At 39.9% G+C, this 141596-nt stretch overlaps 11 protein-coding genes, 2 long non-coding RNA genes and 2 other non-coding genes across 18 annotated transcripts; 8 read left to right on the top strand and 7 right to left on the bottom strand.

Annotated features, from left to right (window-relative positions):
- Window positions 1-364: 364 nt before the first annotated feature.
- On the bottom strand, window positions 365-12628 carry LOC146516972 (tetraspanin-5). Of its 2 annotated transcripts, XM_085162705.1 has the most exons (10): window positions 12190-12628; window positions 9562-9612; window positions 6438-6584; window positions 6171-6341; window positions 5966-6091; window positions 4507-4554; window positions 3750-3866; window positions 3586-3647; window positions 1961-2013; window positions 365-1874 (listed from the first exon to the last, which is right to left on the bottom strand). In XM_085162705.1, exons 1-9 carry the CDS (start codon window positions 12271-12273, stop codon window positions 2001-2003), a joined length of 819 nt encoding a protein of 272 aa, XP_085018831.1. In that variant the 5' UTR covers window positions 12274-12628; the 3' UTR covers window positions 365-1874; window positions 1961-2000. The 2 variants fall into 2 exon arrangements, with proteins under 2 accessions (XP_085018831.1, XP_085018832.1); XM_085162706.1 differs by lacking the exons at window positions 365-1874; window positions 1961-2013 and having other exon boundaries at window positions 3582-3647.
- Window positions 12629-36808: 24180 nt separating this feature from the next.
- On the bottom strand, window positions 36809-56847 carry acer2 (alkaline ceramidase 2). Its single transcript, XM_085162979.1, has 6 exons — window positions 56474-56847; window positions 55941-56055; window positions 52512-52653; window positions 51283-51420; window positions 40339-40476; window positions 36809-39195 (listed from the first exon to the last, which is right to left on the bottom strand). The coding sequence occupies exons 1-6, from the start codon at window positions 56585-56587 to the stop codon at window positions 39012-39014; spliced, it is 831 nt and encodes a 276-aa protein (XP_085019105.1). The 5' UTR covers window positions 56588-56847; the 3' UTR covers window positions 36809-39011.
- A 1779-nt stretch (window positions 56848-58626) lies between these two features.
- rps6 (ribosomal protein S6) lies at window positions 58627-63115 on the top strand. Its single transcript, XM_085163679.1, has 6 exons — window positions 58627-58734; window positions 59330-59461; window positions 59823-60033; window positions 61049-61195; window positions 62373-62530; window positions 62987-63115. Exons 1-6 carry the CDS (start codon window positions 58729-58731, stop codon window positions 63080-63082), a joined length of 750 nt encoding a protein of 249 aa, XP_085019805.1. The 5' UTR covers window positions 58627-58728; the 3' UTR covers window positions 63083-63115.
- Window positions 63116-65189: 2074 nt separating this feature from the next.
- Window positions 65190-67687, bottom strand: LOC146516969 (perilipin-2-like). Its single transcript, XM_085163678.1, has 6 exons — window positions 67534-67687; window positions 67162-67366; window positions 66377-66459; window positions 66056-66269; window positions 65836-65969; window positions 65190-65564 (listed from the first exon to the last, which is right to left on the bottom strand). The coding sequence occupies exons 1-6, from the start codon at window positions 67558-67560 to the stop codon at window positions 65301-65303; spliced, it is 927 nt and encodes a 308-aa protein (XP_085019804.1). The 5' UTR covers window positions 67561-67687; the 3' UTR covers window positions 65190-65300.
- Window positions 67688-67940: 253 nt separating this feature from the next.
- Window positions 67941-68022, bottom strand: trnas-cga (transfer RNA serine (anticodon CGA)). Its single transcript has one exon. It is a non-coding gene; the product is annotated as a tRNA-Ser (tRNA).
- Window positions 68023-68913: 891 nt separating this feature from the next.
- On the top strand, window positions 68914-80084 carry LOC146516967 (WD40 repeat-containing protein SMU1-like). The gene is made up of 12 exons (XM_085163174.1): window positions 68914-69127; window positions 70192-70402; window positions 70483-70635; window positions 70716-70832; window positions 71862-71984; window positions 73306-73425; window positions 73551-73667; window positions 73810-73937; window positions 75165-75291; window positions 75438-75599; window positions 76869-77018; window positions 78748-80084. Exons 1-12 carry the CDS (start codon window positions 69102-69104, stop codon window positions 78844-78846), a joined length of 1533 nt encoding a protein of 510 aa, XP_085019300.1. The 5' UTR covers window positions 68914-69101; the 3' UTR covers window positions 78847-80084.
- A 746-nt stretch (window positions 80085-80830) lies between these two features.
- dnaja1 (DnaJ heat shock protein family (Hsp40) member A1) lies at window positions 80831-88846 on the bottom strand. Its single transcript, XM_085163176.1, has 9 exons — window positions 88733-88846; window positions 87310-87456; window positions 87027-87216; window positions 85568-85672; window positions 85251-85478; window positions 85041-85155; window positions 84731-84846; window positions 84020-84120; window positions 80831-83787 (listed from the first exon to the last, which is right to left on the bottom strand). The coding sequence occupies exons 2-9, from the start codon at window positions 87439-87441 to the stop codon at window positions 83554-83556; spliced, it is 1221 nt and encodes a 406-aa protein (XP_085019302.1). The 5' UTR covers window positions 87442-87456; window positions 88733-88846; the 3' UTR covers window positions 80831-83553.
- Window positions 88847-88927: 81 nt separating this feature from the next.
- aptx (aprataxin) lies at window positions 88928-93738 on the top strand. Of its 2 annotated transcripts, XM_085163177.1 has the most exons (7): window positions 88932-89065; window positions 90113-90159; window positions 90281-90559; window positions 90651-90710; window positions 90804-91030; window positions 92242-92345; window positions 92454-93732. In XM_085163177.1, exons 1-7 carry the CDS (start codon window positions 88936-88938, stop codon window positions 92600-92602), a joined length of 996 nt encoding a protein of 331 aa, XP_085019303.1. In that variant the 5' UTR covers window positions 88932-88935; the 3' UTR covers window positions 92603-93732. The 2 variants fall into 2 exon arrangements, with proteins under 2 accessions (XP_085019304.1, XP_085019303.1); XM_085163178.1 differs by lacking the exon at window positions 90113-90159 and having other exon boundaries at window positions 88928-89065; window positions 90398-90559; window positions 92454-93738.
- A 479-nt stretch (window positions 93739-94217) lies between these two features.
- trnai-aau (transfer RNA isoleucine (anticodon AAU)) lies at window positions 94218-94291 on the bottom strand. The gene has a single exon. It is a non-coding gene; the product is annotated as a tRNA-Ile (tRNA).
- A 3768-nt stretch (window positions 94292-98059) lies between these two features.
- scpp1 (secretory calcium-binding phosphoprotein 1) lies at window positions 98060-101094 on the bottom strand. Its single transcript, XM_085163179.1, has 9 exons — window positions 100937-101094; window positions 100628-100682; window positions 100168-100215; window positions 99541-99594; window positions 99399-99425; window positions 99182-99292; window positions 98951-98983; window positions 98807-98866; window positions 98060-98707 (listed from the first exon to the last, which is right to left on the bottom strand). The coding sequence occupies exons 2-9, from the start codon at window positions 100679-100681 to the stop codon at window positions 98279-98281; spliced, it is 816 nt and encodes a 271-aa protein (XP_085019305.1). The 5' UTR covers window position 100682; window positions 100937-101094; the 3' UTR covers window positions 98060-98278.
- Window positions 101095-104717: 3623 nt separating this feature from the next.
- On the top strand, window positions 104718-113285 carry LOC146516962 (uncharacterized). The gene is made up of 11 exons (XM_085163173.1): window positions 104718-104877; window positions 105946-106001; window positions 106115-106180; window positions 106283-107320; window positions 107980-108088; window positions 108793-108914; window positions 109396-109516; window positions 109619-109755; window positions 109843-109991; window positions 111157-111305; window positions 111524-113285. The coding sequence occupies exons 1-11, from the start codon at window positions 104757-104759 to the stop codon at window positions 111550-111552; spliced, it is 2097 nt and encodes a 698-aa protein (XP_085019299.1). The 5' UTR covers window positions 104718-104756; the 3' UTR covers window positions 111553-113285.
- Window positions 113286-114918: 1633 nt separating this feature from the next.
- On the top strand, window positions 114919-116354 carry scpp9 (secretory calcium-binding phosphoprotein 9). The gene is made up of 7 exons (XM_085162601.1): window positions 114919-115074; window positions 115250-115412; window positions 115506-115589; window positions 115672-115737; window positions 115811-115876; window positions 115963-116013; window positions 116125-116354. The coding sequence occupies exons 1-7, from the start codon at window positions 115013-115015 to the stop codon at window positions 116182-116184; spliced, it is 552 nt and encodes a 183-aa protein (XP_085018727.1). The 5' UTR covers window positions 114919-115012; the 3' UTR covers window positions 116185-116354.
- Window positions 116355-117638: 1284 nt separating this feature from the next.
- Window positions 117639-120522, top strand: odam (odontogenic, ameloblast associated). 2 transcript variants are annotated; one of them, XM_085162087.1, is made up of 10 exons: window positions 117639-117756; window positions 117860-117925; window positions 118013-118048; window positions 118136-118183; window positions 118333-118578; window positions 118707-118763; window positions 118855-118977; window positions 119978-120007; window positions 120114-120197; window positions 120340-120522. In XM_085162087.1, exons 2-10 carry the CDS (start codon window positions 117866-117868, stop codon window positions 120373-120375), a joined length of 720 nt encoding a protein of 239 aa, XP_085018213.1. In that variant the 5' UTR covers window positions 117639-117756; window positions 117860-117865; the 3' UTR covers window positions 120376-120522. The 2 variants fall into 2 exon arrangements, with proteins under 2 accessions (XP_085018213.1, XP_085018212.1); XM_085162086.1 differs by having other exon boundaries at window positions 117640-117756; window positions 119975-120007.
- A 5260-nt stretch (window positions 120523-125782) lies between these two features.
- On the top strand, window positions 125783-126808 carry LOC146516959 (uncharacterized). The gene is made up of 4 exons (XR_014874396.1): window positions 125783-125896; window positions 126021-126094; window positions 126215-126274; window positions 126478-126808. It is a non-coding gene; the product is annotated as an uncharacterized LOC146516959 (long non-coding RNA).
- A 10623-nt stretch (window positions 126809-137431) lies between these two features.
- On the top strand, window positions 137432-138222 carry LOC146516958 (uncharacterized). The gene is made up of 4 exons (XR_014874452.1): window positions 137432-137498; window positions 137607-137680; window positions 137842-137889; window positions 138026-138222. It is a non-coding gene; the product is annotated as an uncharacterized LOC146516958 (long non-coding RNA).
- Window positions 138223-141596: the final 3374 nt, after the last annotated feature.

The raw sequence follows: 141596 nt of genomic DNA, 5'->3' as shown, positions 1-141596 counted from the left end.
TTCTCTGCTAACATTTTGACCTCAGTGAGGTCATAATCCCGGGGTTGTCGACCCCAGCATATGTTTTAATATTATTATTATTGCTTGAGTGTACCGCGCCTTTAGTTTCAGTATATGAAACCGTACGCAAATTAAACCTAAAAATATGTGATACCCACAGCTGGAGACCAGTTGGAGGGTTACAGTGAAAAAAGGTACAACATATATTTTGTTTTAAACACAAGATGGAGGTAGTGAGTTGTCATTCACCCAGTCACACTGGAGTACAATTCCTCTGCAGCGCTACCATTCATTTTAGTCTGAGATAAGTGTGGTATCAGTGTAGCATATTATCCAGACAAAGTATACACAGAAATAGACAAAATAATACAAAGAACAACATTTATTCAGATGTATCTACATCTCATCACAATCCAGTCATTTACAAGAATCAGGAGTACACGTGAAAGAAAAGTGTGGTTATAATCGGGAGTATGTAGAAATCGCAAATATGGCACTAAGTGGTAAGTAAACAGATATCTGACACCATTTTGGCATTCTAACATTTTCTCACTATAAGATTATACATGTGGTAGAAACCAGAAACACATTGATTAATATCATTTTGTCATCAGCTGCAGAGGAAAAGTTCAGAGGTTCACATGTCCTTTACATTAAATGGCTTTTTTAACTCTCTTGAGAGAAAACTTTGTGTTATTGTTTAATATCACTGAATTTTTAATAAATGCTGATGACAGAGCTTGCACGCTCTACTTTCAAGTACTGTGCATTTGTAGATTAAATAATTTACTTCTATGTTCAATTAAGTGCCAACAAGCAGTAAAAAAAAAGTAAAAATCTAATAAGGGTTTTCACGATTTCAACACACTGGCCACAACTAAAAATAAAGGCAAATTAATGAAGGTATGACAGAACACTAATGGACAAAAAGATTGTGTGCAAAGAAGGTGACTACACTAAAAAAGTCCCCAAACCCATTTTCAAGGTAACACTTATGAAGTACCAGGATGTTACATAAGCATATTATGGAAAGTGCCCCCTCCAGTGGCTGCTGCTTGACCTGATAACAGTCTGTCATGACAAAAAGCCGAACAGCTGAAATGAACTTCATTATCCTCTGTCCTCTGTGAAGATTAAAGTGCTTAAGGCTGAGTTTTGATTAGATGCCACATTGTTGGGTTTCTCTCAGTACATGTATTACATTATTTTGTCATTCTTTCCAAGAAAAGCAAGTTTACAAAGCCGAACACATCCATCACGTCTCTTCGTGAAACTACACGGTGACTACATCCCCCATAAGTCAAACTGCAATCTGTAACAGTGTCCACATCTAAAGTTTGTTCTCTTAAGTAAACTCCATCAAACATTCAACAAAGTGCTAACCAGCCGATTCACTCGAAATTACTATTTTACAAATACTTTAAAATACTTAACACAGTTAGAAGCCGATGTCCTATCAAGAGACAAAAGGCATGCAGTGCATTTCCAGAATCACTTTTATCTTCTTACACACCCTTTACATGCAGCTGTTAAAAAACTGCAGCTGTGAGACATATAAAACCACAGACCATATTCTAAATGAAGCACTACCTCAGAGAAACGCCGTCTCCGCTTGTTATCTGGGTAAAGCACATTACCTTCCTGGCTTCTTCAACACAGCCTTTACTGTAACTGTAGCTTATGCTGAAATATTATTTTCCATTGTTTTTGTGTGTATAGTAGTATATTTCAGAGGGGGGGTGCTTCATTTAAAATACAGTAACTCTAAAAATAATTCTAAATTTACTATTTACATATGAGCGAGACTCTTCATACTACACAATTTAGGTGAGTAAAGTACTTCCCTCCAACGCTGGCATCCGAGCCGCAGAGTCCTGTAAAAATAAAATAAAATAAAAAAATAAAAAACATCGGAGGAGATCGATAATTTATACTGCTATATTGATCTGAAAACGCTTACCTTGTACATCTTTCCTGCCTTTGAAAACTCTCTGGAGGTCTTAGGTAAACAAACTGCACAAAAACAGGAAGCAGATTTATGAATCGGAACAATAAAACAACCAAGACAATAAAAAGCACAAGCAAAATAAGCTTTGTTTGCAACACTGAGAAGCAGAGGGTTAGTTAATAAAAGATGCTTATTCTGTGAATTATGATCCCATATAGAATGAAATAAATAACCAAGATGGCGACAGGAAAACGCTGACTAAATAGTCAATCTTCAAAGCAGGACTTTGCAAAGCAGCGGGTGATGGTGGTATTTAGAGGTTTGTGTGGGCTGCAGCACATTTTCAAGTTTCCAATTAGGTGGATGTTTTTTAAGTTTTAGAATAACTGGGGCACCTTGTTTCCTTACATTACACTTGCCATTAGCACTAATGATGTAATACCGATGAGGCTGTTTGTGATTATTTTTGTTTTTAAGTTTAAGATGTTTGCAACAACGTTTAATTTTTTCATCAGGGCGCCTTTCTAGCCTGATGGTGGTGCTTTGCAGAAAGTCCCTGAATAACCAAAGTTACCACAAAGTAACTCAGTATGTGACAATTCACACAGTTATCTCACTTGGAAGCAAAGATATCAACCTGCTGGTGTTAATACAGGGAAACTCAGGCAATTTCAAATTCATTTGTGGACCTGGAATGTGTTTTCAAAACGTTGCTACATTTATTATTATATTACATGTTTATGTCATTCTGAACCATAATACACCCAAAGCCAACTCTACAGCCGCCAACTATTGGTTTTTAACAACAAAATCATGCTTATAAGTTATTGACGTGACACACATAATGCATCATTTTAGATTAAAATAATTCCTGACAGTAGGAGTTTCTTCTGTTAAACCTTTTTTTAGTTCCAGAGCATTTTCGGTGCATTACAATATCTAGTAAAAACGGATACGGAAAGCTTTTGCCAGGCTTGCTGGACTTGTGCGATTCATCTTTCCATATTTAGTGGTGACTAAATAAAATTTTGTTGCCGATACAAATTATCGTCACCACAGAGTTATGTATGTTGAACATGACACATAAAAGCAAAGATATGCTATGATCATTATAGTCAGGCGCAACTGTCATTTTAAAGAGGACGAAGAAAAATTGAAACGATACTAAACAAAAGAATTATAGTATAGTTTAAAGCAAAATACTTTGTTGTGCTTTTTTTTTATTTTTAAGTGTTAATATAGTTAAAATAGTCCAAATTTATAAATACCAATAGTTGTAAAGCTTTTCAATTAATTAAAGCTTTTGTGCAACTGTCCAATAATTTGTATGTTCTTCCATGTCAGGGTGTTGCAACCATAATCGTGAGACTTTTATTATGAAGGTTTACATACAAAAGTAATAATAGTCAAAAGGATATTTCATAATACACAAGCAGCCCTGCCCATCGGGTCTTTATGGCTGTCTGAAGAGGTTTTTAGTGCTCTCTTAAATATGGAGAATATGGAAATTTAACTCATGTAGGTTAATATGTTAAGTTAAATTACAATAAACCCCTACAAGCCGTGAACTGATTTACAAAAATTATGCACTCAGACACAAAATTTGACGCGTCACCCTGATGACCCTTGTTACCTACCAACTCTCTCTCACAGCCTCGATGTCGCTCACGAGATTTTGCGCTAAACAGATGCCAAAAATCTAAAAAAAAAAAAAAAAAAAAAACGAAAAAGGAAAACAAATTGTTAGGTAATGGAAAAAAAATTACAAAAGCTCAGATGTTTAGGACAAACTGATCCCCACCTGCAGTAATGCAATCCCAATAAATATGCCTGCCACCACTGTCAGGTTATCTTGAAGCCACTTCTCAAACTGTGGTACGCAGCCTTTGATATAGATGAATGACCTCTGGTCAGAGTCCTGTCAAAACAATTACAATTCAAACCAATACTACAGCGTGATAATCAAGTTCATCTGAAATATATTTGGTTTTATTTTGCTCCACGACACTTAACAACACAGTTATTTTTAATAGCACATGATTCCCCTTTTCATTTTGCGGTTTCCCCTAAAGCCCTCCACAGCAAAATGCCTCTGATCCAGTGTTACGTAGTCGTTAACACACACTCGGCTCACTGTTTTCCTCCTCTGACTCTTGTTAAAACCGCTTCACTCTGGCTCACATTTAAAGTCAAGAAAACAAACAGAGCCTTTTTTCCTTACATTACGCTGGCCGTGCAGTAAGGCCAAAGCTAATGACAGGCGGGGGAGGGGATTTCAATTCCCATTGCATTGCTGCTGCATGAGTAATGCCACAAGGCCCAAAGTGTTGATGGAGAGCCAGCTGCTGTATTTTCACGAGTGAGGAGTTGAGAAACATACTGAAAGAGGAATATTGTGTCCAGGGTGGAGCAACTGATGACCTCATATAGCCATATAAACCTCCCTGAGGCAAAATAAGCCAGAACAATTCATGCTTTCTACTCTTTTCTATTCCTTTTACTTTTTACATCAGGGTCTCAGTCTCGGTGATAAATTTAAGTTTCCGTTTGTAGCTCACCGGTTTTGCTCGGATGTCGTATCCACACTGAGTGTTAATGACGTCCTCCTGCGAAGGGAAGATACAGATGCATTTTTAGATTAGCTAGAGATTCTAGACTGGCCTTTACAGTGAAAAACAATAAAACATGCATACACATTACAAACTGTAAAACTAGATGATCATGAGTAAAACTCACCAATCCATGGTTATACAGTTACTGTGAAGATTTTTGCATATAAACCAAGGATTTGTTTATGTTTGCTTGCCTATTATATTCTACTTGTGAAGATTAAACGACTCCACGTTTTGTGTGAAAGCATGCATCTGCCTTTCTGGTCAGGTTAACCTTTATAAGACTGTGTGGGACCACAGCTGCAGAAACTTGGGCTACAGTAACATTTAACTCCCAGAAGTCAAATTTTGTTCTCTTAGACTTCTGAAAACAACAAATAAAAACTTTAGTGGGCAGATCATTAAAATAAAATGTGTAAAACACCGCTGACAAAGGGCAATGTTTGAGAATAAAGTCTGGTGGAAATCTTTTCCTTAATGGTCAGCCAAAATGAAATGGCTTCACTGGATGTGGTGTCACAAACAGAGGGGGAAAAAAGGGATTGTTTGGCAGAGGTTTCTGGTAAACCTTTGCCGTTTCCTTAGATCCGTAGAGCAGAAGAAAACGTTTAAAGGAAGTCAAACTTCCAGCAGCACTTGTAGCAATGTAAAAAAAACCACTAAAAGCATTTCAGCTTTTTGATGTAATTTTTATGGCATTTAAAGATGCTAACAAAACTAATTTTTAAATGTCACCTTTTATTTTAAATTAATCCTTTTTGATGGAAAGCTAGCAGCAAAAAAAACAACAACTTTCAACTGACTTGAAACTGGCTGATAAAGACCTGACCTGAAATATAACCACAAAAGACACCTGCTGCACAACCCAACTAAACAATTAAAATTAAAAAAATGAAAATGTTTTGATATGGTAGACACATTAAGAGCACACGGTGCCTTTGAAAAACAACATTTTTAAATCCAAGTGTTTCCTTTTTTTCCCCTTATAGAGAATGACCTTGGCGGGACAGCGTGTCCTTGGATTGTCAAATTTCCTGAGTCTGTTTTTCTGAAGTAAAGTGCTGTCACTGCTGCGCACAGTAAGCAGCAGTTAAGAGTATTTTTCTGCCAAAAAATGCCTCAGTCCAGAGTCCCACCCATCCGCTTTCAGACTCTGACTTGCAGTCAGGGCCTGACACGACTAAACACAGCGTCCTGAGCGTCCTGTTGGATGCAAGCCATCGTCGCTGATAGCGTCACTGCTTTTTCTGGAGAACATAGATAACAAGCCGTCTGTGACAAGAAAGCCCTTCACAACTTCCCCTCAAGTCTTGTAGTTTCAGCATGTTAAAAATTATTTTAAACTCTAACAAAGGACACAAAAACACCAACAGCCACAACATTATCTTGTGATAGAGAGACATACCGCTGGATCTTTGGTGCAGCAGGAAAAGGGCACTCCACATTTCTCACGACTCGGGTTTGAATCAGTACAGTTGAAGTAGATGTTCAAATTCCAGTCATCAGCCCCAAAAGCTCCACAACACTCCCACTACAATAACAAATATCACACATACAAGGTAAAAATACTAGAAAGAAATCGGTGCCACAAATAAAGAAACGTTGCTTACATATTCCTGGGTGAAGTCAATCAGGTTCTGCAGATCAATGTCATCTCTGTAGGCCCGAATGTTGTTATTAATGAAAAAATTGAGCTGGTCCTTGATCCAGTCTTTGAAGACAAAAGCCAGGACTCCAGCAGTCAGCTCAAGAAAGAAAATGATGCCCAGAAACACGGAGAACTGAAAAACATGAGAATTTTCTGAATTTAATAACTGTTATGAAAGCAAGAAATATAAAGAATTATAGATTTCTGAGAAAGCCTTTAACAAACATACAAACTTGAGCAGGAAAGAGTTTTCCCGCAGCGCTCCAATGCAACCAGCAAACCCGAGAATGAACATCACACCACCCACGACAAGGAAGAGCCAGACAGGGTCAAAGCCCCCAAGGTCAGTGATGGATGAGATGTTGGACAGAACACCCTGGGAGCAAAGCACGTGAGGTCAAAATCAACTGAAAAACCACTGAAATATCACCACATTGCTAATATTCTTCCCAGGTAAAGTAATAATTTTGTAAGCATGTTTAAAACCCAAATTTCATAAAGTACAATCCAAACCAATGTAAGCAATTATTTAAAAGAATTTAATAATAAAATTGTCAATTGTTTTTGATTTTTGGGAACAAGCTAATTTACTCTTGCTCAGAGCAAGCACATGTAAATATGTTTTAATTGACTTAGCTTATCATATATTAGCTACGATTAGCTTCCTGGATCTGTACAAAGCTAACCAACCTAATTTGATTTTTCAATTTCTGCAGTGACGAAACAAACAAGCTGTAGCATGTAAACCAGTGAGCTAGGGCTGGGCGATATATCGAGTTTTTAAAAAATATCGATATATTTTCATACGAGATATAAGATGTGACAATATCCTTTATATCGATATAGTCTATGTTACGTTATAATTATACTTGTGGAGCCACACGTTTGCCTCTCTTTCGTCTACTTTTGTCTCTACGCAACGTTACTCGGCCTCGCCTCTCCTTCACTGAACACAACTCCCCCTCCTCCCCCATAGCTTCACCTGCAGGCAGCGACAAGATGGACACGGCAAATCTCCGTTAGCGAGTTGTGGGGCTAGACTGCGTCAACGTGTTAGCGAGCTAACCGCGCTAACGATATGCAGCCCACAGGGGCTACAGGGCCTAAAATCCTTTCATTTTCTCAAAAGTTGACAGCGCACCTTATGTATGAATTCTGGTTGTGCTTACTGACCGCGAACCAATTTTAGGTGGTACACGGCGCTCAGCAATCTGTCAAAAAATGTTTTAGTACGACTTTGGTAAGCTACGGAGCTGCAGCGCTTGATGGATTGTCGGAGCATTACGGCTACCGTAGTCTGGAGCCTCGCGGAGTGATACGTACTGTGTTTCAACGTAATATTACCGTATTGTGTGTGTATAAGGGCCATAAATGGCACCTGTTAAGAGACATGGTTACAAAGAGGATTTCAAACTCAAGGCTGTCAGTCAGGCAGTAGAAGTTGGGAACAGAGCAGCTGTGAAATCTGTCTTTGTTATTATGCTCAGCATCTGTTAGTTTACATTTTGACAGCACAATTATGAGATTTTTGTTATGCACAAAAACAACATTGTTTTCTTTTATTTATGGAGCATGATTATTTAATAAATGCTCATAATTTATTTTTGAGTAATTCCTTCATGTAAATCTATGCTGTATGTAAATAAAAATGCCTGTGTGACATCTGGGACACAGTGTGACTAAGAATTCTCTTTTTGTTCTTAACTTATGGCTTTAAAAAAATATCGAGATATATATCTTATATCGCCACCCAGCTAAAAAATATCGAGATATGAATTTTGGGTCATATCGCCCAGCCCTACAGTGAGCTATAGATATGCTATTAAAGTTGTGTCAGAAGTTGACATGCACCTATCATTAGCATGAATGATAGGTAGTGTTGGTACTGTTTTCTTTGAACTGCTATTTTACCAGGGTAGAATGATTGTATAGCAAAGTCTAGGCCTATTAACTTGGTAGCGATCATGACTGACAACTAGATCACAACTTTATCAGCATAAAAATGATTTGTTTGACAGCACTCACTGAATTCTTCAATACAGCAGCGTAAAAATTGAAGGAATTCAAATTGGGTAGATCTCTTGAAGTCATTTCTAAACAACTTCACATTTCAAGACTATCAGTTCAAACAATTCTATGTAAGTATAAGTTATTTGAATGTGTCACCACATCCACCAGTTCCTGCTAAAGTCTGGTAGAAGATCCAAACTGTCACACTCGGCTGAATGGTAATTGGTTAGGATGTTCAAAAATTAAGGTTCAAGCCTGCTATGAACTGGAAACTGCTGAAACACCAGCGTCACTGTCTCCAGTCAAGCAAGTGTTTCATCACAGAAAGAAGCCCCTGGTCCAAAATCAACACTTTCAAGCTTGATTGAAATTTGCATCTTTTGACAAGTCAAAAGGGCAATGATCCAAATACACATCAAAAGTGGTTTTGGGATAGATATAGCAGGCTAACATTAAGCTTCTGGAGTGGCCTTCCCAACGCCTGACCTCAACCCTTTTGGGTATTTATGGACTAAGCTTAAAAGCCAGCTCCATGCCAGGAACTTTACTAATTCTGCCAAGGTGAATGGTCAAATATTCAGGCAGAATTATGGCAGAAGCTTGTTGATGGCTACCAAGGTGCAACTAGGGGACATTTGACCAGATATTATAAATATGTATATATTTGAACCTGCATTTATCCTTTTGACCCTGTGTGGATTAGAGAAAATCCAAATAAAATTTAAACCTGTGCCATTATTTTTTTCTGAAGATTAAAGGTACATACTGTACAATAATTCTGTGCTGGAAAAAGAACACATTCAAGCCCATGATGCTGTATGTAGATTTTCTTACCTCTAGATAGAGCCTGTCTAGCTGTTTGTTTTTGTCCAAAGCTAACAGTCTAATTTAACCCACACTTTTTACACCATACATTTGACATTATATTAATTAAAGTTTATTAAAGTTAATCAACCCATTATAATAATTTAGCAATTAACAAATAATTAAATAATATTAGTTGTAGTCACCTATGTAGGATGAGATAATGATCAAGATCATCAAATGTACTTTGGTGAAACAGTGCTCTCAGTAGATTGTCTGCTTTTTGCACTCTCAGTACACAATGAACAAATCTGTGAAATGCATCAGATCAATTCATAGCCCATTGTTCATGAGTCCCACAGGAAAGCACAGCATTCCTTTCTGATTCAGTAAAGCCACTGTGACCATTCCTTGCACACAGTCGAGTATAAACCACAATGATATGCCGGGTTTATGGAATATTTGCAGATACCTGTAAGTAAAAAGCTTCACAGAAATAAGTCCTGCAACTTGTTATTACACATTAATACACGACTAACCTTTTCACTCCATGCCCACAAACCAATGGCAAGAAACGCTACTCCAAGGAACTGACAGAGGCAGAAAAGAGAGAAACAAGAGAGCAGGATTATTTTGCTGTGACTGCTACATGTAGTCATCACACAGACGCACACTGACAGAAACCACAGAGAGATTTTCCTGGCAGTGGTCCATTACTAAATATTTCTCATCCCAGTCTGCAGGATCAGCAGGAGGCTTCCACATTAGAAAGCATCTTTAAACAGCTTGACTGTACATAACTGTACGCCGCAGTGTAGAAGCAGTAATCGGGAATATTTTTTACTATGACAGTATTATGATTTAATATTTTATGGTAGTTTGTGTTTACAAGACTTTTTAAATCTTGTGCTAATTACTTTAATATGTTTTTAATAAACACCTTATTTAATTGTCACATTTCCATGCCTTTTGTTACTTTCACATTCACTTGCAATGAGTTTTGGTTTTCTATTTGAAATAACTTTTTTACATCCTACTCACCACAATGCACTTAAAAAAAAGCATAGAGACAAACTCGGTAAAAAAATATTTACGCTTCAGTGTCTACTCTGATACATCTTCACTGACAAACCATGACAAGAGAAACTTGAGAAAAACAGTATACTTTATAAGCCACTTCATTTGTGAGGATTTCAACAACAATTATTGTTGTTGGATATGTTTTAATCCAAGAACACCTTCACTAATAAAATTAAAACCCCACTAACTTACCAGGACTTTAACAAGCACTAAAATAAAGATGAGAAATAATAGGTTTTTGAATAACTGATTTTAACTGAAGTCTTTTGTTAAATTAGACCCATTTATTCACCAGATAGAAGCACTAAGGACGTTTTTTAGATTAAAGATAATGAACTTTACAGACCATCTCAAGTATTTGTTTGTGAGACAGCTGTTAAGGCAGGGGAACAGTTGTTTGTGACATAAGCAGCTGATACCTGAATGACACAAAGCTCAAAGGGGCCGATTGCTGTACAGTTGGCTGAGAGCTTTTCCACAGCCCAAAAGGCCTTTGTCTCTATCAGTCCACGATACATGAAGAACCACTGGGCACACAATGCCATTCATGGCTTAAGTAGCATGTGCTGAATTTAGTGTATTTTTTAGCTTCTTTGTTTTATTTAATTTTTATGTCAGCTAGCACAAGTCAAAATTACTGATATAAATAGGTGAATAAAAAAGATAGGGGCTTGGGCCAAAAGACCCACACTCCCACACCGCAATGACTTACCAGGACACTTGAACTGTTACTAATATCATCAGAGATGTTGTCAGCATCTGTGTTTTCCCCACAATAACAAGACAAACTCCCTGCTGTTAAAAAGGCCTTATATGGCCAACGGTGCCTATCAGGACTGCTGCAATTTACTGTATCTGTATTTGTATTTGTATGTAGACAAAAGTAGATATGCCCATATTTAATCCATCCAAAGAACATGCCGTATATGATGCTGTGGAGCAAGCAGTTCATTTGTTGGCACCAAATATGATAATGAACAAATGTCTCAGGCAGCACAGTGGTTAGCACTACGGCCTCAAGGCCGGACGATCCTGGGTTCAAACGCAGATATGACCCTTCTGAGTGGCCCGTGCATGTTTTACAAAGGAGCTCCTGTTATCCAAAAAGGTTAATGCTGCATAGCTCTGCCGATACACCCTCAAAAACAAAATTCTTACTCTCAACGTTTTCTTGAGCGTCTTGGATCACTATATTATGTGAAGTTTTATTCTACTATTTCAACCAAACTGTTTATTGACTGACGGACAATTAAAAAAATATGACAGAACAATCAATGATGAGCATAATGTCCCTGCTGTCTCTTATTCAAACCAGGCCACACTATTTCATACATCACTTATAAATTAGGCATTGTTTTCTGCGACCAATCCTCTAAATCCACTGATTATTCTACTTACTTTAATGCAAGTACTGGAGAGGCAGCCAATATCAAACAATTAACACTTGGACTCACTGACAGCGTTTTTGCTTTAAATGAGATAAAACAATGAATCAATCAAAACAGTCACTGTTTAAATCGATTAATCGCTGCGGTTCTACGAGAGCATCGCTCTGTTAATAACTTAACTAACCATTAGTAAAGCCTACCCCACCTTCCCTCATCAACAACCTGTGAAAAAAGCACCCATGCAGGTTATTGTTTCAAGCCAGGAACTGGCGGCCCACGGTGACTGTGGGTATAAAAGACGGAATGTTTGTTTTTTTCCGCTGCGGTTTCACTCATGCATAGAAAAGGTGACGGCTGTTTTCTCAACCTAAACATCACCACAAAAAAAGAAGAAAAAAAGGCCTCGGCTGAAGGCTACGGTCATGTAAACACGCGATGATGCCGAGAGAGAGAGCTGTTCTCACTCTGATGGTGGACACACGAAAACAAAGCGGGCTGATGGGAGACAGGGAGCAAGTGCACAGGAGCAAAAGAGAAAGTGGAAGCGAATCGAAACCCAGGACAACATAGAACACCACAACAAACACACACGCACACATAAATGCACCTCACAGCTGCTGGTTGGGAACAAAGAGCGTGTCAGCGTGTTAAACTGACGATGGCAGGCCTGAAGTCGCAAACAGCAGACGGGGGACTTACCCAGAATATAATGTTGAATCCGAAAATGAAATACTTGATGCAGCAGCTCACTTCGTGAGCCTTGAAATGCTTTCCTGACATCATCTGGATGGATTTTTTTTTTCCTTCACCGCCTCTGCAACGAGCAGGAATCACATTTGCAGCTGTTCTATGTTTGGCAGCCGGGATCCTCTGGAAACACCCTTTAATTATTATTTTTTTACGGGCTCAACACATGCCGCCGTTTCTAGCGTCTAATTATTAACACCATCTTGATTTTGTGCGGATAAAAGTCGCAGATGAAGCCGTCGGGGAGCGTTCACAGTCCGTCGGCGTCCCTCTACAGATCTCAGCTTTTACCCTGCGTAGATCCTCAAGAGGTGTAACGCTGAAATAAACCACACTGAAGTCAACCAGATTAAAACCGACGGTCTCCTATCTGACCCGTAATCTAGACATGGCTGTTATTTGATTGCCATGTCTAGGAACCAATGATTTCCTTTAGTGATATGAGAAGGCGGGACTTCCTCCATGAGAGGGTCTCTAGCCCCATTACAGTGGCAGATAGTACTGGTTACGAGGTAGTTAATCATTTATAGCGTAATTTATTACCCATTAACTAAATACGTGTATGATATTCGACAGGAATACATAAGTAAACTTCATCACAACCATCAGGCTATAAATAGTAATTCAAGTTGACGTGGAATAAATAATAATTTATTTATGCAGTTTTTTGAGGCTGCGGGGTATTAAATCTATCAACAAGTCAAAGACTAATAAATGTGCACATCTTAGTTGATGTTAAATATTAAAATTAATATATTTTTGAGACAGAAACAGGATTGAGTTGCTTCACCAGACTTTATTACAGGTCATTTTGTAATGCGAACTTTATGCTTTTATGAACAAGAATTGAAATAGAAAGTATAAAGAGTATAATTACAAGTGTAGTTACAGAAAATATAAATTAAGTGTTTCTTTTAGTTACTTGAATGTTTTTATTGAATATTTAAGATTTCATGTGTTTAACACATTACCTCACATTATCTTTTCCAAAGACTTGTTTTGTCCCGATGAAGAAAGAACTACAGAGAACACAGAAATAAAGCAGGCTGGATCTCATGTTTCAGTCTTGTGTTTAAATGTCAGCAAAGAAAAACAAAATAAAGTTCCAGTTTAATGCCTAGATGCGATGCTTCTTTATTGTTTATTTTCAAAACGCACTTAAATTTTCTACTTTCTTAGGCTTAATCTTTATAAGGTGGATGTGATGTTTACGCCTTTTGCAGGGTGTAACTGTCCCTTTTATTTACAGTGTTCTTTTGAACTTGTCATTTTGCTGTTTTAAACATCAGTACCTTCTTAGAAATTACATTTAACTTTACAGTTGATCAGCGTGGCATACTGTTAAAATACATTTGGCCTTTATTATAATGTACATGTGGATTAGGGCAAATATACATGTGAAAAAATAAGCATCCTCATGATCCAGTAGCTTGTACAACAGCAGCAATAAATGTGACTTTATCAGTCTCTCGCAGCATTGTGGAGGAATTGTGTCCCACTCTTCTTTACAGCATTGCTTCAGTTCATGGAAATTTGCAGGCATCGACTTGTGCGCCACTCACTTAAGGTCCCATCTCACTGTTACAGTCAGGCTGAGGTCTGGGCTTTGACTGGACCTTGATTCTTTTCTTTTTCAGCTATTCTGTTATAGATTTGCTGCTGCGCTCAGGATCATTGTCCTGTTGTGTGGCACAATTTGGACCAAGCTTTAACTAGCTGGCCTCCTCTATCCAAAGGAGAAGTCTTGCACTTTTCTTAGATGAAACTTACAAAACTTCAAATCTAATCTCTAGATGTATGCTCAATCATCCAGGTAAGGAAATCCCAGAAAGCTGTTCATCTGAACATTATGTTTTCAGCTGGAGAAATGTGTCATCACTCATCCAAGTGAATTCTTCAGTCTGAAGAAGACTTGAAGAAGTCACCTGGATGAGTGACAAAATGTTTCTTTCACAGAGAAAGGGATAGAATGAACAGAATCGGCATTCTTGAATTTGCAAACCTAAACCATTATACCATATTATAGAGAAAAGGCAACCCTTTCAACCAATGCCAGACCCCCACCCCCTTTTTACTATCATTTAACGTGCTAAAGGCCTGCTTTTATAGAGGCGCTCACAATTGTTAATTTATTTAATCAAGTGGATTTGATTAGCAGCACTTGGCTAATGTTGTTGAACAAGTAAGAATGCGGTTAGTTGTTCACATGACTTTATGAATATATGGCCATGAATATAGGGCTTTGGAGTTGACGTCACGCCGCAATGCATTGTGGGAGCACGGCACCATTTTCGGGGTCTACGAATCAAAACAAACACACTGTGTTGGAACGACGATTACAAGATGCTTAAAAACAACTCAAAAGAGAATGGACTGTATAGAGACCAATTTCGTTCAGAGGCAAAGCAGTGGTACTTACAGAAAATAGCGTAGATTGGAAATGTGGACCCCAGGGGCGATTTTAGCCCATTTTCAAAGCACCCCCAAAGATTTCTTACTTTTTTTTTTGACAATATTTGCTGTTTGTGTGACACACTACTAAAAATATAAAAAGCATACAGTACTGTACTTGTTTGAGACGTAACATTTTAACAACAAAAGTATAGATAACCCCCCCTCCCAAAATGGTTTGTTCCAGCTCTCCCCTGCTCTGGCTCTAGCGCCATTGCTGCCAGAGCGATGGTGGCTGAGCGGAGGTGTAAGTGCCTGGCTTAAAACAGGACATGTTAGCTGCATTTAACCCTCAGTTACTCTTTATATAGTTGGTAGGAGTCAGACCATGTTTCTTTTTAGCTGAAAAACATTACACCAGGTAACCTGCAGTGTTGAAAACGTGTTTTCCGACGATGTTTGCTACCCTACAATCCGTCCTGCTCTGTAGTAAATTCAGCAACATTTGACCGTCCATTTGCTAACATTGAAATGTATACATGTGACCGGTGTGATTCTGCGTTGTGTCTGATCTCTGATCACAAAAGGTAAAAGAAAGAAAGGCCTCCAAGTAAATAATTTGCCCACTCCAGCTCCTCTCCCACAGGGGAATTGTAGAAAAGGCGTGGCATTTATTTTTACATTGAACATAAAGTATGGATTTACACGTAACATATTTGACATAAGATAAAACAAAAACAACAACATGAAATTCGACATACCTGATCACAAAAGGTAAAAGAAAGAAAGGCCTCCAAGTAAATAATTTGCCCACTCCAGCTCCTACGACCAAATACAAACAGTGGGGAAGAGGGTTAGCTCAACCCACCACAACTTCCAAGCTAGCATTTATGGCGCCTAAAACACATTTATAATACACACATACTACACACTTATAACATCTAACAAAAAACAGGCTTAATAATGACAATAATTGAACTAAAATCACAATCAGAAACATCCAGGTGGCTAAATATGCATTATATGAGCGTTTTACAGTGTTGGGAAAGAAATGACACCCACCTCTCCCACAGGGGAATTGTAGAAAAGGGGAGAGGCAAAAGGGGTACACTGTATTTATAGGGTTGCACCAAAGAAGAAGAAGAAAAGAATGAGGAGGGCCTCTAACTGATAATGAACATAACTACAGGCTTGGAGGTCCTAAAAGTCAGGTATAAAAGGAACCGTTTGGGGGTTTAGGACACATTTTGTGTAATTATAACAATGTGACTTATGACCCTGTTACATTCACCCCCCAAGAATTACACAAAATACTAAAGAGTACACCAAAAAATAATAATAATAATAATAAATTGTATAAACCCACAATAACAGATACAGTGGCCTCAAACAAATTCACATCACATATACAATGAATTAGATCAGCAACATAGCTTCCTCCAAGGAGGATAAGAGACCTGAGACCCGCTCGGCGCCTAGCAAGATCCCAGGACACACTATAGACAAAATGAGGTGCCATTTACACCACACAAAACAGGCCATAATATCTATTGGCATCACCATCAGACTGCACAGACTGACAAAATACAGTCAACTCGGTGCTTGTATTATTCTTTTCCAAAAACAATAGCAATGGAAAACATACAGAAATAAACAAATTCACACATCGATAACGGCTGCTTGAACAGGTTCAACACCAAGGAGTGTCACGAGTTGAGCCATTGATTCAATCAAGCGACGAACCGGTTTAATGATTCTACCAAAACGTGTGGTAAGTCCTTGATCCACGTCCACATTTTCGGGTTCAACAGAATGAAAACTGTGGGACGGGAAAGCAGCAGGGGAGCCTGGGGAGGCTCCATCACCAGCCAGCCCACCAAGATCAGGAACACCCATTATGGGAGGGGTCTCATGAACGCCATCTTCGACCGGGTCAGCGGCGGATTGCTGATGGATCCATGATAGTGTGCGGTCATCACACTCGCCAATGCTGGCGACAGAATCCACAGTACAGGTGGCAGGAAGTACAGCTCCTGTGCCCCCAAAAGATATCACAGACCCATCCAGTTCAGACTCAGGGGGGCCACTGACAACGCTCACAGCAGGATGTGCAGCATCGTCATTCAATGTTGTGTCCAAGGGCAAAAAGTTAACTTGAAGGAGCAGGTTGCGATGCACCACACGCTCATGACCTTCTTTGTCTCTGATACGGCAGATGTGAAGAGCAGGATCCAAATCGACTACCGTGTACACAATGGGTTCCCATTTGTCAGAGAGCTTTCTTTTTCCTCTGACTCCCTTGTTTGCCAACAACACCTGGTCCCCTAGTGAAAGAGGCAGACCCTTCACCTTTCTGTTGTACTGGTCAGACTGGTGTCTCTGCTCCATTGTGCTGTGTTCCTGGGCTTGGAGCATGGCAGAGCGCAGGTCATCCATCAGTGACTTGACATAGGTATCATAGTCACAAATGGTGTCATCATGAAGGACATCCCGAAACATGAGGTCAACTGGCAACCTTGGCACCCTCCCAAACATCAGGTAGAATGGCGCAAAGCCGGTGGTCTCGTGTGCTGTACAGTTATACACAAACGTCATGGACTGTATCATTTGCGGCCATTTCTGCTTAGATCTGGGGGGAAGGGACCGTAACATGTTTCCAAGGGTGCGATTAAATCTCTCCGTGGTACCATTACCCATGGGGTGGTATGGTGAAGTGTGAGATTTGGCAACACCACCCAAAACCAGAAGCTCTGCAAGCAGCTCACTCTCAAAACTAGCTCCCTGGTCAGAGTGAATGCGCTGAGGGAAGCCATACACACAGAAGAATCCATCCCAGAGCTTTTTAGCAACTCTCTTAGCTGTCTGATCCTGGCATTGGAATGCATGTGCTAATTTTGTGAAGTGGTCAGTAATCACAAGGACATCCACAGACTTGTTGTTGCTGTCCTCAGCTGACCAGAAGTCAATGCACACAAGTTCCAGTGGAGCACAGGTCTTAATGCTTTCCAACGGGGCCCTAGCTGCTGGCTCTGGGGTCTTGCTGAGAACACACCTGCGGCAACTTCTCACATGATCGCGCACATCCTTCTCCATATCATACCAGAAGAAACGCTGACGAGCCAAGGAGAGTGTGCGAGGTTGACCTTGATGACCAGCATTGTCGTGTATGCCAGACAGCACCACTTGTTTTAGGGAGTCAGGTACCACAAACTGGAATCTCTTGTGTTTGGTCAGTGGGTCCCTCACAACTCTGTAGAGGACACCATTGAGGAATGTGAGCTTATCCCATTGTTTCAGGAGCCGCAACGTATGTTGGTTCTCATGACAGCGCTCACGTCTGGAGGGTCTGCGCTTACGCTCAACATAGCGGGCTACTCTGGAGATCACAGGAATCCCTGTTTGATGAGACAGGAGATCAGCATGGGACAGCGCATGAGAGACATCGCAGTCAGGTGGACTAATGGAGGTCAGGTGACCAGCGAGGGATGTTGCACGCTGGCGAGAAGCAGACTCCCACTCACAGAGGGAAGACATGAGAGAAGACACGTCATCAGTTGACAGAGACACATCAAGCACAGCAGAGGGTGGAGCACTGCGTATGGATTGAGGTTGACAGGTCAAACGGAAGGCATCTTGGACACTAGCATCTTTCACATCACTGACTTGCTCTAGCAGCTCAAAGTAGGGCTCCGACAGGAGGCGCTGGGCCAAAGGCCTCACAAACGGTTCCCTGCTCAGGGTGTCTGCCACGATGTTCAGCTTTCCAGGAACATATTTGATCTCAAAGCAGTATGGTGCAAGCTTAGAGACCCAACGCTGTTCACAGGCATCCAGCTTTGGCTTAGTCAGAATGTATGTGAGAGGATTGTTATCAGTCCAGACAGTGAACCGGTGACCCTTGAGCCAGTGGCTGAACTTATCGCACACAGCCCACTTCAGAGCCAAAAATTCAAGCCGGTGTGCTGGATATTTGGCCTGACTGCGGCTGAGAGACTTACTAGCAAAGGCTATAGGTCTTGCTCTCTCCTCACCAGCTGGCACCTGGGATAAGACAGCACCCAGCCCATCCATGGAAGCGTCAGTTGAAAGGATGAATGGCCTCTCAAAATCAGGATGTGCCAGCACCGCACAGCTGAGGAGTGCACCTTTGAGTCCCTCAAATGCCTTCTCGCAAGCAGGAGTCCAGTCTTGAGGGGTGAGCTTGCGAAAGGTTCCCGGTTTCCGACTCCCATGGCAGCCTTTAGTCCTCTTCTGACCGGCAGTTAGAGCAAAGAGTGGCTTCGCAATACGAGAGCACCCTGGAATGAAATGCTGGTAAAACATCACCATGCCAAGGAAGGATCTCACTTTCCTCTGAGAAGGGGTGCAACCGTCACCATCCATAAGGTCAGTCTTCTGAAAACTGGCGATAACCCTCACTTTATCCTGATCAACTGAGACACCACCAGCATCCACGACATGACCCAAAAACCTCACAGAGCGTCTGAGAAAGTGACATTTTTTCTGCGCCAGCTTCAGATTGCTGGTCCTCAGGCGAGAGAAAACAATCTCAAGACGTTTTAGGGCCTCCTCTTCTGAAGGTGCAAACACCAGCAGGTCATCAAGATAACACAGGAGGCTGGAAAAGTTCAAGTCACCAAAGATGCTGAGCATCATCCGCATGAAAGATGCTGGGCTGTTGCATAGACCCTGGGGAAGTCTGTTGTACTCATGCAGGCCAAGAGGTGTAGTGAAAGCCGTGTACCGTCTGTCAGACTCATGGAGGGGAACGTTGTAGAACCCGGATGTGAGGTCCATGGTGCTGAAGAAAGCATTCCCACCAAGGGCAGCAAGACAGTCAGCCTGATGGGGCAGTGGGTGAGCATCCTTAACGGTTTTGGCATTGAGCCAGCGGAAGTCAGTGCATATCCTCAAGTCACCTGACTTCTTCCAAACCATTACCAGTGGCGAGGCGTATTCGCTGGTGGACTTACTAATGATGCCTTTCATCTCCATGTCTGACAGCACCTCTCGCAACTTATGATAGTAAGCCGGTGGTACTCTGCGATAGGGAAGCCTGAAAGGGCGGTCGTCAGTGAGGTGGATACGATGGACAAAGTCTTTCACCTCACCACAGTCCAGTTTGTCTCTAGAGAACACATCTTGGTAAGTCAACACAAGCTCCACCAATTTCCTCTTCCACCCATCTGACACTTCACAGCCCTCAATGTCAATATCAGCCAACCCAGCGTCTTTGAGTAGCTGTGCAGAGTCAGGCACAGAGTCTGGTGAGGGGGGAAACCTGGTATGCTGGTCAGTCAGAGTCTCGCAGAGACCTTGAGTGATGGGCAGGTCCTCCACAGCAATACAAGGAAAGACATCCGCAATCTTAGCATTGCGACGAAGTGTCACAGGGCTCTCTGTTGGGTTAAGGACTTTCATAGGGACCCAACGATCTCCCCACATGGGTGTTATAATGCGCCCCACCATTATGTTCTTTGGAGTGGAACGGGCTGACGTGGGTTCCACAACGACAGTACTTCCTAGAGACACAAGGGCAGAAGGTGGCAGCTTTCCCCAAACTACATATTCTTTTTGTGGCAGGAGAGTGACACTCTTCCGCAACCTGACCGTACCTACTTTATCTGGCAACACAGGAGCAGACCACCGTGAGATACAGCTCAGCAACTGCAGGAAGTCTTCACAATCAGTGCCAGTGTAATCGGAGTTAATAAGCTCCCAGTACTTTGTATCTGCCTTCATTTTCTGAATGATGGGCCGGATCACATTGCTCCCCACGATGAGTTCATCTTTTTGCCCAGGAACCACAAATGTTGGCACAAGAAACCTAGTCCCATATACTTCAATGTCCAAATCATAGATGCATTTCGGTCGTGTGAGAAGGCCACCGCAACCAACCAGCACCACATTTTCAGGGGCATGCTGCGGAATCAGAGCAACACCAGCGGCTCTTAGCTTGCTATCAGCCTCTTCACTTAGTGTGCATGACATACTTCCTGAATCAAGCATGCCTGTCAGGGAACACCGGCCACTGACCGACACTGGAGTGTAAAACAACTCACTAGCCCTGCCAACTCTTTGTGAACCCATAATAACAGTCTTCTCATCAGAGAGGCTACTACAGCAGTTAACATATATGGCTTCTGGGTCTGTTGCATTTCTGAGGGTTTCATCAACACTGCCCATGCTACCCCTCTCGTTACATGGGCTGGCTAGTTTAAAGCAGCATTGGTGGGAGGAGGGACTGAAATGCTTGGTTTCTGGTGCAACTGTGGGCATTCACGCCTCATGTGTCCAGGGTCAAAGCAGCTGTGGCATAGCTTGTACAGCCTACAATGCACATGGGTTGTGTGTTCATGTGAGCCACACACTCTGCACGAAGCACGGTGAGCACTGCGGTGCCCATGGGAATGACCTGTGGGTTGTGGGAACCTAGGACCAGTGGCTAGTGATGCAGTGCACATGGACAGAACCTTGTCAAACAGTGCTACCATCTGTTGAACACCTGGCTCAGCTGGAGGAAGGCTGGAAACTGGCAAAGATGGGGGCATGACATGAAGAGTCAAAGGAGGACAAGCAGGGGGCTGCTGCACACTTACCATGCCATCAGAAGAGAGAGGCTGACATGTGGCTGCAGAGGAGACAGAGGGCATAGGGTACGAAGCTGGCTCATGTGTTACTGGGACTGCTTGAGCACCGCTGGAGTGGGGCTGGCTGTTAACAGCAACAGGGTTCTGATGTGGGATGGACAGACATGCTGTATTATGAGACAAAACACTAGACTGTCTCATTTTCCTCACATAGTTGTCCAGACGGCTCTGAACCTCAGCTGCAGTCCACTCCTCAGGGGCCTTCAGTTGAAAAGACAAGGCAAGACTGTGGTCAGGACAGTGATTAATGAACATCGAAACAACCTCACTACTGGGGTCCTCTACCAGCTTGCCGCGCCTGCGGAGACACTCATCAGCAGCGTCAATAGACTTGTTCAACCGGATCCAGTAATCCATGGCATTCTCACCTGGACGTGGCACAGTACTGTAGAAATCTTTCATGGGCAGGCTGGAATATGTCAAGTCGCTGAAGTTAGACCTCAGTATGTCAAACACAGCAGTAATAAGATCATTCCGATTCAACTCAGGGCGGCAACGAAGTGACACCTTGACCACATCTCTGGCTTTGCCAGTCAGTCTAGACATTAATATGGCAAACATTTCTTCATCTGTGTCACAGCTGATTCGATGCAGATAACATCTCATCATGTCCTCCCATTCACCAATGGGAAATAGATCTGTGTTGTCACCCTTGAAGTATGGTGGAGCTTTGGTGTCTGACTGAACAACAACCTTCAGCTGGGACTGGTCATTGCAGCTCGAGGGCACATTCTGAGGAGACTGTGGCTGGGTGGGGGCTGGCTGGTGCATAGAGTTAAGAGAGGACGTGATATTTTCCCCAATTTGCTTTGCTAAGTCAGTAATCAAGCTGCTCAACATGTCACTAGTGACAGCCTGGGTGTGTGTTTGGCGTTCGCAAGCAGCTGGTGTTGAGCTAGCTGCTGGCATTAATGGTGAGTGCATCACTGACTGGTCTACAGTGTGGGCACCAATACCGGGAACTACTGGCCTACCCCTCCCAAAACACTTTGGAGCAATCTGATGACCCCTCCCCAAACCAAAGGTCATATTACTCCCCGCAGAGAACAGATCAGGCATAGCGCTATCCACAGTTTCCTCACCTAACATGTTGGTCCAAGTGAGATATCACTATTTAACAGCAAAAAAAAATGAGCCTAACCCCGACACACAATTATGCAAAACTTCACAAAACAATGAAATGTGGGGAGAGAAAAAAACATCAAAGAATCAAAACACCATAGAAAATAAAATAAAATGGGTTTTTTTTGTCTCAATTAAAACAGGCTGTAAAAGCCAATATCAATAGAAAAAAAGTAAATTACAATCCGTGCCTGTATAATTTGAGGCAACAATATGAAACAGTGACAGAAATGATCACCTACGTATTTGCCCTTTAAGTTCACACATGACAGAGATGCCTGCAAGCCAAATTGCGGGGCATTGATCACACATGTGATATAAAAACCTGTGAGTCAAAGCGCAGGGCACAGGACCCTGGCACACAGCTGCGGAGAGGAGGCGGGAAAACAGCGGCAGCAGAAGGAGGAGGGGTGGATCGCGGATTGGCGATGTGACGGGTCAGCGGCACCAAGTGTGACCGGTGTGATTCTGCGTTGTGTCTGATCTCTGATCACAAAAGGTAAAAGAAAGAAAGGCCTCCAAGTAAATAATTTGCCCATTCCAGCTCCTCTCCCACAGGGGAATTGTAGAAAAGGCGTGGCATTTATTTTTACATTGAACATAAAGTATGGATTTACACGTAACATATTTGACATAAGATAAAACAAAAACAACAACATGAAATTCGACATACCTGATCACAAAAGGTAAAAGAAAGAAAGGCCTCCAAGTAAATAATTTGCCCACTCCAGCTCCTACGACCAAATACAAACAGTGGGGAAGAGGGTTAGCTCAACCCACCACAACTTCCAAACTAGCATTTATGGCACCTAAAACCCATTTATAATACACACATACTACACACTTACAACATCTAACAAAAAACAGGCTTAATAATGACAATAATTGAACTAAAATCACAATCAGAAACATCCAGGTGGCTAAATATGCATTATATGAGCGTTTTACAGTGTTGGGAAAGAAATGACACCCACCTCTCCCACAGGGGAATCGTAGAAAAGGGGAGAGGCAAAAGGGGTACACTGTATTTATAGGGTTGCACCAAAGAAGAAGAAGAAAAGAATGAGGAGGGGCTCTAACTGATAATGAACATAACTACAGGCTTGGAGGTCCTAAAAGTCAGGTATAAAAGGAACAGTTTGGGGGTTTAGGACACATTTTGTGTAATTATAACAATGTGACTTATGACCCTGTTACATACAGCCTATTTAAAATCTAAAACTTTAAATTCTCCGTAGCCTGTTGTTGTTACCACTGTCCTGTTTGAAATGGATACTAACTAGCTAACTGACTGAATGGCCATTAACCTTATAACTCCTGTTGTGTGTGCATGTGCGCGTGCGTGTGTGTGTACAGAGAGACAGCCAGGTTCATAATGGGTATGAGTGTAACAGGGTCATAAATCACATTGTTATAATTACACAAAATGTGTCCTAAACCCCCAAACTGTTCCTTTTATACCTGACTTTTAGGACCTCCAAGCCTGTAGTTATGTTCATTATCAGTTAGAGGCCCTCCTCATTCTTTTCTTCTTCTTCTTTGGTGCAACCCTATAAATACAGTGTACCCCTTTTGCCTCTCCCCTTTTCTACAATTCCCCTGTGGGAGAGGTGGGTGTCATTTCTTTCCCAACACTGTAAAACGCTCATATAATGCATATTTAGCCACCTGGATGTTTCTGATTGTGATTTTAGTTCAATTATTGTCATTATTAAGCCTGTTTTTGTTAGATGTTATAAGTGTGTAGTATGTATGTATCATAAATGGGTTTTAGGCGCCATAAATGCTAGCATGGATATATACTTCTTGCTAGCTTGGAAGTTGTGGTGGGTTGAGCTAACCCTCTTCCCCACTGTTTGTATTTGGTCGTAGGAGCTGGAGTGGGCAAATTATTTACTTGGAGGCCTTTCTTTCTTTTACCTTTTTTGATCAGGTATGTCGGATTTCATGTTGTTGTTTTTGTTTTATCTTATGTCAAATATGTTACGTGTAAATCCATACTTTATGTTCAATGTAAAAATAAATGCCAGCGCCCTTTTCTACAATTCCCCTGTGGGAGAGGAGCTGGAGTGGGCAAATTATTTACTTGGAGGCCTTTCTTTCTTTTACCTTTTGTGATCAGAGATCAGACACAACGCAGAATCACACCGGTTACACTTGGTGCCGCTGACCCGTCACATCGCCAATCCGTGATCCACCCCTCCTCCTTCTGCTGCCGCTGTTTTCCCGCCTCCTCTCCGCAGCTGTGTGCCAGGGTCCTGTGCCCTGCGCTTTGACTCACAGGTTTTTATATCACATGTGTGATCAATGCCCCGCAATTTGGCTTGCAGGCATCTCTGTCGCGCGTAAACTTAAAGGGCAGGTGATCATTTCTGTCACTGTTTCATATTGTTGCCTCAAATTATACAGGCAAGGATTGTAATTTATTTTTTTCTATTGATATTGGCTTTTACAGCCTGTTTTAATTGAGAGGAAAAAAACATTTTATTTTATTTTCTATGGTGTTTTGATTCTTTGATGTTTTTTTTTTCTCCCCACATTTCATTGTTTTGTGAAGTTTTGCATAATTGTGTGTCGGGGTTAGGCTCTTTTTTTTTTTTTTTGCTGTTAAATAGTGATATCTCACTTGGACCAACATGTTAGGTGAGGAAACTGTGGAAAGCGCTATGTCTGATCTGTTCTCTGTGGGGAGTAATATGACCTTTGGTTTGGGGAGGGATCATCAGATTGCTCCAAAGTGTTTTGGGAGGGGTAGGCCAGTAGTCCCCGGTATTGGTGCCCACACTGTAGACCAGTCAGTGATGCACTCACCATTAATGCCAGCAGCTAGCTCCACACCAGCTGCTTGCGAACGCCAAACACACACCCAGGCTGTCACTAGTGACATGTTGAGCAGCTTGATTACTGACTTAGCAAAGCAAATTGGGGAAAATATCACGTCCTCTCTTAACTCTATGCACCAGCCAGCCCCCACCCAGCCACAGTCTCCTCAGAATGTGCCCTCGAGCTGCAATGACCAGTCCCAGCTGAAGGTTGTTGTTCGGTCAGACACCAAAGCTCCACCATACTTCATAAGGCCCCTGAGGAGTGGACTGCAGCTGAGGTTCAGAGCCGTCTGGACAACTATGTGAGGAAAATGAGACAGTCTAGTGTTTTGTCTCATAATACAGCATGTCTGTCCATCCCACATCAGAGCCCTGTTGCTGTTAACAGCCAGCCCCACTCCAGCGGTGCTCAAGCAGTCCCAGTAACACATGAGCCAGCCTCGTATCCTATGCCCTCTGTTCCCTCTGCAGCCACATGTCAGCCTCTCTCTTCTGATGGCATGGTAAGTGTGCAGCAGCCCTCTACTTGTCCTCCTTTGACTCCTCATGTCATGCCCCCATCTTTGCCAGTTTCCGGCCCTCCTCCAGCTGAGCCAGGTGTTCAACAGATGGTAGCACTGTTTGACAAGGTTCTGTCCATGTGCACTGCATCACTAGCCACTGGTCCTAGGTTCCCACAACCCACAGGTCATTCCCATGGGCACCCCAGTGCTCACCGTGCTTCGTGCAGAGTGTGTGGCTCACATGAACACACAACCCATGTGCATTGTAGGCTGTACAAGCTATGCCACAGCTGCTTTGACCCTGGACACATGAGGCGTGAATGCCCACAGTTGCGCCAGAAACTAAGCATTTCAGTCCCTCCTCCCACCAATGCTGCTTTAAACTAGACAGCCCATGTAACGAGAGGGGTAGCATGGGCAGTGTTGATGAAACCCTCAGAAATGCAACAGACCCAGAAGCCATATATGTTAACTGCTGTAGTAGCCTCTCTGATGAGAAGACTGTTATTATGGGTTCACAAAGAGTTGGCAGGGCTAGTGAGTTGTTTTACACTCCAGTGTCGGTCAGTGGCCGGTGTTCCCTGACAGGCATGCTTGATTCAGGAAGTATGTCATGCACACTAAGTGAAGAGGCTGATAGCAAGCTAAGAGCCGCTGGTGTTGCTCTGATTCCGCAGCATGCCCCTGAAAATGTGGTGCTGGTTGGTTGCGGTGGCCTTCTCACACGACCGAAATGCATCTATGATTTGGACATTGAAGTATATGGGACTAGGTTTCTTGTGCCAACATTTGTGGTTCCTGGGCAAAAAGATGAACTCATCGTGGGGAGCAATGTGATCCGGCCCATCATTCAGAAAATGAAGGCAGATACAAAGTACTGGGAGCTTATTAACTCCGATTACACTGGCACTGATTGTGAAGACTTCCTGCAGTTGCTGAGCTGTATCTCACGGTGGTCTGCTCCTGTGTTGCCAGATAAAGTAGGTACGGTCAGGTTGCGGAAGAGTGTCACTCTCCTGCCACAAAAAGAATATGTAGTTTGGGGAAAGCTGCCACCTTCTGCCCTTGTGTCTCCAGGAAGTACTGTCGTTGTGGAACCCACGTCAGCCCGTTCCACTCCAAAGAACATAATGGTGGGGCGCATTATAACACCCATGTGGGGAGATCGTTGGGTCCCTATGAAAGTCCTTAACCCAACAGAGAGCCCTGTGACACTTCGTCGCAATGCTAAGATTGCGGATGTCTTTCCTTGTATTGCTGTGGAGGACCTGCCCATCACTCAAGGTCTCTGCGAGACTCTGACTGACCAGCATACCAGTTTTCCCCCCCTCATCAGACTCTGTGCCTGACTCTGCACAGCTACTCAAAGACGCTGGGTTGGCTGATACTGACATTGAGGGCTGTGAAGTGTCAGATGGGTGGAAGAGGAAATTGGTGGAGCTTGTGTTGACTTACCAAGATGTGTTCTCTAGAGACAAACTGGACTGTGGTGAGGTGAAAGACTGTCCATCGTATCCACCTCACTGATGACCGCCCTTTCAGGCTTCCCTATCGCAGAGTACCACCGGCTCACTATCATAAGTTGCGAGAGGTGCTGTCAGACATGGAGATGAAAGGCATCATCAGTAAGTCCACCAGCGAATACGCCTCGCCACTGGTAATGGTTTGGAAGAAGTCAGGTGACTTGAGGATATGCACTGACTTCCGCTGGCTCAATGCCAAAACCATTAAGGATGCTCACCCACTGCCCCATCAGGCTGACTGTCTTGCTGCCCTTGGTGGGAATGCTTTCTTCAGCACCATGGACCTCACATCCGGGTTCTACAACGTTCCCCTCCATGAGTCTGACAGACGGTACACGGCTTTCACTACACCTCTTGGCCTGCATGAGTACAACAGACTTCCCCAGGGTCTATGCAACAGCCCAGCATCTTTCATGCGGATGATGCTCAGCATCTTTGGTGACTTGAACTTTTCCAGCCTCCTGTGTTATCTTGATGACCTGCTGGTGTTTGCACCTTCAGAAGAGGAGGCCCTAAAACGTCTTGAGATTGTTTTCTCTCGCCTGAGGACCAGCAATCTGAAGCTGGCGCAGAAAAAATGTCACTTTCTCAGACGCTCTGTGAGGTTTTTGGGTCATGTCGTGGATGCTGGTGGTGTCTCAGTTGATCAGGATAAAGTGAGGGTTATCGCCAGTTTTCAGAAGACTGACCTTATGGATGGTGACGGTTGCACCCCTTCTCAGAGGAAAGTGAGATCCTTCCTTGGCATGGTGATGTTTTACCAGCATTTCATTCCAGGGTGCTCTCGTATTGCGAAGCCGCTCTTTGCTCTAACTGCCGGTCAGAAGAGGACTAAAGGCTGCCATGGGAGTCGGAAACCGGGAACCTTTCGCAAGCTCACCCCTCAAGACTGGACTCCTGCTTGCGAGAAGGCATTTGAGGGACTCATAGGTGCACTCCTCAGCTGTGCGGTGCTGGCACATCCTGATTTTGAGAGGCCATTCATCCTTTCAACTGACGCTTCCATGGATGGGCTGGGTGCTGTCTTATCCCAGGTGCCAGCTGGTGAGGAGAGAGCAAGACCTATAGCCTTTGCTAGTAAGTCTCTCAGCCGCAGTCAGGCCAAATACCCAGCACACCGGCTGGAATTTTTGGCTCTGAAGTGGGCTGTGTGCGATAAGTTCAGCCACTTGTTCAAGGGTCACCGGTTCACTGTCTGGACTGATAACAATCCTCTCACATACATTCTGACTAAGCCAAAGCTGGATGCCTGTGAACAGCGTTGGGTCTCTAAGCTTGCACCATACTGCTTTGAGATCAAATATGTTCCTGGAAAGCTGAACATCGTGGCAGACACCCTGAGCAGGGAACCGTTTGTGAGGCCTTTGGCCCAGTGCCTCCTGTCGGAGCCCTACTTTGAGCTGCTAGAGCAAGTCAGTGATGTGAAAGATGCTAGTGTCCAAGATGCCTTCCGTTTGACCTGTCAACCTCAATCGATACGCAGTGCTCCACCCTCTGCTGTGCTTGATGTGTCTCTGTCAACTGATGACGTGTCTTCTCTCATGTCTTCCCTCTGTGAGTGGGAGTCTGCTTCTCGCCAGCGTGCAACATCCCTTGCTGGTCACCTGACCTCCATTAGTCCACCTGACTGTGATGTCTCTCATGCGCTGTCCCATGCTGATCTCCTGTCTCATCAAACTGAGGATCCTGTGATCTCCAGAGTAGCCCACTATGTTGAGCGTAAGCGCAGACCCTCCAGACGTGAGCGCTGTCATGAGAACCAACATACGTTGCGGCTCCTGAAACAATGGGATAAGCTCACATTCCTCAATGGTGTCCTCTACAGAGTTGTGAGGGACCCACTGACCAAACACAAGAGATTCCAGTTTGTGGTACCTGACTCCCTAAAACAAGTGGTGCTGTCTGGCATACACGACAATGCTGGTCATCAAGGTCAACCTCGCACACTCTCCTTGGCTCGTCAGCGTTTCTTCTGGTATGATATGGAGAAGGATGTGCGCGATCATGTGAGAAGTTGCCGCAGGTGTGTTCTCAGCAAGAGCTAGGGCCCCGTTGGAAAGCATTAAGACCTGTGCTCCACTGGAACTTGTGTGCATTGACTTCTGGTCAGCTGAGGACAGCAACAACAAGTCTGTGGATGTCCTTGTGATTACTGACCACTTCACAAAATTAGCACATGCATTCCAATGCCAGGATCAGACAGCTAAGAGAGTTACTAAAAAGCTCTGGGATGGATTCTTCTGTGTATGGCTTCCCTCAGCGCATTCACTCTGACCAGGGAGCTAGTTTTGAGAGTGAGCTGCTTGCAGAGCTTCTGGTTTTGGGTGGTGTTGCCAAATCTCACACTTCACCATACCACCCCATGGGTAATGGTACAACGGAGAGATTTAATCGCACCCTTGGAAACATGTTACGGTCCCTCCCCCCCAGATCTAAGCAGAAATGGCCGCAAATGATACAGTCCATGACGTTTGTGTATAATTGTACAGCACACGAGACCACCGGCTTTGCGCCATTCTACCTGATGTTTGGGAGGGTGCCAAGGTTGCCAGTTGACCTCATGTTTCGGGATGTCCTTCATGATGACACCATTTGTGACTATGATACCTATGTCAAGTCACTGACAAGGTTATTATCGTTAACGAAAACTAACGAAATAACGAAAACTAGAAGTGAAAAAACATTTTCGTTAACGGAAATAAAAATAAAAACAAAAAAAGGAAAACTAACTAAAACTGGAATGAGTGTTCACAAAACTAACTAAAATTAACTGAATTTATAGCAAAAATGTGTTTAGTTTTCGTTGATGTGTGCGTGTCATACAAGAGTCAAGGGTGAAAATGAAGTTTAGTTTCCAGATTTTTTTCTTGCTGTGTCTCATTATGCCAGCAGGTGGCAAGTACGTTAGTCGAGTCGTCTGTGTTGCTGCTCCATCCACGCGCAGAATCATGTCAGGAAAAGTCGGGAGCCAGAGTCCAATTTGGGATTACTTTGAATATGACTGTGTTTTGGATAAAGCAAGTGTCTTGTAGTGGAAAGAGACAAATTATGAGGGACATTTCTAAAGGGAAAAAAATCCCACAAACCTTAAAGTGCACTTGAAAAGCTCACACAAGAAGGCTAACCTAGCTTACCTTGAGAAGGTAAGGGAGCACACTCAACCCTCATCCCCAGAAAACAGAAGCTAACCCCAGGCAAGGCAGTGTGATACATCCCGAGACAACAGGACGGGGATATCTACATAACTGTGTGAGTCAATTACCTTCAAAAAGTTTATCAATTCACTTGAACCACAATTACGAACACCCGGTGCTGCAAGAGTTAATAGTCTCATTGGGGCCAAGATATACGTTTTATAGTTGCCTGGTATCAATGGTTGTTCATCTGCCTTTATTTATTTATTTATTTAAAGAACCCATAGGTGGGAATGTGAGTTGTCTGTCTCTGCATGTTAGCCCTGCGACAGACAGGCGACCTGTCCAGGGTGCAGGGTATGGTAGCTGGAATAGCAACATACCCAAGGATAAGCAGAAGAGAATGACTGATATGATGAAACTGGGATTTTTGTTACACTTAATTATTGCGAACACAACTAAAACTATAACTGAAACTAATCAAAACTAAACTGAAACTAAGGATTTTCAAAAAATAAAAACTAAACTAAACTAGCAAACAATTGGTAAAAACTAATTAAAACTGATATAAAATTGAAAATCTGAAGTCAAAACGAAATAAAAATAAAAACTAATGAAAATTGCAAAACTATTAAAACCCTGGTCACTGATGGATAGCCTGCGCTCTGCCATGCTCCAAGCCCAGGAACACAGCACAATGGAGCAGAGACACCAGTCTGACCAGTACAACAGAAAGGTGAAGGGTCTGCCTCTTTCACTAGGGGACCAGGTGTTGTTGGCAAACAAGGGAGTCAGAGGAAAAAGGAAGCTCTCTGACAAATGGGAACCTGTTGTGTACACGGTAGTTGACTTGGATCCTGCTCTTCACATCTGCCGTATCAGAGACAAAGAAGGTCATGAGCGTGTGGTGCATCGCAACCTGCTCCTTCAAGTTAACTTTTTGCCCTTGGACACAACATTGAATGACGATGCTGCACATCCTGCTGTGAGCGTTGTCAGTGGCCCCCCTGAGTCTGACCTGGATGGGTCTGTGACATCTTTTGGGGGCACAGGAGCTGTACCTCCTGCCACCCGTACTGTGGATTCTGTCTCCAGCATTGGCGAGTGTGATGACCGCACACTATCATGGATCCATCAGCAATCCGCCGCTGACCCGGTCGAAGATGGCGTTCATGAGACCCCTCCCATAATGGGTGTTCCTGATCTTGGTGGGCTGGCTGGTGATGGAGCCTCCCCAGGCTCCCCTGCTGCTTTCCCGTCCCACAGTTTTCATTCTCTTGAACCCGAAAATGTGGACGTGGATCAAGGACTTACCACACGTTTTGGTAGAATCATTAAACCAGTTCGTCGCTTGATTGAATCAATGGCTCAACTTGAAACACTCCTTGGTGTTGAACCTGTTCAAGCAGCCGTTATCGATGTGTGAATTTGTTTATTTCTGTATGTTTTCCATTGCTATTGTTTATGGAAAAGAAAAATACAAGCACAGAGTTGACTGTATTTTGTCAGATGCCCATAGATATTATGGCCTGTTTTGTGTGGTGTAAATGGCACCTCATTTTGTCTATAGTGTGTCCTGGGATCTTGCTAGGCGCCGAGCGGGTCTCAGGTCTCTTATCCTCCTTGGAGGAAGCTATGTTGCTGATCTAATTCACTGTATATGTGATGTGAATTTGTTTGAGGCCACTGTATCTGTTATTGTGGGTTTATACATTTTATTTTTATTTTTTTTGGTGTACTCTTTAGTATTTTCTGTAATTTTTGGGGGGTGAATGTAACAGGGTCATAAATCACATTGTTATAATTACACAAAATGTGTCCTAAACCCCCAAACTGTTCCTTTTATACCTGACTTTTAGGACCTCCAAGCCTGTAGTTATGTTCATTATCAGTTAGAGGCCCTCCTCATTCTTTTCTTCTTCTTCTTTGGTGCAACCCTATAAATACAGTGTACCCCTTTTGCCTCTCCCCTTTTCTACAATTCCCCTGTGGGAGAGGTGGGTGTCATTTCTTTCCCAACACTGTAAAACGCTCATATAATGCATATTTAGCCACCTGGATGTTTCTGATTGTGATTTTAGTTCAATTATTGTCATTTTTAAGCCTGTTTTTGTTAGATGTTATAAGTGTGTAGTATGTATGTATCATAAATGGGTTTTAGGCGCCATAAATGCTAGCATGGATATATACTTCTTGCTAGCTTGGAAGTTGTGGTGGGTTGAGCTAACCCTCTTCCCCACTGTTTGTATTTGGTCGTAGGAGCTGGAGTGGGCAAATTATTTACTTGGAGGCCTTTCTTTCTTTTACCTTTTTTGATCAGGTATGTCGGATTTCATGTTGTTGTTTTTGTTTTATCTTATGTCAAATATGTTACGTGTAAATCCATACTTTATGTTCAATGTAAAAATAAATGCCAGCGCCCTTTTCTACAATTCCCCTGTGGGAGAGGAGCTGGAGTGGGCAAATTATTTACTTGGAGGCCTTTCTTTCTTTTACCTTTTTTGATCAGAGATCAGACACAACGCAGAATCACACCGGTTACATGAGGAAGTTTTTTTCAAAAAAAGGTGCCACATTCAGGTAAAAGTGTAAAATCAAATGATCCGTGAATCAAGAATAATGTTGGATCAGTGTTTCAATATTTATCTTTTATTAGATGTTCATGTGGTTTGGTTATTTGCCTTATGGTTGAAAGTAAACTGAGAGAGGACTTTTTGTTAGTGATCTTAATAGTATTTTTTCATATTAATTTAATTTATCATCTCAGTGAATACAATCTATTTGTGTATGATTGTCAGTCCAAAGAGGGAGAGAGGAAACAGGTGAATGTGAGGAGAAAGTACAAGGTCAGGAAGAACCAGATAAGAAAACAGACAGGGAACAGTGACAGGCACAATATAAACTGTTAAACGGACAAAGAGAAAAAACCTGATTTTACTCATACAATCTGGAAGTTGTGTTCTCCCTATATTAAAGCTGCTATACAGAATCTGCAAAACAAACTGGGTTGAAACATTTTTGACCCTCTTTAACATTCCAACATAACATTATAATTGATTGGGGAGATTAAAATTATGATATATTTTTATGTGGTTCAGCCACAACTCTACTAAAACCTCAGCCAGTAATAGGTAGGCCAACTTTTGGACCATCCAGTTGTCTGTATAGTGTGCAAATGTGATGTACGCAGTACGTACATCACATTTGCACACTATCAGAAAGTGCCAAACAGCCCTGGTGGAGTGAGGAGCTGTAAAGAGAAGCAGATGCTCTGTTTATATTCTAAAGATGTTTTATGCTTGTTTCAAAGATTCTGTACTGCAGCTTTAAATGTGTTTCTCAAACCTTTTACCACCTGATAAAAAATGTCAAGCTCTCCTAAGGACCACAATGAAAGCATGAAAGTCATAAATCTTACAACACAAAATTATTATTAAATTAGTAAAATTAGTATCTGCAATAAAGATTTTTTCATGCATGGTATACAGTCTACCACAGGCAAAGTTGCCTCCATTTTTATAGTTTTTATTAATATTTTGTAATAATTTATTTGTAATAATTCTGTTTTGGGAGTGTTTTTTATGCATCTGTATTATATTATACATACACATTAAAAGTGAATCTCTGTCCAAAAAGGCACTCAGTTTACTTCTTACTCACTTTGAGCATTATTCATTATTCTCCCCCAGTAATTCAGGTTAGGATATGTTTTTTTTTTTTTTTATTCCAATCCATTCTTCTTTTGCAGCATTTAAATAACCTTGATCAGATTTGATGATTTTGTTACAGACTTTTCAAAAAAGTGTTTTGCTTTTCTTTCACAAATGTGGGGATTAAATTGTGTTAAAATGTACAAAACAATGATGTCATGTTTTGTGACAAGGACCCAGGCACAGAGAGACTTGATGAATTTAAGAATCTTATGATTTAATAAAGAAATCTGCAGACTTGCACAGAGATGGTAAAATTATGATGACTGATAACGGAGATGAAGACAACAGACGATGAGGACAGGGAGGAACAGGGGTTTAAATGCACCAAAGTGACAGTCAGAGAGAACTCGGGACAACATTTAAGGATGCAGGGACTGACAGAGACAGGTTTATCTTGCCTGGCTGGGCAGCTCTCTGGGTGCTCAGCACCCCCAAAGCTCTGATCCTAGAATCGCCCCTGGTGGACCCGTATGAAATACGGCCGTGGAGTAGAAACCCTGAAGACCAAACAGCTATTGACGTAGCCTGACATATTCTCGTACCTTGTCTGTGAAGTCAGCGCGTACAAGTCGTCATTCAAATAAAGGTAAGTCAGCTCGAGTACTGCGTGTGAAATGTGTTTGATTTCCCTGCAAACATTCAGATTAGTGCAAGCATAAATTCATTCATGAGGGGAAATTACAGTGATAACATAGTGAGTTCAGTGCATTGATGTGACAGTCCTGAAGGATTTAGTTATTCTTTATGGTTAAAGAAATTGCAATGATTTATTCATATTTATTATAAATAATTCTAATTATACATCTTGCTTCCATATTTGTATCTTGTGTCACTAAAAATACATTTTATTTTAATTTTATACATTGATTGATTAATGACCTGCAGAATCTCCTTATCATATTAAGTGATTCATAATTGTCACTTTATGCTTTCTCCATCTCTAAAGTGATGACATCCTTGCATTACATGCTTTAGGTTCATTTTCTGCAGGCAGGTTTCTGACAGAGAACAGGCAGATTTACACTATAATGAATAGTGGCATTGTAAAGTGCGTTGGGTGCCTTGAAAAGCGCTATATAAATCCAATCCATTATTATAACATGCAGCGATGGACACATAAAGAAATGAAAAATTACATGTATGTGCCAACTTTCTAAACACTTATGATAAAGTAGATAAAACACATTTATGTCGGCCTTGGCTCATAGTTCTTGTCTTTAAATTAACTTTGTCTGTGTGTGTTTCAGGTACTGCACTCTCAAAGACTGAATCAGCCAGCATGGCAGCCATAGGTCACTGTGAGCATCACAGGGAAGGTTGAAGCCGACCACTGCACCTGTAAGGCCGGAGTCGCGGAGACCTGCACCCACGTCGCTGCTCTTCTGTTTAATGTAGAAGCAACAGTGCTGATCTGTGGCACAAGGACTGTTACAGATGAACCTGCATACTGGGTTTTGCTGGGTAATATGACCAGCAAAACCGCCAGTCAGTGGTTGGCCATAAGATAGACTTCTCCTCTTCAGCTGCCCAAAAAAAGGCTCTTGATCAAAACATAAACAGACCATCCGTATTGACAGGTAAAAGGAGCTGTCCTCAAAAAAGAAAAATCCCACCTGCTACTGTGGAGGAGTTGTCACTGCTATAATGCCATAATGTTTTATCTAGGGGTCTAGATTTATGCAGTGCACTGCCATGTAAATAATTTGCATTTACTGAATATGTACTGACTGAGTCCCACTGTTCAAAAATTGAATAAATAAACTAACTAATTTTTGCCTCTTTTTTTTATTAAAACCACTTTATAGACCATCACATCAGTTACAATGTAGAATCCATATCATTTATAGTTTACAAATGACAAAATGTTTACACCAAATCATGACAGTGTTTACATGATATCAACCACTACTAACATTACTTTATTTACTGTATCTTTTGAAAAATTACCGCTATTTATACAGCACAAGACTTAAGAATATTTAACAGGTGCAGGTTTCATTTTCCCTGGTTTTATTATGACACTGTTCAAACCTTCACCATCTTATCCAGAAGGGCCACCTCTTCACCCTCACATGGAAGAAGTAATCTGATTGGCATGGTGGTATGTTTGAAGCAGGTCCCTTGTGTAGCGCTGGAACCCAGTCACGATGTTTCATCCATTTCATTGGCTGGTTTGCTGCAATAATGCCAAATAATTAGCAACTCTATAAATAGAAGGTAGTTCTACAAAATCACTCAGTAGGATGTTTGTTCTAATTTGCTATGAGCTCAGAGTGCATCGAAAATAAAACTAATAGGCTATAAAGAGTAATATGAACATATTTAGCACCAACAGATATTTGGAGATGGAAGAGAACTGGAGCTCGTCTCACAGCTTCTATCCAGGCTAGACGCCTTCGTTTGGTAACATCGATACACGAGCTGCCTCATGTTGCTTCCAGGTTGGGAAAGAATGAAAAGATAAACCATTTTCAACCTTATTCTCTTGCCAGTCGTGCGATCGAACATTGCAGCCGACCGCACAGCAAGAACGAACCATTGCTGTTGTGTGTGCCTTAGACCCCCAAAATGGCCTTTCCACGACCACCCCCGTGACATCTGTTCACATGTACTACTTTTGGTATGAAATTGAATAAATATTTGATTAATTCAATGACAATTTTTATTATTTATTTTATTCACTTACATTGAAAAGTGACAGTTCTATAGATTTATTTAATTAGATGTGGGAAAATTTCGCCCCCTAGTGACTAAAATTGTGTTCTGCATCACTGTGAGTCAGCCTGCTGAAAACCTACAAGAGTGGCAAAAGTGTACAGTGAAACAAGCACTTCTGATAAAGTATTTATTCCAAGATAAACACGGAATAGACACAAACAGTCATTTGGGGGGATTTATTGAGTTTTATTGCATAAAATAATATATTAATTATCTAATCTATTACACATATTCATTTACAAAAAAAGGCTCATTAATGAAAATAAATATTTCTGTGCAGTTTATTTGCACTGTCAAAGCAGGCAGAGAAATGCTGAGATCTATATACATATAGGTTAATAAAAAACACATTAAGTCATAGCCAAGACAACCTTCATGATGCAGACTGAAAGAGGCTGCTGCTTTCAAAGTCCTTGATCTGATACTAGTTCACTGACTTACTTCCCAAGTATCATCACTCAACAAACCCACCGCCATCGTTTCCCTGTATAATTTGCAGCACAGTTTTATTTACTCATTGCATTGTTCACATTTTCCATTGTCAGTTCACCCAAAAGGCTTCTCATGAAGATACATTAAAAATGTTTATCAACAAAGTTAGTAATAATGCTTTATCAAAATTATTCACCTTCACCTTTGGCTGCACTTCACGTAGAAAAATATAAACGGTTTATAATACGAAAATACATCATGTTGTTACAAAACTATTGCTTCAGAATATCACCAAAATACTCGTTTTCTTTGTAAAACATGATTCATTTGACCTTTCATTATTGCACAAGTTATTTTGGTTGTTTGAGTTCCCAGAGTCCTCTGCGGGAGGACAGGGGTAAAATGATATTAGTTAAAAGGCTAGAGGCAGATTTCAGGAACATGTCCAACAAAGTAAAAAAAGAAAACAAAATGCTTTGGAGAGCTTTGTGTTTCAGGGATTTGGATTTGAATTCAAAATACATCCCTTTTGTATCCTGTATGCATTTTTTTTCCTTTTTTGCCAAATAAAAAGAAAATTTAAGTTTTAGCTTTTGGACGGAGAAATTAACAAATCATACCTCCAAAGACTACAACTGCTAGCAGATACCGGATGGTTTTGCATCTTCTTTCCAAACATTTTCTAAAATTGCAAAGCACAATCACCTTCATTCTTCTTTGGAATCCATTATTTAGTGTTTAAGGCCAAACAAAGTTTGAAATAATAATAGCCCTGAAGGTCAGTTGAGAAGTCTGGGTTGAAAGCAAAAACATTCGGGATTAGAGGCTAAACACAAGCAAGCTAATTGTTTGAATAAATAAATGTAGATATTATATCTTAAAATGCTACGTTCACGTCACATTCAGATTTTTGGGTTTCTACATTGGGTGCCAATATTAAAAAGGTACCTGGTCATTCACTAATATATGAATGGTATTATTTTCTTGAGAGTATTATTGCCTATTTAATTAGGAAATATATACAGGTATATATTAAACACTTTCCTCATTTAGTATTCTAAAAAAAGAAAAAAATACAGTAGCATCCTTAAAGTAAAACTGAACAGATCTGTAGCAGAAATGTCCCATGTGTTTCTGACGTTTTTCAGCAAAAAGCCTGAAAGCACGGGCGGGCAGGCGTACAGCACAAAGCTTTGCATAAATGATCTTTGTGTAACTCTTTAGTAACATTTTATGAACCAATAAAGCTTGCTGTTGATTTGCTGAGTGTATTAGCAACGTGACGCTTTAATGCGTGACGCATTAATCACAGTTAATTAATCCAGTGCTTTATTGTTTCTAAACATGGTTTCAGGACTGCACTCATGAGGTGCTGTGTTTTTTACTCTTGTAAAGGCAACATAACTCTTTACAGTGAGTTTTTCTCAGTTCCCAGAAAATGTAGAAAATCTTCTCTTTAAAGAAGTATGAAATGTAAAATACTAACATTTAAACTCTTAAGAGATTTTAAATACCTCTTATGCAAAGCCTGAGATACGTTTGTAACACTGTAAAGGTTTCTTGGCTTTGATATTTAAGAGTAGTTGTGTATCGTGTAAAACAACCTGTTGTTCTTTGATCGAGTTGCATAAACATGAGCCAAATGCAAAATCCTTTCGGTCGGCCAACACGTGCATCACGTATATCCTCAAGTCACAAGAGCACCCGTTGATGCAAGATGAGTCACAGATGGTGTGTCTCGGTGTGGAAGCATCAGTGTTGCTTTAAGTCACCTTTATAGTAGACTTATGGACGCAGAGTAGGGAGACATATGGCACACCAATGAAGGCCCATTTCTCACTGGGCCAGAACATGATGACGGGACCTCGCTCCGGTGCCTCGGTAGCAACATCAAAGTAGGCGAAGCAAACGCAACCCAAATAGGAAGCCAGACAGATGAGGATGTGCCTGTAAGAGCAAAATGATCATGAATAAGCCTAACCTCTGAAATGATTTACAGGCACAGCTGTAAAAGTTTAACAGTGTCTTGTTTTCCCTAAAACAAATCTGGAGAAACCTGCAGTCAGCTGAGACTGAAGAAGTCGCTTGAATGAGTGACAAAAGGTTTCTCCCACAGAATAAACTTTTTGGGATTTTTCCAACTACTTCTGCAGCCATGTGAAAAAAAGAAAGTTTTCGCAGGACTCTATGCAGTTTGAAAAATAAAACATTAAAATAAGCAAACTTGTATGGCTTTCATAGGAATTCAGAGGGTAAGTAACAGTCAGGTTCTGGTAAACAATTGCACTTGATTAACTAATTACCAGTAAGTGTGAACACTTCTATAAAACCAGAAGTTTTGACAGTTTGCTGGTCTAAAACATTCAGGTATTGGTTCTCACAATGACAGCCAATTCATCTGAGACCATTGCAAAATAACAACAGCTACATCTCAGAACCGCATTTAGCATGTCACATGTTAAAGTTCAAGACATTATAATAATAATAATAATTATAATAATAATAATGTATACTTTATTGATCCCCGTGGGGAAATTCCTCTCTGCATTTAACCCATTCACTCTGTGAAGCAGAAAGTCCCTTATCTCAAAAAAGTCCATGACAGCATGCTGTGGCATGATCGTAAGAGAGCTGTGCATAAATACCCACAAACCTCAATTAAATAAAGCAACACTGTAAAGAACACTAGGCCAGAGTTCCCCCACAATGATGTGAGAGGCTGATAAAGTCATACGGAAAACAAGTTATTCAAGTTAATGCTGAAAGGTGGTTTTTACAAATTTCTATTTCACGTGACTTAATTTCTCAAATTCCTCTTTTCTGTTTGATTTACCTTCAGTCTATTGAAGCTACTGCCTAGTTCCCCTCCCCGTTCCTCCTCATATAAAACACATAAATCACCTGAAATGAAAACTGGTTGACATTTTTTATTCATTTGTTTTAAGAAAAAAAGTATACAGTGCAACTGTAACTGTCTTGTAACACTTATTATGCCTTTTAGTCTCACAGGATTATACACATAGTGAATAAATGATACCATTAACACCTTATACAGCACTGAGTTTGACTTTGAGTCGACTTTGAGCTTACCAAGCACAGTGTAGGTAGGGAAAGTTGACAGATGACCACACTTCACAGAATATCCTGTCACTGATCCAGCAAAGCAGAGCCAGCGCCCACCAGATCCCTGAGATCAGGCCCAGCTTGAACACACGTGGGTTTTCACACCTGCGATGACACAGTGAAGAACAATGTGAGCTGTGAAAATGCAAATGCAGCCAACTTGATGATTTATTCAGCATATAAATAGAAACAGTTCAATTTTGTTAAAATAGCAATACATTTCCTAGAATTACAGATTATACTGAATATTTACAAAATAAATGCAATTAATCATATATGTAAAGTACATTGCTGCTAAACCCACGTTGGCCACTTGTGGGCAGCATATATATTCATCATTTATTCCTCTTCCTCTTTCACATCCAGACTATACAGACAAACATTAACATTTATTTTACCACATTTATTTTGAGGCACACGTTTGCATTTTTGTCTTAAAATAACTCCATTATCTAATATCTAGCTCTTCAGCTGCCAACTCTCCCAATGATATTCACTTACATAATCATTTAATCCACTGTAATATAAAAATGCTACAAAATCATAGTGGAAATTTTCTCAGTTTTAGCAAACTAACATTAAAATATTGATCCTCATGTTTACATTTCTTTTTATCAATAAAATACTTCTGAAAATCGTATTTCTTGCCTAAAGAATCTTAAACCTCTGAGCTTCCTCACGCAGTCGCTTCCAGGACGTACTGGCCTTTTTGCCCAATTTTGGTGCTCTAAAAGCAGGAGGATTTTAGCGATTTTAATGGCAACGATGATTGCTCCAGCTAGATTTATCTGCACAAATATCCTCATGGATACACCTCTGACCTAGAGAGATGTGCTAATCCAGAGTGCCACTGCCAAACTATTCTTAGTCTTGCCCTCCTTAGGCACACCAGTCAGAGCCAGGCCAAACAGAGTGCAGAGACAAAGAGGGGACACAGAAGCCTGACTGTGACTAAACGGTGCTGACGATACAGGACTGGCAGTTTGTCACCTGCCCTTAGGTCAGTGCATTTGATGAAGTCAAACCATTTAAGAAGCCTCTACCTTTGAGTCACCATTGTTTCAAGGTGACACGAATCCATGGATGACCCAGAACCTTTCCAGCTCAGCAACATAACCGGATTGAGCTAAACGGCAAACATCACTCTCACACAGAGGCTCAGGAATCTTTTTAAGCAGAGGTGAACGACTTTACACTGACAGTGAAAGCAGAGATTAGATTAATTAGCAATCAGTTGCGATCACACTGACTGATAAAGGCGGTCTTGTCTCTGATTATTTGGGAGTCATCCAAGCGAAAAAGCTCCGAAGCTCTGACACCATGAATGTAACATTTGTCACTGACCTCCAGAGTCCCAAAACCATGTGGAGAACACTTATTTTTATTTAAACAAAAATACACTTTTCCTATTTAATTAATTTAATATTATTTGCATTATAAGCCTGTGGAAATGTGGAATTTGGCCAGTAAGGAATACTAAGGTTTCCAGCTCTGCATTATATGGACAAAAGTACTAGACCAGGGGTGGGCAATTCCAGGCCTCGAGGGCCGGTGTCCTGCAGGTTTTAGATCTCACCTTGGGTCAACACACCTGAATCACATGATTAGTTCGTTACCAGGCCTCTGGAGAATTTCAGGACATGTTCAGGAGGTAATTTAGCCATTTAAATCAGCTGTGTTGGTTCAAGGACACATCTAAAACCCACAGGGACACCAGCCCTCGAGGCCTGGAGTTGCCCACCCCTGTACTAGACCACACCTCTTAACCTTTGAATTCAGGCATTTCATTCAGTCCCACTGTCATAGGTGTATAAAATCAAGCACCTGGCCATTCAATCTGCACTTACACTTTGTAAAGATTGGTGAAAGAATGGGTTATTCTAAAGAACTCACTGTATTTCAGCATGAAACTGTAATAGGATGCCTCTGCTGGATTAAGTCAACTCAGTTACGGAGCACAGCTGACGAGTGCCAGGTGGCATAGAGTGCAAAAGTCGCAAACGCTCTGCTGACTCATTAACTGCTCCAGACGTTTTCTGGCATTAACAAAAGCCCAAAAACTGTGTGCTGGGAGCTCCATGGCCGAGCAATTCCTGTAGATGTAACACGTCGGTGAACCCGTACATTTATCTGCATACTGTATGTTCAGAAGTGGATGACTCCCTGGAAGCAGGGAGAAATGGTGCTACATCTTTATTTTTCTACATCTTTTATTTAAAAATAATAACAGCTACAGAAATTGCAAAATTTACCCATCACACCAGAATTAAAGATTTCTTATTTTAAAGTAAGTGTGCTGGTGAACTGAACTGGTAAACTGCCTCTATTACATAACTTGCCCAGAGAGAGGCAGGAAAAAAGGGTGTCACAGCTATGAAACGGCAACAGGAAGTACAAAAATAGATGGCCAGTGATGCATCTTCCCACTGGGAAGTGGGTCATTAAATTGTCATCAATACTGTAAAAACTGATTGTTCCAGTTAATCACAGAACACAAAAAGAGTAGTTATGCCTCTTTGTATTACAATTCAAGTGTCAAAGTGCTTAAAAAATATAAACTAATCGATAACTGTGAAGTTGTGACAACAAGATATGTGAAAGCAAGAAAAGAAAGCTTAATATGGGGCTTATGCATTAAAAATGCACAGGCCTCAAAACAGAAAGTCAATGAAACAGACTTGAAAAACACCTGTGAGCACTGCTGGCAAAGGTAGAAAAAAACCTTCTAATTCACTGAATCAAAACGGGGGGGAAATGATTATTTCTCTTCAGATGCATGAATTTGTTCATAAAATGACCATAGAACGGGAGTTTCTATCCGTATATCTGCACAATTCGGTTCCCTATGGAAAAGAATTACCAAAGGAATATAAGAAATCTTATTCTGAGACTTTGTAATACAGGAAGATCAGTAACCGATTAAAACTTGATGCACAGATGGGCAAGTAATCAGGAAGTACAGTGGGAGACACAACACTGCTATTAGAGCCACTGTGACGTCCTAATAGAAATTATGCTGCACATAGTGCTTCAGTTGAATAACAAGCCTCTGAAAGACAGACAGGCGTGCCCTTCAGACTTGGCAGATTAGAGATTATGACATGCAGTGCAAAAAAAAAACCAACAACAACTTCTGTGGATAGCGTCATTTAAAAAAAAAAAAAAAAAAAAACTCGCTTGCTGTCTAACAAGATAAAAAAAAATAAAAAAAAAACACAAGAAGAAATTTACTGAACAATGGGGGAAAGCGCTTTCAAATGACATACATTATTAACACATTCCCTTGACAAATTAAATAACTGAAAATAAAATGTTTATTTCTAATACTTAGTTGAAAACCCTTTGCTGGCAATGACAGCCTGAAGTCTTGAAATTATGGACATCGCCAGATGCTGGTTCCCTCCGTTTTAATGCTCTGGCAGGCCTTTACTGCAGCATCTTGCTGCTTGCTGCTGTTTGTTTGTGGCCCTTTCTGTCCAAAATGTAATCTTCAACAAGTGAAATGCATGCTCAATTGGGTTAAGATCAGGTGACTGACTTGGATCTTCAAAAATATTCCACTTCTTTGCTTGAATAAACTCCTGGGTTTCTTTGGCTATATGTTTTAGGTCATGGTCCATCTGTATTATGAAACACCGACCAACCAACTTGACTGGACTTCTGTCCTGTGTCACATCATCAATAAACACTAGAGTCCCAGTGCAGCTGGCAGCCATGCACCCCAATGCCATCACACGGCCTCCGCTGTGTTTTACAGATGATGTGGTATGCTTTGGATCATGAGCTGTTCCACGCCTTCTCCATAATTTTTTCTTGTCATCATTCTCACCACTCTATTCTGATCTTGGTTTCATCTGTCTGAAGAATGTTTTTCCAGAACTGTGCTGGCTTTTTAGATGATTTTTAGCAATGTCCAATCTGGCCTTTCTGGGGGAGATGAGTGGCTTGCACCTTGCAGCGAACCCTCTGTATTTACTTTCACACAGTCTTCTCTCTATGGTATACTTGGATATCAAAAGGCCAATCTCCTGAAGAGTATTGTATACCTGGTTGGCTGTTGTGAAGGAGTTTCTCTTCACCATGGGAATGATTCTGCGATCATTCACCAATGTTCTACTATTGTAGCAATTTCTGAGATGTTTTCGCAGTTTAAGGATGGCTTGTTTCACCTCCATGGAGAGGTCCTTTGAAAACAAGGCCAAGTAGCTCTCCACTGAAAATAAAAAAAAAATTGCACATAAAAGATTTTTTTCACTGTGTGTTATACTTGTATAACTATGCATGTGACAAATAAAGAACCTTGAACCTTGAACCACTGTCTACTGTCTGGTCACAGCAAAATCTTCTAAATACAAGAACTACACCTCAAATCAACTCCAGTAACTGCCCACACCTCCCAATGAAATTGAGTCAATTGTCCAATTACTTTTGGCCCCTTTAAAGGGTGGCACATGTTGAGGAGCTGAAACTCCTAAACCCTACATCCAATCTGAATGTGGATACCCTCAAATGAAAGCTGTGAGTCTGTGCTTAGAATATGCTTCAGTAAACAAGTAAAAAAACAAAATGTGGCATTTTAATCATAAACATGGAGCAATAAAGCAGCAGCAAAGAGCAGCTATGATAATCATCTCTAAGAAATCCCCAATAAACACTTATTTAGTAGAAAAAAGAAAAAAAAGAGTAAATATTGAACTGCTTACTTCATCATATGGTCAGAACTATGCTCACTTCTGTTGTAAACCTTATACATCAAGTCAGTTGGCCTGAAATATTTTACATAAATTACTCTTATCGAGCCAACGCCCTTTCCTGCCAGCAAATATATGTTGACAAAAACGTCACTACATAGCTGGATATCTGGAAAACTGTGCCCATCAGCCAGGAGATTATAGAAGGATGTGAGATAAGATACATGACATTAGATTAGTGCTTCTGCTTTGAGAGAAAGTGCTGGGGAATCTGAGGAGTATAATTGTGGGAGGCAAAGATAAGGGTGGAGCCCTGATGTGACTCTCCTTGCACTCGACTGTACAAAACAGAGGTCTGTGGCATACGTGACACAAAGCTGGACACTAATTAAATTTATCACTCAAGTTTCAGCAACTCCCATTCCTATGGATCGTTTCAAAGCTGATGAACAACTTTTTTTTTTTCCTAAATACGGACCAAAATTGCTTGGCTGAACCTTGTTGAATCTTTGCCACAAATAAAATAGGTGTTTCTTGTTAATGAGACATTCAGTCTCAATGGGACTAAAGGTTAAATAAATAAAAATAAAACCTCTAGTACAGGGTGGAACCTCTGCTTGAAAGAAAATGGTTATTAGAAAGGTATAACTAATAAAGTGGTCATAAATAACACTGAAGCTTCAATATGTGGAGTCGAAACACCAGTGGGTGACTTCACGGTGCCTACATCCATCTTGTAACAGAAACAGGATGCTTTTATTTCCTCCCCCAAGCATGTTACTATTTAACCTTATTTTCTGTGATATGTTCCATGAGCTGTTTCACATACATCAAATTCATAATAAGATCTTAAAACTTACTATAATACTAACAATGTTCTCCATTTGCATTGGTTTCACGCATCACGCTCAGTGTACATTGCATACGTAACTTTGCAGTCACTAAAAATTGTGTCCGTGATGGAATTTTCTTCTACACACCACTCTGAAAAAACGCTGCAGGCTAGTTATAATAGTATTAAAGTATTCCAGTTTTGTAATTTTATATACTCTTCATTCCAGAAACCCTCTGCATGCTCACAGTTGACTCACAGAACATGTTGTTCTTGCTGGCCTGAAACCAACAGCTAAGTTTTCTGTCCTTTCTGAGGGCAAAAGTCCATCAGTCGGGGCAACAGGAACTCTCTCACACTTGGAACAACAAAAACAAGCAGTTTCAATGGATGACTGGCACTGGCAGTAATGTGAAGAATTACTAACAGGTTGAACAATAGATGAATTTTGGGGACTGATGGTGTTGAGTAAGGGTTATGGGAAACGGAAGCAACGGAACATACGTCCACGTTACTGTGACCGCTAGGAAGCATTAAGGACACAAACACGCAGAAAAACAGAGTGAAAGGCTTGTTGTGCTTTCAGGAACTTTCTTCCACATAATAAGTTTGGAACAGACACACCAGACAGTACAAAAAGGTGAAAGGTGGCATGTTAACAATGCACCGACTTCACTATTTGACTTCTGTTATTTAAACAGTTCAAGACTTAAAGAGGTGATAAAGCACATTGTTGATAAGTCAGGTTATCATACTTCCCATGCATCAACTCTGGAACATTTCCCTGCCTATAAAGGCATGACTGAAACAAAGCTGGGGACTTCATAGAGGACTGCTGGTTTACATTATTTGGGGCTGATAAAAATTCATTCTTTGTGATTTATGCTACATCCTTTGATGCTGCAGTCGCTTCTTATTTACCGCCAATGTTATTTCCAGTTTGGCCAGACGTTTCCGCCAAACAAACCTCTGCCAATAGCCTGATCTACAGCCATCCTGTGAGTCACTATAGAAGATGACAACATTTAGGTGGGTGCTAAGTAACGTGATTGCATAAAACCAAAACATACAAAACAATCCAAAGTTTCAGCACTGCTGGACTTTCTCACTTCTAAGTGAGACTCGGTTATGTTGGTGAACGAGAACTACATCATTGACTTCACATGGTTTGCGTTGACTTTTACGGAAAAAGAGCCTTCATCACCACAGAAAGCTGCTTTAGAGCCGAGCCACTCATATTTCTGTTAGTGAAAGTTACAGTTTTATTCTAACAAAGCAGGCTGTCAGAGGGAGGGGGACAATAGCTGCCTAGTACAAGACGCATACAGCGCATGCCACAGGCAGTTACATTTTCCAGCAACGCAGAGCAGTTTTCAGCTTTTAACACACATATTTTAGAAATCCCCATAAATACCTAACAGAAAAGTTAGCCTGTATAGTGAAATTCTATCAACTTTCCTGCAGCTGAAGTAGTGTGCACTCGAAACCACCCAAACAGAAGAGTTACAAGAATCAGAATACTTTAATAATTCTTAAGGAAATTATGTTGGTTACAAGAAGAATAAAAGAATAAAAACAATAAGAATAAACCAAAATACCTATTAAGCTGGAAGACAATCAGAGTGAGTAAATTTCAGGAGGTTTTGAGATTGAGACTACGTCCACACTAGCCCGGATAGATTTGAAAACTGCGTTTTCATCTGAAAACGCTCCACGTCCACACTAGCGTTTTCAGTCATTTTCACAGAGTTGCGTCCACATTGAAACGGCCGAAAACGCTTACGTTCCAATACTGTGCATGTGTGAAACGCAAGAAGATTCGACCTGCCTCATTTCTGTCTGCTGCTTATTTACTTTCCGGCTCTTTGAAACGTTGCAGCAAAATGTTGAGGAAAGGCACAGAGTTTTTTAAATGGACTAACAATGAGGTGGAGTTGTTGCTGCGAGTAACACAAAAGTATAAAGTTGCAACTGCGAGTGAGAGTTAAAAAATTTGAAGAAAAGTTAACTGGAGCATGTACAGACTGATATTAAGGTCTCTAATCAGAAGTACCTGACCCCGTGGTATAATTCTCAAACACGTACCCTAAAGCAGATGACTCGTAATCTGGAGAGGAAATGGCGTGTCACAAATTTAGAGGATCATCATTTAGCCTGGAGAAATAGTTTGTTGCTTTATAAGAAAGCCCTCCGCAAAGCCAGAACAGCTTACTACTCATCACTGATTGAAGAAAATAAGAACAACCCCAGGTTTCTCTTCAGCACTGTAGCCAGGCTGACAAAAAGTCAGAGCTCTTTTGAGCCAACCATCCCTTTAACGTTAACTAGTGATGACTTCATGAACTTCTTCACAAATAAAATTTTTATCTTTAGAGAAAAAATTACCAATAATCATCCCACAGATGTAATATTATCTACAGCTACTCTTAGTACCATTGATGTTAAGTTAGACTCTTTTTCTCCAATCGATCTTTCTGAGTTAATTTCAATAATTACTTCCTCCAAACCATCAACGTGTCTTTTAGACCCCATTCCTACAAAACTGCTCAAAGAAGTCCTGCCACTGATTAATTCTTCGATCTTATATATGATCAACCTATCTCTAATAATCGGCTATGTACCACAGGCCTTCAAGGTGGCTGCAGTTAAACCTTTACTCAAAAAGCCATCTCTAGACCCAGCAGTCTTAGCTAATTATAGGCCAATCTCCAACCTTCCTTTCATATCAAAAATCCTTGAAAGAGTAGTTGTCAAACAGCTAACAGATCATCTGCAGAGGAATGGTTTATTTGAAGAGTTTCAGTCAGGTTTCAGAGTTCATCACAGCACAGAAACAGCTTTAGTGAAGGTTACAAATGATCTTCTTATGGCCTCTGACAGTGGACTCATCTCTGTGCTTGTCCTTCTTGACCTTAGTGCAGCATTCGATACTGTTGACCATAATATCCCATTAGAGCGATTAGAACATGCTGTAGGTATTACAGGTATTGCACTGCAGTGGGTTGTAACATATCTATCTAATAGACTCCAATTTGTGCATGTAAATGGAGAGTCCTCTTCACACACTGAGGTTAATTATGGAGTTCCACAGGGTTCAGTGCTAGGACCAATTCTGTTTACATTATACATGCTTCCCCTAGGCAGCATCATTAGAAGACATAGCATACATTTTCACTGCTATGCAGATGACACCCAGCTCTATCTGTCCATGAAGCCAGATAACACACACCAATTAGTTAAACTGCAGGAATGTCTTAAAGACATAAAGACTTGGATGGCCACTAACTTTCTGCTTCTTAACTCAGATAAAACTGAGGTCATTGTACTCGGCGCTGAAAAGCTTAGAAATATGGTATCTAACCAGATTCTTACTCTGGATGGCATTACCTTGGCCTCCAGTAACACTGTGAGGAACCTTGGAGTCATTTTTGACCAGGATATGTCCTTCAACGCACATATTAAACAAATATGTAAGACTGCGTTCTTCCATTTGCGCAACATCTCTAAAATTAGAAATATCCTGTCTCAGAGTGACGCTGAAAAACTAGTTCATGCATTCATTACTTCCAGGCTGGACTACTGCAATTCATTATTATCAGGATGTCCAAAAAACTCACTGAAAAGCCTTCAGCTAATCCAAAATGCTGCAGCAAGAGTACTGACAGGGACTAGAAAGAGAGAGCATATTTCTCCTGTTTTGGCTTCCCTTCATTGGCTTCCTGTTAAATCCAGAATTGAATTCAAAATCCTGCTCCTCACATACAAGGTCTTAAATAATCAGGCCCCATCTTATCTTAATGACCTTGTAGTACCATATCACCCTATTAGAGCACTTCGCTCCCGCTCTGCAGGCCTACTTGTTGTTCCTAGAGTATTTAAAAGTAGAATGGGAGGGAGAGCCTTCAGTTTTCAGGCCCCTCTTCTGTGGAACGAGCTTCCAGTTTGGATTCGGGAGACAGACACTATCTCTACTTTTAAGATTAGGCTTAAAACTTTCCTTTTTGCTAAAGCATATAGTTAGGGCTGGACCAGGTGACCCTGAATCCTCCCTTAGTTATGCTGCAATAGATGTAGGCTGCCGGGGGATTCCCATGATGCATTGAGTTTTTCCTTTCCAGTCACCTTTCTCGCTCACTATGTATTAACAGACCTCTCTGTACTGAATCATATCTGTTATTAACCTCTGTCTCTCTTCCACAGCATGTCTTTTATCCTGTCTTCCTTCTCTCACCCCAACCGGTCGCAGCAGATGGCCGCCCCTCCCTGAGCCTGGTTCTGCCGGAGGTTTCTTCCTGTTAAGAGGGAGTTTTTCCTTCCCACTGTCGCCAAAGTGCTTGCTCATAGGGGGTCATATGATTGTTGGGTTTTTCTCTGTATCTATGAAGCGCCTTGAGGCGACTTTTGTTGTGATTTGGCGCTATATAAATAAAATTGAATTGAATTGAATTGAATTGAATATTAATCTTTAATAGGGCTTGAGAGCAAACAAAACAACAATGCCCTACACTATCTTAGTTTAATTGGTCACATGACTGCAGCCCATGACTAACATGCGTTGTCCACACTGCGACGCGAAAGCACCATTTTCAAATGTATGCGTTTTTGAGAGCGTTTCCAAAATGCTGCGTTTTCCATGAGCAAAAACGTCGTCTCAGTGTGGACACGAGGCCAAAACGGAGAAAAAACTATGCGTTTTCAAATGCATTAGTGTGGACGTAGCCTGAGACAGGATTTCAAAGTGGAGAGAGAGAGCAAAGTTTTCCACTTCCAGGGGTTTGTTTTTGTGATACTATCCCCACTGAGCAAATGACATTTTAAGCCTTTTGGCAGTGATCTTTTGTGTTTGAGTGCATGTTTTTAAGTGTTTTTTCAACTGGACATGACTAATAAGGGTTAGATGTGATTGAGAATACGACTATGACATTGCACACATAACTAGGCCCTTAGAAATACTCTGCTTTATCATGAGAGACACTCAGGAAGGCACCATAATTTGCTAGATAAACATTAAGCTGTGTTAAAGGAGACTTCAAACTAGTGGCTGAGACCACAAACCCATTAGGAACATGTGGTCATAAGTTGTGTGAGCAGTAAGATCATTTTCTCACAGACTTCTGCACAATCACACGTCTTTTTATAAATCAGCCAACAGATTCACCACCTGCTTCCTGTAAGGGGTTTATAAAAATAAACTTTTACTTTACTTACTTTAGGTTTAAAAATTTCTGCATCGTCTTTCCTCTTTTGACGCTCAGAGCATGTCCACATTTGATACATAGTCCATGTAGTTTACTCAGTGTGCCACTTCTGGCTCAGACCTACTCGGCTACTTACACTCATCTATGCTGTTTAAACAAACACACACACAGTCATACTCTTCCGTCTTACCTTTTCAGCTCAGTAATGAGCAGCACGGTACATGGGATTCCCAGAGTCATGAGTGACAGTGAGTTGACAACAGGTTTCACAAAGGCCAGCCCCGTGGTGATCCCTGATAAGATGCCGATGACCACTTTGAATCTCGACCTAGATGGATTAATGAACAAAACAGACAGATATTGCTGCAATACTCCATGAACACGATTGTAAAATACAGAGGGAGTGTTTGGATGACTCAGATGTGCTCCAGAAATTATTATGACCCACTTAAGGTGCACATAACAAACACGCTCAGCTCTAATCAAAAGGCTGGGCAAAACAAGTAGCAGCCTGAAGTGAGAGCAAGCAGCTGTGACAGCTTGGTGACAATGCAAGGAGAAGTAAAGACATGTGATGCAGCTTTTACTGGTGTCAGCTATCTTAGAAAGGCCTATTATTAAACAGGAGTGTCACAGCAGCTGAGATATCATGTGACAACAGTGAGCTCTAATACAGTAATGTATTAAATGCATATGCTACATATTTGACCATGTGAAAAAAAATGTTTGCCCTGCCTTGCACGGGACAAACCTACACTGTATCTGCTTTAGTGTTTATTCTTAATTATTGCCACTACCATCATATGCCACCAGCTGTGAATAATTCCAGTCAGAGCTAAACACTTTTAGCTGCTTGAATGATAATTAAGAGTTAAGAGCATGAAGGATAGGCCTCAGGCCTGATTACTGGTAGAGCTTCTGAATTAAGAAATCACTTAAACAGAACCTGTCTGACAAAATGAAGTACCGGTAGGCTAAATGAGCTCAAAAGCAGCAGGACAATAATCTAAAACACACCAGTAAGTTCACCTCTGAATGTCTCAAACAACCCCAAAATGAAGGTTTTGGAGTGGCCTAGACAAGGGCTGCACCTTAAATCTGATTGAGTTGCTTTGACATGACCTTAAACCATGCTCGAAAATCCTCCAGTGTGACTGAATTAAAACAATTCTGCAAAGAAGAGAGGCCAAAATTCCTCCAAAGTGATGTAAAAGACTGTAACTTTGTTTGATGATGGGAAACATTTTATTGTGCCAAATATTGCAGAAAAAGAAAACCCAATTAGGAAAGGGGTAAATAGTTTTTCACAGGACTACATATCTACACATGCACATAGTTTAATCTCTTTTTTTACAATAATAATAATAATAATAATAATAATAATAATAATAATAATAGTTGTTGTTGTTATCAACATACCGATCCCTCCTGAATATCCTGGGTAAATACCTCTTTGGAAACCACATGGCTATGGCACACATGAGCACCCATAATATGGCTAGCTCGTCCAGCATTTGGCCAAGAAAGCTGAGGGTGGCATGAAAATAAGTCGATCCAATACCTTGGAGAAAGGAAGAGACACAGAAGGACAGTGATAGATGTTTTGTATTCAAAGGGCAGGATAAATGAGACAGTCTGTGTTTTGTTACGTGATCCCTCTCTCTTTTATAACATCAGAACATAACTGAGAATAGCAAACGTAGAGTTAAAATGTTCCCCCTCTAAAACAACGAGTTCAAAACGATAACCGAAAAACAGAGCACAGTTGGAACGCCACAATCATCACACAACGAACAGGACCGGCTGTTATCTACGATGGGAACTTTGGAAGCCGTTTTCAAGCTGCTAAACATGTGGGTTTCAAGTTATTGTGCAAATGTTTGCCAAATGTTTTATGAGGAAAGGCAGTCACATTGTGTTACAGTGAACGTAAAGGCCTCTTTTGTTGGCCTTTAATTTGCAAGCAGCTATTTAGAAATGAAACCTTGAAATGCTGCAGAGAGTTGCAGCAGTCACTTTCCCCTCCTTGTTTATCACGGTAGAACAGACTTTTTTTTCCTTTTTTTTTTTTTTTATCAGGTGCAACATTTCAGCAGACTTCTTATCAAATGTTGCTCCCACTCAGTTGTTACTAATCGTGAAAACCTGTCATGGTTCTCAACCTAGGCATGAGAATGAGCCATTCAATAAAAGACTTAAAGAAGCATTCATGTAAATGAATCAGCAGGTACTGCATAATCAGTCAAGCAAAGAAAAAAATGGCTAACTAAGGAGTGTTAGTTGGATATAACAGATATTTGTGTAAAGATGAAATGGTTAAAAAAGCAAAAATAGCTCTTTTTTTAAGACTGGTCCTTTTTTCCATTAAAACTAAAAGTAGAATCCAGGTTCTTTGTGACTTGACAGGATATGAATATGTTGCCTTCAGCTCAGTGAGAGGTAGGGTTGTGTGATATGACCAAAATCTCATATCCCGATATAAGAATTCTATCGTCCGATAACAATATAAATCACAAAAATGTAACATTTTCTGTAAATTCTGTGAATCTCGGGCAGCTCGTCTTGCGGGAAGTGTTTCCAGCTGCGCGTCACGTAGCTGGAGTCGAGTGTTTTAACAGATGTATGAAACTATACATTTTTAGACATAAGTTGTAACGGCCGCTGTTTTCTTTGTGAGTATTTTTTACACAGTATGCTGCGGGGGAAAGCCTGTTCTAAAAATAAACTAAGGTTTATTTATTAGCACCTGGCGGCTCTTTTTTACTTCTCATCCGTAAATAATCTGCTCTTTCACGTGATTCCGTTTATTTTGAAAAGTCTCAACAGGATCTCGAGCTTTATTGTGAAAGGTTTATGTGGAACATAAACAAGCGGACACGCGATGGTGTTACCGTTGTGTGGTTATATTAAATATAAGAGAAAGAGAGAACTTTAAGAAATTAATATAGCCACTACAGTGACCATCAAAACAATGAAAAAATATTGCCCTAAACAGTTTATTTTATGACACCACGAAACAAACGTAAAATGAAAAGATAGACGTTTTTATATCGTCATCCGATATATATCATTATATGAACAGCCCTAGTGAGGGGTGTAATTTCTTAATTCAAAGCCTTAATTTACACGTTCTTATTTTTGATCTGCTGACAGGTCAAAATATGGATGCAAAGTAGCCAAACTGTATTTGCTGGCACTTGCTTTGTTTTAAAAAGCCTCCAGAATCAAAGAAAAGAAAATGGATGCAGTCCAAGATACACAGATAAGGATTTATGGTATGGACCAAGAATGTTCAACTGTCTGAGAGGCTCCAACAAAGCCAGGAGACTGCGTTTATTTCCCTTTACATTGGACCACACATGGGCCACAAAGGAAAACACCCAGCTCTAATTCTTTAAATCTGACAGTTATGCAAATCTTTTTCAACTACTTTTTTTTTTCCGGACACCCACCAAGGTCACCTCCTTGGAACAGAGGTGGGGTTGCTCTCGGGTTATCTTTGCTGACAGGGCAATCCGAGCGTTTGCAAAACAGCATCGATGGGAAAAGGCTCTCTATTGAACTGTGTACATGAAGAAGCACCATTAAAGGCCTAAATATTGAATAGGACATAATGAATTCAAAATCAATCTAAAGATGGTGATAGAGGCCACAGCTGAGAAACTGCGCACCCCAACAGCGCCACTGCAGTACAAGTGTATACAGATCACTCCTTTGGTCTAAAACCTGGAAACTAGTTCAAATTAAATGTCCATCGTAACTGCCAGAGACCAAGTCGACATACTTTAACCTTCTGGTTTGTACTAGTTAACAGTGCAAACCCCTCAGATACTTTGCTTACTCTCATAAAAAATAAAGGAAAAAAAGAATATTCTTTTGCTGTGAATAAAGTCCTACAGGAATACACAATTTTTTTTAAAAATTGGTTTGTGTAAGGACTATTTACTCAGTCCCTTAACCCTTACTTACACATTCCTTTGACCCGTTTTGACAGCAGTAAAAATACCTCAAATGGCCTTATTTAGCTTCAAATTTGATAACTTTTGGCATCTGGACAATGACAGTAACGATGATCAACTCAGTTCGAATATATTTAGATGAATATGGTTGTTACGTTTTCGTGTCTTGGGTAAAACTTGACATGAGAGTGTGAGATATTAGATATTTTCTCCATAAACAAATGTTGTAAAACCTAAACAAAAAATAATAAATAAATAACAAAACACTGTCTGCTCTCTAATACACAAAGTAAGGATTAGTCATGCATTTATTAATGCCAAATACTATATTTATACTATGAAGACAGTGAATATGAACAGTATGTTTGGGTTAACAACTTAACACTTAATCTAATGCAATCTGATGTAGCAGCCCAGCTATAAAGGCCTCCTTTATGAATCCTATAATGATCCGTTTCTTTTTACAGTCATAGCAGTGTTAGTGGCACTTATGTACTCACTGAATTATGCTGATGTGGTTTTCTAGTGAGTCTCCTTATGTATGCAAAAAGTGCAGTGCACTACCTCTATCAACAAACCCACATATAAAGCCCAAAAATGGCAACGATCAAACAAGAAGCCCTGCAACAGATGGTCAGGCCCCCACGCAGATCCTTGATCTCAACATCTCAGAGTTTGAGATTAAGGAAGAGACAGACTAAACAACAGAAAACTGGCAAATCTTCCCAAGATGCCTGACAACTGGTGATCTGTATGACATCCACAATTTTTATTTATTTATTTGAAGCTTTCCTATCTGACGCTTGCTTTATGTACCAGGTGTACAGATGTGAAATGAAAAATAAATAAATAAAAATGAAGGGTTAAGAGAGGTCAGCAGCCAACTTACCGACCACAACTAGCAGTATCCATATGAGGTAAATCCCACTGTTGAAATGTTTTGCATATTGGCGGAACAGGCACATTAATATCGGCGGCAAAACAAAAAACAAAATGTTGCTGATCTGAAATGATAAACAACAGAAAAGTCTTTGTCACTGATCCCGCAGCAAAGAGCCAGCAATGCCCGTCAAAAGTTGATCAGTGTGCGGGCCTCGGTGGCTGTTCAGAAACTGGCATGCAAAACCTGTAAACTGCTACTAACAATAAATATCATGATGCTGAAGCTGAAAAGCAGCCAGACTGCTCAGCTAAGCAGTCGTTAACCTGGGAAGTAAATGGTAAATGGCCTGTATTTGTATAGCGCAAAGAAGCCATTCAACTACAAAAGAAAGAAAGGAAAGGGGAGTAAAACAAAACAAGCAGTGCAACGGAGACAACAGCAAGAAGAGGAAATGCAGAAAGGCTTTGACTGTAAACAAAACTGTAATATGCAAAATAGCGAGAAAAACAACAACAACAAGCCCCGTTCTCAGAACCGACCGTGTTGTAAAACTCAGCGATGCTGGGGTAAATAAGGTAATTGCCTTCACACCAGTCCACCTCGGAGCTACCAGCCTGCAACTGGTCCCAAAACATCACATTAACGTTACTCATGTCTGAACTAGTTCTGTCGGATGGACAGCGCCGAGCAGACAGCACATAAAACAACCGAGGAGGGGAAAGTCGCTATCCGTCGGCTCGCTGGCTGCACGCTAGATCCTAACGTCTGAGTCGTGGCACGTATCGGCCACCCGAGCCTGTGACACACTGGGGAAATCGTTATGGAGCTGCATTTTGAGCACGTCCTTCTTCCACAAAGCCTCCTGCTCGTCGTGACGCTCTGCTTCGTCCACTGACAGCTGCTCGGTCTGCGACTCAAAGAGTGCTCAGGCTGCAAGAGAAGTCGCTCCTGCCTGCTTCCTTCTTCGGTCAAACGTAGGTCAGGAAGGAAGAGTTTACTTATTTTTGTCATGGTAATTAAAAAAAAAAAAAAAAAAGAAGAGTAGTGGTGGGGAAGGGGGGATGAGATACTTAAAGTTTGTATATTCAAGTCAGCAGTAGTCAAAAAATACTTTTTTCAGCTTTTTTTTTTTTTTTTTTGCTGTCTCTAAAACAGAATTACGGTTAAGATCTCCAAATTTCGATTTTCTCGAGAATAATGAATGACAATAATACATTTCTACCCCTTTTCCTTCCATAAACAAATCGAGCTTTCCTTTTTAAGTCACAATTACTATTATTTTTTCAATTTTGACTTATTTCTATCTGTTTTGTTTTTTATTAGCAACAAGCTTCCATACCAAACTGAACCAAATCCACAGTTTTATTGTTCTTTAAAAGTAGACCCAAGTAAGAAAAACAAAAACAAAATAAAAAAAAATACAATAAAATAACTAGTGTTTTCATGATATGCTATATTTTCTATATCTGTATGGTTTTTGTGTAAATTTTATGTAATGTGCCTGGAAATTAGACGTTTTGCTAAAATGTAATGTTTACATGTTGTATTTTCATCTACTAGTGTCCATTCATATGCGTTGTCCCTGTTAAATAAATAATACTAACAAAAATGACATAACTATTACTTTATACATTTGATGTGAAAGGTGGGTGATGTCTTTGTAAGACTTTAAAACTGATCTAAATACAGTTACAAATCTAAAATGTACACACATAATTTACTCAGTCAAAGCTATCAAAAGCTATGACTGAGTAAATTAGCAGGTCCTGTCCAACCTCTGTGCAATATGTTTGACACTCCTGGTCTATTCTTTCTGCTCAATTTTGTGTGGGACAGCCCTATTATTGTGCACACTCACATGTATTGACACTGGTCGATACATGCGAAAGAAAGCTGTCTTTTACATTGTAGTGATAATATTTAGTTTAAAACTTACTATTCCAGAAATAGGAACGATTAACTACTTTAATTTATCTGGTTTTCTTGACTTCTTGACTTGCCTTTAGATTGCACCTCTTTAAAAAAAAACACCTTTGCTGTATTAATTGATAATATCAAGTTTTCAGTAAAGGGTAATAAAGGCCTGTCATCTCACAATAAAAATGAGTAACTTTGTTCAGAAGCTGCATGAACAGCTAACATAGCTGCGTGCCTATTTTTATCAGTATTTTTCTAAGGGTGTTGTACAAGTGAGCAGTTAATTGTGGTAGCCTTTATCAAACTGGTTAAGTGTTTTTCAAAGAGATACAGTCTGTTTATATTGAAGCTGATTAGGCCAGTATTCAAAGAACGTATCTCTCACCAGACTGGGATGGGAATTATCTTAACATCTCAGCTCCTTATGCACTCTCTGGCACCCTCTGGCCGACGCATGCTCCGTGGCTCAATAATAATCCCCAATGCAGATTGTTTTAAATCCACAACACCTCCACTGTAACAAGGATTAATACATATTCTATTCTTTGTCATTTCTGTGAATGTCTTTGATATATATATATATATATATATATATATATATATATATATATATATATATATATATATATATATATATATATATATATATATATATATATACATACATACATACATACATACACACACACACAGTTACACAATACTTTATAGTATAACATATAAATTCTTGTATAACATAAGTTAATAGTATGACATTTTAACCTTAAATTTTTCAGCGAACCAGTTATCGCGATAGCATTTCAGGTCTATGTGAGACCACGAGGCGGATATCCGGTCTCTTTTTCGTGGCGGACCGTCGGAGGGTCGGTTTGGCAAAATGAAGGTAACGTAATCCTTTAACTGTGTTTCTCTTCATGTTGTTGCTTTCTGTTAAATATTACGATATGGTGAAAGCTGACAATGTAAACTTAAAGCGGGCTGATTTAAAGCAGGATTGGTGGCTCGGCCGCTCAGGATGAGGTTTGATTATGAAAATGGGAGCTAGCTGACGAGTCTGTCGGAGAACGCTGCGGAAACATGGCCGCACTCTGAGCGAAATGTGGGTCCAGTTTAAGTCTCGTTTTACTCAAATGAAACGTTGTTATACCTTTACGTCCTCTCCACTGCACTGTGATAATGTTACCAACTGATTCGGCTGTGTCAAAAGTTAAAGCCGGAGTTTTCTGAGCTTTGAGCCGGCAGAGAAGCTAACAGGCCCCCGAGCCACCTTCTCACTACCCCCTGATTCAAACATTAGCTCATGGCAGACAGGCTCACGATGTCGGTAACCGCTGCTTCTCGTCAGCAATGTTTTTGTTTTTTGCGACATTAAAATATTTAAAAGCTTTAGCAGCTCAGTTCGCAACATTCAGATGCACCTTGACTCGCTGTTACCTGTGTGCACATCCAGTAACGTGGTAATTGCTCCTCTTTTTCAGCTGAACATCTCATTTCCCGCTACTGGCTGCCAGAAGCTGCTTGAAGTTGATGATGAGCGAAAGCTGCGTACCTTCTATGAGAAGCGAATGGCCACTGAGGTGTCTGCTGACCCTCTGGGAGATGAGTGGAAGGTGAGTTTTTGTGTGATGTTTGGTAAATACGTGGCGTGGCACACCAGCAGACCCTTTCTGACTGACCCGTAGTCGTTAAGGGGGGATGGCGTGTTGCCAGAGGAACAGTGGAGCTGCTTTCAGATGCAACCAGCCCATATAACCATGGCTGATTGAAACAGCTGTGCTCCCTCAATTTTTAATGAAGTTAACTTGAATTATATGTGAGTGATTATGTGGAAAGAAAAGCTAGATATGACCCTGCCAAAAGTGTAGTTTGCTTGTGTAGTCAGTGAGAATTTGACCTTAATCATCCTGGCAGATTTGCTATGAAATGAAATTCCTAGAAAGGATGTGAAGCAACATATCTATGCTTTTGCAGGGCTATGTAGTGCGCATCAGCGGAGGAAACGACAAGCAGGGTTTCCCCATGAAGCAAGGTGTGCTGACCACCGGCCGTGTGCGCCTGCTCCTCAGCAAGGGCCACTCCTGCTACCGTCCCCGCAGGACTGGTGAACGCAAGCGCAAGTCTGTGCGTGGCTGCATTGTTGATGCCAATCTCAGCGTTCTCAACTTGGTCATCGTCAAGAAAGGTAACATGCTTAGTGTGCGCGCATTATCTGTCACATAATTTTGATTATATCTTTGGAGTCGTGTGTAAATGATGCATGATGGCACGCCAGCAGACCCTTTTGGATTTTCCTGTATTCATTAAGGGGGGACAGTGTGTGTTGCCAGAGTAACTGTGAAGCTGCTCACCAGATGCGACCAGTCCTAGTAACAGTGGATGGTTGAACTGCAATGCTCTCCCATTGTTTTAACTGCTGCCATAATAATATGGTAAAAATGAAACTAGTACTTTTAAAGCTTAAAAAGCTTGGAAAGAAACCAACTTGACTTAAAGAGGTTTCTTAAAATGCAGAACTACAAGCGTCTTGGATGAGGTGAAGCATAAAGAACTCCTATCACTTCCTTTCCAAGCTCCTTAGACTACCATGACCTTGATGACTGAGAACATATACAGATATAGTATTTTAAGCTTTATCTATTTGAGTCTCTTTAACTGTCATAAGTTAACTTTTGGTTTGGTGTGATGCTCAGAAGACAAGACAAAACTAAACAAATGCATAAACTTCAAGTGATCATTTTAAAGTAATTCAATTTAAGTGGGTTGTTTGTTTGTTTTTTCACCAATGCTACATTAAGCTTCATTAAATTTGGCTAGGAGGGTTTTCCATAATCTGACTGACGAGGTTTGCTGTCTCTGTTCTTCTGCATTGGTGGACAAATCATTTGTCATTTATTTCGATAAAACCTCATATCTTCCTGTAACTGCTAAGACACCCAAATTCTGGTACATGGTAGGAAAATCTGACGTGTTTACTTTGAGGATTTTATGCCTCAACACTGCTCAAATTGTTGTGGCTTTTCTCTCGTTCTGTTAAAACTAAGCTTCACTGCTTTTCAAGTATTAGTTTGTTAAACTGTTCAGCCATTTGACACTCGTAGTATTTAGGACTGTTACAATCCTGTTCTGTTGTGCTAGAAATACTTTCAAGAATTCTTCAGACTTGATTAATTGACCATCCTTATCTTTGTTACTCACAGGTGAGAAGGACATTCCCGGGCTGACCGACAGCACTGTCCCTCGCCGCCTTGGTCCCAAGAGGGCCAGCAAGATCCGTAAGCTCTTCAACTTGTCCAAGGAGGATGATGTTAGGCAGTATGTTGTGAGGAGACCCCTGACTAAAGAAGGTAAGACACTTTTTTTCATTTTGAGAAATGTCTCCCTCCATGTGGAAACAAAATTATGATGTAAAGCGCTGTCAGAAGCATGCCAGAGCAGCAGGTGGCACTATAATGCTGACTGTATGTAAATATTGACCAGTCTAATGATAATGATAGTATGGAGCACATCTTGAATGTTAAGTTTTCCAGAAAATCGCAACGGCACGTCTATATTGGCGATTACTGTAGCATTCAGAATAAACTAAAAGTGGGCTTAAGGTCCTACATAAATGTATTTTGACTAAAATTTATGGAGGTGGGGTTTAACTAGGGCGATCAGTACAATGTCTTGTTTTCTGGGATTTTTGGAGGTGTAAGTGCTTTCTTTTCCCACTTTAGCTCTTGTAGAGTTGGTTTAACTCTGGACAAACTCGACAGTGGTGCAGTAGGAGGACCTTTTTAATTCCTTCCTTTTTTGAAGCGTAAGAGCGGGAACCGTTATAAAAACAGATCTTTGATGCTCATCTGCCAGTGAGTGCATCTGTAGACTTTTTTTAGGACTGCATTATGTAAACACAACCTTGGTGAGATGAAGAAGATAGATGTGTTGTATGTAATAAGCGTGAGGCAGACTAAAACTGAGTTGTGGAAGTTTCTGTATGGATTCTGACCAGTGTATGTAAAGAAGTAATAAACATTAATTTCCTTGTGTAAGCATTTGTTTGTTCTGGAGTTTGTGTGATGTCTGTGCTTGTAAGATTGTGTTTGTGGTAAAGCCATTTAAACTCATCACTAAAAAGAGAGTGCCGTTAAATATAGTCTGAGCTCACATGGTTATTCAAATTTGGGGTAAAAGAGCTGGGATCAGGAACAAGCTGAAAAATACATTTTATGATAATAAACTTGATTCAGCAGAAGTGGAGACTGCAGGTAACTCCCAGGTGTGCCGTTTGTGTGAATTGTGTTCTGCCTAGTAATGAATCATCAGCAAGGCTTTGATTAATGCAGGGTGCCAGCATGCAGACAGATCAAAGTTACTGTTTTTTGTACAATTGGAAAGTAAGGAATGTGCTTCCTTTGAGGTAGTACAGTAAGAGTTGTGTGTACAGACATAGAAATTAGGTACATTAAGCTTCTTTCTCATTACCACACTTGACCTTGAACTGTGTCAGCACTGACTCTTTCAATCCTCTCACTTTGGTAGGTAAGAAGCCCAGAACTAAGGCTCCCAAGATCCAGAGACTGGTGACTCCTCGTGTGCTGCAGCACAAGCGCCGCCGCATCGCACTGAAGAGACAGCGCACCCAGAAGAACAAGGAGGAGGCCTCAGAGTATGCAAAGCTGCTGGCCAAGAGGATGAAGGTATGTGTTAATCTAGGCCTTTATTATCCTTAACCAGCATCAAAGATCACACTACTCTGCTTTTGTCGTGTAGCTGAACACAAAAAAATGTTCTAGTGGTTTAGATCAATGAATATAATGTGACAAATAATTTCTGGCAGGTGTGATATTTCCACTAGTGTTGGAGTGGCTGTATTACATCAGCTACATTGTGCCTTAACGACATGTTGTAATAAATTTCCTTAAGCACACTTTAAGTTATGATTTAATCTTTATTCACTTGAAATTTAAAGTATAGGATTGTGGTTTTTTTTATCGTTATCATTTTGAGTTGCCTTACATGATATAGCTGTAATGGCATTCAGCAGATTACGGTTTGCCTCTGAAAAACATTCGAGCACGTGATGGTGAAATGTTAAAGAGACATAAAGTAGGACATGTGGAAACTGTTTGACACACATTTGTTCTTGTAAACAGGAGGCCAAGGAGAAGCGCCAGGAACAGATTGCCAAGAGGCGCCGTCTTTCCTCTCTGAGGGCATCCACATCCAAGTCAGAGTCCAGCCAGAAGTAAAATGGAATCAAATAAAGTCATGTTTTGCTGAAACGGTGTTGTGCAGTTGTCACTTATTTTCTCTTCCAGATTTCCGCCTATGAAGTGACGCATTAGACTTTTTTTGTCAGTCCCTCACGTACCTACATGCATGCGGATGCAACAAGAAATTTAAGTTAGTGGTGGATAATCTGGCCTGAAGAGTTTTAACTCTTGAGTTAGACTATATGGAAGTCAAATGTATAAATACCTGTTTTGTTTTTTAGTCAAGGAAACTACACAGAAGTGTTAACAAAAGTATATGAAAGTACGAAACTATTTAAATGGAACAATTTAGAAAAGTAGACACTGGAGATCAAACACTGGTTATTTGTGTTACTGTCCTCACTGGAGATCAAACAACTATCAAGGCCTTGATTTAGCAGGGTGACAACTATGGGGAGAAGAGTTTACCATGCTTAAAGTTTGATGAATGAACTGTGTGGAAATTAGAAATTGGTCTACACTGAGCCTACAGTCGTGCATGATACAGCCTCAGTTCAGTGGTTGCTATTATACTGTACTGCAATAGTATTTTTATTTCTTTGTATTATTTGGTGTGAGTGAATTGTGGTCCACACTCCAAGCCAGTTGGTGGTAGTAATGCACCATCATTGCTTGACAACTGCCGAAACAAAAAAGGAGGTAACCAATGAGAGGAAATTGCTCAAAACTTTGAGAGGAAGAGCTTGAGAAATTTAAGTCCTAGAATTTGGTGTGGAAACCCACTCCCTAACAACACGAGGCCTGACGAGACTAACAGTTCTGAACGTGGTGGCTTTGAGCCTTGGATTGCAGGACAGAAATGTCTTCTGCCTCTAGTCTGCTTTGGAGGAAAACCAAATCTTGTGTACCCTCTTCTCAGTGTGAGTGTGATGGTTTTCTGCTAGTCACTATTAGAACTTAATACTTCATCGCACAGAGGCCATTTCGTGACCCACTTAACATAGATATTTGTGTTACTGAGCAGTTAAGCAGGTACCTAAGTTACCTGATTTGGGTCATTAGGTGTTTTAAAAAGTATTACTACCATTTCTGTCTTTTTCTGGTGGTAAATTGAATTTATTTGCCACAGACGGTGAGTAAATCCAATTTACTCCTGACCTCACTGGTCTTGAACATGGCCTCCCAGAGTTTGAGCATACTCTCCAAAAAGTGTTACCAAGGCCACTTTTGTGTCTCCAAAACTCAGTGATGGAAATTTCAGGCTGTCTTCTTCCACTCCATCAGAGATGACATAGTCCAGAGCATCCTGACAAAAATCAGAGGGAAATATCCTCAAGAAATTCTACTTAACAACATTGCAAACTTTGCACCAGTGCTGCTCAAGACAGTTTCCGATGTAGCAAAGAACCACATATAAGATCTTCAAGTCTGCTAATGTCAGATGTTCTTCCAAATGAAGACCCTTCATTGTTTGATCCTCACAATGAAGAACCTACTTCTGAATGTCTGCAAATCTCTAATATTTTTCTCAGATATTCAAGATACTGAACATCTTGAAAAGTTACATAAGAAAAACTAGAACTAGATCACATCTGAATGAATATTGAAAGCTCATATTCTGTAAATCAGGGGAAGAATTATGTATCTTAAATAGCTAAACTTAAGAATCTCAAATGAATAAACAATATTTTTAGAATATCTGCAGTGTGTGTGTCAGTGCTGAATCCTCATTGACTGTGGGTAAAGTTTACACTGATGCAGGCACACTGGTGGAGGGCTTCATACCCTACCCCCACTAGAGACTCTACGGTTTCATGCAGTGGGTGAGCAGTACTGTCCATAATGGACATGTGCTTGACTAACTAACTTTACTATTATTGTATTTACTCAGCAAGAAAGTTGGAAAGATTAGAAATATATCCAACTGCCTTTCAAATCGGCAGTCAGCTGGTTTGTATGAACAGGGCTTTAGGAGGATGTCCTCTAGTTAATTATGGTCTCAGTCTGTGCCAATTAAGGTGCCTTTGTTCTTGGTATTTAATGTGCTTATAAACTGAGTCATTTATAAGCTTAGCAACTGGAGAAGCTGCCACTGAGTGATTGTTTGCAGAGCAGCTATCCAACTGAAAGGACAAGATCAAAGTCTATGAATCTTCAGATATTTATTTTAGATCAGTAAGATGACAAATTCAGCTCACATATCAAAAAGTTACAGTAAATGACATCAATGACACATGCATTACTTAATGTTACATTAGCTGTCAAATCCAGACCTCTTGGTAGCCCTCCCCTTCCGGGCTACACCCCTTTGAGGCATGGAAGTACGAAGATAACCTCTGCCTTGATTAGATTGCTTCTTGTGGGTTGGCAAGGAGTTTAAGTTGTACATCTGAATGATGAAGAAAAACCCAGAGAACGCCTGATTCTGCAGGTACTGAGGCAGCCGTTGGACACTCAGCCAACTGGTCTGCAAGTTCTGAACCAGAGCTGAAGGCCCAGGTGAACTCCTCATTACCTCCTGAGTAAAAAGCAAATTTCAACAAGTTCAATTCGATTTTATTTGTACAGAGCCACATCACAATAACAGACGCCTCAAGGCACTTTATATTGTAAGGTAAAGGCCCTACAATAATAGAAAACCCTAACAATAAGACAACCCCCTATGAGCAAGCACTTTGGAGACATTAGGAAGTAAAAACATACATGCAGAGTGGGAGGTACAGATACTTAGGTTAATGTTTTATGTACATTTTCTGTGCTAAACACCTCAAGAACAGCTCACAGCACACCTGAACAGCTTGAATCTTGGACCCTGCTTCATGGTAAAGCCTTCTACACACTTTAGCAGTGAGTGAGCACAGTCGCTCAGGGTAACGGCCCCTGAGCACGACCACTTCAAAACCTTCCATCAAACGAGCTTCTTCTAGAGATACGAAGAAAAGAAAGGCATCTAAATGGAACCAAATGGCAAAAATCACACAGAAAGCTAATAAATGAATTTTAGGTTACCTTCTTGTGTTGGGGGAAGCATTTGGTCCACCAGAGCCTCTGACAAGCTCAGAGCTGTGTCCAGTCCCACAGTTGTCACACCAACGACCTTCTTCAGAGGTGATCGGTTAATGCCATCATTCATCCTCCTCATCACCCAGTCAATGGTTTGATTGGCTGCAATGCTCATCCCAGCCTGAATCTCATTCATTTTGGTTTTGGCAGGGATAACAATCTGAGCAAAGAAAGTTAAATCACAACAGAAAACATTTTATTTATTATTCCAGACTTTATAGACCTGTTGTGAGTTATAAGGACTTAAATGAGGAAAGGAAATGTTACCTGTTCTGTGGATGACACAATTACAGAGAATGAAGCCTCCAGCCAGTCGAGACTCTTGCAGGCAACATCATTTGCATAGGAAACTGAAACATACCCACGAATAGTGTTGGTGTTTATCCAAAATGCAACTTTGACCTGATGGTCAATGAAAAATGTCATTTCAGTCTCATCTCTAATGTAATGCATTGTATCCTGATGCTGCAATTTGTCAGGTTAACTTGTTCAACTGCTTGTAAACAAATACCTAATTCAGAAGTTCAAACCCAGCACAAAAGATGATTGAAATTACTTTGAACATGGCATGATGGTAGTGCCTGGCGGCTGGTCTGAGTATTTCAGAAACTGCTGAACTACTGGGATTTTTCCCCACACAACAGTGAATAGAAAAAAGAAACAACCGTGGATGAAAATGCCTTGTTAATGCCACAGGAAGAGGACAGTAACACAAATAACCACTTGTTACAATCAAAATATGCAAACGATCATCTGAAATACACTACCTTGGACCTTGAAGCAGCTGGGCCACAGCAGTACTTAATAAAGTGGCAGTGAGTGCTGGTTAAAACTTCTCCAACTCCAAACCAGACTTTAGACAGCTCGTTGTGCGAGAAATTCCGAATAAAAATGTTTTTAAAATGTTCACAAAAACCCTTTGCATTGCAGAAGGATCTAGGTGTTTACACCAGTTTCTATACAGATTAAGGTAGTTGAAAGATTGAGAAAACCAGATGCTCTAATGTCATTTCCTACATCTTTATGGAAGAGTCCTAACAGTAGCTACTTACTCTGGGGCTCCAGTTTAACAATGACAGGTGACGCTCTGTAACAGGCTGCTCTGCCTACAGCTGTCACGCTGCTCTCCAGCACTTCACACGCAGACTTCAGGCCGGGATGCCTGGATTTTGTGCCCGTGTACAAGACCGATAGTCTGGCACAAGCCGAACGAACGACGGGCAGATTCGCCAGCCTGGCAGCTGCACTGGGTGCTTTCTGCAAAAGAGACAGCAGAGAGTTGGAAAGCCAAGTTGGTGTGAAAGCCATGGTGAAAGAAGTGTTTTCATTTCTTTCGCGTTTAAATGCCAAATGAGCATAAAAAACATTTGGTGTTTCGGTAAAAGTATAGGACTAAGGGACTTAGGGTGTTTGATTGTACTCACCTGGTTGTTGTTGTTGTTTACAGTCATCTTTTGTACACTTTGAGAAGACCCGAACAAAAACAATTTAAAATGTAAATCTTTTTCGGAAACTTCACATATTCAATGTAAAGGCTAAAATGAAATACAGCAACCAGGGCGAAAACCTCCGCTCAAATAGCGTGGGAGAGTCAATTAGTAGCCCACCTGTTCTTAACTCTCCTTGTAATCTCGCGTGATTTCATAGCAAGAATAAGGTCACAAATTAATAGTCTGCTCACGATAGCCATACTGGCGTAAGCTCCACAATTGTGAGAATCACCCGCAGGACTTTTAATTAATGTTGTTGCAGAGAATAATACAGATAATAATAATACAGACGCTTTTTAAATGCCGCTGCAATACTTCACCTGTCCGGTGGAGGACCCTAACGCTGTGAGCAGGATTTGAACCTGCGCGGGGAAACCCCATTGGATTTCGAGTCCAACGCCTTAACCACTCGGCCATCACAGCTATGTGTCAGCAAAAATGTCAACCAATTAAACAGGAAGAAGAAGAATGCTACATGGGGCAGACAACGGGAGTCAGCGGTAGCCGCATGTTCATACCTAACTCTAAATATTAGCCAATAATCATATTATGGGATTCATTTATTGCTTTAATCACCTCACACAGGCCTGCTGTCAAAATAAGAGAGTGAAATAAAGGCCTAAATACTTACAATATTACATAAATGTGAGAAGAATTAGGTATTTTTCTTTACGTGTGAGCTGCCACAGATTGCTTGTTTGATAATCGAGCTCTGGGAGGTTATTAGTTTTCCCAATGCGCCGCAGAATTAATGATTAACCCAATTATGGATTAACGAGGCTTTCCGACGGGCTTGTTTCGCAGATCTGTGCAATGTGTGTCTATATGCCGAAAAGCAGGCTGTAAAAAACTAAACGTTTAAACAAAGCAAATGTCGCGGCTGATTTACACCCACTGCCAGGGAAATGCTTTATAATCGTAGCGCCTAATTATAGGGAAGGCAAGTTAATCACCGCGTGTGCTCTACGGGGACTGGTACTGTAAAGATGCTCGTATGCGCACTCAGGTCTGTGCGCGCATACCGATGAGTTGAGGACAAAAAGGCGGTTTCCGTTAGAGGACGGCCAGAGTGATGAAGAGTGATGTTTTGGCCCCCACAGAGGAGCACGCTCTGAGCCACGAGGTTCTGTCTGTAGCGCTTCTGCTGCTGCTGTGGCTGCGGCAGACGCGTCTCCTGCACGCGACGTGCTCCGAAACCGTTTTTTTCAGCCCCCCCCCCCCCCACCCCCCCACCCCCCCAACTCCTACGGAGGGAGTGTGTTTGGGTTTTTTTTGTGTTTTTTTTGGGCGGGGGGCGGTGTATCACAGGGTTTGGGAATGGTACCTACCCTAACGCAAAAATAAATAAATAATAATAAAATAAAATACTGGGAGACACAGGAGAAGCACGTGGAGTGGGTGGTCCTCAGCACACGGCTTTCACGTGGCTTATAGAGGAGAGCTGAGCCGTCACAACAGTCAGTCTGGTGCTGCAGCAGCAGAGAGACAACATCAGCATCAGTATGGCTGTGGAGATGGAGCCCGCGGAGTAAGTGCGCTCTCTGTTTGCCTTTGTTTGTGTGCACAAAAAAGTGATCGGACTGTACCACCTGTTTGACTTTAAGAGAAAATAATAAGGTTGATCTGCTGTCATGCGCTCCATCGCTTATTAGGTGACATATCTTTGCTTCTGTGTGTGGGATCGTTGCTTATTTCCCCTTTTAAAATAAGCCGCGTAAACGGAGCCTTTAGAGTTTGTGTTCGAAACTGCGCTGATTTTTGCTGTCGTCTGCTGTGAAACCTCCAGTGTTATTGATACCCAGTTTAATGCGACCAGTATGGTTAATTTGACACGTGAGGCTGCTCAAATGGTTGTAGTCGTGCTGTGTGTGTGTGTGTGTGTGTGTGTGTGTGTGTGAGGGGGGTTCGGACTGTTTTGCAGTCAGGGGCTCCTGCTTTCTCCACATGTGCCTGTTGATCTAAGACGATCTCCGCCCCCCTGGTAAAGGCGTGGGTGTGCTTTTTGTTGTTGTTGTTGTTGGTGGTTAGTCATTCCTGTGGGGAGTGCAGGAATAGACAACTGCAGGAATGTCAAATTTTTGTGTTGCTTAAAGTGGAGTTAATTTAGTACAAAAGCACTGGCTCGTAGAATCAGTGGGTGAGGTTCGTTTAATCTGCAGGTGCCACTGGTGCACGTGAAACCATAAAAATGAAGGTCCAGCAGAGAGGAAGATAAAAGGGGCACCTTGACTGTCAATTGTATAAATTTAAATTTGTAATATACTGGGATATTTATAATTTAGAGTTATTTGTAGGTAGTATATTTGTTTTGCAGCTTTGTTGTATATTGTATTATTTAATTTAGTTTACTTAGTTACTGTTCTTACTGTCTTGGAGCAACTGTGACCACACAGTTTCCTCTGGGATTGATCAAATATCCTAATTCTGATTGTGGATAGGACAGCTTTATGCCCAGCAGCTGGCTCTAAAGTGGAACAAAAGTCCACATGAGACAGGCCTTTTGTGCTGCGACCTTTTCCTTTTAAGGCTGTGCCCACGTGTGGCACCATCACAAATCAGATATTGTTGAACATTTCCCCTTTGTCTTCATAGTGTGATACGCCTGATAATGCAGTACCTCAAAGAGAACAACCTCTACCGGACGCTAACCACATTACAGGAGGAAACCACCGTCTCCCTCAACACAGTGGAAAGCATCGAAAGCTTTATTGCAGATATAAACAAGGGTCACTGGGACTCTGTCCTGCTGGCTATTGAATCTCTCAAGTTGCCTGACAACATACTTATTGACCTTTATGAGCAGGTAAGTCTTTGGATGTTCAGCTAATGCTTTCCTTGGCTTCATTTTTTTTTATTTGTAATTGATCACGTTCTCTTCAACAGGTTGTTATGGAGCTCATTGAAATGAGGGAGGTGGGCGCAGCTCGCTCGCTCCTCAGGCAAACCGACCCGATGATCATGTTGAAGCAGACCCAGCCAGAAAGGTACGGCCACCTGGAGAACCTGCTAACCTGTTCCTACTTTGACCCTCGTGAGGTAAGAAAGCAAAGTGCTCGGACAGCTGCTTCAGAGAGCGCTTCATAGGTATAGCTACCATCCTTTCAATCCCACTGCAGGCGTACCCAAAAGGAAGCAGCAAGGAGAAACGGCGCAGAGCCATAGCTGAGGCTCTGGTGAGGGAGGTCAGCGTGGTGCCCCCTTCCCGCCTTATAGGACTCCTGGAACAAGTTGGTGTAAGTGCACTGATAAATATCCTTCTGAAAAACCCTCTCTAATTACAGGGCAAGTAACACTTCTTAATCGATGGAGACAACACTGTGCGATAGTTTGTCAAAGATACCAAACAAATACCTCAGTTTTATGTATTTTTTATACAACAGCACTTTAATTAGGGTTTCCTGAGGGCAACAAACACTTTTCTGCAGTCCTTCCAACTTTCCGAGTGTCTTACTTGGACACAGAATTTCACTTTAAACAGACAGTTTTGGTTAAATCCCAGTAAAACATAACAGTCACTGGGCTGTTTGCTTTCCAGGTGAAATAGATCACACACACACGTTTGTGTCTTCTGATCAGGACCTTTAACAGAGTTCTTTCTGTGTGAAAAACTGAAAAATGTATTAACGTTTTTATACCTCCAAATTCTGCACATTTAGTCAAAAAGTAATGTAAATTTGAAACCATTTTTTGAGAGATTTAAAGTTTAAAGGATGCAGGTAAGCTACAAAAACAACAACAAAAGAACAGTACACCAGTCGTAAAACAAGAGCAAGACCCTCATTTGTATTTATATTTAACTTTATTTTCTTTTACACTTTCTTTAGCAGTTTCATCCCTGACATGTTAACAAGCTCAGTTATATTCTTTAATTTGAGTGATTGACGTGGCAACATAGTGAGTTTCTCAAGACTGAGTTTCTACATTCTCAGAGACATACTGTACTGTACATCCTCCTGTGCAAGATGCTATTTTTGTTAGTGAGCTGTTACACAAGTGCTGCCAGCTACAGCAAAGTTCTGAATAGCCTCCATTCACTTTAAGTTATAACTTGTCTAATCCAGGAGGCTAATAACAGTCATGTTAAAAATAAGGGAAAAAACAAGAAAGAAACTGGACTTGGACAATATTTCAAAGTGGGAAACTTGTGTTCTTGCTGCCAGAAGTTGCATTACATTATTGGACACAGCATGAAAATAAAAAATAAAGTTGGTAGTTTTTCACAGTTTTATTTTTTCTGCTGACTCTTTTTCACCGTCTTGCAGTCTATGAAACTACAGCAGTATACAGATCACCTCTCCCCTGATATGACCATTGATATATCTGCCAGCAAAGAGAAATATGTGGAGAAAGAGACCTTTCCAAACCAGCTGTACCGCCACATCAAGGTCTGTAATGGCACTTGGAAAATGATTTTGTTTTCTAGCAGAGCACTCAAGTGACCAAATTTATTTTAACAACTAAATGATCCATTGGGGTGATTTATGACACTGTTACATTTTATACAGGAAAACTTTTTATGGCTCTTTTTGTGTTTATCATTCTGACACTGTTTCCTTTATGTGCAGATACTCTAACATGTTATAATATAATTAGTGACAATTTTCAGTATTTTCTAGGCAAAAATCATGGAAGCTGATTAGGGCCACTGGAAAAAATATGTGAGGTCATGGCTTTTTTTAATTCTGAGGGTGGAAAAAACACAATTTGGACTTTTTTCTCAGAATTCTGAAACCCCCTCCGGACCCAAATTCTGACTTTTTTAAAAATCAAAATACAGACTTTCTTCTTATAATTTCAAATTGTTCTCAAAAACTGAATTCTTTTTTCAGAATACTGACTGATTTTGCCAGAAATGTGACTTTTTTCAGAATTCTAAAAGACACCAAAACTCATTACTCCTAATCATCCTTTCCAAAGGAATTTTGGCTTCACAACTTCACCAGATCTTTATGCTTGGTTGGTTTAGAAGGGATGTACTACATGAAAGTGCACCTGCCTCTGCACGCTGCCAGCTGTTTATCCACACAAAGATCGCCTCCGGCAATACGTTATCTGGGCAACAAGCCTACAAACATTGTCCAAATATCCCTGAAAGAAGCAGGCTTACCTACTTGTCTATTTGGCTGTTGTTAAACAACATGTACTAACTGAATTGGATCTTTCACTGCAAAACATTACAATATACTGATTAAAAATGGAGAATTCACATAAAATTAACACCTATAATAATAAAAAAAAAAAAACAGCTTCACAACAAGTGGTTGGAGAAGTAGGCAGAAAAATGAATAACAGGACACATTTGTATGATTGAATATATCATAACTGTACAAATTATTGTCCATCATTTGAAGGTTAAAGAAGAGGTTATTTCCTTGGTTATTATCCCAATACATACACACAAAACACTGCAAACTAATTACTTTGTGCACCTGAAGGCACTTCATCTAGTCTCTAGCTGTGCTCTCATCACTTCTATCCAGATGGAGCAGCCTGAGTTGCTCATCCATGCTTATTCTCTGCCCAAGGTCATTAAGTGAGAATAGTCAGCCCACACAACAGCAGGCTATTGAAAAACTTAACGTCTCCCTGGAGTCTCCTAATATTAATTAGTGCCATATTTCCTTGTCTGATAGTGAATCTCGGGCTGCAAATCAAACAGGAAAGCACGTGTGCTGCAAGCGTTAATAAGCTTTTCTGTGTGTGCAGTTTGGGCGGCGGTCACACGTGGAATGTGCCCGTTTCTCACCCGATGGAAAGTATTTAATTACGGGGTCAGTAGATGGCTTTATTGAGGTCTGGAACTTCAACAGTGGAAAAATTAGCAAGGTGAATATATTTCAAATCAGGAAACTAAAAATACTAAGATTTATTTTAAACACATCACCTCCTACATACTGTGTAATACCACATTTTCCTAATTTTGTGTTTTCATTGCTGAATGAATAAACCAGGATTTAAAATATCAGGCCCAAGACAGCTTCATGATGATGGATGATGCTGTGCTGTGCATGTGCTTCAGTCAGGATACAGATCTACTGGCTACTGGAGCTCAGAATGGCAAAATAAAGGTTGGATGGGTTCATATTTGTGTGTGTACTTTCCAGATAAAATAAACGATCAATTACTGTATCCATACGATTTATGAATATATTGCTGACGTAATCTATTTTTTGATTTTTCTTTTGAAATGTGTGTGTGTTGTTGGGGAAGGTGTGGAAGATCCAAAGCGGCTTGTGTATGCGTAGGTTTGAGCATGCTCACAACAAAGGCGTGGCTTGTCTGGGCTTTTCCAAAGATGGCAACCAGATCCTCAGTGCCTCCTTCGACCACACCATCAGGTGGGATTCGATGTTGTCATGGTTTCTGTGTAGTGAATACGTTGCAGACTGCAGCTATTCCTCTTGCACAACATAATGTAGAGAATGTGTGTGTGTGTGTTTATATTTTATTACATTATTAACATAACTTACATGTAACATTGTTAAAATTCTAAGTTTAAATTTGCAGGGTTAACACTGACTGTATTCACATAAGTAATATATTCACATTTAAAAATATATTTGTGGTTGATGTAAAGCCCTCCACACAAATAGCTTAAAATTGTACTAATTTAAAAATGAAATGAAAAAGAAAATCTGAAAAACATTTAGAGACATATCAAAAGCAAAGAGGAAACCATTTAAATTGAGAGCCTTGTGGCAAGAGTTGCCTCGTCTACCGTGGGAGGCAAGCGAGAAATCTGACTGCCCTCAGACATGATTCACAAAAGTTTTGAAGGTGCACACATGGGCGTCACTTCAGCAGGAGGAAAGCAGCGGTCTCTTTCTACATCCCACAGCTGATTAGCAAAAAACTGAAAACTAGATTCAATTCTTTAATGCTTTCTAAACTGTCTGCTAGAGCACATTTTAGAAATTGTGCCTACAGTGACTCAGCATTTTTCCACTTAAGCTACAAAATCCGTGTTTGGAAATCATACTTTTCCCCCCAAAAGTCATAAAAAAAACATGCTCAACTAAAAGTGCAAGATGCCAGTTGTTCACATACATTGTGCACCTGTAAATACGCAGTGCCTACAAAGCACAAAGATGTCTTCCTTTCGCTCCCACCCTCATGCACGCACTGAATCCCCTTCACTGTTGTGGAGCTGAATGTTATTTCTGAATTCTGGGGGTGTGGGCTGAGCCTCTCCGCAGTGTTGGGAGCACATGTGCTGTGTGGGTGTAGCCAAGGAACTATGTGCTCAGGCACAAAGCTGCAACGTGTTCCTCTGCTTGAAATTCCACACGCGGGGTGGATTGTTTACAAATGATATATTGTCCTGCAGGACAGGAAGCGAATCAGTAGGCATTAGGCATTTTGTCACGGTTTAAGTAAATCTGCACCCAGCCACACAGAGGAGCTAAAAATAGCACATCAGCAGCTCAGTGGCACATTTCATCCGCTGTCGAGTAAAATCCCCTCTTTGAGTTGAAGAGGGGATTGTTAGAATGACTCAGCACTGCCCTTTTAATTCATTTCAGTGTCCTTTATCTCAATCAATTCCTCAACAATGTCATCTCCAGAGTCCATGAGCTGAAGTCAGGCAAGACGCTAAAGGAGTTAAATGGCCATTCGTCATTCGTAAACGATGTGTTCTTCACTCAAGATGGATTTCACATCATCAGCGCCTCATCAGATGGCACTGTGAAGGTACAATTTGCATTAACAGCGTGGTGCCACATCAGTCGACTCTAGAAAGTCATTCAGATCTGTTCTGATTGGTGTCATTACACACGACAGCTGAGAAAGTGCTGAGCTACTCTAAAATCTGAGATTTTTCCTCGTGTATTGTTCAGATTTGGAACACAAAATCCTGTGAGTGCATCCACACTTTTAAATGTCTGTCGAGGACACTGGATGTCCCCGTCAACAACGTGATCCCTCTCCCCCAAAATCCAGAGCACTTTGTGGTTTGTAACCACTCCAACGCTGTGGTCGTCATGAGCATGCATGGCCAGGTGAGAGCAACTTACTCTTCTCATAGAACCTCATTTAAATCTAAAGAACGAGACTTTGCTATGCTTATTATTAATGCAATTACAGCTGCATTAAACAGTGTTATTATTACTGTTTCATCTACTAATTAATTTTCAATTAGTCATCAGAAAATTGTAAAAAAAAAATTAATTATGTATGTTAGTTAGTTACTCCCGCTTAATTAGTATGACTAAAGTTGATGACTTATCAATAGTTGTTTGACTTACAGTATAAAGATGCTGCTCCTCTGTGGAGATGTCATAAACCTACATTTTCTCTAATGGCCAGTGTGGGGTGACTTATTCGGTCTCAGTAAACACTTTCCTAATCCATTTATGATCTTCGTTAGCAGTTTTAAGTTTGCTTCAAATACATATCTGGGTATAAAAATCCAGTTTAATGAAAAACAGCAGAGACAGATTTTCTAAAAGATATCAAGCACTGTTACACAGAAACTTAGAAAGACCATTAAATCACATTTATTTAGAAAACATGAACACAAACAAGTAGACCACTGGTCCAAACATGAATCAAGTTAATTTAAAACCTTGGCAACATTTACTTGAATTACTCTTTGCATTAAAATCCCCATACATTATGAGCACGCAAATTCACATCTGCATTCAAGAACTACTTACATTATTTAAGGAGAACCTTGCTTCTGTGAGCATGACTGTTTTACAACATCCAAGGCAAACACCATTGAGATAAAAGAAAGAAAAATAAAACTGCATTATCAAGTAACTCAAGTAACTCTCATTTTGTAATTTGTGGTACTTTTAGCAGTAAAATATACTACAAAACAGCAGATGATGGCTTACACACTAAATTGAAGACTTCAGAAAAGTAGTTTGCAAAAAGTGAATAACATCGCTAGTGGACAAATCCACTAGTCTATGACAGGAAATGCAAGAAAAACTCTCTAGTCTTTGTCAAAATGTAACAAAACCTGCATATTAGCTCCTTAAAATGAATGAGCAAATCTGAACTGAAGGTAAAGTTTGACTGACTTCAGCTTTTAAGTCCATGTAAAGAAAGGACAGTGGTATGTAATATTTGGAAAGAATGCACATTTTGGTGCATTTCCCCCCAAAACAATCACCCCCAAATGGTTCTTTTAACTGAAAAGACAATGCATTTTCAAAGTTACTTACAATGTATTGTTTATCTCAACCTTTTGTTGGTGTTTTAGATTCACACTTGAATATATTTGTGGAAGCTTAACATCTCTCTCTCTCTCATCTCCTCAGACTGTGAAGACCTTCAGTTCAGACAGAAAAGGAGCAGACTTTGTGTGTTGCACCCTGTCACCCCGCGGGGAGTGGATTTACTGTGTGGGGGAGGACTTAGTGCTCTACTGCTTCAGCTATACAACAGGAAGGCTGGAGAAAACGCTGACTGTAAGCGCTGCTGCTAATATTCACTTATTATTAAAACTGTTTCGCATCTATTAACATTTGGGCTGCTAGTGTTTTTCGTCTACACTCTAATAAGCTTCCATGTTAGGTTACAAAAAAGTAGATTTGGCAGCTTGAAACTTTTATTTACTTACTGTCCAAAACATGCTGTGTAGAAAATGAGCTTTACTGCATACTGTCAGCTAAGCTTGGGCCAATATCATACCTTTCACGGTAATACCGGTATAATGTCGGGCAACGATAAGAAAATGAAATATCGCCATAGAATATGGGTAAAACGTGCACACGCAGTGCCTTTGTTTTCATACGCACATGGCGGAAAAAGGCATGGCGGCGACGGAGAATGAGGAGGGTGAAAGCGGATCGTTGAATGAAACGGATGAATCAGAATTGGTTTGTAAAAATGCTGCAACTTCAGTGGTGTGGAACTGGTTTGGCTTTCGTCTGTCAGATACACAACAAAGCACTATTTTTGGTAGAGCATGCTAGCGGGCCGTCGTTATTACTGTGTTTTTTGGAAAATACGGCACACTTAAAATCAATCCTTATAGGAATCCTTTTTCTGAAAATCGACAGTGCCCCTTATAATCCCGAGTGCCTTATATTTGAATTCTGGTTGTTTACTGACCTCGAAACGATTTTATGTCGTACACGGCACTCGGAAATCTGTTAAACGTTTCACGTTTTGCTAAGCTACGAAGCCACACCACTTGATAGATTGTCAGAGCATTACGGCTATCGTAGGCAGGAGCCTCATGGAGTGATACGTACTGTGCTTCAACATAATATTACCGTATTGTGTGTGTATAACCTCTTTTTAAGTGTTGTGGATATTATACATGGTTATGCTGAGGATATGTCGGCCAGTTTCCACTGGAAATGCCTTTTGGTTAAACTGTCAGCAAGGAATTTGCACTGTTGCATTTTTATATAACTTTAATGCACATAAAAAACAGCTGCTTGTTTAAGTGAAAATACATTGATGGTGGGTCACTTATATCGTTATCGCAAACTTTCAAATGTATATTGTGATAAATATTTTTGGTCATATCGCCCTGCTGCTCTACTGTCAGCTGTTGGTCTCAACCAGTTATCACTGTTATTTCAGTGTTTCTACTGTGACCTCCTAAAACAGTTTATCACCGTAAAATATAGCTGCACATCTCTGCCAGTGCATCTTGTTGCAAGTTGTTAACAATTATTTTTTGCCTTTCTTGAGGTGTTACAAGCATTCAGCTCTGTTGCATATTACTTACTCTTCTTACTGCACATTTAGAGAAATGGATTTTCACAACTAGTCTAAGGTGAATGCTGGCCAGATGTGATAAATCACCATGCTGGCTAAACTTTAAAGGTGTTCCTAGGCAATCCACTAGAGGAAAAAACCCATTACACATCCATATCAATCACAGTCTAAACACAAAATCTTACCCTAATACACAAAATCTCTGTTAGTTTCCAACCAGGCCTGGCACACTGATGTCTATAAATCACCTAGTAATGTGTAAAATTGCCCATCTGTAGCATCAAAGTGACATTATATTACTGTAAATGATTTCCACGATCTTCGCAGGAGTTTTTTTTTTTTTAAGTGTTGTTATTGTTTAGCTATGTCACTGCTGCTGAGTAACAATAACAGGGTAAGGGGTGGGTGGGAGCAACTGATGGGTGATGGAGAATGTGTGCTGATCTGTCTTCCCTGCACTCACAGGTTCACGAGAAAGACGTAATTGGCATCACTCACCACCCACATGAAAATCTGATCGCCACGTACAGTGAAGACGGTCTGCTGAGGCTGTGGAAGCCTTAAAGTGTCACCTGCATTATATTGTGGAGGACCTACACAGCTGTTGACACGGTGTATTAAAATCCATGTGCCATGAAAATGCTTTGAAAAAACAATCAATGAATATGAAAAACCACCTTTAAATTATAAATAAATTTACCAATCAAAGTTTTTCTCCCCACTTTAAAGGATTCTGTATGTTGGTTTCTTCTTCTTTTTTAATTCCTTGTGGAATATTTAAGGTAAGAATGCCAATATTCATGTTTTCTTTAAGTCAGCAAATTCTCAGCAAAAAAATAATAGTAGCTGCACTTTAAACATGTTTTTTCCTTCCATATTTTGATTTATTTATTTATGGAGTAATTTATTTGTAATTCATTAGCATTTGCAACGATGTTTAGGTCCTCCATACCTTACACCTTCTTCCTCATGAATCCAGCTTCACCAGTTTCAATCCCCATTTTCATCTCTTCTGTCTTTATTAGACATGAAAATGCATGATGGTGAACTGTTGTGAAAATAGTTATAATAGAAATCGCCTCTTGTTTGGGCATAAACAAACAATATCAGGTATATGATTGATTTGCTTTGGTTTATAATAATGTTTTTTTATTCTTAATTTTTAGATTTTATCCAAATGACGATTCTGATGTCATGATTTATTTGTTCTCTGCGTTCCCTGCATGCTACCTCAGTGCACTGCCTACATGTGTCTCTACAGTAATTTTTGCAGTCCTTTAAAATATGCATGATGACTGATAACCCTGTACAGATACACATTCTGTATCCTGTGCATAAACAACAAATGTATTTTACACATTTATTGTCCTGTGTCTGATGTTCCTGTGCATAGATAGGGTACATATACCTGCAACAGACTTCCTCTAGCAGTAACTGTTCGTACTACCTGGTACTGTCGTCATTTATCACTGCGAGATATTGTTTAGCAACTGAATTATTTATTTTTGGTATATTCATTATGCTGTACATAACATCTCCAACCACATGACAAATGATAATAAAATTAAAAATCTGGTGTTTGTGTTATTTCATAATAATACGCTTTAGTGCTAGATTTGTTCCCGACATGGCAATTTATCCAAGTACTGTATCTGCAACATTATTTTTTTTTAAAGGACAGTCAATTTGAATCTTTTGCTGCTCGGCACTAACAAGTTTCCAGATGTGGAAGAATTAATAAAACTGGAAGTAACAGGATTGGTTGTAGAACCCAACGGGTTTGTAAGTTGTATGTATGAACTATTATATCTTCCTAAAGATAAGTCCAAAAGAATATCATCCATTTTGTTTCCCTGTGTAATTTATATATAGTAAGAAGAGAGTACATTCTCTTCCAGTTCTAATGTTCTACATATCAAAACATAATAACAATCATTCTAACATTATTTAACTACAAATGATGAACAACATAATGGTACAGGACCTTGCAGCCAATGAGTCAACCATAAACTCCTCTGTATATCTAGATTCATATCTGTATGACAGCTCAAACTTGCCCCAGATTACTTCATGCAACAGGACAATGATCCTAAACACGAGCAGCAAATCTACAACAGAAGGGAAAAAAACCTGATTGAGACTGCTGTGCATAAACAAATGACTCAAAGCTGCAACATGTGGTTGTACAAACTACTGAATCATGGCGTATACCTCATCTTTCACACCATTTTTGTGTTTTGTCTTAGTTTTTGTTAAATAATTTGGAATTTTAAGGTTGTATTTACCTAATTTCAGAACCCGCTAAGGACCAGAAGATTAAAAAAAAACAAAAAAAACCCTCATATGTAAAATCTTCGAACTGGGGAGAAAAAAAGAGCATCCTGTCGCGGCTGTATCTGATATATGATCACTGTAGATTAAAACCCAGGAAATATTCAATTTTAGAAAAAAAAACAAAACTATTTTTATATTAATTTCCATCCAACTGAATAATGACTAGAGTGTGAGATGTACAGAGAAAGAGGAAAAAAATACTTTGAGCCAGTGGTTTCGATTGTAACAGGGTGTCTGAATTTTAATATCTGGGTATAAAAATCCAGTTTAATGAAAAACAGCAGAGACAGATTTTCTAAAAGATATCAAGCACTGTTACACAGAAACTTAGAAAGACCATTAAATCACATTTATTTAGAAAACATGAACACAAACAAGTAGACCACTGGTCCAAACATGCATCAAGTTAATTTAAAACCTTGGCAACATTTACTTGAATTACTCTTTGCATTGAAATCCCCTTACATTATGAGCACGCAAATTCACATCTGCATTCAAGAACTACTAACATTATTTAAGGAGACCCTTGCTTCTGTGAGCATGACTGTTTTACAACATCCAAGGCAAACACCATTGAGATAAAAGAAAGAAAAATAAAACTGCATTATCAAGTAACTTCAAGTTAAGTTATGAAAAGGCTTTCAAACAGGCAGACACTTTAATGAGGTATAAAGTTTGCAGGTTTATCTATTTTAAAAGCCCATCCATAAACTCCCATTACTCATTTTGGCTTTTACAAGGTTCACAAGGAATATGGAAAAATATTAATATCTGGTTTCATTTGTCATTTAAACTCCAGATTTTGGAGTCTGATCTCATTGTCTTCTAATGATTTTAAACTGACAACAAAACTAAACAGGCAGACATTAGAAACCTTTTCGAGTACAATGTTGCCACAACCATGCCACTGTTTCCAAAGAAAAATCATACCTATTCAAAATAGCCCTGGTTATGCTTTATTATTTTATAAAATAAAAACGGGTCCAGTGATAGGGAAAAAAATGTCAGGGAACACACATGGGTAAGAAAGAGAAGGACAAAAAGGAAGTTATTCTCTTCTTTCCACAGAAAGAAATGTCTCTAAAATGTCTCAGCCATAGGCAAAGCACACAAAATGTTCTGTTACTGTCACAATGACTGAATGCAGGAGTCTTCATGCACTCCCAGCTCCTGAGAAACTTGAGACTTAATTCACAGACAGCTTTTTCTGACCAATCAGAGCAGGCTGGACCTTTCCGGACGAGCATTTCAGGAAGAGGATGAACTGTGGCGTTGTGGCAATATGGAGCGGGGCACGGAAGGATACGTTTTGTTTTTTAATATTAGCATGTAAACCTATTCTAGTTTAAAAAAGAAAAGAATTATGAAATGTAAATGAGTATAACAAGAATCATAAATAGCCTTTCAAAATATAAGGTGATTGCACATACCTTTGCACACTCTCTCACACTTACACTATACTAGACGTGCGTGGCATCGTCACAGACAACTGACTGCAGCTCAGGAAAAAAACTAAACAAAACGCTAAACTCAAACATTAGTTGGAAATTAAGTGGCTTGAACTTCCCGTTTCCCTGTTTTAATCATGACTACACTGATTTCAAACCTGTGACATGTTTTTTCATAAAAAGTCTGAAAAAATAGCTCTTGAAAGGGTACAACAGCTTTAATATTTTAAATCAAGTTTCCAAGCACCTCCACCACCATCTGGTCCTCGTGAGCCCCTTTCAGACAAACACGCCTGAGCTGTATAAATCAGCACTCTGATCGCTTTTTCATTAACTCTTTCCCCCATAAAGACGACATCTGATGACCTCACCTGTTCCCTTAACGAGTTTTGACATCTCACTGTATATCAATTAAGATGTGGTTTTACAACCATTAAAATAGTTTCCTGTTTTTCTGAAGTGTCGCTGTGATTATGTACTGTAACCAGAAATGTGACCGCGCTTCACAAAAGAACTTCAAGGGTTACTCCTAGTAGGCTTTAAAGGGTAAAGAGTTAAAGTTACAGCAGCAAACTCACTAGGTCAGAAAATATGTGTATTTGGCTGACTGCATGCAGTCACAACCGAGAGACACCCACACTATTACAAGCGTGCACGTCTCTGTTGTAGCTCTGTGGGCCAATCAGTTCACTATAGAACGCAAAACACCAGCTCAGTTTCTAAACTGCTCAGAGAGAAAGATTTCCTCTGTGATAAAGTTTTCTAGCCTCTGTGAAAAGGGTTGGGGATGATGTCCTTGCTCTTAATGACAATTGTCATTAGACTTTGCTAGAGTCAATGCTGACAATGCACGTCCCCATAAATACAAAGACTTTTACAAATAAAGCTGATATTGTGCACATACCGTGGCTCTCTCTGTCACAGTCACAGGGATGTCTGAATGAAGGCATGAGGAACATTGACTGAAAGACAGTATGCTGTTACTTTAAGAGACTGACAGATTCAGCGCTGTTACATGTTTCATGTCTGAAAGGGCTACAGATACCAAAAATGGATGAGTCTTCAAAAAGCGGTTTTCAACGCCTGATTTAGATTTCTCTCTCTCTCTATATATATATAGGTTATTTACCTATTATTGTCATCAGTTTTAGTGTAACTGCACAAAAAGCAGGCCGTCACGCTTTTCCCTGAAGCCTGTTATACCAGCCCTCATCTTTAATCACAGTGTGAATGACAGAAGAAGAAGAAAGATAAAAAGGTCCTAGATGACGAGGAATTCCACTGAACTGCGTCTAAGTTCAAGTCCTGCAATTTTAACATTCACAGGGCACTGGGAAACAGTTTTATGAACCAACTTCAAACAAGCTAAAGAGACTAATTGATTTTTAATGAAAATAAAGTTAAAAGTGCACAGATAACCAAAAAAAAAGGTGCTTTGCATTGGAGATGAGGATCTGAGCTTCTGGAATAGACAAAGGCCAGCTGTTGCTTAAGACGTCTGGCACTGAACACCACCAGTGGTGGCGTAGTCGTCTTCGTCCATGTAGTAGCACTCATTTCTGTATCTTCTCCTGTTCTCAAAGTCACAGTCCTCCAGGTCAGCATAGATGTAGAGGTCATCGTCCATACTGTCTGGCTGCTCTGCATCCATCTTTTCTGGGAGATAGCGCTCCAGCTCCTTCAGCTTATTTTCGGGGAGGAAATTAGCTTTTGGGAACACCACCTAATGAAACATCCGTAAATAGATTCAGTTGCAGCTCCACAATAGACCATATATGCATATTATAATGCAGAAAAATGCTAACACTATGTTATTTTAATGGTGTCAATGTTTGCAAATATGGGCCTCATCAGCTGCTTTGCTTACTTATGCGTAATTTAGTCATAAAAATATAAAAGACAAAGACCGTAAAAAAAACAAAACAAAAAACAATAAATGCCAAAGAGATTCTTACCGAGAAGTGAATAATGAGACGCCCCTTCTCAAACGGCCTGCGATACGTGGGCATCCCTTCATTCAGGACACACTTAGTGTCGCCAGGCCTGATCAACTCCCCTGTAATTTAAAAAACAAACAAAAAATATATACGACATCAAAATAAATGAACTGAGTAAGAATGAGTTTGTAGTTTATTTTAACTACTGTACAGTAGAGGTCCAGTGGTCTTGACAAGGTGGCCTAGTTTCACTGTGAAGTACAAGCCACACCAAATGTGGCTTGCTTGGCTGACAATAACATTAGGCCCATTACAAATTAAGTCAATCTAAACAAAACAAATCATCACTGTTTATTCATATTTTTAAAATAAAATGATTTTAACTGTTCTGGAAAAGGAGGACATCACAAGGACAACACATCTAAAACACGGTTCACATCTCACAGAGAAATCTTTCAAACATCACCTGGAATTATTTTAAAAAGCGCTATGACAGTTTCTAAATTCAATATGTGTTTATATATATATATATATATATATATATATATATATATATATTTTTATTTTTTTTTCCAATAATATATTCATATCCTCTAAAGCAGGATAATAAAAAACAAAAATAGACCTGAACCTGCTGATGCTACCTCATTATACATAAGAATATTTTCATACACTAATCTGGTTGCCAATCAAAGTAACTCCCAAAAAGCATTTTCCACTTTGATTTACCTGGATGTGATGTGATGAGGAGAGTTCTGTTGTCCAGTGTCTGAATGGGGTTCTTGAAACCACATAAAGCCTCAACCAGCTGCAACTCCATGGACATGATGAGGTCCTCTCCTTTCCTAGTTAAGCAAAAATGAAGATAAAAAGAAAAGCAAAAAGAAAGTCAAACGTCAGCCTACAGCATGGACATGGAAATTACTTTTATTTTTATTGCACAAAAGGATGAGAGGGTGATGGTAAAGCAAACTTTGGTTTATCATCCTAGTTAACATTCAAAACAACAAAAAGACACTTAAGAGCAGCTTATTTTTACCTGGTGAATTGTGCATGGTCTCGCTGATCTAAAACAATGATGATGTCGCCTGGCTCGAGCCCTGGCTCCTGGTCTCCCTCTCCATGTAAAACTATTTTCTGGCCATCTCTCATTCCTGTGTAAATGTCACCAGGTAACATATGTACAGGTTTACTGTTTTCCTTGTTTGCACACCAAACAGATGCAAAAAAAGTTTCACATTTCTCTCACCTTTGTCAATGTGGACCTCCAAGATCTTCTTCTGTCGTAGGATCTTCCGGCCTCCACATGCTTTGCAGCGGTCCTTTTGGCTGATTCTTTTTCCTTGTCCTTGGCAGCTGTGGCACACTGTGGACATCTGCTGTACCATACCTGGAAGTAACTGGTGTACGCGGACTTGCATCCCTGTGCCATTACAAGACATGCACACCTGTACCGCTCCTTTACGACCTCCACGACCTGCCAAATGAATAATGCAGGAGAAACAGTTTGGTTAGATGTGACGCACATCTCACTAACATCTAAGCAACTTTTTAAGAGAAACATACCTTCACATCTGTCACAAATGGTATTCTTTGGGACAGCAAGTTTTCTTGTTGCTCCATTATAAAGCTCTTCTAGCGTCACTGTAATCTGATGAACAATATTCTTCCCTGGGGGGCAACAAAATTGCACAGTTAGTTATATTACAGATTTCAGCAGTAACACTTAAGCCTGAGATGTCTCCCAGAGAAACCACTAAGACAAGATGTCTGTGAAGGTTTTCAGTCATCCAGGTCATTGTAGTCAAAGGAGCTTGCAAAGAAAGGCGTCTGGACTTCTGGACAGAAATTAGTCGTCGACGATCTCGTGACTAGTTGACTAATCGTGGCAGCCCTAGTCAGCACAGAATTTTTAAAGTTGTTTAAGTTAAAGAGATTTAAGAGGAAGACGCCCCTACTACCATTTCCTCTGTAAAACTTCACCAAAAACAGAAGGATGTTAATTTTGCAAAGCATGGTCCCATCTAGAGCAAAACAGAGCATAAATCAGGCATGCTTTAGGGGCACGTGTACCCGTGACTAACAAGTCTCTTACAGTATGAGCATGAACTTTCAAGCTTTTAAAGACTGTTCTACTTTATCTCAGCTAAAACCATGAGTGCAGACATATTCTTTGTTTGCTTGGCATTCTCTGGCTCTGCCAATTACACAAGTCTGAAAAAAAAAAAAAAAGATTTTTCAGCTGCATGGGATATTTTTGGTAAATGTTATTGTTTTTACACTGCTGAATCCAAAAACTATCTCCATTTCCCTCCATCACGTACAGATTTTTTGCAAAACATGAGGAGTTTACATAAAAAAAGCACAACAGTGATTAAAAAAATCAATTAAAAATGTTTTATTACAATTAACTAAACATATTTTTTTTAAGATTCCCTACCTTTCGCCATGAAGAAAATAGCCCTCCACTTACCTCACTCAATTCCTCGTATTTTCTATTTGTATTTCTCGAGTCTCACTCTTAGAAATATTAAATGAATGTAAGAAATCATTATTAGATATGCTTTTTTGACTCAAGTATAGGATACCAGATTTCAGTTTAAAAAGGGAAATTGTATGCTTAATTACACTAAAAACACGAGTTTTGCAAGAAAACATGACGAGATTGCATTTTAAAAATATTTTTCCCGGTTTCAGTGAGTAAAAATCTATAAGAAACAGTCAAAGAATCCTGTGCAGTTTTTAGGTTGCAGACCTGTGTTATCTGTATCATGACTGACCTCTAGTGTAAAAAAGTGTACTTGTGAAAAAAAACACAAACTACATCACAATTAGGGGTGGGGGTGTATTAAAGATCATACAGCACCAAGCCATAGTATGATTTAACAGATTCAAACTCTTTGTGTCTGAGTCTTTAGAACCAGTTTCTTTCATATCGCATCGCATCAGAGAACATATTTAACACAGGCAAACTAAACGGCTTTACATATTATTTCACAACTATATTCTCTCAACATTTGCCTACCTTTTCGCTCTCTATGCATCCGGCTGCCTCCACCAAAAAACAAGTCAAAGATATCCATGGGTGATGCAAAGCCCCCACCACCTCCACCGCCAGTTCCTCCTTCTTTTATAGCCTTTTCACCTCCCCGGTCATAAATCTCTCTCTTCTTTGGATCTGACAAAATCTCATAGGCCTGTGAGATCTGCTTGAACTTGAAGAAAAGAAAAAAGAGAAGACAGACAGTGTCAGAAGACATGTGTGCCTCACCTGTTGATGTTAATGACTGTAAGAAAATACTACACACCTTCTCTCCTTCTGTGGGATTTTTATCGGGGTGATATTTCAAAGCCAGTTTGCGATAGGCCTTTTTCAGCTCATCTGGAGTTGCGCTGGGTGGCACACCCAAAGTGTCGTAAAAACCTGTTTCTTTGACCATGTTTGCCTTGAGAAACTGAAATAAATAAATAGAATATTCATAAATAAAATAAAGTTCATAAATGTTCAGCTTCTGGTGAATCTGAGCTGAGCTGGGCTGAGATCTTGTGACCACAGAGGACATTGCATGTGATCTACATGGACACTATCACCCTAAACTATCAACCTGGAAATACTTCGTGATTAGATGGGAGGTGATGACTCAAACATAAAGCTTGTGGGCCACAATCAGCCCAGCAAAGACTTCAACCTAGCCCATCGGAGAGCTTTAGAAAATGTGCACACAGACGATAATTTTGGACTTCTAATTGTATTTTCATACGTTCATGGCCATTTATAGTATGTCAGAGTAGTAAGTAACGAACTAAATGACAAAAACGTTCCTGTTTTTTCACCATCTAATACAATTTCTGTTAACAATTACCAGACATTCAATGACTTACCTTTCCTGTTAATTTGACACATTTCTTTAAGCCTAAAGAGACCTGCTGACAGATTCATTTCACTACAGCAGCATTTTTATTATTTTACTTTCACCAATCTGGCCCACTCAACATAAAACTGGAGTTCACAATGTGAATCGAGTCTGGCATCCCTACTCTAAAGGGTGAAGCAAATCCAAACCAGCAACTTATTCCTTATTATCATAACAGAGTCACTAAATCCCTTCACGGGGGGTGGGTGGGTGGGGGTGGGGATTCAAATAATTAGCTACCAGTTACCAGCACCACACAAATACAGCCTCAATCCAGCCCTTTTAAAAACAGTCAGATAACTAGCAAGTCCGACACAAGACCTTTTCCGTTGTAAAAAGGAGCAAAGACCAATAGTGCCTTCGCTTTCTGTCCAGCGTTGAGTAATTTGTTTACTCAACGCTGCCATATTTGTTTTAGAAGCGATAGTAAAACTTGGCGACTCAACTATTTGTAATCTTTTATTAGTGGGAATAAAAGATCACAGTATATTTGAACAAGATGTTTGTATTCAGTTGGTTTCAGAGGTGTTTCTAAATCAATAAAAACAACTCGGACTGTTGTCGAACGCTCCTTTTGGTACTTTTCAAACATCTCCAGTTACTTAGGTTTTACATAATCCAGTGGTTAAATGTATGCTGTTACATGAGGGGCACAGACTGGGGCTGCTCGGGCCCTACGAGGCTATTTGAGCTACTTAGCCCGGCTAAGGGAAAAAAAAGGTTAGCTTTGTTGTTTTCTCAACTTAAACACCGACCAAAAAATACACATGACACTTGTGATAAACACCGTGTGAACAGATAATTACTGTTTTCCAACCTTATATGAAGACAATGATGTCGCCTCACAACCTCCGCTCACAGCAACTCTTCTAGAAGGTTCTTCTAACCCGCCTCTATCGTAAATGAAAGTCGCGTCCGGTGACGTTTATTTCCTGCGACGGAACCCCCAGTCACCCAAACAAGCGTGAACTGTTGGAAACAGAAACCCTGGTTGCGAGGCCGAAGACAAACGATGATAAAATGCCACTCTGTTGGCTTATCAGCGAGGAGGGGAATCATAAACCCATCCAGCTCCCTCATTTACAGACCGTTGTGTTGGGGCGAGGGCCAGAAACAACCATCAAAGACAAAAAATGCTCTCGGCAGCAAGGTAACAGCATCTCAGTCTGAAACACTAGCAGTGTTAACAATTAGCTATTAATTAGCTATTAACTATTGAAGTAATTTTTTTTAAAATCAAAATAAAAAAGAAAGATTAAAAAAAGAGATATATTGTATGACCGCTAAGGTTATGGCCACGTCAACACAGCCTGAGCTCTCTTAGGCAGGTGTTCTTGTAATCTATTTAAGCGATCTTCAAGAAACCTGGAGAACTATTCCAGGCTTCTTGAATGACATTCAAATCTCTTCTTTAGATGTTGGCCGCCTTTTGTTTCGTTCTCAATCAAGGTCATCACAGACTGCTTTAACAAGGATGATAGCTGATGCTGAAAAATTTAGCTGTTGCCAATCAGGTGCTTTCCAGATGCAAGGTGAATCAAAATGTGATGGTACTTTTCTGCATTCATAATTCCATCAATTTTGATAAGATCTCAGCAACACTGGCTGAAACGCAGACCGAGCCTCCACTGTATTTTACATATGCCTGTAGACATTTACTGTTGTGCTTCTCCTGACCTCCTTCTTACATATTAGCAACAAATTGAACCAAAATGTTTAAATTTGGATTTGACACGCCATAATACCCGTCGCCCTTGATTTTTCATTCCAGTTCTCAACCTGAACTGAAACCCTTTCTCCCCATTTCCCTTCTTTCTTTCATGACTGTCACCTCCAGTGAGACCATTTCTGATGAGGCTTTGATTAATAGTTGATGGATCAACTGAAGGGCCGAATGCATTTCTGTAATATTGAGGTTAAGCACTTACTAAGCGTCTTACTGAGCACACAAAGCCAAAACCATACATTAAACTATACACTACAAACAGCGTATCTGCCTCACATCCATGGGTATATTAGAATCACCACTAACATGTATATCTTTGGACTGTGGGAGGAAGCTGGAGGACCCATAGGAAGCCCAAACCCATTTACAGCATTTTTAATTGACTTTCTAAACTATTATAAATTTCCCAAAGATTTTATCATTAATATGTGGAAAGTGTGACTTTTGCAAATGTTATCCTTTTCCAACCAGTGGAGCTGAAAGCAGAATGCAACAAAGGTTATGTCAAAGTTAAACAGGTAAGATACTTACACATCCATAATTTGAATATCTATAAAGAGGTTAAACTTTTTCCCATCTTCCACTTTTTACTATATAATCTTACAATCTGTCTTTTATATCCCCATTTTTATTCCAAAGCTAGGCTTAAACCCCACCTCTGTAGACTCCGTGGTGGTCGGTAAAGACAGTGAGGTCAAAATAAAGCCTGGACAGCGCCTTCAGATTGTCAATCAGCTTTACCCCTACACTGTACAGTTCAAAGAGGATCCCACTGGCAGCCAAAGTGGAACAAAAAGGCAGCGAGAGTCCAATTCAGAGGACCGAGAGAGCCAGAGGGACGCTCAGAGTATGAAAGCAGACAAACAAACAGAAAGGATCTCAGTGTCAGTCAGTCACGCAGATTCACCAAAAACAAATGTAAGAAAAAAAATGTTTGGATTGTTTTCATGTTTTGAGTTTGAATGAATATATTATCCAGAAGAAACATGTCCCCTAATATCGGTTGCAGGAAAATGCTGGACACTGGAGTCAAGGCCTTAAGACATCAATGCAAGACCCCAAGATGCAGGTAGCCATTCTATAAAAGAGACTCACAATGTGATGTTGACTGGAGAACTGGATTTTGTCTCTAATATCCAATTTTTTAACTTTTTTAAATTAGGTGTACAAGGATGACAAAGTGGTCGTTATTAAAGATAAATACCCCAAAGCTCGCCACCACTGGCTTGTGCTCCCGTGGCAGTCAGTTCCCAGCCTGAAGGCTTTGCGCACTGAGCACTGTGATCTGGTGAAACACATGCAGAAAGTTGCTGACCAAATGATTCAACAGCGCCCAGATTGTAGTTCGGTGCAGTTCCGCACGGGATACCACGCCATCCCAAGCATGAGGTAAAAATTTAGACTATATGAAATGATTTTGTGAACTTGGGAGAGTAACTAAACTAAACTAAAAATATGGAGGTAATATGCTTAGACTTAGTCCTTTTACTACAATTTGACTGATGAGGCTTTAGTGGATGTGTTTATTGAGACTGCTATAACAAACAATTAAAAACAACAAAAAACATATAGTTTTAAATTAGAATAAGAATAGTAATAATAATGATAATAATTGTTGGTTTTATAGAGAGGTTTTCAAAATCTACCTTAAAAAGTGCTTCAGAGAGCAGCAAAATAAAACAAAGACTGAATGAAATAAAGAAGTGCAGGGCAGAATAAAATAAAAATTAAGACCAATAAATGGTAGAGAGAAATTCAGGAAATAAAAGACAGTTCGAAGTCAATTAAAAATAAAAGTAAGCATTTTTTTTGGGTTTGTTTGTTTACCAGGTAGACACCGACCTCCAGTTAATGTGGTACTCAAGGTTAAAGAAGCTCTGAAGTTAATGACTTTTCAGAGGTTAGGGTTAAGGATTTTCATTCTGACTCAAAAGCTTGTGAAATCAATCACGTGGTCGTTAAAAGCTAAAAAACAAAAGTGACAACAGAATACATTTGGAAGCAATTTTGAAAGGAAATCCTAACTTTCTGGGAATAAATGTTAATTTAAAAAAAATATGCAGACTTCTCTATGCTTAAAATAAGTACATTTCATGTTTACGCTTAGTTTAAATGAACCTTAATTGCTCATCATTTCTGCATTGAACGTTTACTTTTATTTGTCTGTTTTTTATGTTTTCATTTACAAAGGCTCTGATTTTTCAAATTTGCGTTTTTAATGTTTTATCCCGTTTTTCTGATCTGGCTTTAATTTTTCATATAAACATGTAAAACATCTTTAAAGCCATTAAAGAGAAATGTGATGCAGATGTATTATTGTATTTAAAAAATGAATCTAATAAATTGTGGTGTGGTCCCAACGTCTGACACATAAACAACAATCATTACCTTAAAATAACTACTACATACTGTGTGAGTGTCTAGATTCTTCCCACATTATTTTGGAATAAAAGTGCCATGAAACTTGAAGCATAGAAGCTGTTCTGGACATCTGCTGCCATCTTGTGGCTAAGATCTAAAATGCAAACGCTTCAGACTTTACTTTCTAATCTTACACAGGTTTTTAATGTGGCTTTGAAATGTTCAATTCTGCCTTTCAGTCATGTTCACCTCCACGTGATCAGCCAAGACTTTGACTCACCTTGTTTAAAGAACAAAAAGCATTGGAACTCGTTTACAACAGATTACTTCATTGAGTCTAAGGGTAAGAACAGTTCTAGTTTATTTTTAACACCTGCTTTGAAATAATTTGGCTTTAGAGCAAATCATTTATACTGTGGACTCAAAATACTTTGTGTTTTTCTTCCTGCAGATGTCATTCAGATGCTTGAAACTGATGGAAAAGTCACTGTGAAAGAAGGCACCAGTGAGCTGTTGAAGCTACCTCTCCGCTGCCACGTGTGTCGCAAAGAGCTTCCCACTATACCGGCACTGAAGGAACACCTGAAGTCTCATTTCTGAGATAATAATGTGACTGTAACTCATGCTCATGCTCTGGGTTTTCATTGATCACATATCTCATGTTAACTTTTTCATTCATTCATTCATTCATTCATTCATTCATTCATTTGTACAATGTTAAGTTCCTGCAGGTTCCATAATTATTGGCCTGATTACAAATTCCAAAGGTCTTCATTGTTTGTTGCTTTTTAGGGTTTTCCAGTTTAATAGAAAATTGAGTGTCAAGCTACAAAACGTTCAAGGTAAATGCCATCAGTGTAATGCAAGGTCATGGATTTCATTTAGTGTTAATACCATTTCAAACATGTTAAAATATTTTGCAATAAATATTTTCTAAGAACTAAATACTGCCTATATCTTTTCAATTAAAGTTGCGTCTTGTAAGTCCTGCAGTGCATCAAGTTTAGACTGATTTTTAATGCAGATTTACAGAAAACAAAGGAAGCTGTCGATGTATTGTTCTGGAAATGCATTAACTCGCTTTCAGAGCCGGCACAGCTGCCACAGAAATCAACATTTGTTTCAAAAAGTATAAAAGAAACCTTTTGAACTTACAGGTGTTTATATAAGGAAAAATAGCTTGCTGGGGAAAAAAACTGTACTGCTTTGATGTGTTGAAATAGTAGCAGACAGTCAAATAACATACTGGTACTTGGGAGAACTTGGTGTACTTTTTCTTTGCTGCTATTACAGTCTCCTTTAGCAAATAACAGATAAAGCTTGCTCAGCCACCTACTGCTAATACCTACGTCTCTGTATTTTGATTCTCATTCTAATTATGTGATTGAGAAATCTGTTTAAACCATTACCAGAGCACAGCCTCTTTACACCCGCACACTCGCAGTATCTCTAGTCACACCAATCATTTGCATATCCTCCTTCACTACATTCAAGAACCTCTTCTGTGGCCTTCCTTCGTGTTCTCCTGCCTCGAAGCTCCATATTCAACATGCTTTGTACAATACATCTCCCTCCTCTGCACATGTCCAAACCATCTTATCCTTGATTCTCTGGACTGTTCAACCTGAGCTGTCCCTCTGATGATCATTTCTAATCCCATCCATCCTGGTCCGATCATCTCAGCATCTTCAGCTCCACCTCTTGTCTTTTTTTTTTCCCAAACCACACATAATAGCAGGTTATGTTGACATGGTCATTAAACAGATTATTGGTGACCTTCTCGGTGAGGAGAACATATTTAGACCATAAATATGTGTGAATTGTCTCCTGGACATTGGCAGACATATTTTGCTGGTGGACAATGTGAATCAACTGGAAATTTCCTTTAGTCTTCACTATGCTTTGTGACTGATTCTGTGCAGTATATCAAATTTTATATTGTATTTATTTTTCCTGGCGTTTTTCCAGATTGTTGTATACGGTTTTGCCCTTTTCCTCAAGAAAGATTACAAAAACGTAATTTGCATTAGTGCACAAAACAACATGAAGATTTGGTACCATCTAGTGGGGACTCTTCATATAAGCCGCGACAGTTTTCGAGATTTGTCTAATGACGAACTACTTCTCCACACGATATTCAGTATTTTTAGGGTGATATCGTCATCAACCAGTACAACAGAAATGTAAAAATAAATTAAACAAAAAAAGGCTCTAGTGGCCCGTACGGGGATCGAACCCGCGACCTTGGCGTTATTAGCACCACGCTCTAACCAACTGAGCTAACCGGCCATGTCTGCGGATGAGAAAGTGCCATTTATATAGAGAGTCATACATATCACACGTCGTACTTTCACATTCGACTACAAGGCAAGTATTATGTGCTAGTATTTCATTTAAGAAGTCTCAGTAATAAACAGCAGTACTCTGCGACAATGCTGTCTTTGCTAGTGATCCGATACCAATAACAATACTTTTAACCTATAAAGGGAGCTTATGTAGGGGAGCAGTGGCGGTCCTAGCCTGTTTGGCGCCCTGGGCGAACACTCCCTCTGGCGCCCCCCCCCCCCCCCCCCCCACACACACACAGAGACAAAACATATTAAGGATTGTACATTAACATAAAATTGTTGTACACACACATATGAAGAGAGAGAGAGTATGCATAGTATGCAAACGGCTACCAAACAGCCATCATAATTCGTCATACAATGAGAACAGGACAAATCAACAATTGACACTGACTAATTAATATTAAAATCTGTAATATAATGTATTGTTTGGAGTTTAGTCTGTTACTGTTGCTATTTTTACCATTTCTTCTTGGAGCAACTGTAACACACATAATTTCCTTAGAGATTAATAAAGTATTCTGATTGGTTCAGGATGACCTGCCATTATCCAATGACACATCTGCTTACCTGCATCTTTTGTTTCTCCTCCTCTTCTGTTCTCTTTTTTCTAAACTGAGGACCTGATGGCTTTGAACTTTTCTTGTCCATCTTCCATTGGTTTTAATTTTGCACTCCAGTATGAACACCCATCCCCCAACCGGAGGATCACCACAACATGATCTAATAAACCTACACCTTAGTTTACAGATTCACTTTGTCTAAGGTTTATTTCTGAGATTTCACACAACCCAGGATTCAGATCATGAATACATAATGAGCTTGGATTTACAACATTATAAATGAAATGTGCTCTATTTGGAAGCAGCCGGCCCCCTCCCCTTTCGACGGCTTGTGTGTGAGACTTTAAATCATCAAACTGTAAATTTTAAATTGTTATTGATCCCTTTCCCCCGAGTCCTAAAGTGTATATTTATTTTCTTACTCTTCTTATATTTATTGTTTGTTTATTTGCACTGCTGTAACTGGAGCCTCGTCGTCTCGTCTCTCTATAAACTGGACTGTAGCGGAGATGACAATAAAGTTTACTTTGACTTCAGCAGCGAACAGGCGCACCGAGGGCTCTCGTTCACTTTTCATGTATAGAATTTCGAAAAAACATCGGTGCAAATTATAAGTCTGTATCATGATGTCTGGTGTTTTCGTGTTTGTTGGTTTGTTTTTATTTTGTTTTATTTTGCGAGTTGGTTATTAGACGCTGCTCCAGCCGGTCAGAAAATCCCCCGCCGCCCCGCCCTCTCCTCCCTGTGCCGCAAGCAGCAGGGCGCCCTTACTCCCAGCAAATGGGCGATAGAAAACCGATCGGTGCTTATGCCATTCCCAATATGCGCTGGCTGACGTCGGGGCAGCATGAGTACGAGCATTTATTTTTTTTTTGCCGATGCCGGTGATGCCGCCCCTACCATGATGCCGCCCCGGGCAACCGCCCGTGTCGCCCGTATCTAAAACCGCTACTGTAGGGGAGAACAGTACCTCGTGATTTAGGCTGTGAGATTAGCCTAACCATCATCCATTTGCCAAATTCGGAACATATTTTAATGACCTCTAAATGGCTGTAACAATTCTGTGGTTTAAATGTGTTATAGACCATTAATAAAAGAGACGTGATAGTAAACACAAAAAGTTGTTTTCATACTATCGATCAATTCGCCCACCTCTAATATGCAGGACTGCATTTTTCTTAAAAATGTATTATTGTAGAGGTGGACTCAGCTTAAAATTTTTATTCTTTGTTTATTCAGCTGTCCTGGCACTATTTTTCAGTAGCTAATTGTAATTTTTAGAGATGGACCGATCTGATATTACATATCAGTATCGGTCTGATACTGACCTAAATTACTGGATCGGGTATCAGAGAGAAATCAAAAATGTAATCCGATCCGAAGTATCACAAAACGCGCTACTTGGCGTAACCCAGCTCAGCGCATCGGACCAGTATGTGATAGAGCGGCTGTTGTCTGGAGACCTGTCAGCGTCTGTTGGAGCATTTGGAGCTGCTACATGCTTCCTAACCCCAGCATTTAATCTCGGCGAAAACTATCCCACAGAAGTAAAGCAAGTGTGTAAGTTCATCCCTGAATGTTTGCATAGTATTTCCGCATTAAGCTTAACAACTGATATATTGAGCCACAGCTGGACTGGTCATTTGAGTTCCTTGTTGAGGTGAAAAGGAAGCGATTTGTCCCGTACTTCAGCTAGAATAAAAAAAAATAGACACAAAGCTGGAGTTATTCTGTCTTTGCAGCGCAGTTGCATCTACTTCTCTCATTCACTCCCCCTTCCTCTCCTGTTATTACTTCAAACATGAAACTGATCAATGATCAGCTGATCGGCTTTTCTGCCGCAAGTCCCGTCTTGTTTGTTTATCGCCCACTTTGCGCTAGAAAGAGGAGACCAGCGGATAAACAACAGCAGCACGTTGTTTATCCGCTGCGTGATAAGCTGTTGTTAGAATGTATTTAATATTACTTTCTAGTATCAGCTGAGGTTTGCTGGAGCCACGGCTGTAAAAGCTGCTGGTCATGATATCCGTTTGTGGTGAGAGGGAAACTTGAAGATGAAACCAGGAGAAGTCCTTACTGAATCATCAGAGCTGAACAGGTGATGGAGAAACAGGTTTACCTTTTAGGTGACATGAATGAGTTGAAGGGAAGTTATGAACTGTTTCTGAGAGACAAATAACACCAGGATCCTTTTTTTATGTAGCTGACAGCTGGTAACTGTGCAGGGGTGGGTCTAGCAAAGTTTTGTCAGGGCCAGGTTGGGCATTAGCAGGGAAAGGGGGGCACAAAGAAATATTTTTCTTTGTTATGTCATTTAAAAACTTTGAATAAATAATTATCTGAATCTTACAACAAAAGTGGTCATCTGATTAAATGTATAGAAATCCATTATTGTATATAGTAACTAATAAGTCTACCCTAGTAAGCTATAGTACTTTTTCCTTTGGGAAGGTACCATCTGTGCAGTCTGTGCAATTCTGTTGAAGAAAGATGTTGAATCTATTTAATTATTGTAGAAAAATAATTGATTTCTGTGCATTTGTTTTACACTTGCATTAAATTAAAGTTGATTACATCGATTAAGGGCGGGGGGTGGGGGTGGTTCCCTAATATTTTTGCTGGGAGTTGGCAACCCTATTAGTTAGGTAGGTAAGTACTTTAAAATACCAGAATAGGGAGGATGGTGTAGGTTTAAATTTATTAGAGTGATCTGTGTTGCTGAACTATAAAATGTTTTGGGTGGAGTGTATTTTTTGCATACAGGTATAACAGAATAGCTTCAGTCTCGTTTTTTAAAACTTGAGTATGAACGTATACAAAATGCAGCAAAATATTTATAAAAACAGTTTTATTGATTACAAAATACGCTATATCAGATTCATATTGGTATCGGCAGATATCCAAATTTATGATATCGGAATTGGTATCGGACAATAAAAAGTGGTATCGTGCCATCTCTAGTAATTTTAAAAGCTACATAATGTGCATGCAAAATATGAATTTGCAAGGCAGTTATTATATGTATTTTACTATAATTTTCTAAGTATTTTAAAAAGTAGAGAGTACAGTTTTATGGCCAGTTATAAAATTGCATGATGGATAAATCCTTGATTAGAATGGTATGCCAACACACCACAAGCCCCAAGTCCATGATTATATTATTTATTTATTATTATAAAAACAAAGTAAACACTTAGGATAATATCACCTCGATAATTTTCACACAAAAATCAGCTGCATGTAGCATTATGTCATTATAAACATAAAGCAATCTATAAAACAAAATCTATCATCCTGAAGTGTTCAGGCTAGTCATAGTGCTAGAGTTCATAGAGGGAAATGAGAGGCTGCACAAGAGCATGTCATCATCTTCGCAGCATTAACTCCCTGTCATCCTCATCTGGCACCATCAGATTATCCACTGAGAAATGAGCATCATCTCCTACACTCTGGAAGAAACGCTCCTCCTCACTTTCGCAGCTCTGAGTGCCATTCACACAGTCCCTGGCTTTCAGTTGTTTCAGCTCGGTGCTGTCACTGGCATTGCTGTCCTCTGTACTCATGCTGGTGTCACTGCTGTCGCTGCTGTCTTTGGTCTCGTTGCTCTCACTGCTCTCGCTGCTGGAGCTGTCTTTGCTTTCATTGCTGTCATTGGTGGCAGTTGTGGTTTCTATGCTGTCACTGGTGCTGTCACTGCTGTCTGTGGGGTTCACCAGCAGGTTTGTGTTGGGCAGCTCATTGCTGTCCTCAGCGCTAAGGGCTTTCACTGTATTTGTAAACACTCGCACCCAGCTCTAAAGCAGTGAATAAAGAGAGCACTCTGTTAACTAACTGTAACCTCTACTTAAGCAGGTTAAATGAAATAATTTGATAACGTAAAAGATTTATCGCACCTTTCTGACATTCTCTTCACTGCCCATACTATCATCTTTGGTGTCAAGCATGGAGTCCATCTGTGGAAGAGAGGTGAAGAAACAGTGTAATTCTGTACTACACATAATACAGTAAGTAAAAGAAGTTGTTTTACTTCATCTTACCTCATCCGACTGACTGTCACTCTCTTCGGAAGTCTGTTTGTGGAAATGAAACCCATTTAAGGAGGCAAATATCAATTTTATTCCAGGTTTATTCATTTGTATCATCTGATATTCAAGGTTACACCCAGAAATCTTAACAATTTGCTAATGCTTTAAAGATTATGAAATGGAAATAGCAACCTTGTTGAAGGATAACAGTAAAATATTACACGGATTGCTAATAGGACCCACCGTGTCCTCTGATGTGTCCTCTGAAGTGTCCTCTGAAGTGTCCTCTGATGTGTCCTCTGATGTGTCCTCCAATGTGTTCTCTGTGGATTCTAATGATTCTGACTCTGAGCTCTGTATAAAAAAAACCAGAGACATTTTCAGTAAACAGAAAAATGATTTTGATCTGTGTGTTAGGATAAAGGTTTTCTGAAGACATTTGAGAACCAAAATAACTCACCTGATTTGAGGTGTTTTCCTCTGTGCTCTGCAACACAGGCAGGAACAAAGAGTCACATTGATGAAACTCAGCAATCAAATGTGATGGAAAGAGTCAGGAAAAATAACCATTTACTCATTACTGAAATAAATGTACACATTACCTGAAGCTCTGAGGTGTCATTTTCAGACGATTGTGAAACAGACATACTTTCAGTCTGGGTAAACAAAACAAAGTAAGCACAGAGAAAAATGTATTTTAATTATATGCTTTAACTGCCGCATCAACAATCATCATTCATTTAAGATTTCATTCTTGTCAACCCTTGCTTGGGCAAGCTATTGCTGCCGGAATGGAAGCAGACATAAAGTATAGTAAACAATAGTTTCTGAAATGGGAATCATCTTGAGGTCTGGAGAAACTTCCAGTACCCACGCCCATTGTTAGCTTTTCCTGCTGACTGTCTTCAAGGAATTCAGCTTTACTGCAGGCAGACTATATAGTTTAGTAGTTTATGTATAGTTCCTGAAATATACTCAAACGTATAGAAGCTCAAATATATGAAAAGAAAATCATTGCCAAAATTTAAACTTACTAATTTAAACATCTATAAATAAAAACAAAACTTGAAATTTTAAATTATTAAGTTAAACTTTGAATTATTGTGGAATTATTTACTTTCTTTTTTCTCTCTCTTTCCCAGTACCAGAAACAAGGTCTAATACAACTGTGATTTAGCATTTGGGAAAAAATATTAAAAAATGATTTGTGATTTGAAAATGCTACTTACTGAGTTTGATGCAACCTCGCTTGATACTGAAACAACAGTGTGTAAAATCTGTCAGAATGAAAATGGAACAGATGGTTATTTAACGGACACTTTATTATTATTATTATTATCATTATCATTATCATTATCATTATCATTATTATTATTATTATTATTATTATTATTATTATTTCTAAAAAATACATATAGTCATGACATGCCTTAGTTCCACGTCACCTATTGTTTTACTAATAGCAAGTAATATTATGCTTATTTGTACTTAGTATTATTGATTTTTTTGTTGTAACTGTGTCCTTGAACCTCAGTAATACTTTCAAATAAACAAAAATACACAGCATGGTAGATGGGAGAATATTTCATCTATCTGAAAGTTATGTAAAAAAAAAAATTACGGTGAAAAAATCTTTCAAAATTGAGACCTTTTTAATAATTTATTTTTGTTTTCTGCTTTCATACTCACCGGGTTGGAAAAGACTGCTCCAATCAGGCAAAATGTAATGATGGGAACCTTCATTCTGTAAAAAAAAAAAAGTATGTAATTATCATTCTCATTAAGTTCAGTTCAGTGTAAGAGTAACTACTATGGTGCATTAGCAAAAGAAACTCCCCCCAAAATAGGGTCACATCCATTTGCTCTTGGGTTTAAACTTCTAGATGTTAAGTTACTACAAACCAAACCGACAATTCAAAACTTTCAAAGTTGTGATCACTAAAGTAAGAGTTGTGATCAAAAGTAATAATAATAATACTACATAATCATTTACTCTACCTCAGTTTCAGAGATAATAAAAAAAGATGCAGCTGGTGCTCCTCGTTTAGTCTATAAGGCAGCAAACAGGAGAATCCGGAGTCTGTACTGAACCTCGAATGGAAGCTTGCAGTTGAAGTAAAATCACGATGTGTGGATATGCTGGAGGGAACTCCAAGGACTACTGTATATAAGTATTCTCATTTAAGGTGATTGCATCACTTCCTTCCGGATGTGTCTTTTTTGTCGTCATGCGAAGGTGTATTTGTTCCGGAGAGGGAGTTCAGAAAACACACAGTGGCGTGATGATGATTGTACACACACACACACACACACATAGACACTGTGTGCTCTTTTATCCAGTCACAAAATTTCCTACACCCCCTCTCACGTCTTTAGTGAAATATAATTTAGCGCACTAAACTATAGGGTTTGTGGCCTGTTGAAAAAATAAACTCACCCACTCAGAGAGGAAAAGAGGGCTAGACAGTTTCATGCTTGTTTCCGGTGAAACTTTTTTTCTTTTCCTTTTCCCCTCCTTCCCTTTCTATTTGGAATTTTGTTTTTGTCAGATGATGGATTACATGGAACAGGTTACAAGTAGTACAAGTGCGAGGGCTATAAAGTTCTTAATATAAGGTTGGTTTAAATTGAGAAAATTAAACACTGCCTTTTATAAAAACATGTGGCAACTTCACATAAATGGATTAACTTCAGATACACACACACGTCTATTAAAACAAAAACAAACCATATTTTGCCTTCACTGCTAAACGATGTTATTGGAAATTGTGTTTTTGGAACATTAAGCATGTACAGTATGTACAAGTAAAGGCTTCTATATATATTTCCATCCTGTGGCATATAATCGCTTCCTGGATATACTTATATGGCCAGGCCCAAAATAAGCTTACAGAATTCCTTGTTTAACCTCACTTTGGATTTCAGCTTAGCAAAAGAAACCTGTAATTAGACTGAATGTTCACCAGTCCAGCGCTCTCCACCAAAACCACAGGGTAGGAGTGGAGGAGGAGATGATTGATGCTTGTTGTGATACGCAGACAGTCAACAGTGTCTGCACGTTCACCTTAACGTTACTTAAGGTTTAATAATGTAATTATCTTTGTCAGACAGGCGTTGGATGCATCTGTGGTATTAATATTCTTAATGTAACTAAGCATTTGTCAGACTGGTGCATCACCAGTGTGATCCTTGAGATTGCGTGCAGTGTAATCATTTTCTTCTATTTTTTTTTTTTTTGCCTAAATATGTTTGAATTAGTTGCTAATTAAGGGAAAACAGTGCAGTAATGCAAGTTAGTGATGAATAGTGAAATATGATTTTACTAAAAACAACACCATGATTGATGCCACATCGTGTATTTTTTTTACTCTGCATTGTATAAAATAAGATAGCATCTTTCCATCAATGCCTCGTGGAATTGACTGATTGATTTACAACATTATGTAATATAAGTCAAAGCTTGTACTTCCCAGCTTTGATGACCAATGTTACAAAGCGGTCTTCAGGGAGCGCTCCCTGAAGACCAACACAGAGAGACTGAGGAGAAGCTTCTTCCCGCAGGCGATACGGTCTCTCAATCACACCACCACACAGTACTGACCCACACATATGGTTCTTACACACACACTGGACATTCTGGACTTTGCTTACACTAATTCGATTAGATGTGTGGTCATCTAATCTAATCACTTCATCACTAAATCACTTTAAACATATTTGCACTGCAAAAGACACTTACAAATGTGGATTGCACAACATTGGACATTATATTTCTTCATTTCCACTTAATACTGTACAGCTGTTGTTATTGTATATATATATTTATATTTCTTCATACATTCTTATATATTTGTATACTGTGTATTTGTGTATTGTGTATTTTGTTGTACAGTTATTTTATTTTCAACTTTAATTTATATATTTTATCTTATTCTTTCCCAGTTAAATTTACCCTTCATTCTAATTTGTTGTTGTACAGTTATTTCATTTTTAACTTTAATTTTTATATTTTATTTTATTCCTTCCTAGTTAAATTTACCCTTTTTAATTTTCATATTTATTTCCTATCCTATTCATAGTCTTTTTTTCTTTAGGTCACGAGCAGTTGTGTAAGCATTTCACTGCATATCATACTGTGTATGACTGTGTATGTGACAAATAAAATTTGAATTTGAAAAGCAGTGTATTTTTTTCAATGAAGAGGCTTGTGTTTAAAGCTGGTGTGTTGATTCTTTGAATATCAATTAATTGGTAAGGTAAAGGTTAAGGTAAAACTGCAGTTTTTGAGCGATTTTGTCATGTCCTTGCTACTCTCATCATTTACCCTCATTATACTGCAGTTTCTTAGCCTCTTTAAGAGTACAGACTTTAGTTTTTGTGACATCTAGTGGCCAAAAGTATGTATTGTTTCTGTCCTAAAACAATGTGGTCATGTTGGTTTGGACTGGGTTCATTCTGCCATAAACAACCTGCCCATAGTACTTTTTTTGTGTCAACAAATGAACGGTGTCAACAAAGAAATACTACACATCTGAACAAACGTGTTTGTTTATTGCAGGGGTGGAGGATTCTAGGCCTCAAGGGCCGGTGTCCTGCAGGTTTTAGATATCACCCTGGGTCAAGACACCGGAATCAAATGATTAATTTATTACTAGGCCTCTGGAGAACTTTAAGACATGCTGGGGAGGTCATTTAGCCGTTTAAATCAGCTGTGTTGGATCAAGAACACATCTAAAACCTGCAGGTCATCGGCCCTCAAGGCCTGGAGTTTCCCACCCCTGGTTAATTGATTCTATTCACCAGGGATTTGAGGTTTTCTGTCTAACTGATATGGAAATCTGAAGTTTGAGTTTGATAATGGATTTTCTGTTGGTGTCATCAAGGATGAATACAGCTGACAAACAAAGAAATATTTATGACAGGACACAAATGAATATGAAGCCCTTCTCTCAGAATCAGCATCATGCCAAGCCCTGTACTGGTGCTGCTTTTCAGTAGATGATAAAATCATTGCAAAAACAGAGTCTGTACAATTCTAAAAAGCTTTAAAGTCAATATTTGGTTTGACCCTCTTTATTCCTCAAAAGAGCCTAAACTCTCTTAGACAACCTTTCTTGTCATTTCTTTAAGCAGTCTTTGGGAATAGTACTCCAGGCTTCATGAAGAACATTCAAAGCTCTGTATTTGATGTTGGCTGCCTTTTGTTCTTTTCTCTGTCAGGATGAGCTCACACTGCTTCAGTAATGTTGAGGTCTGGGTTCTGGGGAGAACAATCCATATGTCCAGTGTTCTACAGTTTTTCTATACAGATATGCTTTTACTGCAGTAGTGCTTTTGGGATCATTTACTGAAAAATGAACCAGATGGTACTGGATGGTAGATCAAAATCTGACAGCACTTTTCTGTGCTTGTAAATAAATTAATTTTTACAAGATCCCCAACACCACTGGCTGAAATGCTGCCCAAACCACAACAGAGTAGTGTTTAACAGATGGCTGTAGACTCTGTTGCCCCACTCTCCTGAACTCCTCTATACATGCATGCAAATTATCTTCAGTAACAAAAATGAAACCTGTCAAAATCTGTTATGAACCCTGGAGCGTTCTTTTTAAAACTTATTTTCATTTTTTGGGAAACAGACACACAATTCTTTTGAAGTATATCGCCCAACAGAAGCTCAGTGTGGGAGTGGGATCCCTTTGTCCGCCTCTCTCTTTATCTCTGTTTCCCAAAGGCCCTCCCAAAGTTAGCAGTGGCATCCTAAACCCTGAAAAAAAAACTGTATGTATGTGTGTGTGTGTGTGTGTGTGTGTGTTGAATGCTTAGTTTGTGTGGACAGAGTGTGCACTGTCTTGAATACAAAAGGACATCTTCACAGGTTCAGCACAGGCACGCTGCTGTTTTTGCGGAATACTTTTTCTTGCGACTGCCAGCCTCAGGTAAAATCCTAATTTCTGTGACACACAGAGTTTCATTTCTCATTTATTTTACCTTTATTTATACAGGTAGTTCTACTGAGGCTCAATGTCTCCTTTAAAAGACAGACCTCTTTTCAGACAAAATGAGCAAGAAATTACAGCAATAAAAGAACCAATAAAATAGCTAGAATTAATAGTGCTTTGCAACTCCATTTATATATAGCAAAACAGTAATGTGCGTTTGACATTCATCTTGTTCACTAACTAGTTACTGCATTTAAACTATTGCTTGCTGTATGTGGCGACTGCTGGCTTGATTACTTAGGGCCACAGCTTTATGCTGGTGAGCTATTGATGCCGATGCTTTGATACTTTTGTAGAAAGTGGTGGCACTATTTAATATGTGCTCCATATTTGGAAGTACTAATTTGGTGCATATAATTTAGAGAAATATCATATCTAAATGTTTTTATAATGTCTATTAATTTTTATTAAAGATGGAGCAATCATGTAATAGAGTAGTTATAATAGTGTCTTTAGTGACTTTTAAATTATTCAAAGTATAAAGATTAATTTATTGCTTTGGTGTGTACACCCCCAGCATTACTTTCACATCTGAGAACTGTGCTGAGAGCTATTTTACCAGACAGACCCATTAATATCTTTGTCGTTGGGCTCCAGAGACACAAAAAGTTTGTGGACTTAGTCAAATTTTTCCAGTCTGGTAGCTTCGGGTGTTTACTTTAGCTCTGAATGTGACTTTTGAGAGCGAGGTGCATATCAGAGGCCTGTAACCTTGGCGATAGTGGAGGCTGGGCCCACAGCTCTGCTCGTCATGAATGTGCTGGCAGCATACAGATGCATTCAGTTGTTTCCACTTTGAAAGATGTGCCAAGTTCACATCTTTGTTGTGAAAATGGAGAAGCCAGAGTAGAATGTATTGATAGCTTATGAACAGCTTTTTAGCCTTTAGTGTAACATTTTTCTGAAATATTCAATTCTGTAGTGGTTTCAAAATCTAAAAACTTACATGTTATCCATTTTTAGACAATTTATCCAAGGTTTAAATGATTCACTTTGATCTTACAGGTATGAAGGCCTGCTTAGTATTCCTTTGCTTACTGGCAGCAACATTTGCTCTGTCTGTGAGTAGTAAAGATATTCTTCTTCTTAAATCAATGAGTAAAAATGATCAAAGACAATATGATAATGTGTTCACCATACAATAAATATTACAGATGTTTCTCATTATCTTAAGGTGAAAAGTAAACCTCATGGAAAGCATCATGGGTTGCATAAGAGTTTGCACACAACCAAAGAAAAGGTACAGTAACATCTTCTTCATCTAGAGTTTTAAATTCTAATACTAAATGTATCGTGTCATTTTATACAGTTGATAAATAATTTTCCTTTTCTCCTGCTTCAGGATGCTATCACAGTGGAAGCCAATAAGCCAAAGATCTTACCCACTCTAGTCACATTTGAGGCCAGCAGCCAGGAGCAGGAAGACGAGGAACTGAGTTCTGAAGACAACGCTAACAAGGAAGATGGAGAGAGGGCTGAAAAGCGAGAGAAAAGCACTGCAGTTCTGTTGAGTGAAGAAGAACTGGTAGACCTCCTGACGAAAGAGGCTGACGAGGAAGAGGAAGCTGAAGTAAGAGAGCTGGAGGAGGAAGAAGTAGAAGCTGACAAAGCCAAGGTTGAGTCTAGTGAGGTGGTTGAGGTCGCTGAGGATCAGAAGAAGTTGGATGAGAATTCAGAGACAAAGAAACATTTGCTGGATGAGGAAGAAGTGAAAGAAGACAGTGTGGAAGATGTGATAGAGGAGAAGGTGCAGAAGATGACTCATTCAGAAAGGAAGGAAGAGCCTACTGAAGCACTGCTAGAGGAAGATGGCAGCACAGAATCAGTAATTCCAGTCAATCTGGACTATGCTGCTGATAGTAGCCTCCTACAACCTCTACAGACTGCATCAGCTAACGACAAAACCCACTCTGATGACGCCAAGCCTACTTCAAAAACAGACATCAGAGAGAAAGAAACCAGTGGGAAAGAAATGGCCAATATCGCTGATGACTATGAACAAGGCATGCAAAACACAGAGGCAGCACACAGTGAGGAGGTGTCTGATCAGACACAGGACAAAGATTCCACAGACCAAGACGTAAGCGCCAAGAAAGAACCTGAAGCAAATGTGGATCATCCAGAGCCAAAGGGCGATGCAGAGCTTGAATTGAGGGCCACTCTATCTGGAAAGGAGGAAGAGAAGAGTAAGAATGTGGGTGGAAGTCACACTAAGGGGAAAACGAGGAAGCAAAAGAAAAATCAAAGGTCAAGGAAGCACTCTCCGGACAGGGAGGAAACACAACCCGGACAAGAAGAGGGCCGGCAGGATCCTGAGTCTGAGAGCAGCAGCACTGACAATACAGACCAAAAGACAAAGAGGAGAAGGGCAGGAAAATGGGTAATGCTTATATTACCTATATTTTCTTTGTTTACAGTAGATTATCATTATTATTATTTTGGCCTTTTAGGCATCATTGGATAAAGATAGACAGGAAAGCAGGGAAAGAGAAAGAGAGGAAGACAAGTTTAGACTCAAACCCTCTTGGTGCCATTTTAAAATCAGCCCACAGTGAAAATGTTTTAAGAACTGATAGTTAAAATTAATTATTGAGTTTAAGCTGGAGTAATTTCCTTGGTAAGGAGGTAACAGAGGACATAATCTGCCCTGCACACTGCATCTACAATTCACCTGTGAATATCTTGAAGTGGTTAAAGGAGATATATCTCCCTGTCAGTGGGCTTATTTTCATTTGTGAAACTGACCCAGCTAATTAGCTTGCTAGAGATCAGTGCAGTGCAAGTAAAAAAGAAGATTTCACTTGCAAGTTTACGGCTAACCTTTGACAGCATTGGCAACATTTAGCAGCACTAATCAGCCCAAAGTTTACAAAAAAAGCTGATATTGCAGTTTTCATTGGGGCAACTTGACCTTTATTTTTCCTCTTTCTATAGTACCTTCACGTTATTACTAATATTATTAGTACTAGGGGGAGGAAAAGGAGAAGGATTTTATACATGCATGAGTCTGCCTTTACATGTCTTTTTGTACTTTCCCAGGGTCCTTTAGTTGGTGTGAACCCGGTGCAGATAAGAGCCGCAGCCGAACTGTACCCAAGGTCCAGGCCCTCTCTTGGCGGAGACATACAACTCCCAGAAACCCCTACTGGTTATTTTTTTTTCTGTTGATTGTTTCTGTTGAAGGCTTCCTCCTTAGCCTTCTGTGACATGATTACTGGTATTTCTAGGTCCCTTAATAAAGCCAGATATTTTCTGTAAGTTGACAGTTATGTAAGCAAAAGATGATATGATATTTTATCTTTATCATGATAAGATAAAGATAAAAGGAATTAACAACATCTCTAATTTAACACAAGATAGAAATAAATGTAACTAATACAGGCTGGTGAAAGGCTCCACTTCAAGGAAGCTTAACATTGTTTTAAATTTAACGTTATCGTTCATATAACGTGTTATTCTTACAGTATAGAACTGCTGAGTGTCTGGTCAGCAGCAGCATTCACTATATACTGACTAATACACCATCCGAATAGTCTCACATGGGGAATCTGCTGACTGAATCATTTTGCTTAAACTTCCGCATGAATAGTGCCTCTCTGCTTCACAGTCACTACCAAAACACAGCTCTGCAGGCTTAAAAGTGAATAAGAGAGATCAAGTCGAATTTAATCACTATACCAACTCTATACTAAAGGAATGTAGAGGATGATGTGAGCTTATCGTAGCGTACTGGGCTCTATTGCAAGAAAAACTTTAAAACAAGCTAGGAAAATAAATAATTTATCTCACTGTTTCTAGAAATCAGGTGAATTATGGGTCAGAGATCCAACCGGTGTTTGCGTTGTCTTCCAGATCCATGTGAAAACTTCCGTTGCAAACGTGGAAAAACATGCAAACTTGATGCGGACAATAAGCCAGGGTGTGTGTGTCAAGAGCCGTCAGAGTGCCCTCCCAGTGTGAATGAGTTTGACTATGTAAGTATGTTGATGCCTATAAAAGAAATGTCACACTTACATATTGTTATTCATTTATGCTCATACATTTTATGTGATGCTCTGTGGTTGTGACACACTTGTCTGCAGCAGCCTTGTGAAGCTTTCATATTGTTTATTGAGGAGAAAAAGGAAAAAGTACAGATGTCATTGTGGGCATTTTGACTTAATTGAAAGACAAAGCAGAGAACACTTTTGTTTTAATATTAGCTCTAACTACCCTGCCTGTTATGGTGAGCCAGCAGGTTTTCTTTTCATATTATTTGACCCAGATTGCTTGTTGTGAGAAGGTCAAGGGTCTGATAGTAGGCTGAAGGTGAGCTGTAAACCACAAATATGGAATTTTATCTTTGTATTGTGTCTTCCTTTCCTCACAAGTCCTGCCTGCATAAACTCTTCGAGGACAGTGGCTAAAAGTTGATCTTCTCCCTTCATTTATTTAAACACTTTTGTTTTTGTTTAGGTTTGTGGGACAGACAACAAAACGTATGACACATCATGTGAACTCTTTGCTACTAAATGCAACTTAGAGGGCACTAAGAAAGGACACAGACTTCACCTAGACTACACTGGGCCATGCAAATGTGAGACTGTATTTAAACACTGTACAAACTGTATAATTTAGTATGGTGAAGAAAGAACTAATTAAAACATCTGATGATTTATTTCTGTCCTCTCTGTCTCAGTGATACCTCCATGTGTGGACACTGAGCGGGTGCAGTTTCCTCTACGAATGAGAGATTGGCTCAAAAACGTGCTGCTCCAGCTCTACGAACATGACTCCATAACTCCTGGCTTTCTCACTCCTAAACAGCGTTTCAGAGTAAGGCTTACTACTCCAACAGCTCTTTACAACTACTGTGTTTAAGTGACTGGAACCAGCCAAAGTGTGGTCTCCTGTATTCTTCAGGTGAAGAAAATCTTTGAGAGTGAGAGGCGCCTTCATGCAGGCAATCACTCTGTTGAGCTTCTGGCTCAGGACTTTGAGAAGAACTATAACATGTACATCTACCCAGTACACTGGCAGTTTGCTCAGCTGGACCAGCACCCATCTGATAGGTACATTTTTATACACTGGTTTTGCATAGTAGTATCTTCTTTTTAAAAAGCTAGCTAGATAGAGGAGTTATTGGTTATTGAAAGATATATATGTCATAGATGACTGACAGGCTGTAAAAAACCAATCCTTAATCACACACTTGATTTGGCAGCTTTTTCCACCAGATACCCTTCCTGTTTCAACACCAAAGGGCATTTGCGCCACTTCCTGGTCTCTAACCAGAGACCTTGAACATGTCAGGTGAATGTGTAAACCACTACGCCAGGAGTCGGCAACCCTGGGAAGGGTTAACTGATGGCACGACCATAGCTGGACTGGCCAGCGTTTGTTTTCATTCAAAGGCTTTATGGCTTTTCCTATAATACCTGGTGGGCCGGTATCTAGTCAAAATGCCCGGGCTGATTTTTTGTCCCAGTCCAGCCCTGGGCACGACACGCAGTGAATTAATCTGAGAAGGTGCATTAAAAAATAAATGGCCGGGCCAGCGGTGCACATCACAAATTAGCTCGCATAGACACATTAGTTGTACTGGTTAGCTAACAACCCCAACTACCAGATTCAACTTGTAATTGACTAAAAATCACTTAGCCTACTGGTGAGAGGGACGTTGCTAGCTGTCAGTTTTTTCAAGCGATGTTGAAATTTCCACATTCCGACACTTCAAATGCTTCAGGAGCTGCCCGCTCAGCGCAGCAACTGTTAATATAAAGCGTTATTAAATTTATTGCTAATGCAATTATATGGCACATTGACTTCTGAGGAAAAATCGAATAGGCAAAAATAACTGTAACAAGTAAGCAAAAGCAAATCAAAAGTATTCATATAGCACCTGTCTAGATAAGAATAGCAAAGTGCTTCACAAGGATAATCAACAAACAAAAGCACAACTATTAAAACACATTAATAATATCTACTAGTTAAAAGCAAGCTTATAAAAATATGCTGTGAGCTGCTCTTTAAAAGTTTCATGCACAGATCTCAAATGTAGTGGTGTCCTTTAGTTTTCAGTCCAGAACAAGGACCCACAAACGATTTTTGGTCTGAAGGCTTCAATGACCTGCAACAACAATAACAATAACTAGTATGTCAGGAAAACACTTACTCAGTCATTCTGCGCACTCTGTTTGCTCACAGTGATCAAAAACAGTTCTTTTTCCTCTACAGGTTTTTGTCCCACTCAGAGCTGGCCCCGCTCAGGGTCCCCCTGGTGCCAATGGAGCACTGCACCTCTCGCTTCTTTCAGGAGTGCGATGCTGACAAAGACAAACTGGTATCATTTAAGGAGTGGATCACCTGTTTTGATATCAGGAATGGTGAGAGGTTCATCGTTTCTTATATTTGTGAGAAACCTTCCCATAAATGATGTAGAGGTTTCAGAAATGTGATGCTCCAATTTGAATATATCTTCCAAGATTTAAGATGAAAACCCAGCATGTTGCTCTAAAATATGTTCAGAATTTGATGTTTTCTGGTACTGTTAGTTGATAATTTAAATTCAAACTCTAACTCTTTGTAACTTGTCTCTCTGCAGAGGACATGGATGCCAACCTGCTTTTCTGAGCTTCGCTTTGTTCCTCATCTACTACATAAGCTTGCAAAAGCTGCTCCAGTGTTGTAGCTTGAACATCTGGCTGTTGAAGTTCTGTCTATTCAAAATGATACAGTACACGCTCTGACAAGTACAGATGAAACAAACCCATGTTACCTCCCGCTATAAACAAAGCTTTGTGTAAGGCTAAGCATGGACATTTAAATCACTGATCTGTAATTTAGACTGAGCTGCTAGAACCATCTATTAGAAGAAAGAAGTAGTTATTTTTTTGCTGGCTGCGTTCAAAATCTTTACTACAATGCATTCCAAACTGGGGCAAAGTAATTGCAGCTTGATGGTAGAAAAAACACTGTGCAGTACACAGTGCCAGGTAGTACCACAATTAGTAGCAGACAATTGCAGATTCCTGTTTGATACTAGCAAATGTAAAATAGCACCTGTATTGGCTAACTTAGTAGCAAATGTGTACATGTTTGTCCTCATATATTATGTTTCCTTACACTGCTAACTAAAGGCAATAGACAGCAAAGAAGTTCACAATTTCAGAATATTTCAAACTCTGTAGCTTATTGATGTTTGTGCTGAAATAAAGTCTCCTACAAAAAGACCCTGGTAAATATCATTTCATCTTCTGATATCTTTTCTTCATTCCTTTTCTTTTTTGCGTGTGTTTGTGTTACTTCATGAGATGAATAGCTCTTCAACAATGGTTTTTAAGAATGCAAGTCACTGGTAGTTGATTTTGGTTTGCCACTTGATCCTAAATAATGGCCTGCTGTAACACGACAAAGCAAAAAATAACCTGCTGCTTGGTCATGATGATTACGGCATCTCGTTTTTATGAGATAAAGCATTCTCATTGGACCTTTTCTGGTGATCGCCGAGTCTGACGCCTTCTATATAAGTAAAGAAAGAAGCGGCGCTTCACCTGCTGATCATCTGCTGCTTGCACTGAGCTAAAACATGTACTGCATGCTGTGGGTTATCTTTCAGAGCCTGGCCCTCGTGGTGGAGAGTGGTGTGTCTTCAGGGAGTGCTGAGGCACTTGCCAATAGGGGAGTGAACAACAATGGAGGACCAGGAGCTGCCAACGGTGCAAACGCTGGGGCTCAAAATGGGGTTCCACTGACTGGTCAGCCCTTTGTGGCACAAGTAGTCCAAGTTGGTAATACTTTGTTTATCCAGCCACTTGGGAACCCTGTAGGTCAGGCTCCACCGCAGCAACTAATTCCAGTTGCAGTTCTCCCAAAAGGTGGAGCTTTTCTCATGGGCCAGGCAGGAGGAGCCACCATGAATCTGCAAGGGCCAGGGACGCAGCAAGCTGGAGGTGGGCTGTTTGCAGTGCTGCCACAGAGAAATGTCGGCGGAGGGCCTCAGAGTGTCGTGTTGACCCCTGGCCAAGTGCAGCTGATGTCAGCAGTTGGGCAAAATAACCCACAACCCTTGGGCGGTGTTGTTGGTGCTGCAAAGCCGGGCGGCAAGCTGAGGTTTCGACGGTCAGTCGCAGCTCGCCTCAGGAGGACGCAGTCTCCGGTGGTGAAGACTACGCCAGCTGAAGATGAGGAAGAATGCTCTGGGGTAGATACTGAGGAGAAGCAAGTGGAATGAGACGAAGCATTTTTCACAGATTCATTGCTAAACACTGATTGTGGTTCTCCTTAATACCTGTTGACACTTTACTGTTGTAGATCACTGTAACTAATGACCAATAAATGATTGAACTCCTATTGCACAAAACAAATCTGTCAAGTCTGTCTTGAACAAAACACTGAATAAATTCAGCAGGGTCATGGGTGTGCCTCCATCTGATGGCTGTTATTTTCATATAAGAGGCTGATAAAAATACACACAGCCTTCTGTTTACAATACACGGCTTCAAGCTACTTCCAGATGGTCTCTCTTGAACATTTGAAAACCATAAATCCGTCACATCAGCATGAAATTCCTGGTACAGCTTGTTTTCTTTTGGAAAAAAACTACCTAAAATAATATACATCAGATGAACAACTGCACTTGCATTAGAGAGAACCTTTTGTCCTTTAAAACTGAAAACAGAAAAAAATAGTTTCTTAATTGTAACTGCATGACAGTGTGTAATTAGCTCCAGACCAAACTTCCACAGAGGGTGTTTACCTGGTCTGCTGTCAGCTGCAGAGTCAGCAAAAGGACAAAACATTCCCAGACTGCTTTGGTATATGACAAAGTAACCATCCAACCAAACAGTAATGTATGTAATAGCTCTGAACATGTGCTCATGAAACAAGCTATAGGCTTTCTGTTTTCATTTTCTTGTTAAATTTCAGAATTTTATTACTGATTAACTGATTTCCCGAGGGTCACTGTGAGTGAGTGTGTACATTGGTTGAGAGTGTGGCGTGTGGGTGGGCATATAAAAAGTTTGTCACTGTTATAAAGTCATCACAAATTACAGTAAGGCACCCAGCCATGTCTGAGGCACTTATTTTAACTTTTAATTATAAAACAGCAGCAGGCAACATGCCATTTATACTTCTAGACATGAATCAAATCACAAGATGCCATTTATGCCCGGGGGTTTTCATGAAGTCACAAACATCTTCTCATAAACAGTCTGCATGCAGCTTGACACAGTAAAGGTGAAATGTTGGATTAAATGTAACACTATAACGTATTCTTTTAGATACATGTGGTTCTGATACCTCTACATCGTCAGCGTGATTTAAAAAAACAATCCCTAGACCCAAATTTGTACTTATTTTTGTTTAAAATACATCAACTGTGACCAACAAATTGCACAAAAATGCTGGACACAGCAAAAAATGATACAAATTAAAACTCATACATCCAAATTGATATTTTATATCTTTCAAAATAAAAAGAAGGTTCAATAAACACTCTAGTTTAAGAAACAATTAGAATTTTCTGGCAATTATGTTGTTGTTCAGGCTTAACAGGGTAAAGCCTGAACACAAACACACACATGCACATATTTTTTTACAGTGTGATCTACAAAAGCTCTTGATGACTATGATGTCAGTTGTTTGCCTCTTGTAACCACAACCCACAACATTAACGAGGTCCATGCTGGGTTTAAGTCAGCTTCCAGAAGCCTCTAGAAACCCTTTCCGCGACAATGAATCACTGCGTTATTTTTTTGTGGTCACTCAGCTCTGTCAAGAACAATGTCAGTGTGTCAACTGGCTGAAGTTTCTTTGAAAACAGGGACTTTGCTGCATTACATTTCTTTAAATCTTGTATTGTAGAGAAACCATAGATGCCATATTGCAACTTCCCATGACACGCAGGTGACAAATATAGCATGTGAATAAGGCAGTGTTCTCCTCTCTAATTGGCTCATAATAATCTCTTTGACTGATAAAAGGTGTCTTTGAAACAGAGAGTTACTGTCAGCTTTCTGGGCACATAACAGTTGAAGCCAGAGCAAAAACGTACAAGGTCTGTGTGTTTTTACACGATTCAAGGTGCAAAATGAAGCTTTTTCTCTTCGCAGCATTTGTAGCATCCCTCAGCTATGTGAGTAGTCAATCTATCTATCCGTCTATCCATATGTGTATATATCTATACTAATGTGTAAATCTCATCTAAATTTATTTCAGGTCAAAGCAGGCAAGGTAAGATACAGTCAGACTATGGATGTATGCATACTTTGCACAATAATCGAAATTAGGCCACAGGTAATAAGTCTTTTTCCTGCTCCATGCAGACTGCAAGGCTGCTGGCAGCTATGAATGCAGGGATGTTGAATGGAGGACTCTTAAATGGAGGACTCTTAAATGGAGCAAACCCCGGGATGCTGGTTGGTGGTCTGAATCCACCCATTGTTGCTGGCGGTGGAGCAGGCATTATAGGGCAGCCCCAGTTTGCTCAGGTCAGTCCACTGGATTTAAGTTTGAGCGACAATATGACTTTTCACCGATATTTTGCAGTGAATCTAAGTAACACTTATTTTTCCTTCTCACAGTTTGTTCCTCGAGTTCCTGCTTTTGTCGTTCCAGCTCAGGTCGGCAATGTGTACCCTTTCCCTGCTGTCCCTGCAGTCAATGCGGTTAGTGAGGCACTTACTGTTGTGGTGTTAAAAACACAAAATTGTTGCAGGTTTAAGAGCATCATCTTTCTTGCTTCTCTAGTACCAGGTTCCTTTCATGGGAGTACCCCAAATGGCACCAATGAATGCTCCTCAGCAACCTGCGATGGTAATCAACCTTTACCTTCAGTGTGTTAGTGGTTATTGTTTGCAGAAATGTTACATTTCCTGTTTTTGTTTAGGGGAACCCTGCTGGTGCTGCTCCACAGCAGCTTCCAGTTCAGCCTGATCCTCTCGGAAGATTCAGGGTAGGAAACAATGAATCTTTTGTCTCAAAGGCTGTGCAATATGAATGAAAACTACACTGGATAAATGTTGCTCTGTGACTCCACAGCGCCAGATTATAAAAGCAGAAAACACCGTGAAGAGTACCGTGGACACTCAGGTGAGACTGCGCAAAATAAACCATAAAAAGTTTTTTAAAAAGTTACTCACAGTTTGTAAAAACCATATTCTGCTAGAAAAATTACTATTTTTTCTCTTATTATTTTCTCAGATTCCTTCTTCTGCTCCTTCTGCATCACCAACAGCAGCACCCTGCAACAAGGATATTTAAGCTGACACCATTACTGTAACATTAGCTTTGAATTGAATCTACAAGAAATATTGAATATTATAACAATAAAAGTAAACTCCTGTGATTATTCATAAATTGATTACTTTTGTTAAAGTGGTTTGTTACAGTGTGTTCACTTTCTAATAAAATGAATCATACTCTAAATAAAATTTGTATTGTATGAGTTTTATGCCATAGACCATCAGTGGATCTGTGCTGCCATCTAAAGGACATATATGTTTCATAAAACTACAACTCATGCTAGATAGTGAAGCGGACATCCATAAAATGTTATCAAAAATAATATAAAATACGATTTTTTAAAAAGATCAAAATAACAAAAATGACTACCAACCCACTTGCCACTAATTCCATTGATAAAGATAATACAGATATACTGAAGTCAAGAAGAATGACTGAACACACATGATACAGCAAACATGATGCAGTTCTGAAACAGCTCCTCCTACAGCTTTTCAGCATATACAGACATACAGAGACAGTTATGTCTCTGCACTATCAGCAAATTCCCAGAACTTAGAACACAACATGTGCTGGTGTGGGATAAAAAAGTGTTAGTTACTGACATTATGTACAGGTGCGCATAAAACTGATGATGGTTCAGCTCAAGCAAGTTGCTTCACTTTCAGGATTGTGCAAGTTTGTTCACAGTTACACTGGTGTGGCCAAATGAATAAAACGGAGCCATTTGAACCATGCAAATGGATTGGATTGCAATTATGTCGCGCTTTAATATAATTCTTTACAAAACAAGTGATATTCACACCCACTTTTATTCTGTGCACACACAGAAATGGGTCCATGAGGGGAAGTTTGGGGTTCTGAATCTTTCCCAAGGACACTTTAACATGTGCGATTGCACCAGGCACATTTGAAGACTTCTTTAACTGTAATAAAATATTAGTGAGCACAATGTATAAATAAATAAACTGGTATAATGGCTGGTGTAAGTGAAACCTGGTGAATATAACACTGAGTACACTCAACCATTAGTACAAATGATTCACCAATTAGATGCCAACATCAGACTGAGTGGGATGTGACAAATGTTTGAATATATGCTCAAACTTTCTGCTTTTCTTTTTTTTCTCATGACATGCAAAAGTTCCTTTTGGAATTATAATAATTATGAAATGCAGTGTTACACTTTACACAAGCTTTTCTTACTTTAAGAGATCACAGAACCAAAGTGAAGAATGTACACAGTACACCTGGATGCTACAGTGATGACCTCAACATGCAGCTCTGGTGATTTTGTAATTTCTGTATTTGCATAAAGTTTTAAACTGAGATTATTTGGACTCTTTTTAACAACTTGAAACAGAACGCGTCATGGTCTTTAGAGACATGACTTACACCTAATTACACACTTACCTGCTCTGTGTTGTAAGTGTCTGAGTCTGTTGCCATGAGAAATGTCTGTCACACTGACCGCATATTGTTTGGATGGGTCGGTGGTGGACTATATCAGCTCAGATGGGAGGAATTTAAACGTGATGCAGAGAAGGTCGGGAGGCAGACACAGAAAGAGGACACAGAACCAGAGAAAAGGTAAAGGTTGCTTCTGTGGACATATTCTTTGTGAAATGTATGTGGTTGTATGATGCTCAGCAAACTTCTGTGCTTGCACTGAGTTTGTCTGTACACACTGCAGGACATCATGAAGCTGCACACTGCTCTACTGCTGATTTGTCTGTTTAGGACAAGCTTTGCTCTGCCAGTAAGTTATAGCTTTATAGTGTATCTACATAAAATGTTGTGTTAAACATCACATTTAATGTTTTGACAACTGTTTCTTTGACAATAGGTCCAGATTGGAATTATTGCAAGCAATAGCAATGAGGTAATGAGCTTCTAAAGCCTTTCTATGTGTTGGGCAGCTAAAGAAACAACATTAGTCATAATAATTCTGCTCTTCTTGTATATTCAGATCCTGAGACTGAATGCATTAGCTCTTGCAGCTATGGGACAAGCGCAGGTATGCATCGTGCTTATGAGATGCCAATTACCATGCAGCTCTTTGTTGCCTTGACTAACTCTGTGCCTTCTTCAGTGAAATGTTAAAATATCTGCATTAAAAAAAAAACAAAACATTGACGTTGACATGACCAGACACTCTTTCTTCAGGGCTCTTCAATATTGCCCCAGTTTGTGCTGCAGCAGCAGCAGCCTGAGGTGCTGTTTACCCCACAGGTGGTGAACTTAAACCCTCAAGTGGCAGGCCCTTTTGGTCCACAGGGACCCCTACTGGTCCCCAACCAGGGCAACCAGTTTACACCCATGTTTTTCCCCAATGGTCAACAAGAGCAGCTTGGACCTCAACCGGACCCCAACAATCCTAACATTCCTCAGCAGGCACAAAACCCTATGCAGGTAGAATATGGCAGGCTAAAAACACATTTCTGTTTTTATCATTGATTTGTGATGTGATTGGATGTGCTGAAATTTATTTTCGTCTAAAAATTAGGAATTAACCATTCCTTTTAAACTTTTATTTTCAGATGTTTCCACAGTTTCAGTATCCATCTTACAGATTTCCTCAGTTTCATAGGCCTCAGGTATGAAATCAAACATCATGCCCTCTTTGCAAGAGTTAATACAGTTATTTACATGCTCAGTGGAGATTTAAATTGTTTCTGTCGTCCACAGGGTTTCCCTTACTTTGTACCAGCTTATGGCTATCCCCAGCAGAGGAATAATGCAGGGCTGCAGCCCAACAACGGTCAGCAGAACCTGGAAAGAACAACACAGAGACCACAGCTCCCTCTGCAGGTCAGACATGATAAATACAAGCTGGAGTACAGAAAGGCACACACTCTTTGTAAAATGATCAAAAACAAACTGAAGGAATCCCATTTTTAAGAAAAATGACATTTTGAGGAATAATATTTTAATAATAATTATTTAATTATTTAATAATAATAATATTTTATTAAAACCAGGAGAAGTTATGTGGTCACAGTTGCTCCAAGGCAGTAAGGACAGTAGCGAAAAGGTTAAAGTACCAACAGTATTAAATAATACAATATCTATCTATCTGTCTGTCTGTCTATCTATCTAAAATAAATATAATAAAAACATTTTCTCTGGAAAAGGACGTGCAGATATTAAGGGTGTACAACTATTGCAGTGTCTACTTGTACTTAAATAATTCTAATGTTTCTACTCTTACTATAAGCATCTTAGGGAAAACTGGACCAACATTTTTACCTGATATAAGACCAAACACATCTTCTCACTCTACTGACTTTGCACAGATGTATTCAGCAAAAACAGCCACTAGTAAAACAAACCAAAATGATGGAAAATGCTGCTCCAAGCATCTGTACTACTTTGAAGTTTAAGACCTACAGACAATGATGAGTCAAAGGCAAGGCTTGATGATAATAACATAGCTGCACACGAATCATGACTGTGTGGGTACATTAGCTGTTATGCAATGACTGCTGTCTGGCATACTGACCACACTGTCAGTCTGTCTTAGCAGATAACTGCTGAATTCATGCCAGCGCAGTGGCACATCAGCACTTCAGTGCTGGGTGACAACTCACACATGTAATTATTTATCGGTGCAACTTATGTAAGTTTATTTTGTTTCATGGCAGAGCTCATTTCCTGCTACTTTTATGCAAATCATGCATATAATTCATGGACAGTTTAATGGGTATTTAAAAAAAACAATGCTGCTACTTAATTACTGTTTATGGCATGTTCTGCTATGACTTTTGAGGCTTGTAATCTAATGTTTATGCTTATCATCTAATTTCAGCAGGCTTCCAAGCCAAAGCCACAGACAGAACTTGTGAGTGTTCTCTGCTATTTATTTCACCTAAATTAAACATTAGAATAAAAAAAAAAAAAAGACATTTTGTTTAACTGCTTCATGTTTGTACTTTGCTCTGTGACAGACATGGCCACTGGGGTCAAAGAAAGAGTCTGCCACAGTTCCTCCTGATCCTCGTGGTGATGCATCTGGCCCTGGGGTCGATGAGGTATGATTTTTATACAAGTACAGACCCTTTAAAGGCTTCACATGCACAGGAATTAATGCATGTTGCATATTCATAGAGTCCTTCATTGATGTCATTTGGGAAATTTGATTTTCAGTAATATACCTTTTTCTAATTTCTCTAGGGCCAGGTTAACTTCCCATTCCTGTTTGAGCCTTAGATGTCACAGCCGTAAGATCATTAGGCAACAAATGAGATACTCTGTATTTGGCCACAGCCTGACTGAAACTTGCAGAAATTCTACTGTTTTTTTTTTTTTTTTCCAGTGCTTTCATACCGTGTTAAATAAAGTCGTTTGTCAGATAAATGTGTGTCAGAAAGTTCATTGTTGTACACAGAAATAAAAGCTTGAATTGCAGGAATAATTTTCTGAATATATCACAAATAACAAAGATTTTAAAAAGTTAACAATCAAACTTTTTTGTGAGGAAAATGCAAAACAAGCAACATAGTTAATATTAGTCAGTAAATTCTGACTCGGGTTCTGTTCTAAGGTCTAAGATAGCAAAATTGTTTGATTAGATGCACATTGTGACAGAAAGCCTTGGTGAATGGCAGCATGAGAACAAGAGAACTGGTCATTTCTAATTCAGTGAGATGCCATCTATCCATTATCACCATGGCTTATCCAACTAGGACCATTATGGGGTGTCAAGAAAGGTGGGATCGCAAGATAGTGAAGTGCTGTGGTTTACCTCTCATTACATCTGAGAAAGGACTTAAAAGGACTTATCAACTAGCCTTTTAGGTACAAAATGACTAAAGAGTGCAATCACAGAGTTTATCTATGTGCTTTTGCAAAATGTTAATAGTCTATATTCTTGATCAAATATATAAAAATGTAAGTCTGATTAATGTGATTAATGAGAAATGCAGTTTGAGTAGTGAAATGTTTCTAACACCTGACTTCCTGGCCTTTTACTGTGTTTTTTTCTGTGTGTGTGTTTCTGGGCTGGGATTGTTTGAACCAGTGGGGAATGCAAACATGGCACACAGCCCAGATCTTGTCTGAGGCTATTAGTGTTCGATCAAAAATAAGGAAAGATTCAGAGAATGTTTGATTTTGACATGTATAATTTAATAAAATAAGCTATTGTCCCAGCTGAGTAGCTGGTGTGTTTTGGTGTGGACCCAAAATCAGAACGCACAGGAGGCAAAACTGAAGTGCAACAAAAAACAAGCTGTTTATTTAGGGTGGTAGAGAAAAACAAAACAAAAACAAAGGCAAAGACAGAGGCAAAAAATAAATGATAACCTAAAATGGGAACAGTTAGAACTAGACATGAACATGAACATAAATCTGAACAGGAGCATACAAAAACAAAGACGTGAGGAAACCATAACAGGAGCATGAAAAACCTGAGACCTGAAGTGACATAAAAATCTATAGCCATGAGACGAGATAAACAAATGACCCAACACTGAACAAAGGGAAACAGAGGAGTTAAATACACAGAAAGGTAATGAGGAAAGTGGAACATCTGGGGAACACAGCTGACACAAATGAACATGACGCCACAGGGAAGCAAAACTAAATACACTGAACATGGAAACATGAGACTGCTTAAAATAAAACAAGAAACATAATGAGATGAAGACTGTGACAACATGAGCTTGACAATAGGACATGAAAAAAACACAGACATGAAACACATGACAGACTGGGGAGATGGAAAGGAACGGAACATTAGGAGAGGAACGTGGGAACGCATAAGGAGGATGAGGCATGGGCATAACTAAAAGTCATGCATTGAGGACAAGAAAGACTTACACAGGAAACCGGAAATTACAACTAAACAAGGAAGCATGGTGATAACATTAACTAGACTAAAGCCTCACTAAGACATACAGCTACAGCTAATATATTGTGATTAATAAACACAGAGGTTTGAAGAGAAAAAGTGAGGAAAAGTACTCTTTTAAATTAGTTGAAAAGGTATCATGTTATAAATGGATGTCCATGTGAGATTGAGACAATTGAAGTAAAATGCTATAAAATGAATGAAACATCAAGGGAAATGAATTCATATGTGACTGAACATTCATATGTGATGGAATTACTAATAAGTTGTGTTAAAGTACAAAAGGCAGGGTAGACATCCTGAGGATAGAGGCAGTTAGAACTGGGTGAGTCCCCTCACCCATCGTCCTCATCCAAGCTCTGCACTGCCTACTGGGTAATACTCATATTATCAAAGACTGGACTTTTTCAACAAAGAGCCGATCCAGACTTCCTGTATTCATTGCTGGTTCCACAGATTGACAGATGTAGCCTTTCTGTGGGCTATGTGAGGTCTTTTTTCACCATACTGTTGATGAATCAGACACTAGAAGTATTTTCTACTTCTCTTAATAAGACTATCAAGCTATTAGGTGGCTGTGAAGACCTTACACTGGATTTAGGGTTCCTGGTGCCTGTTCTCTGTATGTCCTAGAAAATATGCACAATAAACTGGATGAACCAGGATCAGTTTATCCTGGTAATGCTGATTTATTTATTTATTTTCTGAAGCCAGGAGGACAGATGAAAGGGGAGGGGGCAAAGTTTCCCCATAGAGGAGTATGAGTATTTTTACTAAGAAGACTCTCATTAAAGATGATGCCACAAAAACAACCAAAAGTTAAATTATTATTATTTTTAAATAATGCATTTCTATGACAGCACTGCACCAACAATTAAAATGTAACAGCCCAATATAACATTAATATGTTTTAGAAAAAATTAAAGTGAAGGACAATATACATTATTAGGTATTCCTTCCTAGTAATGAATTGGACCTACCTTTGTCTTCACAACTGCTTTAAATCTTTACGGTGCAGATTCCACACAGTGCTGGAAATATTCCTGAGAGTATTTGGTCCACACTGCCATGATAGCATCACACAATTACTGCAAATTTGGTTGCACATCAGTGATGTGAATCTTCCATTCCACCACATCTCGAAGGTGCTCTATAGGATTGAGATGACCCTTTTTTATGACTAGAGATGTTGTTAAACAGTTGTAACCAGCAAGTCACTTATACAGAGACACACACACACATACACACGCACACATGCACACACATTCACATTCACTCACGTGCTCGCAACTTTTACAACACACCATATGGGTTTTACAATGGGGTGTTGCTGTAACTGTTATCACTGAATAAAAGGCTGCGAGGGGATGCTGGGCTGAGCTCAGGTGCGGAGCTTGAAGTTCTGGATCCTGACCAGACTGGCTTCTCTTGGAAGTTAAAATGGACTAAGCTCTGAGTGTCTTGCTTCAATCATGGGGATAAGTCTCTGAGTCAGCAAGGCCTGCGAGTGCAGACCTAACAGGGGGACACTCCCACAGGGCTTAAATCTGGGACTCTCCACCATTTGATCCTAGAACTAAAGAAGCTTCTTGGATTAGAGGTAAAACGTCTTCAAGCAACTTAAAGAAGTCCAGACATTTTTCTTTCCAAGCTCCTTGGACTACGATGGCCTGGATGACTGAGAACCTTCACAGACTCAAAAATCGACATCGATGTGCCTTATGTATGAATTCTGGTTGTGCTTACTGACCTCAAACCGATTTTATGTGGTACACGGCGCTCAAAAATCTGTCCAAAAAACTTTGGTAAGCTACAAAGTCGCACAACTTGGTGGATTGTTGGAGCATTACGGCTACCGTAGTCAGGAGCCTCGCAGAGTAATCTGGGTCCAAAACTCTGTCTGCTTCAGGTCCCAAAGTCAAACGAACACTGCAGCTCCACTGAGAGTTAAAAACTGTCTAAATTCTTTCATCTTTAATATCATGATCATCGTTGTTGCTTAACCAGGTGTAACAATTAAGTTTAACATCCAGGTGTCCATGAAAACAGAATTTATTAAATTAACGGAGCTAGAAGTTAGCAGAAAGTTAGCTTGCTAGTTTCCACCCAAATATGATATAGCATGTTCTGACTGAGAGATTTCTGAAAAAATTCAAACGTACAGCTCTGCTATCACTTCCAACATAAATGAAGAGAGAAAACTAAACAGCAGTGATGTTTGTGGGGTTACTAAGTTGGACTAGCTGGTACTGGTTTTATTTTGTTGTATTTAGCCGCAACACCTTAAAGGCCAGTTCATGAAAGTCTTGTCGGACATAAACCAGTCCGTGGTGCAAAAAAAGGTTGTGGACCGCTGCTGTAAATGGACCAAACTTCAGTCAGGATAACAACTGAGATAATCCATCCACAATACGAGGTTAGTCATTAATATACTGCAACAACATGGGAATAGAGCAGCTGTGAGAGAATTCAACATTAATGAATCAATGGTACGGAAGTGGAGAAAGCAAGAAGAATGAGTTGAGTAAAGTTTGACTTATCTGACTGTTTTGTTTCGCTTAATGCGCCTTATAATCCGGTACGCCTTATGTATAAAACAGACCCATTCATTGACAGCACGCCTTATAAGCCGGTGTGCCTTATGGTCAGAAAAATATGGTAAGTGAAATCAACTAATATAATGAATACAATTTAACATACTGTTGCAATCTTCAGCTTATCCACTGCAACATTAATTATCTAATATATTCTTTAATATTGAGCACAAGCAACAGCTTAATAAAGACATGAGAACAAGCAAAGTAAAATACAAAAATATTTTTTAAGCCAATCTAGTGATATCATATGTTGATACTTGTATCAGACATATTGAGAAACACATATTTCCTAATGATTCTAACAGCCCCTCTTGCAGTAAAACAATAATTGCTATTTTGGACTTAATGCCTTACCATTGTCTTCTCTGTGGTTTTAGTTCCAATTATAGTTTGACAAGGTGTTTGCTAATACCTAAGTAGGTTTACTGTTTAAACTTGATTGACTAGCTTGATTCATAATATATGTATGTATATATGATATTTCCTGTAATCTTTCCATTATGTTCATATTTCAGTCTAAGAAAATGCATTATTCTGATGCAGGTGAATATAAAATAAGTGCAACATATTCACATGATAATTTTAATGATGATATTTAAAAAACAAACAAAAAAAAACAAGAACAACTTAGTAAAAGTGCCAGTCATAATGAATGACCTTTAATATATTACACCTTTTCACATACATCATGTTCTCAACAAATAAAGACAAAAAGTATTGTCTCTTAAGCAATAACTATCATATTTCAGTTTAATTTCATAATTTCCTTAGGGATTAATAAAGTATTCTGATTGTTTACTATCAATTGCAATTGTTTTTTCATTTACATACTGAACAAGAAGAGAAGATTTTAATTCATAGCATACCTTTTTAAACATGCTTGAGTCCATACTGTACCGCTCTAATTTCAAACAACCTCTGAATACAGTTTGGCAGTAGATTACTCTGTGCTTTTCTTCATTTTCAGTGCAATATTTGAGCACAAACTTGAACAATTTCAGGGTGTGTTGTTTAATTACTGACTGACAGTTTGGTTCCTAATAATCTGATCCAGTTATAATTCATATGGCATAGTGTTTTGTTTTTTTTTTCTTTTTGTTTACCCTGTCTGGGTGCTGACAAGATTATTATGTGGTTTCTGGCTCTAATCATTAGTTACACCTTGGGACATTTCTTAACAAAGGTGCTCTGGTAGCTGTATATAAGAAGAGCTCAACTTTCCGAATATCACTACAACAACTTCCTTCACTCTGAGACTGACTGCTGCAGCAGTGGACTAGACGTAATTACATGAGTCTTTGTTGTCAAATTTTTCTTTGCCAGGATAGGATTAACTGTGGAATTGTGATTGTTTAATTAACTTATTTGATTTGATTAAATCTTTATTACCATTTTTATTTCAACAGGTATGATCACTGAAACCATGCTGAAGGTAGCATTTGTGCTTGGATGCCTCCTGAGCCTCACTTTGACTCAACCTGTAAGTCTGACATTCTCACATATTTTTACGTATTTATTTGCACTTATGCATTCAGATACCATTAATAATACTGTAATACAATAAAATGAAGGCAGTACTGAACTTGATCATTGTCTACAGATGGGTATGGCGCGCAAAAGACTTGTGCGCTCAAGCTCTGAATCTTACTCTGGGTCAGGGGTGAGTGCTTTTCTTATTTTTTTTTTTCCATTACAAAATGGCAAATGATTTTTGATGCACAAGTCAGAGTACTGTGATTTGAATTACTTTGTGGATTATTGCTTTGTGATTTATCAAACCTCCTAAATATCTAAGTTTCTAGTTTTTCAGATGTAACGTTTCTCTGCATTTGATAATAAATATTTTTATTTGTGGTTTTTCAGGAAGCCAATCAACTGCCACAGTTAAACAATCAACAGCTGCAGCTACTCATACAATTACTACTTGCCAGCCTAGCATCAACAACCACTACTACAGCTGCAACCACTACAACAGCTGCAACCACCCCTCGTCCGGCTGTAACTGGTTAAAAACTGGCATTCAACTATTGAATGAAAGTTAGCATGCAGTGCAACTGTCAATTTGTGATATTTTAATGAGAAAACATAGCAGTGTCTACCAAATAAAATTTATGAATAGAAAATGTGTGTTTTTCTGTTTGTAAGAAATTTAAGTCCCTCAGCTAACCATTATATTCCCCTTTCAATAAAGAGTTTACATCACATGTGATGTGAGCAGCTATTTAGGTGCTTACTAATGAACACTGTTGATCTAAAATAGAGTTTAAATTATGGTACATCAATGATATTACATAATAAACTTTCTTAAGTTTTCTAAAATTGAGTAGACTGTGCTTCCCTAATATTTAGAAGCTGCTGCCGAGGTTGGTAGCATTAACATGAAAGTTATATTCCTGATGGTTTTTTTTCAGTAGGAACATTCATAGTGAAACAGTTTAGCAATGGAGGGTCAAGGGGCAAGTTAGGACATAAAAGTGATAGCCTGTCAGTGTGCCTCGTTATTTAAGACCGTTTATATACTGGACAGAGTTTAAGATTAAGATTTCAGATTCAGATAACATTTTAAACCACCTACATGTGGAGTGGTGGAAATTTACTCACTCCAAAAGTAGCTACCATCCACATCGGAAGGAGATGGCTAAGGCTATATCCACATTAATGCGTTTTTTTTTTTTGTTTTTTTTGCCTGTCCCGTTTGGCTCTTTTGCCATCAGAATTATTGTCTAAAGGCAAAGAAAGATGCCCAACGGATTTACTTTACCAAATGGACCATCCCAGCCTTGCCGTAATGGTCTATTTGATTCACCTTTTATTGTTTATTTTATTTTATTTTCACTTGCTAAATACGGGACAGACTTGACTGGGGAAAAGAAAAGGGAGAAAGAAAGACAGCGGGGAAGAGGGACGGGGATAAAGGGCAAAAAACAAAAACCAACAAAATAAGCAGACAAAAACTACATCTATCAATCACCTGGATCACCTGTTGAGAAAGAAAAAAGAGAAAACAAGCGGAAGAAAAAAAAAGAGCAATATAATAAACAACATCACGATGATCTATGGGAATATAACAGTAAATACTAAATATTAAACATTATTGTGCAGGACGTAAAATCGACAGCGCACAGTGTGCTTTGAGGTAGGAGCCAAAAAGGGTGTAGTTTGTGTGTGTGTGAGCACCCGTGTGTACACCTGTGAGCATGGACGCATTTGTTTTTAAAAGGTTCCTTCATGTAATGATCTGCTAGAGGGTGTGGGGAGCCCCGAGATCAAAACTCCAGACATCCAGAGGCCCCCAGAACACAAGAGACCAAGGAAGACCAACAGAGGGGCAGCCGCGCCACTATCCCAGAAAGAGCTGAGGAGAGTCCCAGATGAGGGGTCACTCAGCAGCAACGGCTGTGCCAGAGTGACTGAGCCCCAGGCCCAGAAGGTGAGGGCACCCCACCCCCAAAGTGGCCCGAGCAAGCCCCAGGCTCCAGGCCCCGACAAGCAGCCACCAAGGAGTGAGCCGGTGTGTACCTGGACGCCGATCCCCGGACACAAAGAACCACCAACGCACCGGGGGAAGTGGTGGGAGGAGATAGGCCTCCATACCTTAGAGGTCCTGAGATGTCCCTAGAGAGGTGGCGTCTGATACCCGACCTGACATATAGATACAGACATACAGGCACACACAGATACAAACATCCATTCCCACCCTCATGCTCTCATATGCAATTACTCCACACTCACCCAACGTGGAGACAGACATAAAGAGACACTGTACACACAATCACACTCCCCAAGCGTCCTCTAAGCCCCAGGTCTAGGTACCCTTGCCCCTGCAGGGGGAAACTGCACCCAGACCCAGGTAGTGTTACCCTTTTCCCTGGGGTGGGGAGAAGCAGACCGCCCCGACTCGGCAGCAGCAGGGAGGCCCCACATTCCAGACCCCAGTCGGACGGCCAACTCCTCCTCCTGGCCCCCCATTCCAGCAGGCCGCAGAGAACGGGGGTGTGTGAAGACTCCAAACCTCCCTCCGCCCGCTCATATGTAGTGTTGATGCATGTCTGTTCTAGGGTGCCTTTAAAACCCAGGAGGGCATGGAGCTACCTGCCAGAGAGCAGAAGGTAAGCCCATAGCCCCTCCTGATAGCCCTCAATGTCTACATGTATTTAAAACTGAGAGGTGGGCAACGACGCCAGGGGTGAGGTTGTACACCCTGATGGTCTTTTGGATTCCGTGTAGCGTGCCCCCAAGGTCCTATATGTATGTGTTATGAGAGTGTGAGTAATTCAATTTAATTCAATTCAATTTTATTTATATAGTGCCAAATCACAACAAAAGTCGCCTCAAGGCGCTTCATAGATACAGAGAAAAACCCAACAATCATATGACCCCCTATGAGCAAGCACTTTGGCGACAGTGGGAAGGAAAAACTCCCTTTTAACAGGAAGAAACCTCCGGCAGAACCAGGCTCAGGGAGGGGCGGCCATCTGCTGCGACCGGTTGGGGTGAGAGAAGGAAGACAGGATAAAAGACATGCTGTGGAAGAGAGACAGAGGTTAATAACAGATATGATTCAATGCAGAGAGGTCTGTTAATACATAGTGAGCGAGAAAGGTGACTGGAAAGGAAAAACTCAATGCATCATGGGAATCCCCCGGCAGCCTACATCTATTGCAGCATAACTAAGGGAGGATTCAGGGTCACCTGGTCCAGCCCTAACTATATGCTTTAGCAAAAAGGAAAGTTTTAAGCCTAATCTTAAAAGTAGAGATAGTGTCTGTCTCCCGAATCCAAACTGGAAGCTGGTTCCACAGAAGAGGGGCCTGAAAACTGAAGGCTCTCCCTCCCATTCTACTTTTAAATACTCTAGGAACAACAAGTAGGCCTGCAGAGCGGGAGCGAAGTGCTCTAATAGGGTGATATGGTACTACAAGGTCATTAAGATAAGATGGGGCCTGATTATTTAAGACCTTGTATGTGAGGAGCAGGATTTTGAATTCAATTCTGGATTTAACAGGAAGCCAATGAAGGGAAGCCAAAACAGGAGAAATATGCTCTCTCTTTCTAGTCCCTGTCAGTACTCTTGCTGCAGCATTTTGGATTAGCTGAAGGCTTTTCAGGGAGTTTTTTGGACATCCTGATAATAATGAATTGCAGTAGTCTAGCCTGGAAGTAATAAATGCATGAACTAGTTTTTCAGCGTCACTCTGAGACAGGATATTTCTAATTTTAGAGATGTTGCGCAAATGGAAGAACGCAGTCTTACATATTTGTTTAATATGTGCGTTGAAGGACATATCCTGGTCAAAAATGACTCCAAGGTTCCTCACAGTGTTACTGGAGGCCAAGGTAATGCCATCCAGAGTAAGAATCTGGTTAGATACCATATTTCTAAGCTTTTCAGCGCAGAGTACAATGACCTCAGTTTTATCTGAATTAAGGAGCAGAAAGTTAGTGGCCATCCAGGTCTTTATGTCTTTAAGACATTCCTGCAGTTTAACTAATTGGTGTGTGTTATCTGGCTTCATGGACAGATAGAGCTGGGTGTCATCTGCATAGCAGTGAAAATGTATGCTATGTCTTCTAATGATGCTGCCTAGGGGAAGCATGTATAATGTAAACAGAATTGGTCCTAGCACTGAACCCTGTGGAACTCCATAATTAACCTCAGTGTGTGAAGAGGACTCTCCATTTACATGCACAAATTGGAGTCTATTAGATAGATATGATACAAACCACTGCAGTGCAGTACCTGTAATACCTACAGCATGTTCTAATCGCTCTAATAGGATATTATGGTCAACAGTATCGAATGCTGCACTAAGGTCTAGCAGGACAAGCACAGAGATGAGTCCACAGTCAGAGGCCATAAGAAGATCATTTGTAACCTTCACTAAAGCTGTTTCTGTGCTGTGATGAACTCTGAAACCTGACTGAAACTCTTCAAATAAACCATTCCTCTGCAGATGATCTGTTAGCTGTTTGACAACTACTCTATGTAATGTGAATGTCTAAGTTGTGGGATAAAATTGAGGCACAGGCAGCCAGAAGGGGACAGAGGGGGGGATGCCTCCCCTGCACCCTGGTGACACACCTTTACCCCAAGGTAAAGGTGTCCTGACACACCTTTACCCCAAGGTAAAGGTGTGTCAGGTGTTATTCTCATTATATATGCTCCCCGTAGGCTTAATCTTTGAAAAATATAACATTTCTTATCACCTCTATGCCGATTATATACAAATTTATTTTCAATTAGATGATGACGACATTGCTCCTTCGTTGCACTGCTTCCTCGAGTGCATGAGAGAAGTCAGAGAATGGCTTTCAGACAATTCCCTTATCCTGAATGAAAAGAAAACAGAGATTGTGGTGTTTGGCAACCATATCCCTAGGGGCCTATCAGCTGATACCTTTGGTTCCTTTGCCACTTCTTTCTCTGACTCAGTTAGTGACCTAGGTGTCTTGCTGGACAGCTCTTTCAAATTTAACAAACAAGTTTCTTCAGTAATCAAATCTAGCTTTTACCAACTGCGCCTTGTTGCTAAGACTAAGCACTATGTTCCTCATAAAGATCTTGTATAGCTCATTCATGCTTTTGTGACTTCTAGATTGGATTACTGTAGTAATTCCCTCTACTTTGGTCTTCACTCTCCTTCACAGACTTCAGCTTGTCCAAAATGCTGCGGCTCGCCTCCTGACTGGCACTAGAAAGCATGCCTCTATCACCCCAGTTCTTATTGAGTTGCATTGGTTACCCATAAAATATCACATTGAATTTAAAATATTGTTGCTCACATTTAAAATTATAAATAATTTAGCCCCTCGTTATCTTGTCGATCTTCTTAGTCTATATGTTGCTGGGCGAGCCCTCGGGTCTTCAGCCCAATTACTCCTGGCTCAGCCTAGATCTATACTTAAATCTAGGGGTGACCGTGCTTTTGCCCTGGTTGCACTGAATCTGTGGAACAACCTTCCTATCGCTATCCGTGCGTCAGACTCCGTTTTATCTTTTAAATCCTGTTTAAAAACTCATTTATTCAACATAGCTTTTCCATCTAGTTAGTGTCCCTATTTTTATATTTGGTTCAATTTCTTATTTATGTACTTTTATGTACTGTAATTTCTTATTTATGTACTTTACCTTTTAGCTATATCTGTTCTTAGTAACTTTGTTCTTATATTCCCTTTTATTGCTGTATAATTAGTGCCCTTAACCTGATGACATATGTGGTACTTTGTTAATAGTCTTTTATTTATTGTCTTAATTTTCCTGTTTTTATTATAAAGCACTTTGGTGTACTGCTGGTCTTTTAAACGTGCTATACAAATAAAGTTGTATTGTATTGTATTGTATAGGCCCTGCATGTGTGGGTGATTGTGGTGGAGCGGGAAGAGGGAGGCAGCTGGAGATGGGGAGGGAAGGAAGGGAGGGGCAAGTGACCCCTCCCTGGGGCAAGCTCCCCCGCAGACCCCAGTAGGCACCCCAATACTCCGCAACCCACCAGGGAAAGAGGGCCATGGTCCGGACGGGCCTGGGCCCCCTTTCCCTGGTGGGTTGCGCAAAGAATTACGGCCCTTTGGTATCCCAGGTCTGGTTTGCCAGAGGTGGCCCACACATGGGCCAGCACAAGGCCAGTTGCAAACACACTGATGGCCCTGTGCTGGCCCATGTGTGGATTTACCTCTGGTAAACCTGATCTGGGCCACCAAAGGGCGGTCATTCTTTGCGGTATTTGGGCCATTTGGTGTAAGTTGTGTGCAGCCACGGGCTAGGTTCCAGACACACTGCTGGCCCTGTGCTGGCCCAGAACAGTTTCAGCTCTGGCCCCAGATGTCAGCCTAATGTGTAGTTTAATCAAGCCATATAATAACAACATGTGCCGGAACAGAATAGTGCAAAAGTAACATAATGAAACTCTGTTCAGACAGTGAATGGACTGATTCTTATTCAGCACTTTTCTACTCTCCCAGATTACTCAAAGTGCCCTATACAACATGCTACAACATGTTTTGGATAAAGTGTACACTCACAAATCTGTAAAACCTGCATTTGGCTACCCTAGCAGTATAGTATATCAACATGGTATTTGGGTCTTCTAACTAAAATAGGAAAATAGGAACATAAATAGTGCCATCATTGCCAGACCTGGCCCACATCTGGATGACATACCACTTACCATGCCAGAAGTCAGCCAGCAGTGCCAGCTTGACACCAGATCTGGGCCAGACCTGTCTGCTATGTGTAATGAGGCAACTTATTGTGATTTGGAACTGAATTCAGTTAAATTGAAATTGAAAAAGAACCTGACTTTCAAATACAGTACAACTGATCTTTTTTGGAGGTTTTATTTTTTTGTGTGTTTTTTTGTAACCGCTTTCTGGGAATCAATTCATTTGTGCGAAAATACAAATTTCTGCCTGTCAAACTATGTTCTTTTTTGTGGTTGTTCATAGATTCAACTAAAGAAATAGTAACAAATGAACTGTGTCTGTGCTAGACTGCTAGTAACAAAGTGCCTATAGATACAATGTAATCATTAGTTCTTTGCACGTTCATTGGTAATGAGTAGACACAGCACTGGTTTGTCCATTTATTGAGGTGCAATGGCCAAGTCAGTCACCTGACACAAACCCACACAGCAGATACTGGAGACAAAACTGAAGAAAAAGAGACCAACAAAGAAGCAGCACCTGAAGACTTTATGTAAAGGCCTAAAAAAAATCTGAAGAGAAACGGTATTTTTGATGCTTATGGTTTGTGTTATTTCCATCAAAGTATAAAAAATTATGTTTGTATATAAAATGATGTCAATTCATCCAGCTATTTTTGAGCTGCTGAAAATTTGGGTCTACAGATGAAAGGTATCAGTATTTGTAGTTCTTACACAGTAAATGCAGTATTTTTCTAAAGACACTTGAACTAAAGCTGAAAGTCTGCAATTCAACATTATCTTGATGGTTTGTTTGAAAATTCACTGTGATTGTGTACAGAGAAAAAAAAAGAAAAAATCTGTGTACAAAAACTACTGTCATGAACTGGCTGTGTGGAGGCAGATGAGGACCCAAACGCAAAACTCACGGAGACAAAAAGCTGAACTCAAAATCACTGCTTTATTGCAGGCTTCACAAAGAAACAGAACTAAACTGGGAATGCTAACTGAGGACCGAGGGAACACAGAAAAGCACACATGTTCAGGGAGGAGACATTGACGACGCGACACTGAACTGAGGGAGACATGCACATAAATACACAGAGGGTTAACGAGGGAAGTGGGAACACACGGGAAACACAGCTGACACAGATAATCATAACAAGACACGGCAGGAGTAACACAACACTGACGGGAGACTGTCAAAGTAAAACAGGAAGTACACAGAGGTGCAGACAGGGGGAGAGAGAGATACAGGAGAGCACAGGCATAGCGGGCTGGGGAAACATGGAATAACACACAAGGAGGGGAGACAAGGGCTCACAGATACACAGAGGGGCACACAGGGGGTAAAAGTCACAAGGGGAAATCAAATAAGAAACAGCTTAACAGAGCAACCCAGGAACCATGGCCTAAATAAAGAACAAAATACAAAAATACATGAAAACTAAGAATGCTGGGCCAACATGGCCCAGGATCATGACACTTGTGGGCTTAAAAATAGAAAGGTGTATGTAAAAATTAAATACAAAAAATTTGAGTCAGATTTTCAGTGATGAACTTTATTAGGCAGTGACTTAGGCAGAAAGATTTAATAAAAAAAAAAAAAATCAAGACTCAATTTGGAAAAAGAGAAAAACTAATGCAAAACAAGCAACATTGTGCTGGCTTCATAAAAGCAATGCTGGCTTAAAACCACTCATTGAAATGTAGTTTTCTTTACGATTCAGGGAGTTATAGTGGGTGCAGCTGTTATAGTAGTTGTAGCAAGTGCTTGTAGGAGGGCAGAGAGAAGCTGCTGCAGGGAGATATTGTTGTTGTTGGTGATCTGTAGAGAGAACCCCCCCCCCCCCCCCCCCCCAAAGCTTTTACAGTTCATCTGTCATTTGAATGTGGAGGCGAAAGAAAGCACTCGCCTCATGTGAGCTGTGGTGAGAGTCACCATAGTGTCCGTGTGCACTCACCATCATATGGTATTACTTGTATTTGCATATTAAAGTAATATCTGCTAATATATCACTTATGATAATACTTGCAGGTTTAACCAGAGTCCCGCACAAGAAGCATCCAAGCAGAAGTACTTTCAGTATTGTTTCAGTTAATGTACCTGTTGAAAAAAGATTAAAGACAATAAGATATGCTAAAACAACAAATTCACTCAAGCAAAAAAAAAAAAAAAGTCTTTCACAATCCTTACTCAAGAAATGCTAAGAGTAAAGATTTAATCACCTTCAGTTGTAAGGCTGCAGCAGATTGTCTCAAGGAGGTTGGTTGTTCAGCTTCTCTTATATGCAGTTACTGGATCAGCTTTGTTACATCCTCCTCGACATTTCAAGGTGTGGCTGACGACTAGCCCTGTAAAGCCAAGTGTAACATATTTGATCTTTTTTTTTTACTTTTGTGACTTTTTGTTGCCAGATGTAGCAAATATGATACAAATTTAAATACATGTATGTGAAAATTAAAATTTAATATCTTTTTGGAAACATTTCATCAGAAGGGTTCAACAAACACTCAAAATAAAAAAAAAAATGTTCTGGCATTTATTTCACAGTTCAAGCTGATATAATTATGTTGGACTCATTTCATCACAAGTATCAGAAATAACACAGTTTAATAGATTTGTCCAATACCGAAATGTTAACATTAATCTGAATATAACCAGAAAACATTGCACATTACCACCGTAATGTAGGTCTCCACCCTGTAGTGTTTGCAAACTGGTAAACAGATGGAAATCCTCGCTATGATTACAAATCAGGAGCTTTACCAGCTTAGGCAATTAACAGACAACACCCAGTGTGGCATCAGGGATTGTTGGGAAATGAGTCACTGTTATAGCTTTGAGTTTATTTAATAGATGGCCCACATAAAACTTAAAAGTTATTCAATTTGGGTGACCGTGTTTCAGGGGGTGGGGAAGCTCATCTTGTAACCGGATGGTTGCCGGTTCGATCCCCAGCTCTGTCTGTCTTGGTTGTTGTGTCCTTGGGCAAGACACTTCACCTACTGGTGATGGCCAGAGGGGCTGATGGCGTGATATGGCAGCCTCGCTTCTGTCAGTCTGCCCCAGAGCAGTTGTGGCTACAACTGTAGCTTGCCTCCATCAGTGTGTGAATGAATAGTGGAATTGTAAAGTGCTTTGAGGGTCTTGAAAAGGGCTATATAAATGCAGTCCATCATTATTATTAATTAAAGAACAGGAAAGGTGGGTCCTTGCTTGTGTTTTTGAAATTAGAGCTATACCACACCAAAAAAGAGCTGACTAAACAACAAAACCAGCCAGGTCATGAACTAACATTTTGCTAGGATTAGGTTCGAGTGCCCTATCACACTACATATATCACACTTTCCCGCTGATAAACAGTTTCATGACATTCTCACATTGTATGAGAGCTTATTTGTCAAGAGGCTGAGTCCAACACTGTTACATCAACTTCTGAGAAGGTTTCACTAATGCTGGCTAACATCAGTTAACAGCTAAAATCAGCAGCAGTTACAAAGACAAAAGTTCAGGATATCTTCAACAACCCACCGCAGTATCGCTGCCATCACACAGAAGTTAGCTTCATAAAGTTGTATTGGACTTGTTGCGTCTAACTTTTGGTAAAATCTTCTTTGGACTGATGAGACAGACAGTTTTTGAGAAGTTTGAGGCATTAGGCCAGTCCCTTTGGTGCAAAACTAAAACAGTGACAGTGGTAAAACTAACAGTGGTAGTGACTTCTTTTCTCTCTACCATAAAATCCTGAAGGAGAAAGTTATCAGTTCATGTCCTCAAACTCCAGCGATTTGATTAAAGAATGCCCAAGGCAAGACAGGAGAGTAGGACAACTACTTTTTTTTCAAGTGAAAGTCCTTAGTGATTGCTTATGTGTTACGAGCATCGGAACAGCTGAGAAGCATTTTCTCTAAAAACTGCGCTCTCCTACTCTAAACGCCACATCAAGATGAACAGATTCAGTTTTTGGACTTCCTTACCAGGATGATTGAGCATGCATCAACGTACTTTACAAAGCTTGTTAGACACTGTGAAACACATCATGAGGATCCCTGGATGTTAGAAGATAAATAAAAATGGTCATGGACACTTGCATTTTTAAAAATTCTTTTAATTGAAACTGCAGTGGTAATACACAAAGATTTATTATATAGATATAAAGATAGAGAGGACATAGTGACAATTCTTCATATATTTTTACGTGTAGACAATTGTACGTGAGGAACATTCACAAACACATTTTAGTTTTGTATGTGTGTTTAGTTTTGCAACAAGATTAACTCTTGCATACACAACAGACCACAAATCCCCAGTATTATTCTATGAAATACAACATCTAGGACCTCTAGGACAAAAGAAAATATCACTGAATGCTGACTGGAAGACTGGTACTTAACCCTTTAGTTTTAAGTATCTCAGACCAAAATTGATATCAAGTAAGGACAATGTACACCACAGTTTCACATTCGAATGTTAGACAAAACCAACCATGGTGTATAATTTCTGACAGAAATCATACCTACTAAGAATTAGGTGTAATTCAGGTGTGTCCCTGATTATTGCCCAATGGTGTTTCTCCTTATTAAGATTTGGATGTTTTCTAAGAATCACAATTTCCCAACAGTTACGCAAATGAGGTTAAATCATCATTTGCAACTGTGTATAAAAAGCTCTGCTGTCAGTACAACATCAACACAATCATCCACATCTCTGAGACAGTCTGCTGAAGTTGTGAAGACCTGACGGTAACATTTCTCATAATCCTTTATTGCTTCTGTTTTCAGTGTAATGTTGGTGGAATGGTGATTTTGCTGATGGTTTTGACCACATCTCATCAGAATTATTGTTAACAGGTGAAATCACTGAAACCATGATCAAGGTTGTGTTTCTGCTTGGATGCCTGCTGAGCCTTGCTCTGGCAAATCCTGTAAGTGTAATATGACTGAAGACTAAATGAATGTTTTAATATATAATGTATAACTATATCTTGTACTGTGTGTGTAATTCTGTCACCAGAGACTGTATCAGTGTTCCTGTACTGTCATATCCAAACAACACATTTGCATGTGTTTTTTTTTTTAAAAACAGATTGACTCAGCACACGAGCGTGATGCACGTTCTTCATCTAGCGAGGGGGTGAGTCTCATGTTTGTCTTTCTACGTTTGAACATTAGACACACTGGACTCTCCGATATTATCATATCCACAGAAAGCCATTCAACAGAGAATGCATTATCCCATGTAATAATATTTATTACTTATTTTCTTGCAGACTACTGGGACTACCACAAGTTATCTTGCCCTGATAACAGCTCTTCTACAGAATCCAACACTTCTGCAGAATCCAACGCTCCTTGCAGCGATTCTTGCCGCTATACGATAAGCTGCTCCTTCACCAACAGCTATTACTGTTACAAAGAATGAATTGAAAATGAACCAACAATGAATAAAAACCCATGTTGAACGGCATCCTTGTTTTTCACAGTTTATTCACACAGATTATTAAAAATCTCCACTTACTTTTTGAATGACTTGGTCTTATAGAGAGTTTAAAAAAGCTTGCACAATTCATAGGTCAGTGTTGTGGCTTAACAGAAAAACAAAAATCTTTTGAAATTCTGAATTATTTTCAGAAAGCAGATCATTTTCAATGAAAAATGTCTTACTCTCTACTCTTGCTCAGCTGATTAATGCATCACAGTGCAAAAACACATTGAAAAAGGGGTGGCTGGAGCTTAGGAGGTAGCACAGATCATCTACTGATTAGGAAGGTTAGTGGTTGAATCCCTGGCTTCCCCAGTCTGCATGCAAAATGCTTGGCCCAAGTTAGTAACCCCAAGTTACTCTGATGCATCCATTGGAGTATGAACGTGTGTGAATGTTAGCTGGGAAAGTTAATATGGGTGAATGTGGCTTGTGGTATAAAGCAGGGAGAGTAGAAATGCACTATATAAGAATCAGTCCACTTACCAAAGCAATACAGCAGCTTTTAAAGACAAAACTGAAGATAAAGAGAAGCAGCAACCGAAGACTCTGTAGTAAATGCCAAGAAGAACATCTGAAGGGAGGAGACACAGTATTTGTGATGTTCATGGTGTATAGACTTAAGTATTTCAGTCAAAGCATGAAAACATTATGTTTGTATATAAAATGATGTCAGGCCATCCAATTAGTACTGAGCTGCTGAAAATTGGGTACTAAAGATAAAAATGTTTGTAATACTTAAACAGTTGATGCCATATTTTTGTAAAGACCCACCCACATTAAAGGTGAACGTCTGCAATTCTGCAAGAGTATCTCAATTGTTTGAATTAAAATTCCATGTGATTGTGTACAGAGAAAAAATGGCAGAATCTGTGAACAACAACTTGTGCCAATCCATACAATACAATGATGATTTGTGAAAAACAAACAAACAAACAAAATACATTTTGAGTCTAACTGATTTTCACTGATGAACTTTATTTGGCAGCTACTAAACACAACAGTGATCAGAAAGTCAAAAGTCAAGATTTGATTTAGAAAAGAGAAAAAGTAAAGCAAAACAAGCAACATTGTCCTGGCGTCATAAATGCAATGCTGGCTTAAAACCACTCTTTGGTTTTTTAGTTTCCTTTATGATTACAGGGAGTTATAGTGGGTGTAGCTGTTTTAGTAGTTGTAGCAAGTGCTTGTAGGAAGGCAGAAAGAAGCTGCTGCAGGGAGATATTGTTGTTGTTGGTGATCTGTAGAGAGAAAAATATCCATTTTACAGAACATTTTACAGAAAGTGATGTTCAATAAGATGAATAGATAAGTTGAGAAAAGGTTAAGATACAATAAGATGTACTAAAATGACAGATTCATCCAAGCAAATAAAAATTATCCTTCACAATCCGTGCACAAAATTCTGAGAGTAAAAATGTTATTTGTACAGCTGCAGCAGACTGTCTCTGTCACAGCTGCAGAGGCAGATATGTGTTAGAAGAATGGGGACCCAAATGCAGACATGGATGCGGGAGAATGTTTTGAACAGAAGGCGAGCCTTTATTTATGGATAATCAATACTGCAAACAGGTAGAACAGAGAAAATGAACAAAACCTAAACTAGGAAAAACTAACCATAAACATATAACCTGAGGGTGGACCAGAACCAAGGGATGAGGAACCAGGAAACACAGGAAAGCTGATGAAGAGAACGCTGAGGCAATACAGGGAAGACATGGGCTGTATCCCAATTCAGGGTCTGCAGCCTTAAAGGCCGCATTTTAAGGCCGATTACGTCACAGCGACGCAACGAAGGCTGTCCCAATCCAAAGGCTACTCGAAATGCGGCCCTCAAATGTGTCCTTCATTTCCCTGAATTTTAAGGATGTGGCGGTGTAGACTTCGTGGCTCAACATATCCCAGAATGCATAGCGCAGCGGTGGGTGTGGATAATTTTGCCGAAAAAAAAACAGCGGATGAGGGGCACCTGAAGAATAAACTTTATATTACTGAATATTATGTCACTTATTTATGTGCAAATGTTTACTAACGAAGAACATTAAAACATTACTGTTGGCCACATGTCGGCAAAGTTATGTGACATTAGTGACGTTTGTACTAACTTGGTTTTAAAGCCTTTACTTTAAAATATACGCCGTTCAATAGCTGACCTTAATCAGAGAATGATCAAAGCTCATGTAGAAACAAACAAACAAATGAATAAAAGATTTTCTCCTTCATTTCTGTCAAACAATGCTGTATGAAACGTTTCCAGCTGTTAGTATCATGGTTGCTAGGCAACCCGGGCAGCACGACGGAGGCTAGACCGTCCCATTTCACAAGCCTCGCACTTCCGGCCTTAATGGTCTTTGAGTACGTGGCCCTTGTGGACCGTTAAGGCTGCGTACTTTAAGGCTGCAGATCCTGAATTGGGATACAGCCATGCAGAGGTAACACAGGAGGGAGACATGGCTCAACCGAATGAACATGATGAGACAGGGAGGAAGGAAAACCGAATACAATGACATAAGACACGGACCTTCAAAGTAAAACAGGAAACATAGCGACTGAACACAAGATACGTAAACTTAACAAATAGACCGGGGAGACAGAGAACATAGGAACATGAAACGTGGGATGGGAGCACCAAGTAGACAACACAGAACACAGGGAAGCCAAATACCAAAACCTAAGAACTAGAACTCAAGAAATACTACTGAACTAGGGAGCTAGAAATACTAGGACAGAAACCAAAACACTAACAGTGAAAACCATGAATAACAAATAATCAAGAAACACAAATTAAACCCAGCATTTTCAGTTTCTTGTATTTTTGTATTTATCTGTATTACGATTTATGTTCTGATTGTTTAGTTATTGTGTTTTGAATATTATAATCCTATGTTTCAGTTTATTCTGGTTTAAGGTTTTGTTCTTAGGGTTAGTGTCTTGTGCCTTCGTGTTTAGTGTAGCTTTAGTTCAGTGTCACGTCTTCGTCTTTCTGAACTGTTTCCTGTTTTACTTTGAAGGTCCATGTCTTACGTCATTGTATTCAGTTTTGCTTCCCCCCCCGTTTTGTCAGGCTCATCAGGTCCAGCTGTGTTTCCCACATGTGTGTAATCTCCCTGTGTTCTTCAGTGTGTATTTAAGTCGTGTCTACTTGTGTGCTGATTGCTGGTCCGTCTGTGTATCTACCGTGTGTTCTCCCTGCTGTCAACCTTCATGTGCCTTCGCCCACCTTCCTTCATGTTCTGCTTTGCTGTTTTGTAGTTTAGTTTCTCCCAGTGTAGTTTATCTTTAGTTCCGTTTTGCCATTCTCTCCTTGTGTTTTATGTTGCAACACTGCAAACACTGGAATGATAAAATTATTTGAACAT

The sequence above is a fragment of the Neolamprologus multifasciatus genome, chromosome 6 (genome assembly GCF_963576455.1).
Source record: "Neolamprologus multifasciatus chromosome 6, fNeoMul1.2, whole genome shotgun sequence".
Classification (NCBI taxonomy): domain Eukaryota; kingdom Metazoa; phylum Chordata; class Actinopteri; order Cichliformes; family Cichlidae; genus Neolamprologus; species Neolamprologus multifasciatus.
The sequence above is the reverse complement of the archived record's forward strand: the minus strand, read 5'-3'. Positions and strand labels throughout refer to the sequence as shown.

Coding starts and splice junctions, on each gene's coding strand:
- LOC146516972 (XM_085162705.1), bottom strand. CDS start 12,273: ATGATGTCAGGAAAGCATTTCAAGGCTCACGAAGTGAGCTGCTGCATC. Junction 6,585..9,561: donor TGTGGGCATGGAGTGAAAAG/GTTAGTCGTGTA, acceptor CTTTGCTCCCAG/GGTGTTCTGTCCAACATCTC. Junction 4,555..5,965: donor GCTGCACCAAAGATCCAGCG/GTATGTCTCTCT, acceptor TTCCCTTCGCAG/GAGGACGTCATTAACACTCA.
- acer2 (XM_085162979.1), bottom strand. CDS start 56,587: ATGAGTAACGTTAATGTGATGTTTTGGGACCAGTTGCAGGCTGGTAGC. Junction 52,654..55,940: donor GATACTGCTAGTTGTGGTCG/GTAAGTTGGCTG, acceptor CCTTTCTCCAAG/GTATTGGATCGACTTATTTT. Junction 40,477..51,282: donor CTCATTACTGAGCTGAAAAG/GTAAGACGGAAG, acceptor GTGTCATCGCAG/GTGTGAAAACCCACGTGTGT.
- rps6 (XM_085163679.1), top strand. Junction 61,196..62,372: donor GAGACCCCTGACTAAAGAAG/GTAAGACACTTT, acceptor TCACTTTGGTAG/GTAAGAAGCCCAGAACTAAG. Junction 62,531..62,986: donor TGCTGGCCAAGAGGATGAAG/GTATGTGTTAAT, acceptor TCTTGTAAACAG/GAGGCCAAGGAGAAGCGCCA.
- LOC146516969 (XM_085163678.1), bottom strand. CDS start 67,560: ATGACTGTAAACAACAACAACAACCAG. Junction 67,367..67,533: donor TAAACAACAACAACAACCAG/GTGAGTACAATC, acceptor TCTCTTTTGCAG/AAAGCACCCAGTGCAGCTGC. Junction 65,970..66,055: donor GCTTCCCCCAACACAAGAAG/GTAACCTAAAAT, acceptor TCGTATCTCTAG/AAGAAGCTCGTTTGATGGAA.
- LOC146516967 (XM_085163174.1), top strand. CDS start 69,102: ATGGCTGTGGAGATGGAGCCCGCGGA. Junction 71,985..73,305: donor AGCTGTACCGCCACATCAAG/GTCTGTAATGGC, acceptor CTGTGTGTGCAG/TTTGGGCGGCGGTCACACGT. Junction 73,938..75,164: donor TCCTTCGACCACACCATCAG/GTGGGATTCGAT, acceptor TGTCATCTCCAG/AGTCCATGAGCTGAAGTCAG.
- dnaja1 (XM_085163176.1), bottom strand. CDS start 87,441: ATGGTCAAAGAAACAGGTTTTTACGACACTTTGGGTGTGCCACCCAGC. Junction 85,479..85,567: donor CATTTGTGACAGATGTGAAG/GTATGTTTCTCT, acceptor TTCATTTGGCAG/GTCGTGGAGGTCGTAAAGGA. Junction 84,121..84,730: donor CCTCATCACATCACATCCAG/GTAAATCAAAGT, acceptor TTTAAATTACAG/GGGAGTTGATCAGGCCTGGC.
- aptx (XM_085163177.1), top strand. CDS start 88,936: ATGCCACTCTGTTGGCTTATCAGCGAGGAGGGGAATCATAAACCCATC. Junction 90,160..90,280: donor GTTATGTCAAAGTTAAACAG/GTAAGATACTTA, acceptor TTTATTCCAAAG/CTAGGCTTAAACCCCACCTC. Junction 91,031..92,241: donor CACGCCATCCCAAGCATGAG/GTAAAAATTTAG, acceptor TCTGCCTTTCAG/TCATGTTCACCTCCACGTGA.
- scpp1 (XM_085163179.1), bottom strand. CDS start 100,681: ATGAAGGTTCCCATCATTACATTTTGCCTGATTGGAGCAGTCTTTTCC. Junction 99,595..100,167: donor GCGAGGTTGCATCAAACTCA/GTAAGTAGCATT, acceptor TTGTTTACCCAG/ACTGAAAGTATGTCTGTTTC. Junction 98,867..98,950: donor GTGACAGTCAGTCGGATGAG/GTAAGATGAAGT, acceptor TCTCTTCCACAG/ATGGACTCCATGCTTGACAC.
- LOC146516962 (XM_085163173.1), top strand. CDS start 104,757: ATGCTTAGTTTGTGTGGACAGAGTGTGCACTGTCTTGAATACAAAAGG. Junction 104,878..105,945: donor CTTGCGACTGCCAGCCTCAG/GTAAAATCCTAA, acceptor TTGATCTTACAG/GTATGAAGGCCTGCTTAGTA. Junction 106,181..106,282: donor TGCACACAACCAAAGAAAAG/GTACAGTAACAT, acceptor CTCCTGCTTCAG/GATGCTATCACAGTGGAAGC.
- scpp9 (XM_085162601.1), top strand. CDS start 115,013: ATGAAGCTTTTTCTCTTCGCAGCATTTGTAGCATCCCTCAGCTATGTG. Junction 115,590..115,671: donor CTGTCCCTGCAGTCAATGCG/GTTAGTGAGGCA, acceptor TTGCTTCTCTAG/TACCAGGTTCCTTTCATGGG. Junction 115,738..115,810: donor CTCCTCAGCAACCTGCGATG/GTAATCAACCTT, acceptor GTTTTTGTTTAG/GGGAACCCTGCTGGTGCTGC.
- odam (XM_085162086.1), top strand. CDS start 117,866: ATGAAGCTGCACACTGCTCTACTGCTGATTTGTCTGTTTAGGACAAGC. Junction 118,184..118,332: donor CAGCTATGGGACAAGCGCAG/GTATGCATCGTG, acceptor CTCTTTCTTCAG/GGCTCTTCAATATTGCCCCA. Junction 118,764..118,854: donor CTCAGTTTCATAGGCCTCAG/GTATGAAATCAA, acceptor TGTCGTCCACAG/GGTTTCCCTTACTTTGTACC.